The following is a 110,315-nucleotide window of genomic DNA, read 5'->3' on the forward strand; positions in this document are numbered from 1 at the left end:
CGAAAGGCGTCAGGAGCTCCGCCAGGATATGGACTTTGTTCGCACAAGGCGTTTTTTCTCCCCGGCTCCTCTCTCCTCTGGTCCCCTGCAATCCGTTCCTGTGCCTCCCGCCGTGGAGGCTATGCAGGTTGACCGGTCTCGCCTGACACCTCAAGAGAGGACACGACGCCGCATGGAGAATCTCTGCCTGTACTGTGCCGGTACCGAACACTTCCTGAAGGATTGTCCTATCCGTCCTCCCCGCCTGGAAAGACGTACGCTGACCCCGCACAAAGGTGAGACAGCCCTTGATGTCAACTCTGCTTCTCCGCGTCTTACTGTGCCTGTGCGGGTATCCGCCTCTACCTTCTCCTTCTCTACTATGGCCTTCTTGGATTCCGGATCTGCAGGAAATTTTATTTTGGCCTCTCTCACCAACAAGTTCAACATCCCGCTGACCAGTCTCGCCAGACCTCTCTACATCAATTGTGTTAACAATGAAAGATTGGACTGTACCATACGTTTCCGCACGGAGCCCCTCCTAATGTGCATCGGATCTCACCATGAAAAAATTGAGTTTTTGGTCCTCCCCAATTGCACTTCCGAAATTCTCCTTGGACTACCCTGGCTTCAACACCACTCCCCTACCCTGGATTGGTCCACTGGGGAGATCAAGAGTTGGGGCCCCTCTTGTTCCAACGACTGTCTTAAACCGGTTCCCAGTACTCCCTGCCGTGACCCTGTGGTTCCTCCTGTAACCGGTCTCCCTAAGGCCTATATGGACTTTGCGGATGTTTTTTGCAAAAAACAAGCTGAGACTTTACCTCCTCACAGGCCTTATGACTGTCCCATTGACCTCCTCCCGGGTACTACTCCACCCCGGGGCAGAATTTATCCTCTCTCTGTCCCAGAGACTCTTGCTATGTCTGAGTATATCCAGGAAAATTTAAAGAAGGGCTTTATCCGCAAATCTTCCTCCCCTGCCGGAGCCGGATTTTTCTTTGTGTCCAAAAAAGATGGCTCTCTACGTCCTTGCATTGACTACCGCGGTCTTAATAAAATCACTGTAAAAAACCGCTACCCCCTACCTCTCATCTCTGAACTCTTTGATCGCCTCCAAGGTGCCCACATCTTTACCAAACTGGACTTAAGAGGTGCCTATAATCTCATTCGCATCAGAGAGGGGGATGAATGGAAAACGGCATTTAACACCAGAGATGGACACTTTGAGTATCTGGTCATGCCCTTTGGCCTGTGCAACGCCCCTGCCGTCTTCCAAGACTTTGTTAATGAAATCTTTCGTGATCTTTTATATTCCTGTGTTGTTGTATATCTGGACGATATCCTGATTTTTTCTGCCAACCTAGAAGAACACCGCCAGCATGTCCGCATGGTTCTTCAGAGACTTCGTGACAATCAACTGTATGCCAAAATGGAGAAATGTCTGTTTGAATGTCAATCTCTTCCTTTCCTAGGATACTTGTTCTCTGGCCAGGGACTACAAATGGATCCAGACAAACTCTCTGCCGTCTTAGATTGGCCACGCCCCTCCGGACTTCGTGCTATCCAACGTTTTTTGGGGTTCGCCAATTATTACAGACAATTCATTCCACATTTTTCCACCATTGTGGCTCCTATCGTGGCTTTAACCAAAAAGAATGCCAATCCTAAGTCATGGCCTCCTCAAGCGGAAGACGCCTTTAAACAGCTCAAGTCTGCCTTTTCTTCGGCTCCCGTGCTCTCCAGACCTGACCCATCTAAACCCTTCCTATTGGAGGTTGATGCCTCCTCTGTAGGAGCTGGAGCGGTCCTTCTACAGAAAAATTCTTCCGGGCATGCTGTTACTTGTGGTTTTTTTTCTAGGACCTTCTCTCCAGCTGAGAGGAACTACTCCATCGGGGACCGAGACCTCCTAGCCATTAAATTAGCACTTGAGGAATGGAGGCATCTGTTGGCGGGATCAAGATTTCCAGTTATTATTTACACCGATCACAAGAACCTCTCCTATCTCCAGTCTGCCCAACGGCTGAATCCTCGCCAGGCCAGGTGGTCTCTGTTCTTTGCCCGATTTAATTTTGAAATTCACTTTCGGCCTGCCGATAAGAACATTAGGGCCGATGCTCTCTCTCGTTCCTCGGATGCCTCGGAAGTAGAGCTCTCTCCGCAACACATCATCCCCCCTGACTGCCTGATCTCCACTTCTCCAGCCTCCATCAGGCAAACTCCTCCAGGGAAGACCTTCGTTTCTCCACGCCAACGCCTCGGAATCCTCAAATGGGGTCACTCCTCCCATCTCGCAGGTCATGCGGGTATCAAGAAATCCGTGCAACTCATCTCTCGTTTCTATTGGTGGCCGACTCTGGAGACGGATGTTGTGGATTTTGTACGAGCCTGCACTGTTTGTGCCCGGGATAAGACTCCTCGCCAGAAGCCCGCTGGTCTTCTTCATCCTCTGCCTGTCCCCGAACAGCCTTGGTCTCTGATTGGTATGGACTTTATTACGGACTTACCCCCATCCCGTGGCAACACTGTTGTTTGGGTGGTCGTTGATCGATTCTCCAAGATGGCACATTTCATCCCTCTTCCTGGTCTTCCTTCAGCGCCTCAGTTGGCAAAACAATTTTTTGTACACATTTTTCGTCTTCACGGGTTGCCCACGCAGATCGTCTCGGATAGAGGCGTCCAATTCGTGTCTAAATTCTGGAGGGCTCTCTGTAAACAACTCAAGATTAAATTGAACTTTTCCTCTGCATATCATCCTCAATCCAATGGGCAAGTAGAAAGAATTAACCAGGTCCTGGGTGATTATTTACGCCATTTTGTTTCCTCCCGCCAGGATGACTGGGCAGATCTTCTACCATGGGCCGAATTTTCGTATAACTTCAGAGTCTCTGAATCCTCCTCCAAATCCCCATTTTTTGTGGTGTACGGCCGTCACCCTCTTCCCCCCCTCCCTACTCCCTTGCCCTCTGGTTTGCCCGCTGTGGATGAAATATCTCGTGATCTTTCCACCATATGGAAAGAGACCCAAAATTCTCTTTTACAGGCCTCTTCACGCATGAAGAAGTTTGCTGATAGAAAAAGAAGAGCTCCCCCCATTTTTTCTCCTGGAGACAAGGTATGGCTCTCCGCTAAATATGTCCGCTTCCGTTTCCCTAGCTACAAATTGGGACCACGCTATCTTGGTCCTTTCAAAATCTTGTGCCAGATTAATCCTGTCTCTTACAAACTTCTTCTTCCTCCTTCTCTTCGAATTCCTAATGCCTTTCACGTTTCTCTTCTTAAACCACTTATCATCAACCGTTTCTCTCCTAAGTTTGTTTCTCCCACTCCTGTTTCCGGCTCCTCGGACATCTTCTCCGTTAAAGAGATACTGGCCTCCAAGAAGGTCAGAGGGAAAACCTTTTTCCTGGTCGATTGGGAGGGTTGTGGTCCTGAAGAGAGATCCTGGGAACCTGAGGACAATATCCTAGACAAAAGTCTGCTCCTCAGGTTCTCAGGCTCTAAGAAGAGGGGGAGACCCAAGGGGGGGGGTACTGTTACGCCGAGCGCTCCGGGTCCCCGCTCCTCCCCGGAGCGCTCGCTTCACTCTCGCTACCGCAGCGCTCCGGGCAGCTCCACTGACCCGGTGCGCTGCGATACCGTCTCCAGCCGGGATGCGATTCGCGATGCGGGTGGCGCCCGCTCGCGATGCGCGTCCCGGCTCCCGTACCTGACTCGCTCTCCGTCTGTCCTGTCCCGGCGCGCGCGGCCCCGCTCCCTAGGGCGCGCGCGCGCCGGGTCTCTGCGATTTAAAGGGCCACTGCGCCGCTGATTGGCGCAGTGGTTCCAATTAGTGTGTTCACCTGTGCACTCCCTATTTATACCTCACTTCCCATTCACTCCCTCGCCGGATCTTGTTGCCATTGTGCCAGTGAAAGCGTTTCCTTGTGTGTTCCTAGCCTGTGTTCCAGACCTCCTGCCGTTGCCCCTGACTACGATCCTTGCTGCCTGCCCCGACCTTCTGCTACGTCCGACCTTGCTTCTGTCTACTCCCTTGTACCGCGCCAATCTTCAGCAGCCAGAGAGGTTGAGCCGTTGCTAGTGGATACGACCTGGTCACTACCGCCGCAGCAAGACCATCCCGCTTTGCGGCGGGCTCTGGTGAAAACCAGTAGTGACTTAGAACCGGTCCACTAGCACGGTCCACGCCAATCCCTCTCTGGCACAGAGGATCCACCTCCTGCCAGCCGGCATCGTGACAACCGCGGAAATGTAGAGTGGCTTGACGAGACGGGTCACCGGGATGCGGAATTTATTCACCAAAGACTCCCGAATAAAATTCCCAGAGGCACCAGAGTCCAGGCAGGCCACGGCTAAGAGGGAGGAGTTGGCTGAAGGAGAAATCCGCACGGGCACCGTGAGACGTGGAGAAGCCGACTTTGAATCAAGAGACGCCACACCCACGAGAGCTGGGTGCGAGCGTGCGTTTCCCAGACGTGGAGGACGGATAGGGCAATCCACCAAGAAATGTTCGGTACTGGCACAGTACAGACAAAGATTTTCTTCCCTACGGAGATTCCTCTCCTCCTGGGTCAGGCGAGACCGATCCACTTGCATGGCCTCCTCGGCGGGAGGCCTAGGCGTAGATTGCAACGGAGACTGTGGGAGAGGTGCCCAGAGATCTAAGTCTTTTTCCTGGCGGAGCTCTTGATGTCTCTCAGAAAAACGCATGTCAATGCGAGTGGCTAGATGAATGAGTTCATGCAGGTTAGCAGGAATTTCTCGTGCGGCCAGAACATCTTTAATGTTGCTGGATAGGCCTTTTTTAAAGGTCGCGCAGAGGGCCTCATTATTCCAGGATAGTTCAGAAGCAAGAGTACGGAATTGTATGGCGTACTCGCCAACGGAAGAATTACCCTGGACCAGGTTCAGCAGGGCAGTCTCAGCAGAAGAGGCTCGGGCAGGTTCCTCAAAGACACTTCGAATTTCCGAGAAGAAGGAGTGTACAGAGGCAGTGACGGGGTCATCGCGGTCCCAGAGCGGTGTGGCCCATGACAGGGCTTTTCCAGACAGAAGGCTGACTACGAAAGCCACCTTAGACCTTTCAGTAGGAAACTGGTCCGACATCATCTCCAAGTGCAGGGAACATTGCGAAAGAAAGCCACGGCAAAACTTAGAGTCCCCATCAAATTTGTCCGGCAGGGACAAGCGGAGGCTAGGAGTGGCCACTCGCTGCGGAAGGGGTGCAGGAGCTGGCGGAGGAGATGGTTGCTGCTGTAGCAGAGGCAGAAGTTGCGACTGAAGTTGCTGCACCATGGTGGACACTTCCGACAGCTGGTGGGTTAGATGGGCGATCTGTCGGGATTGCTGGGCGACCACCGTGGTGAGATCAGAGATAGCTGGCAGGGGAACCTCAGCGGGATCCATGGCCGGATCTACTGTCACGATTCGGCTGGCAGAAGGTGGATCCTCTGTGCCAGAGAGGGACTGGCGTGGACCGTGCTAGTGGACCGGTTCTAAGCTGCTACTGGTTTTCACCAGAGCCCGCCGCAAAGCGGGATGGTCTTGCAGCGGCGGTAGCAACCAGGTCGTATCCACTAGCAACGGCTCAACCTCTCTGACTGCTGAAGATAGGCGCGGTACAAGGGAGTAGACAGGAGCAAGGTCGGACGTAGCAGAAGGTCGGGGCAGGCAGCGAGGATCGTAGTCAATATGGCAATAGCAGGAGGTCAAGTACACAGTAAGGACAAACACAGTAAACGCTTTCTCAAGGCTCTAAGGCAACAAGATCCGGCAGGGGAGTGCAGGGGCAGTGATCAGATATAGTCTGGGAGCAGGTGGAAGCCAATTAAGCTAATTGGGCCAGGCACCAATCATTGGTGCACTGGCCCTTTAAGTCTCAGGGAGCTGGCGCGCGCGCGCCCTAGAGAGCGGAGCCGCGCGCGCCAGCACATGACAGCAGGGGACCGGAACGGGTAAGTGACCTGGGATGCGATTCGCGAGCGGGCGCGTCCCGCTGTGCGAATCGCATCCCCGACGGCCATGACAGTGCAGCGCTCCCGGTCAGCGGGACCGACCGGGGCGCTGCGGAGAGAGAGACGCCGTAAGCGCTCCGGGGAGGAGCGAGGACCCGGAGCGCTAGGCGTAACAATTACTTCTATTTAAAAAACTTAACCCTTACAGTACTTATCAGCTGCTGTATGCTCCACAGGAAGTTGTATGGTTCTTTTTGAATTTCCTTTCTGTCTGACCACAATGCTTTCTGCTGACACCTCTGTCCATTTTAGGAACTGTCCAGAGTAAGATCAAATCCCCATAGCAAACCTATCCCGCTCTGGACAGTTCCTAAAATGGACAGAGGTGTCAACAGAGAGCATTGTGGTCAGACAGAAATGAAATTTTAAAAGAAAAGAACTTCCTGTGAAGTATACAGCAGCTGATAAGTACTGGAAGGATCAAGATTTTTAAATAGAAGTCCTAAGGAGACCACGGCTGAGCCATCTACCAGGCTGGTAAATACATCTCTATCCTATCATCATATCAGGACTTTAAATACGGGACATTCTATCATTGTCTGGATTATCAGATACCGGATTACCGGAAAAACTCATCTTCTCTATGAAAACAGTGCTAGTTATCAGTGTTTATTAAGTTGTGATATTATAACTCTATTACACTACCTCTGCACAAGGGCCCTGTGCTATGAGGTTTAATTTGCTTATATTTGTATTTTAATAAATTGTTGTACTATTTGCATCATATAATTGAAGCACGGTCTTATTTTAAGTTATATTTATGTATCAGTTTTTCTGATACTAGCTTTGAGGAGTTGGTTTATATTTAAATTTTTACTATATTACCCAACACCAGGTGTAGGTGTACAACCTCCTTACGTCAGCTAGTTAATTGTGAGCTGCACATCTCCTTTCTTCTTTTTGGCATTATAATTTACAAATCTGTTTAACTTTCTGGCACCAGTTGATTTAAAAAATAAATGTTTTCCATGGGAGTATCCCTTTAAAGTCGATTTCAGGCTAAGTTAATGTGAAACATGCAGTAACCCATGGTAATTAATAGTTTGTTTAAAAACACACTGCGCTAGTGGATTTTGTATGCTTTGTAACACAAAAATAAATGTGCACATGGAAGTATAAAAGATACAATGGCTTTTTCTAAGCATTCAAAAAAATCCTCTCTTTTCGGGAGTGGCGATAGGATTGGTGACGGTGTCTCAAAATAGTGAAGAAATTGCTTTTGTAAATATTAAAAAAGTTGAAATAATTGTCACAAATTCACCCTTTTTTGGAGTTTCAACAGGTTTTGTGTTTGGCAGGTGAAAATTATGCACTGGTTATGCTGTTTCCTGATTGGCCTGGGAGCTGTATGTCACGTAATGCAAGCAATGATTGGTTAACCTGCGGTCATTTGATCTTACTTCTAGCTGCAAGGTATGCTGGGCTACGCTGACATCATCTCAGTGTTTCCAGTACTTCCTTCATTCATTCAGGTGAGAAAATACCATGGGGAGATTTATCAAAACCTGTTCAGAGAAAAAGTTGCTGAGTTGCCCATAGCAACCAATCAGATAGTTTCTTACATTTTTTAGAAACCTTTTCAAAAATTTAAAAAAGCAATCTGATTGGTTGCTATGGGCAACTCCTCAACTTTTCCACATGACAGGTTTTGATAAATCTTCCCCCATGTGTTCCTCATCCCTTCTGCTAACACTCTGAAGCGCTTTGGAAATCAAGATTACGGAAAGCAGCCAGCCGTCGGTGCAGTTCTCAGAACGTTGGGATATGCAGATACACGGTGGAGGCAAGGATAGCCTGGCAGGGTTCTTCTTACAACCGGCAAAAGATCAAAATGTACCTGTTTATTAAGTTCTAAGCTCTATTTGCTCATGTCTAGTCCTAGCTTTTATGCTGATACTAATGCCAGGGATCCGTCCCACCCCCCTCCCATCAACACCACCCCCCCCCCGCCCCTTCTCCAAACACACACACCTTTCACCGGCTCCTCTTGTCACCACAATGTCTTCTCTATTCTTTCTGCTGGTGCTCTCAGCAGTTGAGACAAAGAGGACAATGGAATTACTTGTATGCAAAACCTATAAGTGCAGTATTGTAGTGTGCAATATTAGTAATAAGTAAAAAATAAAACAGATTTTGTAGGGGGAAATTATTATAATTATTTTTTTCCTTTGACAGAGAGGGGGGGGTAGGGCATTTTTGGGGTTTTGCATTTAAACTTTACTTATTACTCCTAGCTCACACCTTGGTTCCCTTATGACTTCTTGTCCCCAGTATGGCACCCATCTCATTCTTGGCCCCATGCATGGTTTTCATCTCAATCCCAATCCTAGTATGGATTCCCTCTCATCCCTGGTCCCCAGCCTGGCTCCCCATCGTATTCTTGGTCCCCAACCTGGCTCCCCTTCTCATTACTGGCCTTCAGCAGGATTTGCTCCACAACTATATCAACTGGGCAGAGCAATGATGGAGAGTAGGCATACTTAATTTTACTATCGTATGCTAGTTCTGACATATTCTAATTTGGAGAACATGTGAATTCTACTTGGCACAGACAGGAACAGGTGTGGACTAGCGTGACTCCTTTTGGCCTGTGTTAAGGCCTTATCCATACTCAATGTACTAAGCTAGTTGCTTCAGGTATTTGCAGTACAGGTAGTTAGTTCTGAGTATGAACATTTTGCACAGGGAAACTGATGTAGTGTGTTTTTAAGTGTGGTATCTTTTATAAACATTTTTTGTTGCATCATCAACATAACATGGGTTTATATGAAAAAATGTTTTTTCTACTTACACTACTAAAAAAAATAAAGGGAACACTAAGATAACACATCCTAGATCTGAATGAATGAACTAATCGTATGAAATACTTTCGTCTTTACGTAGTGGAATGTGCTGACAACAAAATTCCACAAACATTATCAATGGAAATCAAATTTATCAATCCATGGAGGTCTGGATATGGAGTCACACTCAAAATCTACAGACTACACTACAGGCTGATCCAAATTTGATGTAATGTCCTTCAAACAAGTCAAAATGAGGTTTCCTGAGTGGACAGTGTGATTTCACAGAAGTGTGATTGACTTGGAGTTACATTATGTTGTTTAAGTGTTCCCTTTATTTATAAAAATTTTTGAGCAGTGTATTTCTATTTTTCTTCTTTTTGATTTAGTTTCTTTTGTGTTCAGAGTATTGAGACACATTTAAAATGATAAACATACATACAGCTATAATAATAATTATTAATAATATAATAATATTAATAAAAACAGAAAAATTATGTATTTGTTAAGTTTTGTTCCAAAATGAACATACATTTATTCAGTTGTTTTTACCAAATATTTTTACATGCTAACACCAAGTAGACACAACAAGTATAAAAGAAAGGTTTTGAAAAGTTTTGAAACATTCCTAACTTTTTACTTCCAGATACTCTAAATGGTCTTGTTCACTTGAATATTGGTGGTCATCGGTCCTCTTGTTTCTTTGTCATTTATACTTGGCTTACTGTACCTCTTGGTAGTCAAGATAAAATAAATAAAAATGCTTACACTATGACTGTGCATGTTAAGACCACATCAATAGTTCATAAAATGTCTAAAGATTAACATTGTAATCATACATGTTCAAATGCCAAATTATTATGGCAGTGTTCGCTATCGCCAAGTCTTGTTGTGGACTCTTCTTCATCTTCCTCTATAGCATTGAAAAATAACTTCAGTTTTTCAGGAACACACCAATTTAAAACAATTAATGTTATTCCAATAAGGAAGCAAAGTAGACCTGAAATGCAAAATATGACAACATTATAAGAGCCCTAGATGAAAGCTTTCAAACAAAATGCGTGTAAAGGCACCTGCTATCCCTACAGTCTCCTTATTATGGGCCTGTTCGCTTTATGCTTGGCTTTTTATGTTTCATGAATATCTTGTTTGCATTTAATAATTTAGATCTATGTATTTCTCTTTGGAAAGCAAGGAATGCTTTAAAGGAGTTATCCACTGGAATAAGTAAATTTGTTACTGTCCCCAGCCTGCCTACAAAAATAATAAACACTTTAAGGGTACGGTCCCACGTAGCACTAACTCAGCGTATTTCATGCTGCGCAGAATGTGCTGAACAGCGGGCAAGCCTGTGACGCACAGCCCTGCCCCCAAATCTCACTGAACACACAGTGCTGCCGCCAGCTACCCTGTCTGTAAGCTCATTGCAGAGTACGAAGCATATTTCCTGCTGCACAGCGTAAAATACGCTGCGTTAGCTCTATGTGGGACCGTACCCTTACTCACTTTCTGCTGCTCCCTCGTAGCTCAGGTATCGCCAGTGACTCTGCTTTCCCCCAAGCTGCAGAGCATAGTGTCTACAGCCGGGGGACCCGACAGTGCTGCTTGCCAGAGAGGCTGTCTTTCTCATGTACCTTATTTTGTTATTTCTAACAATGGAATACATGGTTCTTGGCATTCATTTCTTTCAGGTTTGGTTTACATAACACTTATCTGACTAAAATCTGACTCCCCTTTAAATCATGTTGCTACCACTTTATAGTGTGTGCATGCATCATTTTCTGTGCATGTAGCCGCTAAGTGTTTTCAAAATGTGCAAATACACTATAAAGAGAACATCAGAAATTAAAGGCGTTGTCTCATCTTCTTACTTGCTGCTTTTCCGCCTCCTCCGGTCTATCTGCAGCAGCCAGAGGTGGTGGAAAAAGCCAAAAGCAGTTAAACTAGGAAGATGAGCAGCTTACCCTTACCCCTACAGTCAAACTTATCCTCTACCCATTCTATTTTTATCCTATATCGACTAGGTATCATTCCTTCACCCTAAACTTGCAAGACCTCTTACCATTTGTTTTTCATTTCCTATGTATCAAACATACCTAGAAATGTATGTGTGCAGTCACCATCATTTGAGAATTTTTAGGTATAGAATGTTAGAGAATGTATTGAAAACATCAAAATGTAGAATATATTTAGGTTTGGGGAATGTTTACTGTTTTGGATTTAAAATGGGAAACTGACCTCATGTTTTAGCTGTATGTAACTTATCATTAATTTCATGCTGCCTGATTCATTAGACAGCATCAAATGCTGACAGGTTTTCTCTGTCCAATGATATATGATTCACTCTAAAACCCTACAGGGCTAACAGCAGCTTATTCTTACCCGCCAGCCATGTTCCCTCTGACACACAGTAGTGTTTCATATATCAATGTACAGAAGGAACCTGTCAGTGTGTCATGCTGCCCATGGTTTGAGCAGCATGAAAGTGATGACAGGTTATCTTTATATATGGTAACTGTGGTTTCCATATTGCCATAAGATATACAGTAGTCAGGTATGCCTTGATGTGTGGGGTCTTAATACATATGTCACTTGTTTCAGGTTTGGGGAGTTTTGTGGTTCTTGTGTCACTTTTGTTTAAGCAATTAAGGTGTAACACATTGTATGTCACAATATTAGAAAATTGAGAAATGTCTTCAGAATGAGATGGCTATTTGATTACGTCAATTCTGTACGGTGTCAGCCTTTTCCAAAGAGATGAGCAGCACCAGAAGTATTTATTATGATAAGCTTGGCTAATCCTGCCATTGCAAATTATGACAGCTAATTGTTAGTTGTAAAGACATACCTACTATAATGCAACTTACATATATTAAGAAATACACACACAAAAGTACAAAGCAAGGTTATCATTTCACATAGAAGTTGCCTACAACCCACCTGTAGCAAGGCTGACCCAGAAAGAACCTCCAAATGTAGTTTTTAGAGACTCTGAACCAAACTGTATATTACAAAATGATACATTTCTCACTGTGGAGAAAGAAATCAACGAGAAGAGGATAAAAGCTGCCGTCACAAGGATCATGTAAGCTCCATATATGAACACCGACATGGAGAACAGGATATTGCAGATAATCCAGGAGCAGAATGCCACCCTGTAATACAAGATTGTTGGTATTAGCATAGTAGTAACCTTGTTAAATGGTATGTTTTTGAAAATGAAAGAAGCGATCTTATTGGTTGCTATGGGCAACTCAGCAATTTTTCCTCTAGACAGGTTTTCATAAATCTCCCCCTAGATGTCTAGAATACATCCCTAAGCCCTATACTGTTTGATAGATTTGGCACATTTTGGCTTACATATGCTGCACATTTTCTGCAACAGAAAATCCAGACTTTCTGTAGGCACCATGCAGATCTTGGTGTGGATCTGTCTCAGGTTTGTCACAGAAGAATTTTAGTATGAAATATGTAAATAAAAAATCAATAAGTTATCCCTGATTTATTAAAATTTGTGAGAGAAAAACTGAGATTTTGCAACAACCAATCACAGCTCAACTTTCACTTTACCAGAGAAATCTGAGAAATTAAACTGAGCTGTGCTTGGTTGCTATGGTAGCTTTTGTTTTCACGTTTTTTATTTATTTCCCCCAATATCTGTAGTGTATCTTCCAATATTAAGACTACTCATGCTGGCAACAAAATTAAGGGGGAGGGGGGCAACTGGTTGTATTCAAGAGGTAGGGCATTAAGACATAACAAGCAAAGTTAAATTGTACATTCAATCCAGACGGGGAGACAGTTTTTGTCCCAATCACCCCCTCTTATACGGGGTCTCACCGGATCGATGCCTGTAACAACAGAAAGATCACCCCATAATTAATTGACATATGGGGCTAGTCCAAGGCCATTGATATGAGGTGAGACTCTCATTGTTTTATTACTCTGTCTGAAGATCGCATGTTTAGAATGTGACACATTTCTGATTTAGGGACATTTAGTCCCAAGTGTTTTGGTTTTCCTCTGGTCCACTTGGGCTAAGCGGTTAACCATATTGATTAGAAATTCTGTCTTAAAGTGGTACTCCAGTGGAAAACAATTTTTTTTAAATCAACTGGTACCAGAAAGTTACACAGATTTGTAAATTAGTCCTATTAAAAAATCTTAATCCTTCAAATACTTTTCAGCTGTTGTATACTACAGAGGATGTTTTATTTCTTTCTTGAGTTCTTTCCAGTCTGACCACAGTGCTCTCTGCTGACACCTCTGTCCATGTCAGGAACTGTCCAGAGTAGGAGCAAATCCCCATAGCAAACCTATCCTGCTCTGGACAGTTCCTGATACGGAAAGAGGTGTCAGCAGAGAGCACTGTGGTCAGACTGGAAAGAACTCCAGAAAGAAATACAACTTCCTCTGGAGCATACAGCAGCTGATAAGTACTGGAAGGATTAAGATGTTTAAATAGAAGTAATTTACAAATCTAGAAAAAGAGCGGAGAGGCTCCTGTGGAAAGTTTCACTACAATGACCCGGGCAACTCAAACTAACACCTGTACCCAAGGTGTCTGAAAAGGGAGTACTAGACAAAAGGAAAATTGAGGCTCAAGGTCTTTGGATTGGGAACACACTTGTTGGTTAAGATATATTAAATATTTATTAATTAATTTCTATCAACTGATAATCCGGGATCACAGGGCACTTGTAAATCCACGGAGTGGATGTATCAGACCACTGGAAAATGATAGCAGCTATTTCAAATCGGCACTCTGGATAGTATTTGTTTATAGATAATAGTCTATCTATAAACAAATACTATCCAGAGTGCCGATTTGAAATACCTGCTATCATTTTCCAGTGGTCTGATACATCTTTAGATATATATATTTCTACTTTTATATCTATGAATATATTATGAATTTTATGATTTTATATTTTTTATAAATCTTCTGATTCCGTGGATTTACAAGGGCCCTGTGATCCCGGATTATCAGTTGATAGAAATTAATTAATAAATATTTAATAAATCTTAACCAACAAGTGTGTTCCTTATCCAAAGACCTTGAGCCTCAATTTTCCTTTTGTCTAATTTACAAATCTGTTTAACTTTGTGGCAGCAGTTGATTAAAAAATTTTTTTTCCACCAGAGTACCCCTTTAACGAGGCGTGCAGCCCTTATGTGAATGAAATTACCTTGGCTTGTATGTTGGTGTAAACAACAACAAAAACGTGGTCTCAAATGGCAGGAGGTGCTCAACCCCAAATGCAGTCCTGTCCTGTCCTGTATGTTGGTGCTTATCGAATCCTATTGTTTATGGACTAGACACTGTTTTGTGACCGTTTCAAAATTCTAATGTGTCAAAAGTATACACTTTAAAATTACCCACCCCCTAATATTTAAAGAGATGTGGTATAAGTAAAAAAATTTTAACGTGATTAGATATTGTACTGAAGATTTTACTTACCACATGCAAGCTGATGCGTAGTGACTGGATATCCTATACTGGCTTAAAATGCCACATGGGTCAAACTCGGTGAACTTCTCTGATACATATAGGATGGGATTAGGGAGTCCTCTTTTCAGTCCATCATTAAAATATTCATTAAAACTGGAACCAAAACTCCAGAGAAATTGCTCATTGTAGTCAATTGTCTCATTAATTTGATGAATGGGGTTGCCTTTTGGAAACAAAGGTGAACACACACATTAGAACCTAGATGTAATAGACCCTATTTGAGATATATTGTAGAAAAATGTTACCTGCATTGAAACATGACCCATAAAGGGATTATCTGGAAAGTCACTTAATTTATTGTAATTGGTGTTAAAGTAGTTGCTAGAAACCAAACAACTTAAACTCACCTTCCTCGCTCCCCTTCCACTGCTGGAAAAATGGAGCTTGGGTCCACTGCTCAGCCCTTCCAGGTTCAGGGATGGCATGTGGTATTGCCCACTCAGCCAATCACTGGCACAGAAAAGATGCCGCTGTGGCCATCACCATGTGCCATCTGGAGCTCCATGATACTGGCAGCAGTAATGTGATGAAGGTGATTGTAGTTTTTTTATTTTTTTTTACCACCTGCCTAAACACCAGTGCAAAAGCTTCCCGGATAACCACTTTAGGGTTTACTTAGATGTCTGAGGTTTGCTCAGTACATGTCCCCACCCCACCCCAAAAAAAAAAAAAAAAAAAAGGCTGGATAAGTAGAAATACTGACACCTTTAATGACCTAGCAGAGTTTATTTTCATTTTTTTTTTTTTTACTTTAGTTTAGAAAATAATTGCTAATGGTGGAGGACATTTATCAAAGCATTTAGTAGGTTTTTTTTTTGCTTAAAATTGTCACAAAAAAGTTGCACGTGCGACTACGCTCTTTTTTCTGAGACTTTTTGCATGTTCAGTGTCCTAAGCAAAAAATAAAAATCTTGCTTACCAAAGCAAAAAGTAATTTTTGACTTGCAGTGGTCAGAGATTTATCAAGTGCGAAAGTCGCAAAAAAGTCGCATCACATGAAAAAACCTACTAAATTTACTCCAGCTTAGAGATGGAGCAGAAAAAGCCCCTACCATAGAAAAAAAATTAAAAGTGCTTAAGTGAACGAAATTTATCAACAGGCTGAAAGCAGTTGATAAATAAGTCGCACATAAGCAAAATAATTGTAAGAAAAAAATAACTAAAAAAAGGAATACATAAGCAAACATTGATAAATGTCCCCCGATATCTTTACAGGGGCAAAAAACGTGCAAGAAGCACCCCTTAAAAAACACCACATAAAACACATATTGAGGAGGGGGATTCATCAAACTGTAGTCCACATTGTGGGCTACTTTTTTGTTATAGTTAGTGATGTATCAAGTTGTTGTAGTTAGTGATTTATCAAGTGCATGTTTATGGAAAAAGTCTAAAAATGTGTTACACTTGACCTATTTTACACACTATCTCCCACCAGCTCTACAAAATCATCTAAACTGGCACCATGCTGAGGAGATTTGGCCGTGTGACAAATTTATCAAGTGCCATGCAACATTTGATGAATTTGTCTCACACAAGTCAAAATCACAGCGAAATATGGGTTCTAAACTTGCACGGAGAGTAGACCATTAATGATGAATTCCATTGTTAACTTCAATGGAGAATATTTAAAGAAGCATGTGGGGTTTCAAAAGCAATGCTGAAAAAAGAGCAGTTCTGCTTGGAAGCTCACATTTTAACAAAAAAAAAAAAAAGAATAAAAAAAACACCTAGAGGGAAGGATCACATGTAGCGCATCTGCAGCGTGAAATATAACAACAGTCACTAACATGAGCTCCCTGCTGTGGCCGAGTAGTCCTGTGTGTCTGCTCATAGCTACCACCAGATGCAAAGGGCTACCCAACCGCAGCAGGTACCTTGCCTTAGTGACTGGCAACGGTGCATCTGCAGCATAAAATATGCTGTGGATGCACTATATGTGACCCTTCCTATGCGTTCACACGGGCAGGTTTTAGCTAGGGCGGATTTTATAGCAGCAAAAAATCTGCTGCAGATTACATTGACTTCAATGGAGTCTGCAGTAGCTTTTCCTCTGTGAAAATTCTGTCATGGAAATTTGCTGTGGCTAAAGCCTGCAGCTTTAAACTCACAGAGGATCCGCCCGGGTAAACATACCTAAATGCTAGATCTCCACTTGACAGGTTTTTTTTTTTTTAACTATCCCCGCAGTTTTTTATCAGCCAAAGCAAGAAATGTGTTCAAAAGGAAAGGGAAATATAAACATAGGATTTATATCTATCCTTCCTCATGGATTTACTTTAAAAACCACTTGTGTAATATTCCCGAGATTATAAACAACGCACGATACATAGCAGCCAATAGCCACTGCATGAAGACATAGTTTTGGCCACTTAAAGCAGCCACAATTTTATAATATAACTTTAGGTAAATTTGATTTAAATGACTGAAATGACTTAAAGAGTACCTGTCACCAAACTAAACGTTTAATATATTGTTCGTTATGTTATTATAAGACACTTTGCTATTTACTTATCAACCTTTATATGTTTTAAATGTGATTGAAAAAACAGCTACTAGATGGCTCTGTTTTGTTCACTGCTGCAAGTCAAACAGTTAGTTGGTCTCCTCCTGGCCTGACAGGAGACCAAACTCAGGAAGTGGGTGTGGGGCATGGTGAGGCACAGCTCTCGCAGGCTTCAGTGACATTGTGCCTGCTGGGGAACACCCACTTTCTCCTGCCGGGAGTTCACACAATGTAAGCAAATGTAAAGGTATGATACAGAGCTTTTTAAAGCTCAGAATTTTTTTTTAAGGGCAGGAGGGGTGTTAGATGTAGTTAGGGAATATAATCTGAGTTAGTTTAGAAAACATGGTTTGATGACAGGTACTTTTTAATAATTCATAAGGTTTTTGAGTCCATCAGGTTCAACCTACACGCCTACTGTGATGATCCAGAGTAAGGCACTGACCATAATGAAGTCCATTTTTAGAATAATTACATTTTGTAGCAATTTCTAATTATTGATAGTGAAGTTTTATTAGTCTTATATTTAATAATTTAGAGTTTCTTTATATAGTTTCCTTTTTAGTCTAGTTTATGACTTCCCAAACGGGGAATTCCCTGGGCATTGATAAAGCATATATACACAAAACCCTTTGGACCTTTAGACACACCCTCCTTCTAATATAATATAAAATACTTACTACGTCCCTAAGTGGTAACTTTTACCTTTAAAATATGCAAACCTTTACACTCAGTTTTTAAATAATCTCAAACTAACAACAATGCCATTTAATTCTTATCAAATGTCATAAGGAAAAAAAAAAAGAAAAAGAAAATCCACCTCACTTTTTTAGGAATAACACCAGCCCATGAGTTGCATCAGGTATTGTAGTTCAGCCCCATTAAATTTAATGGGATTGAGTGGAAATATCAAGACAGCCCACCGACAAGGGGGACAATAGTCTCACCTGTTAATGTTATATTAACTCCATTAAGGCCAACATGAATCCCGATGTCTGCATTCACCGTGGCATTGCTGAAGGATTTGTAAGTAGTTACAGCATTGACTGATCCAACCTCCCAATCGGCAGTAAAGTTTACAACTAAAGAAAAAAAAAAAAAGGTGAGATACATTTTGTAGTTTAAATCCTAAAGGAACATTCTCACATCTCCTCCAATTTTTCTTTCAGTTTGATGACTATAGAATATGTCATAAATCATGTCATGTATAATTGATTAACCTAATTGTCCACAATAGCACACGGCAGGTCACATTTTTAGAATTTCCATTGGGCAGGATTAAAAACAACATGACTTGTCTTCCAATGTCACACTTGCCCATAGGTTGTGCCTGGTACTATGGCTCAACTTCATTGAAGTAAATGGGGCTGTGCTGCAATTCCACACACAACCTGTGGGGTCAGGTGTGATGCTGTTTTAGGACAGCAGCAGTCATATTTTTCTTAGTGTACAGTAATCCTTGACAACCTGTTTAAGATGAAATTTAACCTTCCATTTGCTACAGACATGTCTATGACATGTCAGAAAATAAATGATTGTAAACTTCCTCTTTAAAGGGGTTCTCCGGTGCTTAAACATCTTATCCCCTATGCATGATCCCGGGGGTCCCCTGCGGCGGGGCTCCCGCGATCAGGCATCTTATCCCCTGTCCTTTGGATAGGGGATAAGATGTTTAAGCACCGGAGAACCCCTTTAAAGTGGTTATCCACCATAACTTGATTTTAGTACATACCTGCCAGGCTATCTGGGTATTTCCTGTTGGAGTTTGGTCTCATAAACTACACATCCCATAGTTCCATGCTTGTAAGTGTGGCCACCCCACCCATTGCAGCACAAATAAGCTCAAAAGATCAGTGTGTTATAATCAGGGTGCCTACAGCTGTTGCAAAATTATCTCTCTGTCACTCCACCCATTTAAGCAGGACTGGCTCCCTTTGCACAACTGACTAGTGAGTCAGGTCCTCGGCCGCATTGCAACCTGGGAAATCCTGAGTAATTTTGTATGCTGTTAAAAATAATATTGGGGTGAAAACCGTCATACACAGGTACAGACACTATATTATGAACTACACTAACTTTACAGCCCCTGTAGCATAGTCAAATAAAAAAAATCTGGGAATACCCCTTTAATTTTTAACTTGTGACTATTTTCTTTTTGTCACAAATCGTCTCAAGTTAAATATAAAACATGACCCTTTACAATTGGAGATCAGAAGTTTAAAAAAAAAGGAAAATATTTCCTTGTACGTGCCACAAACTGGTGCAACCAATGTCCCAATTATGTTATAAAATAACTCAGGCTTTTTGGCAAGACGGAAGTCTTGATCAATGTTAAATAGAAATAAGGTGCTTACCAACTGTGACAGCTCCAATAAACAGGCTTATTATCACTCTGCACATCCATGATAGTCTCTGTAATGAAAAAAAAGGATGTCACAATCTCTTCATAGCCTATAAAAAGTGCATTGACGTCTATGTGAAACAGTATCAACATATTCAACTTATCATCTAAGGCCACTTTTACATGGCAGTATTTGGGTATTATTTTGCATTAGTATATTTAAGACAAAACTAAGGCAAGGTTCACACTAGGGTATTTCCAGCAGTACCAAATCTGTCCAGGGAATCCTAGCATGGCCAGTGCCTACTGAATTCCCATAGATGGCAATGTCTACAGAGCGGTTTCTGTCTGAAGAATGAACAAGACATTGGCCTTCATTTACTAACATGATTCTGACTCTTTTTGTCGGGTTTTGCGCCTAAATTCTGTCGCACGGAACATGCGACAGAATGTGCGACAGGAAAATCCCGACAGAATCTGAATTCCTCGGAGTGGAAAAAAAACCCTACAAAATGGGCGTTGTTTTCGGGAAAAGGGGCGTGTTCCCTACATTTCAGCCAAAATCACTCGTCTTTTCATAAAACCACTCTGAAATTCATGTGAATTATCTGGGAAGAAACCCCGACACTTTAAAGCATGTATAAAGTTTAAGAAAGCGGAGTAAATTCTCTGGTTGTTTGCTCCTTTGCCTGCCTTGTCTTTTTAAAGCAATTTTTACTTGTCATTTTAAAAAATTTTTGCACAATTAAATTTTTAAGCAAGGTTTTAGCTTTATCAACACATTTTTTCCCTATCGTTTCAGTAATGATGGTGATTCCAAAAAAAAATAAAAAAAAAATATATACTCATTTAATACATCTATCTATATGTGTCTCCCTCCTTCCTCAGGTCCGAGTTACAGTGTGTGGATACAGTACTTTATATATACATATTTTCATGAATACATTAACCCATTAAACATTTGAAGTTTGCCGGGTCTGAATGCCATTGGAGGCTGAGTATGACGTCAGTCTCCAGGGTCTATTGGTGGTGTATAGGAATGAATGGGCTAGATCTATAACATTGTGATTTTTTTGTCCATTTTTGTCCATTTTGGTCTATGTAGATCTTGTGGCAAACGGGGTAGAAAGCTAAACAGCAGGGTCCTGGTAGTAACGTGGATGGGAGACCTAGTGTGGATTCAATTCCCGGGTTGATATACAGTGCTGGGATTATGCTTTAATTAGAATAGACCTATATGGGTCAATTGATAGTTAAAAAAGTGTTTGAACTGTGGGAACTAGGTCAATTGGATACCACTAGGTTAATTGAAACAGGAGGTAATGTGTGGTATCCAATTGACCTAGTTCCCACGGTTCCCAAAAATCATGTCTATCCTAATTAAAGTATAAACCCAACCCGGGAGTTGAACCTACACCAGGGTCTCCCATACACATTACTACCAGGACCCCGATGTTTAGCTTTCTACCCCATTTGCTGCAAGATCTTCATAGATTCCAATGGGAAAAAAATCACAATGTTATAGATCTAGCCCATTCATTCCTATACACCACCAATAGACCCTGGAGGCTGACGTCATACTCAGCCTCCAATGCCATTCAGACCCGGCAAACTTCAAATGTGGTTAATGGGTTAATATATTCATGGAAATATGTATATATAAAGTACTGTATCCACACACTGTAACTCGGACCTGAGAAATGAGGGAGCCCCTCAGAAATGCATAGTCCTACCATGCATTGCAACGTTTTATGATTTTCAATAAAAAGCAATTACGAATCTATACCCGACTCCTGTGTCACCACGCCGATGTAGCGCTCCAGTGCCGAAGTCGGATATTCCCTGGAAGGTCAAGAAAACCCCTGCTGGGATTCCGACCTCCCACATCTGTACTTCTGTAAAAGAAACCCTGCGACAGAAATAAACCTGCCCGCGGCAGAATTTACAGTGTAACAGAAAACCCTGCGATAGAAATTACCATACGACAGAACCATGCAACAGAAATTACCGTACAACAGAATTTTTCCCTGCGACTAAAAATATCGGGAAAAGTGCGACAGATTAGCACATACCAAGTTAAAAAAAGGTTGAAAATACAAAAAAGAAACACAAACCGACACTCCACTCTTAGTAAATGAGGGCCATTCTGTAATTTGCACTGTGCATCAGTATCCCATTGCCATTCCTTAGCGGAATTCCCGATGGAAATTTCGTAGTGTGAAACTTTACAAAGAAAAACTGTACTGGAAAAATTTACGCTTGTTTCATTTATGGACCCACTCCTAGTTTTTAGTTTTGACTTGCAAATACTGATGCAAAATACTGACCATAATAATGCCACATAAAAGTAGCCTTAAAGGGGTACTCTGGTGGAAAACTATTTTTTTTTTTAATCAGCTGAAAGGTAAACAGATTTTTCAATTACTTCTGTTAAAAAATCTTAATCCTTCCAGTACTTATCAGCTGCTGCATACTACAGAGGGAGGTTTTTTTTCAATTTGCTTTCTGTCTGACTACAGTGCTCTCTGCTGACACCTCTGTCCATGTCAGGAACTGTCAGGAATGTCAGTAACTGTCCGGAGGTTTGCTATGGGGATTTGCTCCTGCTCTGGACAGTTCCTGACATGGACAGAGGTGTCAGTAGAGAGCACTGTGGTAAGATAGAAAAGAAATTCAAAAAGAAAATAACTTCCTCTGTAGTATATAGAAGTTGATGAGTACAAGAAGGATTATGATTTTTAAATTGAAGTAATTTACAAATACCGTATATACTCGAGTATAAGCCGAGTTTTTCAGCACGATTTTTCGTGCTGAAAACACCCCCCTCGGCTTATACTCCAGTGAACTCCCCCACCCGCAGTGGTCTTCAACCTGTGGACTTCCAGAGGTTTCAAAACTACAACTCCCAGCAAGCCCGGGCAGCCATCGGCTGTCCGGGCTTGCTGGGAGTTGTAGTTTTGAAACCTCCGGAGGTCCGCAGGTTGAAGACCACTGCGGCCTTCAACATCATCCAGCCCCCTCTCACCCCCTTTAGTTCTGAGTACTCACCTCCGCTCGGCGCTGGTCCGGTCCTGCAGGACTGTCCGGAGAGGAGGTGGTCCGGTGGGATAGTGGTTCCGGGCCGCTATCTTCACCGGGGAGGCCTCTTCTAAGCGCTTCAGGCCCGGCCTCAGAATAGTCACGTTGCCTTGACAACGACGCAGAGGTGCGTTCATTGCCAACGTACTTCTGCGTCGTTGTCAAGGCAACGGCTCTATTCCGGGCCGGAAGCGCGGAGAAGAGGCGCCCCCAGTGAAGATAGCAGCCCGGAACCACTATCCCACCGGACCACCTCCTCACCGGACAGCCCTGCAGGACCGGACCAGCGCCGAGCGGAGGTGAGTACTCAGAACTAAAGGGGGTGAGAGGGGGCTGGATGATGTTGAAGGCCGCAGTGGTCTTCAACCTGCGGACCTCCGGAGGTTTCAAAACTACAACTCCCAGCAAGCCCGGACAGCCGATGGCTGCCCGGGCTTGCTGGGAGTTGTAGTTTTGAAACCTCTGGAGGTCCGCAGGTTGAAGACCACTGAGGGCGAATGATGAGAAGAGGATGATGAAGGGGGGGGGGTGGGGATGATGAAGGGGGGTGGGGATGATGACAAGGGGATGATGAAGGGGGGGTGTGGGATGATTACAAGGGGATGATGAAGGGGGGGATGTGTGGGATGATAAGGGGATTGAAGGGGGGATGATAAGGGGATGATGAAGGGGGGATGTGTGGGATGATGACAAGGGGATGATGAAGGGGGGATGTGTGGGATGATAAGGGGATGATGAAGGGGGGATGTGTGGGATGATGACAAGGGGATGATGATGAGGATGTTAATGACGGGTCTGGATGATGACAGGGGGGATGAGGTATTTCCCACCCTAGGCTTATACTCGAGTCAATAACTTTTCCTGGGATTTTGGGTTGAAATTAGGGGTCTCGGCTTATACTCGGGTCGGCTTATACTCGAGTATATACGGTATGTTTAACTTTCTGGCACCAGTTGATTTAAAAAATTGTTTTCCTCTGCAGTACCCCTTTAAGGACTTTTTTTATTGCCCTAAATCCACAACATTTGTTTCTTTCATCAGCAAATTCCAAAAGTAATTTTTGTCAACACCATAACCATGTAGGGCATGCACATATATGTGTTATAGGGTTATAGAAATGTCTTTTAGGGTAGGGTTACACTTGCTATATTTTGCTGCTGCGTATTTTACTACCAACTGAAGTCAATGGGTAGCAAAATACACAGCTGATTTTGCTACCCATTGACTACGTACTAAAATGCGGCACATGTGACCCTACCCAAAAGGGAACCCTTCTCATTGAAAATACAGTCTAATCGTCAGTCATCGTGATATAGAGCAGGAGGAGCTAAGCAGATTAATAAATACTTTTTAGGAAAAGTTCCAGGATAACTGTTCATTTATGTAAATCTCTGCTCATTCTTGGCTTAGGAGTCATGTGGATGGTCCTACTCAGTGACTGACAGCTCTCAGTATAAATGTGCATGTAGAGATAGCTGTCAATCACTGAGTAGGGCCGCCCACATTACTACCAGAATAAGCAGAGATTTACATGGACAAATAAGTTATTCTGGAACTTTTCAATCCCGCTCTATATCATGATGCCTGCAGATTGGACTGCATATTTAGTGTAACAGGTTTCCCTTTAAGCTGAAGTGCACCTGGATTTTTAACCAAGGCAACAATCTAAAGTAAAGAACTAAATCTACATCCATATATCCAAAACAACCAGAATGGTGTGTGTGGGGGGGGGGGGGGGGTTGGGGGGGTTGGGGAGGATGGTCACTGCAACACACTTGTAGCCATAACATACACAGCATGGGAAATCCAGGTGAGACTGTGAATATGATGCCAGACACTAGTAGAATACAGCGATTCCACAAAAAACAACATTCCAAGTAAAGAATATATTTGCACTCACCCTTCAGTTGCAAACAATGTGAGACTTTATTGCAGAACGTCCATGTACACGATGGGAGCAGGGGTATATCACTGGAACAGTTCCAGTGATACGCCCCTGCTCCCAGGCATGGAGCCGCCATGGGGTTGAGTAAGGGTTAAATTACCTATCCTATGTTTGTTGTTGGGTGACTAAGGGTTAAATCCCCTATCCTATGTTTGTTGTTGACATATAAGTAACGTGTACCAAGCTTCATGTTAATAGCTTTAGCCGTTTGGACGTGATGCTGGAACATACACACACACACACATTGAGTTTTATATATATAGTTAGACAAAGATGAATAGATATTGTATATAGATGGATAGACAGACAGACAGATAGATATGAGATAGATAGAAAGATAGATATGATATAGATAGATAGATAAATAGATAGATAGATAGACAGGTAGATAGATAATTTAAAAATAACTTACTGCTTTGCCTCTTATTCCTGGAATGATGAGGATAAAAGCTGAAGCAAACACTAAAAACACAATGATGACAATAATAATGTCCACACTAAAGACCCATTTCCTCTGTTCATGTGGGTAAAAAGGAAACACACTATCGTAGAAGGTCATGTCGTTGCCACTGGAAAATGTGTACCTAAACAGACATTGTAATTACAACATAGTTTACAGCTGTGATATCAACTATTCCTATGATTCATGTATTTCATTACTATAAACTCATTATCATAAAATCAAAGCTCTAACAACATCCTGGTAGTGTTTGCACAAGGTCAACGATCTTACAGCTAATAATAACATCTTATTTACAAGTAACATATTTTTATAATTTGGTCATGTTGGGATTGGTGGAGAAATCCACCAGGTAGGACCAAAAAAACATGCCTAAGATGAGAAGTCTAAAAAATAGGCATATTTCAAGTGAGAAATCCAACAAGACCGAATCTGATGGAATCTGTTCAGTGTGTCAGGTGTGTTTCTCATTCACCATATACCAAGAGAGACATTTTTTTGACTTGCAAAAATAAGGTGTTACTTTCTGTTATTTGTTTTTGAATTAAATCCGAGAGCCCCTTTAATGTTCAGTAGTCTTTCCGAATACAAAGCAGTCTCAAACCAGTTGTCTTCAACATAAGGCTTTCCAGCTATTTACAGACTACAACTAATGTGTGTGATGCCGATCTATGTACAGCTTTATGGAACATATCAACAGTATACAAATCAATACAATAGAAAAAAGTATTGTGTATATATATATTTTTTATATCTAATATCTTCATATGGAAGCTGAAACTGTCACATCAGCAAGCCTATATACTTTGTGGACTGGATTTCTATATACATCCTATATAGGATATTATAGGTTTTTGATTTATTAGTATAAATTATCATTGAAGCCTATTACAACATTAAGAAAAAATGTCACAATAACTAAATGCCCTAAGTTGTAGAAGGAGGAGAAGATAACCTATTGCTTCATAGGAAAACAGACTCTGATATCAATTTGAACAAATGTTGGTTTATGAGCCTTTTGTGCACAATAAAAAACTAATTTTATTTGTATTGTTGGATGTCTCATGTAGGTAGAAATGCCAATGAAATGACAATATATGACGGTTTATTATCAGACATTAATAGCATTATTTGGAAGATGTCAAGTCAAAGGGAATCTATCAGCTGGTAAGAGGCGCATATACTGTTGGATAGCTGGTAGGGTATCAAAGCAAAGTGCATCTTTCCTGGAGATGATGGTGGTTTTCAGACTTATAAATAAAAATTTTCTTTCTCAGCCAAGTGTCAAAGAGGCGTGGCTGAGCTTCTCAAACACCACAGCCTGGTATGGCTCTTCACTAAACCACACTTCCCAACTCTTCCTTGATTGACCTGCAGGGCTTTGCACATCGGTCATGTAGTGGCTGGGAGTTGAGAACAAGCAAGGAGGTAGTCAAGGCTGTGGCACTTAAGAAGCCCGGCTCCACCTCCTAGACACTTGGTTGAGAAAAAGCAAGGTCATTTTATACATTTTGCATCCACCATCAGTTCCAGGAAAGGTATAGTTTGCTTTTATGCTCTAACAGCTACCCAACAGTGTCTGCAGCTCTTATCAGCAAATAGAGCTAATAGATCCTTTTAAGATATAATTTTTTTTTAGAAATAACATAGACAAAACCTTATAAATAAATGCATAATGCATAAATAATGCCTTTGTCTCTTTTAGTAAATGTACTCTGTATCCAAACATTCAAATAAAAAAAAAAGGAAACAACTTCCTAATTCCCATTAAAAGAAATAATTAGAAAATAATTAGAAAAAAAAAACATAATTTGAATGGGCACTGGAGTGAGTATGAGATATTGATATTACATTATGAACCCCACTGGGAACAGAGACTGAGGGATGCAGCACTATGGAATGTGTTTGCAATAATAAGCAATAGGAACGAGATATTAATAGTACCAAAATATTGGTGACCTTGTAACACCCTGACTATTTTTAATTATTAATTATCACTTTTATAAATAATAATATGTTACATAAGAATGATATTATTAACTTGTTTGCCTAAACCTTAGGTGATACTTACCAGACATTTGTAAAACATTTCATAAAACAGCATAAAACATCGTTAACAGAATAAAATGATAACAGTAATATATCAAGGGAAACTCAAAGCAGGAAAACGGAATACAATATATATTAGTGAATAGACTGACCTTAACTGTGCAGGTCTGAGAAACTTTGTAAGTGTGTCAGGTCCAGTAGTTTTAGAAGAGTTGAAATGGAATTTTAAGATGTCCCTGGCCCTTTTATACAATGAAAAAAAGTGGGGGAGGGGGTGATGTGACACAATTACTCAGCATCATATAATGTCTATGTGTACCTGTTGTAACAATAGAAAAAAAATATTCAAATTAGGCAGAAGCCCAACCCTTGGTGCTAGTAGTTTACTTACCAACTTCCTTCACACTGTCACATACACAATTATACCTGTGTCACTGAGTGCAAACAACCTGAAAGCAGTGCTGAGATTTGCAAACAGAGGTGAGTGTTATACCTGCCACCGAGCTTCTTCATCCTTTTATATCGGACACTATGCCTTATATAACTACTTACATTTCTATGTAAATGTGTTGTCTGCTGTAGTATGCATGCTGGATGGATGACTGTGATGCATAGTACGTTTTCATCATATTGCTTTGCTGAACACTTGAGGGCACCCTAACACTCCAAATATTATTCTTTCAAAGATTTTAGGTGAATTTTCTTTTAGTTTATCAGATCACCCGTCTTCTCTAAATGTAACCCATGCTCTGCCAAGTCAGTGGGGCAAACATTTAAGCATCACGTTAATATTATTGTTTGTATTATCCTGTTTTAATAATAATAATAATAATAATAATAATAATACAAAATATATATATATATATATATATATATATATATGTATCTTGGAATATAGTTATAGCATTATTATAATAAGAACAAAGCCTAGTTAAGATTCAACTCCAAACAACTGGATTGACTACAGTAGAATTATTAATAAAATTAGTCTTTAATCTTTAACTAGCGCCAATATATTCTATAGTCTGGAGCAGATCTACAGAACTATTTAGTCATATGGGGGACATTTATCAATGTTTGCTTGTGTATTCCTTTTTTTAGTTATATTTTTCTGACAATTTTTTTTGCTTATGTGCGACTTATTTATCAACTGGTTTCAGCCTTTCACGTAAATTTCTTTGAACGTAAGCAATTTATAATTATTTTTTTTTGGCTTTGGTAGTGGCTTTTTCTGCTCCAGGTCTGAGCTGGAGTAAACTTAGTAGTTGTTTTTTATGTGATGCGGCTTTTTTGCGACTTTAGCACTTGATAAATCTCTGACCACTGCAAGTCAAAAATCACTTTTTTTTTAATTCGTTTTTATTAGTTTCATTATTTTTGCTTAGGGCACTGCACAATCAAAAAGTCGCACAAAAAATAGTTGCACTTGTGACTTTTTTGCCACAAATTTAAGCAAAAAAAAAAAAAAAAACTGCTAAATGCTTTGATAAATGTCCCCCATGGAGATAATGATTATACAATTAGTAATAATAATATTTATATTTGTATTTGTAAAGCACCAACATATTCTACGGCATAATGTCACAATTGTAGAAAGTGAAGGAGCATAGAGTACAACTCAATTTGGTTCCTCTCGGACATCCAGGAGGAAACTGACTAGAAAAACTGACTGACTGGGCATTGTGGGACTAATTGCCATGTGAGCTCATTGATACACATGATTAGGGCTCCTTGAATTAGTTCCTTTTACCCTATGTTCCAATTTTTTCTGAACTCAACAGGGCAAGGTTTTTCTTTGGTGTATGTGTTGTAAATATTGGAGTTTGTATATTAATACAGTTAAATTAAAAGTTAAAGGGGTACTCCGGTGAAAAAACTTTTTTTTTAAAACATATTTGTTAATGACTTCTATTAAAAAAATCTTAATCCTTCCTGTATTTATTAGCTGCTGAATACTACAATACTTTTTGAAACACAGAACGGTCTGCTGACATCATGACCACAGTGCTCTCTGCTGACATCTCTGTCCATTTTATGAACTGTCCAGAACAGCATATATTTGCTATGGGGATTTCCTTTTACCCTGGACAGTTCCTAAAATGGACAGAGATGTCAGCAGAGAGCACTGTGCTTGTGTTGTCAGCAGACAGCTCTGTGTTTCAAACGGAAAATAATTTCCCCTGTAGTATTCAGCAGCTAATAAGTACAGGAAGGATTAAGATTTTTTAATAGAAGTAATTTACAAATCTGTTTAACTTTCTGGCACCAGTTGATTTTAAAAAAAAGTTTTTCCCCGGAGTACCCCTTTAAATGTTATACTGTGGCTACAGTGATAGCCTCGGGATTAGGTTCAGAAAGAAAAGAAGAAAGGGTATAAGCAATCAGAAAAAAAAAAAAACTAGGAAAAAACTGGATAGAATGATTGTTTAGGAAAGAGTATACATGATACATAGGAGTAAAACAATGTTGTTTATAACAAAAAAGGATAGTAGAAAGGTAGAAATTTCTCAAGACTAACTGGAGAATTATTTTCTATTGATCTGCCAATAGGTTATTGCTGCTGTCTATATGAAGTATTTTTAGAAATATTAAGACATAACTTCCTTATAAAATGTTAAATAACATTTTTTATAGATTGTAAAGGTGCAATAAAGGTCCACAACAATATGAGCAAAAAAATAATGGTAAGAAAATGTAAGGCAGGGTTTATACTTGAGTCATGGTTATGTTTTGTTCAAGTGTTACTGTCATTTAGAAAAACATGCCGTAATGAACTATCAAAAGTTTTAATCGGTCAGGGTTTGGGTGCAGACACCCCCACTCCCATCTCTAGAACAAGTGGGGATAAGCACTTGGCTTAACACTTCCTATCTCTCTTCTCAATGCAGAAAGATTCTATAGAAAGTCTATGGAACCTGTCTCCTGAAGCAAAAAATAAATAAAAATATCACCGCTTTTGGGATTTTTCTTTTTAGTGATCACTGGTGGTCTCAGCACCCAGACCCTAACCGACCAAAATTTTTGACATGCCTTTATGATATGTCATACGTTTTTTTGATTGATGGAAACACTAGGTTTTCATTGGCAATGATGCACAGGATAACAGTCTGAAACAAGTAAAAAGCAGAAACCTAAAAGACTCATAGGATCCTTGGCATGTGTTCCAAAATTATTTAAAATATATGTTTTCCTATCCAACCTGACTTTGGAGTCGGCCGGGCATGAGTACGAAGTCAGGAAGTGTGGGTGGGACATCGGGGATACAAAGTGTTTGTTCTCTGCTCTGTCAATCATGCAGTGCAGAGCGAACGCTGTACTGAATGCTGTGATCGCTACAGGTCTGCTTTCATTCCCCTCCTCTCTGCGATACACTATCAGAGAGGAGGGGAGGGAGCACAACCTGCAGCTGTCTCTTCTATGTTGCGCTCCTAGTGCGAACGCAGCATAGAAGAGTGAGGGCGGATGTTCTCCCTAGCACGGCTGCAGATGACGTTTCACCAGCACTCCTGAAGTCACACTCGGTGAGCTGAAGAACCGACACAAAAAATTGGCTAAAAATGCCAAGGCAATAAAAATGTATAAAAATTAAAGGGGGGGGGAATAAATAGGGAGTGAGGTGGAGGGAGAAAGCACTTTAATGACAGCTACTCTTTAAGTATGTATACCACACCATCAACACGTAACGTAAGAAAATAAAAGTGGCCAATAGAAACACCTAAACATGTGGTCGCGGACATGCATTGCCCTTTTCTGTCAGGGACCAAGTGTATACCACCACTACACAAACCAATATCACTGCCATTATGAGAATTTACTATAAATCCAGTGACTCACTGGTGAAGTTTTCTCTGGCATTCATTATTTACGCCATCCAGCCAAGACCGATATGACAACTGTCCGATTAACTACAATTTTCCTTCCAACACTTTTGCCTTCTCTTTTGGTAGCCATCCTTTTATTCTATAGCAACACAAATAAATTCAGGTCTCAGACCAGACCCTTTAAAGGTGTATTCCAGGAAAAAACTTTTTTTTTTATAGATATCAACTGGCTCCAGAAAGTTAAACAGATTTGTAAATTAAAAGTATATAATCACTGGCGCAGGAATGGTTCCCTTTTAGGCAGCCAAGATACAGCAAAAATGGGTCCTGGCTGGGGCCCAAAAATAGATAGACTGAAAGACAAATAATACTAGTGTACCGGCGCACATAAAAGGAACACATATATGGGAATACACTTACTTACTAAAGTTGATTTTAATGGTTTCTACATGAGGTAGATAAATTCTAGTATGATACTGATACTGGTTCCATTCACTGGGCAAGGAAGTAAATATATGTAGGAAACAAAAATAGAGAAAAATACTTTTATGTAGGTAATCCTGTGACTGTGTACAGGCTTGTATTGCATGTACAGACAGACTTACTTAGGTGTCTCTGTTAGGAGTTTGTCTAAGATGATGGTAGGTGCCGACTCCCCACGGCACTGGACGGCTCTTACAATACAGTCCTGGCTCCGTCACTGTGTGTATATATAGAATAAACCAATGGTTACATGTATAGTATTGTTTTAGTTATCCATATAAGTCGTTCTTACACTCTAATATGCGCATGTGTAGAGGCGGCAGGGTACGTGGCTGCGGTAATACTATATAATATTAGCCATGGATGTCAGAGGTACCTGGAAATTGGCCGCTGATCTTCACGCTATGGTCCACGGAATGGTGTTCCTCCTGGGATATGGTGTGGGCAATAGCCGGGTTCCTCCAGAAGCTCCCAGGAAGATGGTAAGGAAGCAGGTCCAGATATATAGTGGATGTATGCACCGGGAGATCTGCTCCGGCCGTGAGCTTCTCACCGGTGCGACCGCACTATGGAAGTTCGCACAGGGAACTGATTACTGAACGTGACGTCAGTCAAGAAATTATGTTTCAAATGTTTCAATTAGGGGGACAAAATATGTTAAACAAAATATGTCCATACAAATTTAATTTATGTCAACCGACAGTCTAATGTGTATGGAGGTGTACTGAACTTTCTCCTGAAATTTTAGGGGATAAAAATATAGGAGGTTTGGATTTCAAAATGCTTGTTCTTTTTGTTGCTAGGAGGGATAAACGTACTCCCCATTTAGAATGCACACAGATTTAGCCAAGCAGAATGTGAATGTGTATAACAGGGCCAAAAGGGAAGGCTGTCGGCCATTAGTTATCTAAAGTGAGTGGCCCGCTTTACTCGCTTCTACCTGTTCACAACACAGCATATTTATATGGGGGGTTGGGAGGAATGGCTGCCAGAAGAATAACTATTTGGTTGACAGTTATCTTATGGGTAAGGCCAGCCTATGCAAAATATCAGGGTCACCCATAAAAACTAATAATAAATTACAGTAATCACCTATTACATTCAGACAACTAGTCCATTTATGGCATATATTATAAGTCTTTCTTTATGACAGGCCTATTATCAGCTAAGCCAAAACACCCTGCTCTGTACAGACAAGGGGCAACAAACCCCAAAACAGCATTCTCTGCAGATTGGTTCTCTTTCCTTCAGGAGAAATCTCTGGCTCGGAGTGAAAAACTCATGTTTAGGGAAAAATACCTGAAAAGGTGGTGGGATTGAGCTGCTTTGCATATTCCCTCTTCCCAGAATGCCCAGTGAAGTGCTAATGGCCTTCAAAACTTAATGTCCCGTTATTGGTGATCTCCCCAAGGAGAAATCTTACCCCCTTCTTCTTAATATAAAGACATTTCTTTTACTTGGTTTCTTTAGGCCAGAGAAAAGCTACTAATTTCTTATTACTCTTCATTGGAAAAATTGGGTAGAGAAAACCTTTCACCTCACTAAAAATAGAGACAATAAAATAAAAGATAAACATATTTAAATGTGTCACTCTGAATGATAATATTTGCCTCTGGACGCTGACGTTGGTAACCCAGGGCCTAGGCTTATTACCCTATGAATGCCAACAACAAACATCATAAAGGGGTTAGTATGACGTGTCTGTGGGAGAAAGCTCATCTAAACAATGGGATTTAATTATCTCTGTGTGATGGATGACTTCCTGTTCTTATTGACTTACCATTAGAAAACTTGCACCGTTACTGAATACTTTTTGCTTTGAATTTGGAAGTGATGCAATAGTAATCTTACATGGCTACCAGTAATTCAATGTTCCCATTGTGGATTTTGCATACTGGTCAGAGGAGCAGGATGCCATTCATGTTTATAATGGAAGGATGAACTAACTGTAGACTGATAGGTATGTACTGGGAAATTTCATGACAGGTTAGTGTGGAGTAACAAATGTGAACATACATATTACCTCCACCTAAGATATGGAATACAGGTGTAACAGGAAATAGAAATCAAAATGTGGGCATTGTGTAATCCAGCTCCTGGTTGTTGTATATAAAGCTATTTTTACATTTTATTGCTTATTTCTTTCCAAGTCGCCAACAAGAATCATGAACCGAAAATGCATCTGGCTTTCCTTGCTCTATGTCTGGATGTGCCTGGGTAGGTATATTTACTAAAAATTGATACATATTTAACCATTCAACTACTGCTTAGAATTTCATTAAAGATATTGTCCAACTATTTTTTTTTTTTTTTTTTTTTTTTTTAATGTTCAAAGTTATGTGCTAATATATCTTTATAGAGCACCATAGTTCTGAAATAGAGCTCAAAATGCCCGGAAAAGGCATCCATTAAACACTGTAAACACTTGTGACAATTGTAAACAGCCAAATGCTGTCTTTTACATACAGGGGATTTAGAGCTCTTAGGCCATGATGTATGATGCTGTCAGTTTGGGTTTTCAGACTTGCAGTTGAGCCACAGACATGTTTTTCATACTGACAGGTAAACTTTAAAGGGTATCTTTCATCAAAAAAACTTTTGATATATTATAGATTAATGTATGCAGAATAACTTTCCAATAGCATGTTATTAAAAAAATATGCTTCTTTCTATTTAATTTTCCACTTTGAAAAAATGATCACTAGGGGTCTCCCTACCAGTCCTTTTTTATAGATTTCAGACTCATGCAGGAGTCCTAAATCTCAGACTGCAGCCGGGACACAGGCAAACTCCCTGGCAAGGAGCAGTGCTGAGTTTGTCTGTGTCCCGGCTGCAGTCTGAGATTTAAGACTCCTTCATGAGTCTGAAATCTATAAAAGAAAGGACTGGTAGGGAGACCCCTAGTAATAATTTTTTCAAAGTGGAAAATTAAATAGAAAGAAGCATATTTTTTAATAACATGCAATTGTAAAGTTATTCTGCATACATTAATCTATAATATATTAAAAAAAATTTTGAGGAAAGGTACCCTTTAATGCTGGACTTCCACTTTGCAGTTTGGTTGGAAAGCTGACACTGCAGTTTTTGAGCCAAAGCCAGAAATTTATTAAAACGGAATAGGAAATATAAAGGAAGGACTTATACGTCTCCTTCCTCATGGATCCACTTCTGATTTGGTTCAAAAATTGCACTGGCAGTTTTGCAAATACATCCTACGTCCTGCAAATTGTGATATGTAACTTATCTCTAAACGTAACATATCCTGAGACGTATGGTGTGAGATAAACAGCTTTTCACAACATGATCTGGTGACTTCTTGTCATAAGGTCTAAATGCTGTTGTTACGCCGAGCGCTCCGGGTCCTCGCTCCTCCCCGGAGCGCTCGCTACACTCTCTCCGCTGCAGCGCTCCGGTCAGATCCACTGACCCGGGGCGCTGCGATTCTGCTTCCAGCCGGGATGCGATTCGCGATGCGGGTAGCGCCCGCTCGCGACGCGCACCCCGGCTCCCGTACCTGACTCGCTCTCCCTCGGTCCTGTCCCGGCGCGCGCGGCCCCGCTCCCTAGGGCGCGCGCGCGCCGGGTCTTTGCGATTTAAAGGGCCACTGCGCCGCTGATTGGCGCAGTGATTCCAATTAGTGTCTTCACCTGTGCACTTCCCTATATCACCTCACTTCCCCTGCACTTCCCTGCCGGATCTTGTTGCCATTGTGCCAGTGAAAGCGTTCCTTGTATGTTCCTAGCCTGTGTTCCAGACCTCCTGCCGTTGCCCCTGACTACGATCCTTGCTGCCTGCCCCGACCTTCTGCTACGTCCGACCTTGCTTCTGTCTACTCCCTTGTACCGCGCCTATCTTCAGCAGCCAGAGAGGTTGAGCCATTGCTAGTGGATACGACCTGGTCACTACCGCCGCAGCAAGACCATCCCGCTTTGCGGCGGGCTCTGGTGAAAACCAGTAGTGACTTAGAACCGATCCACTAGCACGGTCCACGCCAATCCCTCTCTGGCACAGAGGATCCACTACCCGCCAGCCGGCATCGTGACAGTAGATCCGGCCATGGATCCCGCTGAAGTTCCTCTGCCAGTTGTCGCTGACCTCACCACGGTGGTCGCCCAGCAGTCACAACAGATAGCGCAACAAGGCCAACAGCTGTCTCAACTGACCGTTATGCTACAACAGTTACTACCACAGCTTCAGCAGTCATCTCCTCCGCCAGCTCCTGCACCTCCTCCGCAGCGAGTGGCCGCTCCTGGGCTACGCCTATCCTTGCCGGATAAATTTGATGGGGACTCTAAGTTTTGCCGTGGCTTTCTTTCCCAATGTTCCCTGCATCTGGAGATGATGTCGGACCTGTTTCCCACTGAAAGGTCTAAGGTGGCTTTCGTAGTCAGCCTTCTGTCCGGAAAAGCCCTGTCATGGGCCACACCGCTCTGGGACCGCAATGACCCCGTCACTGCCTCTGTACACTCCTTCTTCTCGGAAATCCGAAGTGTCTTTGAGGAACCTGCCCGAGCCTCTTCTGCTGAGACTGCCCTGTTGAACCTGGTCCAGGGTAATTCTTCCGTTGGCGAGTATGCCGTACAATTCCGTACTCTTGCTTCAGAATTGTCCTGGAATAATGAGGCCCTCTGCGCGACCTTTAAAAAAGGCCTATCCAGCAACATTAAAGATGTTCTGGCCGCACGAGAAATTCCTGCTAATCTACATGAACTTATTCACCTAGCCACTCGCATTGACATGCGTTTTTCCGAAAGGCGTCAGGAGCTCCGCCAAGATATGGACTCTGTTCGCACGAGGCGTTTCTTCTCCTCGGCTCCTCTCTCCTCTGGTCCCCTGCAATCTGTTCCTGTGCCTCCCGCCGTGGAGGCTATGCAGGTCGACCGGTCTCGCCTGACACCTCAAGAGAGGACACGACGCCGCATGGAGAACCTCTGCCTGTACTGTGCTAGTACCGAACACTTCCTGAGGGATTGTCCTATCCGTCCTCCCCGCCTGGAAAGACGTACGCTGACTCCGCACAAAGGTGAGACAGTCCTTGATGTCTACTCTGCTTCTCCACGTCTTACTGTGCCTGTGCGGATGTCTGCCTCTGCCTTCTCCTTCTCTACCGTGGCCTTCTTGGACTCTGGATCTGCAGGAAATTTTATTTTGGCCTCTCTCGTCAACAGGTTCAACATCCCAGTGACCAGTCTCGCCAGACCCCTTTACATCAATTGTGTAAACAATGAAAGATTGGACTGTACCATACGCTTCCGCACGGAGCCCCTTCTAATGAGCATCGGATCTCATCACGAGAGGATTGAACTTTTGGTCCTCCCCAATTGCACCTCGGAAATTCTCCTTGGACTTCCCTGGCTTCAACTCCATTCCCCAACCCTGGATTGGTCCACTGGGGAGATCAAGAGTTGGGGGCCCTCTTGTTCCAAGGACTGTCTAAGACCGGTTCCCAGTAACCCTTGCCGTGACTCTGTGGTTCCCTCAGTAACCGGTCTCCCTAAGGCCTATATGGACTTCGCGGATGTTTTCTGCAAAAAACAAGCTGAGACTCTACCTCCTCACAGGCCTTATGATTGCCCTATCGACCTCCTCCCGGGTACTACTCCACCCCGGGGCAGAATTTATCCTCTCTCTGCCCCAGAGACTCTTGCCATGTCTGAGTATGTCCAGGAAAATTTAAAAAAGGGCTTTATCCGTAAATCCTCCTCTCCTGCCGGAGCTGGATTTTTCTTTGTGTCCAAAAAAGATGGCTCCCTACGTCCTTGCATTGACTACCGCGGTCTTAATAAAATCACGGTTAAGAACCGCTACCCCCTACCCCTCATCTCTGAACTCTTTGATCGCCTCCAAGGTGCCCACATCTTTACTAAATTGGACTTAAGAGGCGCCTATAACCTCATCCGCATCAGAGAGGGGGATGAGTGGAAAACGGCGTTTAACACCAGAGATGGACACTTTGAGTATCTGGTCATGCCCTTTGGCCTGTGCAACGCCCCTGCTGTCTTCCAAGACTTTGTCAATGAAATTTTTCGTGATCTGCTATACTCCTGTGTTGTTGTATATCTGGACGATATCCTAATTTTCTCTGCCAATCTAGAAGAACACCGCCAGCATGTCCGTATGGTTCTTCAGAGACTTCGTGACAATCAACTCTATGCCAAAATTGAGAAATGTCTGTTTGAATGCCAATCTCTTCCTTTTCTAGGATATTTGGTCTCTGGCCAGGGACTACAAATGGATCCAGACAAACTCTCTGCCGTCTTAGATTGGCCACGCCCCTCCGGACTCCGTGCTATCCAACGCTTTTTGGGGTTCGCCAATTATTACAGGCAATTTATTCCACATTTTTCTACCGTTGTGGCTCCTATCGTGGCTTTAACCAAAAAAAATGCCGATCCCAAGTCGTGGCCTCCTCAAGCGGAAGACGCCTTTAAACGACTCAAGTCTGCCTTTTCTTCGGCTCCCGTGCTCTCCAGACCTGACCCTTCCAAACCCTTCCTATTGGAGGTTGATGCCTCCTCAGTGGGAGCTGGAGCTGTTCTTTTACAAAAAAATTCTTCCGGGCATGCTGTCACTTGTGGTTTTTTTTCTAGGACCTTCTCTCCGGCGGAGAGGAACTACTCCATCGGGGATCGAGAGCTTCTAGCCATTAAATTAGCACTTGAGGAATGGAGGCATCTGCTGGAGGGATCAAGATTTCCAGTTATTATTTACACCGACCACAAGAACCTCTCCTACCTCCAGTCTGCCCAACGGCTGAATCCTCGCCAGGCCCGGTGGTCTCTGTTCTTTGCCCGATTTAATTTTGAGATTCACTTTCGTCCTGCCGATAAGAACATTAGGGCCGATGCTCTCTCTCGTTCCTCGGATGCCTCAGAAGTTGAACTCTCTCCGCAACACATCATTCCACCTGACTGCCTGATCTCCACTTCTCCAGCCTCCATCAGGCAAACTCCTCCAGGAAAGACCTTTGTTTCTCCACGCCAACGCCTCGGAATCCTCAAATGGGGTCACTCCTCCCATCTCGCTGGTCATGTGGGCATCAAGAAATCTGTGCAACTCATCTCCCGCTTCTATTGGTGGCCGACTCTGGAGACGGATGTTGTGGACTTTGTGCGAGCCTGCACTATCTGTGCCCGGGATAAGACTCCTCGCCAGAAGCCCGCTGGTTTTCTTCATCCCCTGCCTGTCCCCGAACAGCCTTGGTCTCTGATTGGTATGGATTTTATTACTGATTTACCCCCTTCCCGTGGCAACACTGTTATTTGGGTGGTCGTTGATCGATTCTCCAAAATGGCACATTTCATCCCTCTTCCTGGTCTTCCTTCAGCGCCTCAGTTGGCTAAACAATTTTTTGTACACATTTTTCGTCTTCACGGATTGCCTACGCAGATCGTCTCGGATAGAGGCGTCCAATTCGTGTCTAAATTCTGGAGGGCTCTCTGTAAACAACTCAAGATTAAATTAAATTTTTCTTCTGCATATCATCCCCAGTCCAATGGACAAGTAGAAAGAATTAACCAAGTCTTGGGTGATTATTTGCGACATTTTGTTTCCTCCCGCCAGGATGACTGGGCAGATCTCCTTCCATGGGCCGAATTCTCGTATAACTTCAGAGTCTCTGAATCTTCCTCCAAATCCCCTTTTTTCGTGGTGTACGGCCGTCACCCTCTTCCCCCCCTCCCTACCCCCTTGCCCTCTGGTCTGCCCGCTGTGGATGAAATTTCTCGTGACCTTTCCATTATATGGAGAGAGACCCAAAATTCTCTCCTACAGGCTTCATCACGCATGAAGAGGTTCGCGGATAAGAAAAGAAGAGCTCCTCCCGTTTTTTCCCCTGGAGACAAGGTATGGCTCTCCGCTAAATATGTCCGCTTCCGTGTCCCTAGCTACAAGTTGGGACCACGCTATCTTGGTCCTTTCAAAATTTTGTGTCAAATTAATCCTGTCTCTTACAAACTTCTTCTTCCTCCTTCTCTTCGTATCCCTAATGCCTTTCACGTCTCTCTTCTTAAACCACTCATCCTCAACCGTTTTTCTCCCAAATCTGTTCCTCCCACTCCTGTTTCCGGCTCCTCGGACATCTTCTCTGTCAAAGAGATCTTAGCCTCTAAAAAGGTCAGAGGGAAAACTTTTTTTCTAGTGGACTGGGAGGGTTGTGGTCCTGAAGAGAGATCCTGGGAACCTGAGGACAACATCCTAGATAAAAGTCTGCTCCTCAGGTTCTCAGGCCCTAAAAAGAGGGGGAGACCCAAGGGGGGGGGTACTGTTACGCCGAGCGCTCCGGGTCCTCGCTCCTCCCCGGAGCGCTCGCTACACTCTCTCCGCTGCAGCGCTCCGGTCAGATCCACTGACCCGGGGCGCTGCGATTCTGCTTCCAGCCGGGATGCGATTCGCGATGCGGGTAGCGCCCGCTCGCGACGCGCACCCCGGCTCCCGTACCTGACTCGCTCTCCCTCGGTCCTGTCCCGGCGCGTGCGGCCCCGCTCCCTAGGGCGCGCGCGCGCCGGGTCTTTGCGATTTAAAGGGCCACTGCGCCGCTGATTGGCGCAGTGATTCCAATTAGTGTCTTCACCTGTGCACTTCCCTATATCACCTCACTTCCCCTGCACTTCCCTGCCGGATCTTGTTGCCATTGTGCCAGTGAAAGCGTTCCTTGTATGTTCCTAGCCTGTGTTCCAGACCTCCTGCCGTTGCCCCTGACTACGATCCTTGCTGCCTGCCCCGACCTTCTGCTACGTCCGACCTTGCTTCTGTCTACTCCCTTGTACCGCGCCTATCTTCACCAGCCAGAGAGGTTGAGCCGTTGCTAGTGGATACGACCTGGTCACTACCGCCGCAGCAAGACCATCCCGCTTTGCGGCGGGCTCTGGTGAAAACCAGTAGTGACTTAGAACCGATCCACTAGCACGGTCCACGCCAATCCCTCTCTGGCACAGAGGATCCACTACCCGCCAGCCGGCATCGTGACAGCTGTGTTTATCTACGTGTGAATACTTGTTGAAAAATATTATTTTTTTCATGATATGTGTATCCTGTTGGCATTGACCTCAATTATACAAAAAAGAAAAAGAAAAATGGGATCCATCTGGATCCTGCTCTTAATTAAACAGTACAGAAAGAGAAGCCTGCATTGTTTTTCATCCTGTTGCATCCTGTTTTAATGGTAAATCTACCAACCCTCCAACACATAGAACAGGATGTTACAACAGGTTGCAACATCATGGTGTGAACCTTGCCCAATCCCTTAAAAGAGAGAGAATTTTGCAGCCTGAGTGAGAGGATAATACATTTATTTCTAATTGGTGAAAAGTAAAAGTCCCTCTGCTGACAGGTTTAGACTAAAGTTCATAGTAATGGGGGGGGGGGGGGGGAGGGGATTTATCAAAGCTGTCTATTTCTTTCCCGCATCAATATAGACCAAACTACAGAGTGTATGGCCGGTGTATTGTGCGACTAATGTATCAAAAGTCGCACTGCTCTTCATAAATTCTGCACAGGTTTAGACTGTATTTAAACCTGCTTCAGCATGGTCTAACATTTCAGCATATTTTCGCCTGATGCACATTTTCAGCAAAAAGTCGCAATTGATAAATTCCGCACCAATGCATTTTTTCCATCTAAAAAAGTCACACGTATTTAGACTGCGACTTTCTGTTGCAACAATTTTAGACAGGAAAAAACAGTCTAAATCCTTTGATAAATCCCCCCCCCCCCCCCACAGTGTGGTAATCGGGGGTCTGGCATATATGCTGTGAAATGGATTTGGACACTTGGCTGGCAGGCTGGCAGAAGTAGTGCAGTAGTTAGTATGTGTGATGATGAGAGTTGTAGTGCCCGGTGGTTGAAGTGTAACAACCCATTAGTTAACTGACAATTCCCACTAAACACTACATAAAATAAAGTGTCTAGCCGTATTAAAGCCCCTGGAATAAATACCTCAAAACTCAGGATCGATGGACAACAGCTTGTTCTTTACTGATGTTGAAGAATCATATATGCCAATCCTTGAACATTGTGAAGAATATAGACTTGGGAACTGTTTGACTTGTAGTCCTCCTGAGTAGTGATGTCGTGAACATAAAATTTTCGGTTCGCAAACGGCGAACGCGAACTTCCGCAAATGTTCGCGAACCGGCGAACCACCATTGACTTCAATAGGCAGGCGAATTTTAAAACCCACAGGGACTCTTTCTGGCCACAATTGTGATTTAAAAGTTGTTTCAAGGGGACTAATACCTGAACTGTGGCGTGCCGGAGGGGGATCCATGGCAAAACTCCCATGGAAAATTACATAGTTGATGCAGAGTCTGGTTTTAATCCATAAAGGGCATAAATCACCTATTATTCCTAAATTCTTTGGAATAATGTGCTTTAGCCCCCTTTAGGCAGCACATAGAGCCCCCTTTAGGCAGCACATAGTTAGATCCCCCCTTTAGGCAGCACATAGTTAGAGCCTCCCTTTAGGCAGCACATAGAGCCCCCTTTAGGCAGCACATAGAGCCCCCTTTAGGCAGCACATAGTTAGATCCCCCTTTAGGCATCACATAGTTAGATCCCACCTTTAGGCAGCACATAGATTCCCCATGTTAGGCAGCACATAGTTAGAGCCCCCCTTTAGGCAGCACATAGAGACCCCCTTTAGGCAGCACATAGATTCCCCTATATTAGGCAGCACATAGAGCCCCCCCTATTAGGCAGCACATAGATTCCCCCATATTAGGCAGCCCATAGTTAGAGCCTCCCTTTAGGCAGCACATATTTAGATCCCCCCTTTAGGCAGCACATATATTCCCCCATATTAGGCAGCACATAGTTAGAGCCCCCCTTTAGGCAGAACTGCTTTTATTTCACAGCCAAAAAAGGTTTTTTTATTTTTTTATTTGAACAACTGTCACACCAAATGTGATTTGCACTAGTGTGACAATGAGCACAAAAGGTTGCGAGCGGAGTTCCCCTTTTAAGCAGAGGTCCAAACCTGGGTGCCTCCAGCAGTTGCAAGACACATGGACTGAACTTATAGCCCTTTTAATACTTTAGTTAGTTGCTTGAAGGAAATTAAGTTTTACACCGGAGTACCCCTTTTAACCAGCGGTTCCCTCCCAACCAGGGTGCCTCCAGCTGTTGCAAGACACACGGACTGAACTTATAGCCCTTTTAATACTGTAGTTAGTTGCTTGAAGGAACTTAAGTTTTACACTGGAGTATCCCTTTTAACCAGCGGTTCCCTCCCAACCAGGGTGCCTCCAGCTGTTGCAATACACACGGACTAAACTTATAGCCCTTTTAATACTTTAGTTAGTTGCTAGAAGGAAATTAAGTTTTACACTGGAGTACCCCTTTTAACCAGCAATTCCCTCCCAACTAACAGAGTTCATAGTAGCAAACTGTGACCCCGCTCTGGAATACCGCAATAAAATATGATATGACTAAGGCTATGTTCACACATCCTTTTGTAAGCTGCAAAGCTAAAAAAAAAAGATCCAAAAGCAATAATTAGTTTATATACTGTGTGGGAAAAGGAAAACAAATAAAAAAAAGACTGAAAATTAAGCTAAAAAAAAATGGTGTGCACATAGAATATGAACATCTTAGCTACTAGTGATGCTGCCTGTTTTATCAGTGCTGAACTTTCTTCTTATTGTTTGTTAGATCCTACAACAAACAGCATATAGCTTAATCTATTGTACGTTGGACATCCAGTCCTAAACACTATTACAAAACGAATAATTAAAAAAGAAAAAAATTATTTTACACATAAAATAATGCTTTTTTTCTAATACCTGTTAATTTGACTCTTTTTTTTTTTTAGCAGGTGCGCAGATAAACTGGGAAATTCAACGCTATGATGGATGGTATAACAATCTAGCATATCATAGCAGGGGTTCTAAAGGTAAGACGTGAGTTATTTGTAAGGGCCAATCAAACTGTATGGCAATTTAAAAAAGTACCAGATGCCCTTTATTATTGCAAAAATATACTCACATTAATATCATGGATTCCATTTTTACAGTATTTATACCCTAATGTATCCTAATGGGTTGTTCATATCTCCCTGAATAAAATACAGCAGCCTGCTGAGATATACTGATGCCTAAAAGCATTAGAAGCATGCTATCAGGGATTGCTGAGAGATGTAGTTTTGCAAAAGCCAGAGTCAAAAAAAACACTGGGCTAGTGAATGGATATGAATCACTTTCTCATGGTCGTATCACAAATCCACCACTAGGTGACAGCAACATACAAATGTATCAAGACATTAGAAGAATGTGAACAAACGTTAATACAATGCATAAAGATGCAAAACACAAGTGCATAACATAATGCCACTATATCACAAAACTAAGAAGCAGCAGAAAAATATGCTGTGGGGTTCTGCAGTATAACAATAAATACAAGGACTAGAATCAGGGCTGCAATCAGAGATTTTGAGGCCGCTTACACAGGTTAAGGCCTGGGCACCCTTCCCCCTAGTGGCCTGTCCCTGAGTATGCCCACAGGGACCCCCCCCCCCCCCCCAATTTATTTTTCTAATTATGTATTTTTTATTAGATTACAGCAGAGGGCAGTGCAGTAAAACACTCTGCTGCAAAGTATGTAACTGTGCCGCACTCTGCTATAATCAAATATACCCTATTCTGGTTACTGTAAAACTGCCCTAAAAATTTGTGAATATTCCCACATACTGGGGGGGATTTAGGAAAACCTGTGAGAGGAGAAGTTGTCCATAGCAACCAATCAGGTGGCTTCTTTAATTTTTAAGAAAGCCTTTGAAAAATAAATAGAAGCAATCTGATTGTTGCTATGGGCAACTGCATCCCTATTCCTCTCTACAGGTTCTGATAAATCTCCCCCCACTGACCTTACAGAGGTAGAATCCAGAAAGTGTCTGCTGACAGTATAGGTGATTACAATGACAGGACTCACAGGGACGTCTTCTCTGATCAGAGTCATTCATGTTTCCTTTCCTTCTCCATCTGGTCTGGACCTCCATGAAGAGTTCTCCCAGCTCTGACTTGTCTCTGCAGAGCCTGATGGACACACATTTTAGGCTCCTTTCTAAAGCACCATCCCCACCTCTATACAAACTCCACATCAATATTGTCTCACATTGTGCTCCCATACACACATACAGCCCCCACACATGTGCGCACAGCCTCTATACACATCTCCCTCCCACACACACAAACACACATATACAGCCCCCACACACACATACACAGCCCCCACACATGTGCGCACAGCTTCTCTACACATCTCCCCCCCCCACACACACACACACATATACAGCCCCCACACATGTGCGCACAGCCTCTATACATATCTCCCCCCCCCCCCCCCACATCTCATACCAGCTGCAGCAACAAAGTGTCAGTGTGCTGCCCTCTGGATCGCGCTCCCTCTCGCTCCAGCCCCCGATACGGACCACAGCTGCAGACAGGGCAGGACTGGGACTGGCTGATGGAGCCTCAGTAATTAAAAAAAGAATAATAATTAACGTGATGATAGTGGTCGGGGTACTGGTTGTACCTCCCTGATGGCAGCCCTGACTAGAATACTAGTAATAGTATCGAAGTCACTAGTTCTGTCTTATTTTTAGAGTGCTATTCATGTTGTTCTTTTTTAGGTTCTAAATTGATGCGCCTCATCCCAGCAAGTTATTCTGATGGAGTTTATCAAGTCGCAACAGAACCAGAGCTGCCAAATCCACGGAAAGTCAGTAACGCAGTGATAAGTGGAAAATCTGGTTCTTCGTCTTCTCGAAATTTGACAGTGATGGCAGTATTTTTTGGTAAGACAACCTTCAATACCTTTTTTATTTTTCCTTTTGTGACAGGATGCCCTTTTAGACTCCAATGATAATTCAGCAGAAGGATGCATGGTAACTGCTGGCAACTCCATAGCCCTCAAAGTACCCGCTGGTAAAGCTAGGACTATGGGACTTCTGGTAAATCTGTAGACCATTCACCAACTTGTGGGCTACAGAGTTGCTGGCAATTTTAAACATGTATCCTTCTACTGAAGTTGAAGTTGAGCTTTAAGAAATAATGGCAGACCAGATATTTGGAGGTTGTATTGACTTCAGTGTAGAACCTGAATTTAAAGGGGTATTCCGCCCCTATACGTGTTATCCTCTATCCAAAGGTATGGAGATAACATGTCTGATCGCTGGGGGTTGACGCCGTCATGGTCACCGAAGCCTGGGGCTTCTGTGATCGTGATATCACACCATGCCTCTTCCATTCCTGTCTATGGGAAGAGTCTGTGTTCGCCAGTCGTCCGGCACTGCATGGAGTTCGCTCTGTGCACCAGATGACTGGGGCGCCGCGGCAGAGATAGAGGATAACTTGTCTAGCAGTGGAGTACCCATTTAATCTCTTAATCTAACATGCAGTTTTTGATGCACAGTTAAAATGGTTTTTAAAGGAAATACAGGTGTGAATATAACAGCAAGAAACATCAGCTTTCAATTTATACTTTTTTCTTCTATTTGGCTCCATTACTGTGTTTGGCTTGTTAACTGCTCTAAAAACTGCAATCCAAATTGCATCTTATTTCAGCCTAAAGTCTATGATTCTATGTTTCTAGGTGTGACTTTGCACATTTTGGCACACATTTTGGTGTTAAAGTTAGGCAGCTTGATAATGTAAGCTTAATGTCCCATACTGGCCAACTTTCTAGATTATATCAACATTCAAAGGGAAAAGGAGAGATAAGCCACTATAAATGTTTGGCTGACAGCTATTAAAAGAGTATGGCCACCCTTAAACTAGACAGATATGTCAGATTTTTAAACAGCCTGTGTCACTGTGATAAATAATACACATTTTTAGTTTAAAATAGGAATTTGTTCTTAGTTATCTCCTCCACTGAGTTTTGTTTTTTGGTGTTTTTTTAGCATTTGGTGATCACTTGTGTTTACAAAACAGAGAATGCTCTAGGTATGGAGTTTTTGTGCAATTTTATCCATAGGCTTCCATGTAGAAGCTAAATTTCAAAAAGTAAAAAAAGGCTCCAAAAACACAATGAATTGCTCACATGCATTGTGTGAGTGAAAGAGGCCTTAGCAGTGTGAAAGTAAATCGTTTTTAAGTTACTGTACAGCATAAATAGTTACACAAATAGTTTTGTAGTCATACTGCAAGGAAGTTCCTCAGAACAAGTTTCTATTATAAATTTTAAGACATTTAATTTCAAAATTTGCACAGATTTAAAAAACAAGTCAACTTATTAGAGACAAGTGAGTAGATAGTGTTATCCTTTTCTCTTTCAGGTTATCACGTCCTTTCAGAAATAGTGTCCACGGAAATGGCAGCATGTCCAGCTGAATTTCTAAATATTTATATTCCTCCTGGAGATCCGGTGTTTGATCCTACAAATAAAAGCAATGTGGTTTTGCCATTCCAAAGAATTCAGTGGTCTAAGGATACAGGAACAAGTCCCAATAGCCCAAGAGACCAGGTAAATGGTTAATTGTGATACAGAACAGTTTTAGTGATAAAATAGTGTAATATTACTTCAGTCTATCAAAACAGTTACAGTTTTTAAACACCAGTCTTATGTGAAATCCTGTCCGTGTTCACTGTGTTAGGTTTATTGTTAGGCTCACGCTTCTCAATAAATTCTGTGCTTTGGAGCTGTATTTGTGAAGTATGGAATATTGGTTGCATGACTTTCCTCAGTTAGTTTCTATGCAGAAACTACTAGAAAACCTAGGGAAGGAGTCTACCAAACCCAACCCTCTGTGCCCAAATTGCTGAAACTAAACCAGTTTAGCCTGGGCTAGTTTAGACGTACCTGTATGCTTTCTTCTAGGTTACATGAGGAAGAGGAAGTTTATGCCTAGTCAGAATCCAGTTCCTGAGTTAAAGTTACTTACCCCAAACAAGTCTGAGTCAGACCTGGGTCATATCACCACACTGGTGTTCAGAAGGTTTAACCAAAACAGCCTTCAGTCTACACTGAGACGGAAATCATCTTCAAAATCCTGTTCATGCTCCAAAAAGGAGACTCATCTAGTCAGAAGAGGGAATAGTGGAGCAAAGATTTTTCTTAAAACATTTAACTCTTTGTGGGCCTTTAGCCAGTTAGTTCTGTGTGTCTATCACATCACAATCAACTAGCATCTGCCCTGTGATAGGGAATGAGCTGCATTTACCCATCAGTAAAGTATCTACAGTACACTACAGTTAGTCATCCTATGTATGCGCTCTACAGTGGAGAATTACCAAATTGGACTGTGCATAAAAGCAACATTAAAGTGCACACATCCATGCAGAAGTACTGTAACTTGCTAAACTGTGCTGTATGGACTTTGTCCTAGGAACTGCTAACATAAGCTTCACTAGACTGACCCAAGCATCCTCCTCATGAGCACCACATGTGTGTCTCCCTATGTAAATGTGTTAGTTACATTTTTGTTTAACACATTTATTTACATATATTGCTTCCATTCACTTTTTGGTCATCTAGAAGAACTAATTCCTATGCTGGTTATGTGATAAGTAATTTATATATTTTCCAGATTAATAAAGTAACAGCGTGGATAGATGGCAGCTCAATCTATGGTACTTCCCATTCTTGGAGTGATGCCCTAAGAAGTTTCTCCAAAGGAAAGCTGGCTACTGGACCAGAAGGGCACTTTCCCCCCTATGCTTCACAAAGTCTTCCTATGTGGAGAGTTCGGGATCCTTCCACGGGGAACACTGGAAGTGATGGAATATATAGTAAGTGGCCATATCATTACTGCATGAAGACATTTTCATTTGTCAGATGTAAGGCAACTAACTGCTCATCATTCATAGAATGCATAATGTTTAAAGGGCTAAGATACGGAAGCTGCTATAAATCTTACAAGTAATTTTACTACACAATTAAAAATGAACCTGTCACATGTAGTCTGATATACCAACCCCATGTTATAGATCAAGAAGCTGAGCAGATTGATAGATATTTGGGGGAAAAGATTCAGTAAAACTTGTCATCTATTGATGGAAATCTCTGATCTTACCGTGTTTTGGAGTCCAGTGGGTTATCCTCTCATTGAGAGACATTCAAGGATATATATATATATATATATATATATATATATATATATATAAAAATATGTACAGTACCGGCTATATAACATGATATTAATAGATTAGATAATGTTTTTCTTTTGACAGGTCCCTGCTGCATAAAATTACACTTTAGATACATCCTGCTAAGTCCATGTAGACAATGTTGGATAGCTGTTAGGGTATAAAGCGCAGAACATTGCATTTTTATTTTTTACCTGAGTGTCAAGGAGGCAGAGTCAAGCTACTCAAGTGGCACAACCTTGCACACCCTCTTACCTACCGTCACCTCCCAGCCTGACAGGTATCCAGTGGTGTCTGCACATCTTAGCAGCAACATAGACTAAATGTTCCCTTAAAAGGCCCTTGCATTTTTTATAATGTATTGTTTCCTCAATTTATTAATCCTTTACCATTACCAGTATATTCTTAAAAATGATAAACTCTTTTAATCTTACTTTTCAAATCTGATGATTCTATCTGTAGCATCACTGGTCTAGTCTATGGTGGTATAAATGTAGTCCATTTGATATTTCCTGAAAACAAAAGGTCATTAAAAAAAAAAAAAAAAAAATCTCCTACATGTAAAATGTGATTTTTTACATGATTCTTTTTGGTTCTGAACAATAGGTTTTGGTAATGCTATGGGGAATGAAAGTCCATTTATCCAGGCTGTGGGCCTTGTTTGGTTTCGATACCACAACTACATAGCGGAAAAACTGTCAGAAGAGCATAGTGATTGGACTGATGAGGTTTTGTTTCAGAATGCAAGAAAATGGGTTATTGCTGTTTACCAGGTAATGCTATTTTATTTACTCATTGTTCATGTGGTGCATATATATTCAACAGTGCTGTACAACGTCTTTATGGGGCTCTTAGGCTTTGTTTACACACTGTAAAATTAAACCACAAAATGGCCATAAAATAGATATGAAAAACAGGCATATTTATATATATATTTTTTTTATCTAGTTATGTGTTATATTAAAGCCCATAGAAAGTGGTTGTTAGTGTGGTAGCTTGGGGGTGTAGGGTAGGTAGGGTGTAGCTGTCCAGTGATGAAAGGGTGTTGGATTAACCCTTAAAGGGGTTCTCCGGTGCTTAGACATCTTATTCCCTATCCAAAAGATAGGGGATAAGATGCCTGATCGCGGAAGTCCCGCTGCTGGGGACCCCCGTGATCTTGCACGCGGCACCCCGTTTGTAATCAGTCCCCGGAGTGTGTTCGCTCCGGGTCTGATTACCAGCGACCACAGGGCCGACGGTGTGTGACATCACGCCCCTCTCCCTTAAATGCAAGTCTATGGGAGGGGGCGTGACAGCTATCACGCCCCCTCCCATAGGCTTGCATTGAGGGGCAGAGCGTGATGTCACACGGGGCGGAGGCGTGACGTCACATGCCGTCGGCCCTGTGGTCGCCGGTAATCAGACCCGGAGCGAACATTGGGTAATGGCGCCCTTATATCTAAAGGGGAGGGCTTCAACTTATTGGTCCCCCAGACCTGTCAGTCCTAATACAAAGCGTTGTGGTACAACACGTGACATGAGCACCTCACCTGGAAGGTCCTTAACCTTAGCAGAACAATATAATTATCGATCATGTGACCTAAGGTCCTGGAAGCAATATTTACACTATACATTATATATAAAATATACACATAAAATTAAAGAAGGAAGAGGCGACTAGGGGTTATCCCACTAATAGCATCCTATCAGTACGGAGGAACTCTGACTTTGGGGACTTATAACACAAGGTACAGTACACGTACAGTACAGGGAGACCACATGAGCATACACAATATTTAAAAAAAATTCCATTAATTCCAACATTGGTTTAAACAAAGGGGGAGATTTATCATAACCTGTTCAGAGGAAAAGTTGCTGAGTTGCCCATAGCAACCAATCAGATCGCTTCTTTCATTTTTGAAAAGGCCTCTGAAAAATGAAAGAAGCAATCTGATTGGTTGCTACTCCGCAATTTTTCCTCTGAAAAGGTTTTAATAAATCTCCCCCAATGTGTGCACAAACTTTCTATAGTCTTAAATATAACACATTATTAGATTAAAACTATGCCTGCTTTTTATACCTATTTTACAGACTTTTTTTGTATTGCTTTTTTGTATTTCTTAACGCATACCTCTCATATCACAGAAATAAAATATATATATTACTCACTAGGCCATGCAAGTGCTTTACATGCATTTTTTATGTGCCTGACTTCTGTATTTGGCTCACAAATCTCTCCATTCTGATGTTCACTCATTCTGACATCCACTGCTCAGAAAGGGGCCTGTCTGAGGCAAGCACTGACCCCCCTTACTCACCATGCATTTACTTCCTCCCTGAGTCTGCTGTGCTATGCTGGTTCTCTTCATCCAATCACTGCAGGCCTCAATGTACCTCCTTCTCTTTGTTTCCAGACAGGTGTCTGATAGACAGGACAGGAGAGAACAAAGAGGAGGGCTAGTCCTGCTCTCACTTCCTGGACTTTGTCAGTGCCTGTGCTTCAGCTGGGACAAAGATAATGCTGCAACCAGACAGAATTATGTTCTGGGTGGGATGGGGACCCCTAGTGGCATTTCTTATAAGCCATGATTTCATTAAAAAGAAGATCATATTTTTTTATGAAGTATATCAGAAATGTTTTGCCAAGATGTACAACATATAAAATCTATCTTCCATTCTATCTTGCACATATTAAGGCAACATGAATAATTACATTTGAATGAGTATATTATTGACCATATGTTGATGTTTTTTTTTTTTGTCTAGAACATTGTGTTTTATGAATGGCTACCTACATTTTTGTCAGACGTGCCAGGCTATAATGGTATGTAACATATATAAATGCATTAAAAAAATATGTTTATATATATATATATATATATATATATATATATATATATATATATATCTATATAGTGCTAAATGTCTATCACACTTTATTTAAATCTTTAAAAAAAAACTTTGGCCTTGATATACTTAACTACAATTTAAACCTATTTATAGCTTTAGAAAACATAAAATAATAAAGTCATCACTAAGAAAAGTCGACAAAAAATATGACAGCCAATTTTTGTAGGGAAGCCAAACGGCGAAACGACGTTGGGGTACTGGCGTTGTGTTGGTAGGTACACTGTCTATGTCTCCCAGCCTGTGTTCTGTGAGTGGGGAAGCTCTATAATTATGTTGCTCATTGTGCTCAAGACGTGCGAGTATTGATTGTTATCCCGCAGCTTTTTCTGGGCTCTCATCTGCACTTTATTACTCCCCTTCCCTCCTGAACACTCGCTGGAGGCCATTTGTTCAGTGACCTCCTTATTTAGGTATTGATATCTGTGTAATTCTTGCATGACTTGTATGTGTAACTGATAATTCTTGTTCTACTGGTGGCCCTACTCTGTAGATAGGAATAGCTATGCTGTGTTTGCACTTATGATAATTAATGATACATTACCTACCTTACCAACTACAGTTTTTGTCTGGCTATATTGTCTTTTTTAACTGTTTTTATTAAATGATGTTCTTAATAAAGTTTATTATTAACGAATGGAGTGGATGTTCAAGTGTGTATATAGGATCTCTAAAATCAAGGAAGTAGATTTTTCCTTTTTTTAAATAATGCAAAGCATCTAAAACACCAGTCATTCTCTAGCACATCAGATGAGACCTCTGGGGTGATCAGGTTGTATCACCAACTCTATGTAAAAACAACCTAATTGTAATTTATTTACAACATATTTAACAGATCTGTCAGAGGTATGTGTTACAACTTAATATTTCAATGTTATTTTTTTTACTTATATTTTAGGGTACAAACCACATGTTGCCACCAGTATATCTCCAGAATTTTTGGCTCTAACAGCACAGATGATATACACCATGATGCCTTCAGGAGTCTATATGAGGTATTGTTTGGCATTTGGGTTAACATAGCCCACCATTAACTGGCTCTCTCACTAACAGACTGACCTATCCATGTATTACATGGTCAGTTGTTGAGCTAAGAAAATGTAATTCCCTTGAACATACCCATGTATTTTCCAGCCTCCCTTTACGTTGTGCGAACACACCCTAAATAATACAGTAGTAAATGAGCAGTTCTTAAAGAACAACTTGCCACAAAAGACTTACTCCCTTGAAAATATTGGGGGGGGGGGGGGGGCATCAAAACCTGTGCAGAGGAAAAGTTGACCAGTTGCCCATAGCAACAATCAAATAGTCTTTGTTTGTTTTTTAATTTTCAAAAAGGCCTCTGGAAAATGAAAGACACAATCTAATTGGTTGCGATAGGCAACTGGTTAGCCTTTCCTCTGCACAGGTTTTGATAAATCTCCCCACTGTTCTATGGCTTGGATATTCTTAGCAAATGATCAGATGATATCTTATATTCACATATCCTGTAATAATTGCATTAACCCCTTAAGTACCAGGGTTTTTTCCATTTTTGCACTTCAATTTTTCCTCCTTACCTTTAAAAAATCATAACTCTTTAAATTTTGCACTAAAACATTTTTGCGCCACCAATTCTACTTTGTAATGACATCAGTCATTTTACTCAAAAATCTATGAAGAGAAGGGAAAAAAAATCACTGTGTGACAAAATTGAAGAAAAAACACTATTTTGTAACTTTTGGGGCCTTCCGTTTCTACGCAGTAAATTTTTTGGTAAAAATGACACCTTATCTTTATTCTAGAGGTCCATAAGATTAAAATGATATCCTACTTATATAGGTTTAATTTTGTGGTACTGCTGGAAAAAATCATAACTACATGCAGGAAAATGTATGTGTTTCAAATTGGCATCTTCTGACCCATAAATCTTTTTTATTTTTTCAGGTACGGGGTGGTATGAGGACTAATTTTTTTGCGCTGTGATCTGAAGTTATTAGCGGTACCATTTTTGTATTGATCAGACTTTTTGTTTGCTTTTTTATAAAATTTTTTCATGATATAAAAAGTTACACTATTTTAGACTTTTGAATTGTTTTGCGCGTACGCCATTGACCGTGCGATTTAATTTAGAATATATTTTTATAGTTCGGACATTTACGCACGCAACAATACCACATATGTTTATTTTTATTTACACTGTTTTTCTTTTTAAATGGAAAAGGGGGTGATTAAAACTTTTGTTAGGGAAGGGGTTAAATGATCTTTATTCACTTTTTTTATTTCACTTTTTTTTTTTTTTGCAATGTTATAGCTCCCATATGGGGCTATAACACTGTACACACTGATCTTTTACATTGATCAATGGTTTCTCATAGGAAACCATTGATCAATGATTCTGCTGCTTGACCGCTCATGCCTGGATTTCAGGCACTGAGCAGTCATTTGGCAATGGGACAACAGTAACCAGGTAAGGGGACCCTCCTGCTGTTCCACAGCTGTTCGGGATGCCGTGATTTCACCGCGTCAATCCCGAACAGCTCCCTGAGCTAACCGGCATTAGTTTACTTTCACTTTAGACGCGGCGTTCAACTTTAGATGCCACATCTAAAGGGTTAATAGCGCACGGCACCGCGATTAGTGGTCCGTGGCCCCGCGTTATAGAAAGGGAAAGGACCCAGGATGTACAGGTATGGCCTTGGTCCTTAAGGGGTTAATGTGCGCAGAAAACAAACAATGAATTTCTGGACTGTAGTTCATCCATCAGTCCTAACATAAACTGCATAACAAAAAAATATTCATGTGTGTATAAAGTTAACTAATACCTAAATATCATTCTAGAGATAAACATTGTACATTTCTAAATGTGACCAATAAAGACGGTGGAATTTCCCCTGCTCTTCGCTTGTGTAACAATTATTGGAACAGAAAGGTCAGTAAGATAAATACGAAAGCTTTGAATGTATAAAAAAAAACTGGTTAGACAGACGTTGTATGCATACAAAAAATAGAGCAAAACTATATCAGATTATTCTCCTATCTTGCCTTTAAATCGCCTTCTATGAACAACCGTCCAAATCACCTTTTGCAAGTAACTTTATTAGTCTAGACAGTCAGATGACACCATAAAAGTCGCTCTAGACGGAGCTTAGCAGGGGTGGCTTAGTTTTTGGTCCAGTTTCTGGGGCAGCAGGACCACCTTGTTGTTGCACCTACAGCCATCACTTGCAAGTTTCAACTGCAGATTTGGCTAATAATTTCTGAGAGTGTCACCTAAAATAAAATGTTCACACACTGTCAAACTTCTTTCACACACTATTAATAGCAATGCATAAATTTAGCCTTTTGATGTACACGTCAATATACTCTCATACCAATTAAGTATTATATCATGCCCTCTCACTAAACCTCACCCTCCAGCACCTCATTGACTGACATAGATAAATCTAGAAGGTGGGGGGAGCCAGGAGGTATGCCAGGCTGTGCCCCACCTCCTTGACACTTGGCTTACAAATAAAAATACAGTTTTATAAGTTTGGCAGGCCCCATTGGCTCCAGGAAAGATCAACAGAAAGGATGACAGATTCCCTTTAATTAATGTTTCTTTAACTTAATTATTTCATTTCTGTACATAATTTACATAGTAGACACATGTTTTTGGAGTACTTTATTAGACTTTTTACATTTACTCATTACATCATACTTATTTTTCTGTGTATTATTTTAAGAACCCCAACATGAAGAATCCAGCTGATGTTGATAATCTGTTGCTGGGCATGTGTTCTCAAATAGCTGAGAAGGAAGATAATATTGTTGTACCAGATCTCAAAGGTAAAATATGTTAAATGGATTTCCTTGGACTTTTAATTGATGGCTTAGGGTGGGTTCACACCACGATTTTCTATACAGTTTTTAGATACGTATAGACCGTGGCCATAGACTTTCCATTCAAAACCGTATGCACCATATTGCATACGGTTTTCTAAATTTTTCACACCACACGTTTTTTTACTTTTTTTTTCTGGACAGAAAACCGTGGCCTACCACGGTTTTTGGTCCAGGTGAAAAACCATATTGACCCGTATACGTTTTTTTTTTTTTACATGGGAGTCAATGGGAACCATACAGAACTGTATGTGCGTACGGTTCCATCCAGTTTTTACCATACGGTTTTTGACTTTGCACAGATTTTTTTCTTGGAATTTCAATCAAACAAGTGAAACTTTATTCATAATGGAGTGAAAAGTTCAAAACGTATGCGTTTTTTTTTCTTAAAAAACGGATACATCACTTTTCAAACCGTATACAGTTTTCAACCGTATACAGATAAAACTTTGTACACACGTTTTGATACAGTTTAGTCAGGTTTTGAGGAATCCATTTTTTTTATCAAAAACCTGAAAAAAACTGTATTGCAAAAACGTGGTGTGAACCCACCCTTATCCCGCTTTTCCCAATCACCTCAATTGAGCTTTTCTCCTAGAAGTATATTGTAAAAAAGTGTAAATTTCTCTGAAATATCCTATTCAAATAAAGGCAATAATTAGAAAAGATCTGTGTACTGGACAAGTTTTTAGTTGTTTTGGGATTCATCTGTTTGTATTCATATTACTGTTATACCATTTATAAAATACTATACAAGTATATATATTACTGTTGTATTGTTTATGTAAAAAAAAAACACTATAACAATACTAATATAACTGTTAAACTGTCTATAAAAAAAACTATAAAGTACATATATTATGTTATACTGCTTATAAAAATACTTTAAAAGTACTAATTTAACTGTCATACTGTTTATAAAAATACAATTTATTAACTATATAAATTGCCATTTATTAGACTACTGGTATGGACAGATTAAATATTCAAGAACCGACTTGTTGGCTGCCAGTGTCCTGCGTGGAAGAGACATGGGGCTTCCTAGTTATAAGAAATTAAGGGAGCACTTTGTATCTGGTAATGTAGACTGGGACTTTATCAACAACACCAACATAAGAGAACAGGTTAGTGACCTTTTTCTTCTCAATGTACATACAGAAGTAATACCTGTATCAGTTTTAACCATATTGTTTAGACAGAAGAATCAGCAATAGTTTGCTTATTGGGACACAAGATGACAGGTACCTGTCTGGGAAAACACATTACAAGATATTGAGTCAGTTTAAAGGGGTACTCCACCCCAGACATCTTATCCCCAACCCCTGCTGCACCCGGCGTTCGTTTAGACCCTCATGATGTCACGGTCATGCCCCCTCAATGCAAATCTAAGGGAGGGGGCATGGCCATGACATCATAAGCAGGCGTGACCTGCATTGCCAGTCATCCAGACTTCACTCCGTGCACCGGATGTCTAGGGTGCTGCAGCCGAGATCGCAGGGGTCCTCAGCGGCGGGACTCCCGCGATCAGACATCTTATCCCCTATCCTTTGGCTAGAGGATAAGATGTTTAGGGGTGGAGTACCCCTTTAAGCTCTGAGTGGAGTTCTCAGATGTTAAAAGTTATTTCAGAATAGCAGAAGTATTAATTAAAAATATGTGCACAGATCATTCAGAAACAATATATTAAACTCTGCTTACTCTGATTACTACACTAAATACTCATGACAAACCCATTTCAAGGATCTTGCCCCTTAGAATGCCATAGGTTCCTCTACTGGGCTCTGGGTCTTATTACTAGGACCACGGCTCCAAAGGTCCATCAGAAATCAAGCTAATTTTAAGATAACCATTAAAGCAGAAGTTCTCATATTCTTATATTTTGAGATTATTATAAAGGGGTACTCCAGTGAAAACATTTCTTCTTTTAAATCAACTGGTGGCAGAAAGTTAAACATATTTGTAAATTACTTCTATTAAAAAATCTTAATCCTTCCAGTACTTATTATCTGCTGAATGCTACAGAGGAAATTCCTTTCTTTTTGGAACACTGACATCACGAGCACAGTGCTCTCTGCTGAAATCTCGGTCCATTTTAGCAACCATGCATAGCAGATGTATGCTAAGGGCAGCATGGTGGCTCAGTAATTAGCACTGCTGCCTTGCAGTGCTGGGGACTTGGGTTCAAATCCCACTAAGGACAACAATAAATAAAGTGTTATTATTATTATTATTATAATAACGTCAGCAGAGAGAACTGTGCTCGTGATGTCATCAGAGAGCATTCCAAAAAGAAAATGATTTCCTCTGTAGTAGGAAGGATTAAGATTTTTTAATAGAAGTAATTTACACATATGTTTAACTTTCTACGAACAGTTGATTTAAAAGAAAAAAGGTTTTCACCGGAGTACCCCTTTAAAGGTTGTAGTATAACTTAACTTGTCAGTTCATTGTAACATGTTTATTTATATTTATTTAACAGCTCAAAGCATTGTATGGCAATGACATTGGAAAATTGGAACTTATTCCGGGAATATTGTCAGAGATTGATGGAAGTCCTGGTCCCCTTATATCGGAAATTGTATTAAGTCAATTTATTCAAATAAGAGAAGGGGACAGATTTTGGTTTGAAAATAAGAAAAACGGGTATGTATTTAATTACATGCAGTCAAAAATGTATTGTAAAACTCTGTTAGTAGTATGTATATATGTAGAATGGCCATTAAGGCTACAATAATACAGCTGATTGGTCCACTGCCAGGACGATTGGGCAAATGGGGTATACCTGTACTGAACCCCCTGGCAGCAGGGTTGTCTGGTAGCACCAACACTTGATCAACTGTATCTGAATGCTCAGGGGATGAAATCAGTAGAAACCTATGATAGACGAGGTAGTAATCAGCTCTCTGCTAAAAACCTCCTATTTGCAAGTAAACCAAGAGGCTAACTTACCTATCAGCTGCTTTGAGCTGACGGGAGCATTCATAGGTATATCTTAACAAGTCTACAATCTCTCTTGCCCTTATGGTGAATCAATAACACACATTCATAGAAATTAAATTATGATTTGTAATATAATCTGCACAAATGATACAATATCCTCTCTCTCTCTCTTTCTATGTATATATATATATATATATATATATATATATATATATATATATATACAAAAAAATCAGCAGCACTCCATTCCTTCAGATGAATAGGTGCATGGCTTTATTCATCTTGCGTTACAAGCAGCTGCTTGTAACACAAGATGAATAAAGCCATGCACCTATTCATCTGAAGGAACAGAGTGCTGCTGATTTGTTTGGGTTCCTTGCATACTGGAGGGCCTCTAATCCAGGATCTAACAGTTTGCACCCAGACACATACAGTGGTTGTGCTGCTCTCCTGGGAAATATATATATATATATATAATTTTTTTATTTATCTTTCCTTTTTTTCTTTTATTATTTATTTATGTATTTTCTTGCTCTTGTGCATAAGTGTCCATTTTATTGGGTACGGGTATGTACTACTCCAACTTATGTTATGCTCTAATTTACTGATATCATAGTTTCTGTTATTTTAACATAAAACCCAACAGTTCACTGATGTAGAAATTTGTTGCACAGTTTATTTACAGATGAGGAAATATCTAAGATACACAATAGTACATTCCGTGATGTTCTGCTAGCTGTCACTGATGCATGGGATAACACAACTCAGAACAATGTCTTCATCTGGATGAAGGGTGAGATTCTTAAACTGCTTGAGTCTGGAAATATTTTTTCACCCTATGTCATGGTGAACTCTGGTGGTAATTCCTACAGTGTGTGTACCATATTGAGAAGCTTTTAGGGGGGGTCAACATTATAGATTTCTGTCTTGCCTCTATGTTCTTACCAAAAAGTTATGGGATCATGTGGAGCTGCAATACGGGACATCTCAAGTCTATTGGTTGTGTTTTTCCATCACTTTTCCTTGAAAACAATGTAATGAACTCATAACATGTAGAATAAACTTCATTTTTTTCTTAGATGATCCATGTCCTCAACCCAGACAGCTAACATCTGAAGATATGGAGAATTGTGTTCCACTTACGGTCACTGACTACTTTGAAGGATGTGCTGTTGGATTTGGAATCACAATTGCAGCTCTATGCTGTCTACCTATTGGTAAAAACCCATCTTATTTATTATCTTGAAAAGTTGCCCACATTGTGTTTAACTTATAGTCTTAAAAGAGAATTAGCTGGAAACAAATGTGACCTTCTAATAGATTTGGCTCATTTGGGTTGTCCTTAAAGGGGTACTCTGTCCCAAGACATCTTATCTCCTATCCAAAGGATAGGGTAGAAGGTGTCTGAACGCGGGGTTCCTGCTGCTAGGGACCCTTGCAATCTCTCCTGCTGCACCAGCTTGTCATTTGCTGCACAGAGAAAATATCGCTCCGTGCTGATGACTCACGATACAGGGTGCAGAGTATTGTGATGTCATGGCCCCGCCCCCTCATGACGTCACGATACTCCAGCCCCTGTATCGTGAGTCATCAGCATGGAGCATTCTTCGCTCTGTGCAGCTGATGACAAGCTGGTGCTGCAGCAGAGATTGCGGGGGTCCCCAGGGCGGGACCCCTTTGATCAGACATCTTATCCCCTATCCAAAGTATAGAGGATAAGATGTCTAGGGGTGAGGTACCCCTTTAAGCCGTCAAATAAATTCCGGTATGAGCAGTCATAGATTTGCACCAAAATTTACTCCATCTTCTGTCTTTGGCATTAATAATTCTAAAATCTGTAGATCACACCCCTCCCAGTTTACCCCGCACATTTTCCTGGAATGTTTCCAAACAGGTGATGCCACAATAAGTTGCACATTTTTTGCATTTTGTGCTTAATTTTTTCTTTACTTTTTGAGGCACTTCATAAATGTTTGAATAGATTTGAATAAAAAGAGATATGATAAAAATAGGCTGCCACGCCAACTAATCAGGCTGTCATACCAATGTAATGTTTCCTAAACTGTCATTTGTTCTTTTTAGTGAGTTTACTTATTGCCCTGGGGGTTGCAAAATATCGAAAGCAAACTTTTCTCAAAATGCAACCTAAGACTGAAGGTTCTGGACACAGTAGTATGAATAACAGAGAAGGATTTCCAGGTACTGTTCTACTGTTATATTTATATATACATTATGTGTTAGGTACTGTCCCAGCAGTATGGTCCTCAGTGTTCTTACAGACATCCAGGTCATACCATCACTTCTTCTTACAATGGACAAGTCACTTCAGCCTCCAGCCCACAAACTCATGATAGGCATGCCTAGGAGTAACAATTATGTAGGGCAGTAGGTTCTTACTTGGTCAGACTACAGCCTCCCCCTTTGATGCAAATCCCCTTCTACATATACATTCCCCTGCTCCAGCACCACAAGGCACTCACTTATGTCAGTGCCTGGCCTCTCCATGGCCTACACTGATGCTGGCATCTCTTCTTGTAAGCTGGCATCCAGCCAAACCAACATTCTCACTGTTCTAACATCTAACAGGACATGTTTCTGCCAATGTGTATTGTGGTTTGGCAGTCCATAAAGATCCATGTCTCAATGTGTGCAGACAGAATGGGTACAATACCCAAAAATAAAGTACAACAATATACTTTATACATACAACACATTTACAGTTTATGTGCAAGACATCAATTAAACAGTCTCTTAAAGGGCATGCATTGTCTCCAATTTAAGGGAGTGGCACAGTATTTAATCTAAAGGTAAAAAAAAAAATATCACCTACTGTGTATATTATACTGCAGAGAACTTACATGTGATGCAGTAAAGATGGTTAGTACAAATTCCCGATTTGCAATGTTCCAGTAGTTAGACTAGAGATGCTTGCCTTTAAACTAGTGTTCCATGCTAAGCCATAGAGTTTCTTGCTACAGCTATATTTAGAAGACACTTTATTATCAACAGCAGATGGTAGGCCCTGTTATTCATTTTTCATTAGGGCCCTTAGTGACTATTCTTGTTTTTATTCCAAACTACATTCAGTATTTTACTATTTAATACGACTTGTCATTCTAGCCATGGAATGGTGTGGAGGGGATGAGCCTTTACAAAATGTTTTCATTCAACTGCACCAAAACAAAATGATTAAGGTTGTGGATGGTAAGAAATCTAAGACCAGGACAATCAAATTACAGAATCAGCAGAATGTAGAGGTCACCCTCTCGAATAATAATGGCAGCAAAGTCACTCGTGTCAAGATCCCCAAAGAGTATGATCTGGTAAGATTATGAATTTTTTGTATACACTTTTCATGTAAAAGATACTGTAGATTAGGAGGGTCTCATGTATCAGAATTATTTTATTTTTTTTGCTTTTTCAGAAGAAGCTTAAAGAGTACATGTCCCCAAATAAAACATTTAATATAGTGTTCCTTGTGTAATGAGCAGACACTTTTCCATTCACTTGCTTTTAAAATTATTAACATAAATATGTTTAAAATGTAATAGGAAAAATGGCCACTAGGTGGCTCTGTTCTGTTCCCTGCCACAATTAATACAGTGAGTTTGGTCTCCTCCCAGCCTAGCAGGAGACCAAACTCAGGAAGTGTTTCTCTGCACTGAGCTTGATTGACAGCTGCACAGAGCCTCACTGAAAGGTGCAAAGAGCCTTATTGAAAGCTGAAAAAATCCTCTCTGAAAGCTGCATAGAGCCTGACTGAAAGGTGCATAGAGCATCACTGAAAGATGCACAGAGCTTGAGGTCTTCTATTCATCACAGCACTGCAACAATGTGAGGACGGAAGTGGTCCCCCAGCAGGCTTCAGTGGTTTCACACCTGCTGGAAAACGCCCACTTTCTCCTGCTGGGAGACAGCACTATGTGAACAAGAATAAAGGTATGATACAGAGCTTTTTAAAGCTCTGAAATTTTTTTTAAATGTTGGAAGGGGTGTTAGGAGTAGTTAGGGAACATTGCCTGAGTCCTTTTAGAAAAGTTTATTTGGTGACAGGTACTTTTCAATTTTTGCCCTTGAGTTGAGTTCACATTGCTGCTTTGTGAAAACTACTTCATTAACATTCATACAACTTAGCATTAACTCTCCATTGATAATCTATACAGAGATTTAGCAAAACCTGTTGAGATGAAACATTGACCAGTTGCCCATAGCAACCAATCAGATTGCTTCTTTCAGTCTCAACAAGGCATCTGAAAAATCAAATGAAAGAAGCAATCTGATTGGTTGCTATGGGCAACTGGTCAACTTTCCTTCTACACAGGTTTTGATAAATCTCCCCTACATAGATAAATAGTGTAGAACATAGTTTAGGTTAGGGTAACTATTCTTTTTTTTATCAATTTAATGTACAGTATGTTTAAAGTGTAAGATTTTTTAATTATTGAATTGCCAGTAACAGATCATGAACGAGGACACATATATAGGACAGACTAAGACTTCTTCTCTTTTCATATCCATTCTATGTTTTGTATTCAATAACTGTAATTATAATCTGAACATGTGACCACAGCCTTACACATACACGCACATTTATATTTCTATCAGTGACACATAAACCTACATTTAAATAATGAAATTACATTTTATATAAATTATTTGTTAAGGTTGTTCATAAATGTATTTTTCATCAATTAACTATTTGTGGGCATTCAACTGATTATTTAGTCGGCTTCTTTCTTTTGTTACATTCTGTTGATGAGCCATATGCTCTCTTCCATACATACTATGAGTGTCATATCAATTGGTGATAGTTGCTTCCAGGGGTTTAAAGTCAGTGACACAGACCTCACTCATAATGGTGGGAAATCTAGTCTATCGGCTTTAAATAAAAATGTAGTAACAGTGTGCAACAAGTGACTAGTATAGATTAGAAATGGACTTGTCTTGAAATGCCAAATACAGATAGGGAAGTGCAAGGCATTTCAAAGAATCTATCAGATCTCATTGTTATTCCAGTAGAAATAGCATCTTCCAGATGGAAGCCCCCAAATTTGGCACCCCATATGTGCCTGACTTATGCCCACCTTAGTATACATGTCAATTTTCATCTAGTTTTTTTTTTTTCACTAGGTTTCCGGAATTGCAAAGGAACTTTAAAACCCAAAAGATTAAGCATGTTTATAATTTTTTTATTGCTATCTTCTTCGTCACACATAACAAATATAGCAAATTAAAAGTGTTATAACTTGGGTTACATGCTATAATCTAAATATAGAAAAGCCTTGAGTATTCACTTTTATTGTATTGTATCGCTTTCTTAGGGTTTATACGCTATCAGTAAGTTATTGCTTTTAAACTTGGAGCACGGTGTGAAAGAATGCATAAATAAATGTATTGCCATGCAGTCTGAATTACACAGTTTCTTTTTACATCATTTACCAGTGTCACATGCTACAAATAGAGGCTGACAGCTAAAATGCTGTCCCTAACAATCTATGGGTTAGTGAAAACCCTTATACGCTATCTACTGTATACTCAGACCTTGATGATTCTGGTTTTCCTACAAAAATGTCAGCTAGAGACTGAGTTTTAAAGGAGTACTCCAGCAAAAGTTAACTTATCCCCTATCCACAGGAAAGAGGATAAGTAGCTGATTGAGGGAGGTTTGATCACCAGGACAGGACCCCAGCTCTCTCACTGAGAAGCGTGTGTCATCTACCAGTAGACAGCATGTGCTTCATTCATTTCTATTGGAGCGCCAATGATGCCAGAGTGCTGTACTCATAGTCATAGAAATGAATGGAACATGTACTGTCTACCGGTAGAGGACACACACTCCTCAGTGAGAGAGCCTGGGTTGGAGAGCTATACATATATATATGTGCCACTTCAGGATCTATTAGTACAGTTTAATATTGGAAGTTCCTAATAATAGAATAGTAAGACACCCAGACAGACTCTGATCTAGTGAATTGTTTGTGTGAACAATGGATATGTAAATCTTTCCAATACAGTATTTCTCCATGTTGGTTTCCCTCCTGGCTTTGGGGAAGAAAAAAAAATATTGACGTCAGCCTAAGGTTATGTTCATAAAGTGTAAAATTTCATAATATATTTTATTTGCGAAAGCCTTTTCACAGATTAGGGCTGACAGGAAAACATGAAAATACAATAAAACTTCCTTAAATTTGGATGCTTTACTTAACTTGACAGAATTTGTTATTTTATATAACAAAATGAATGGAAGGTAGCACTAGATCCAACCGTGGTGTAGATGACCATCCAATTAGCCAACCCGAATTATCAAACAAAGCAACATTATGGCTATATGTTATCCTTTATCAAGCATAGCTAATATACAGCCGAAATATTGCATGCTGAAAAAACAATAATATATCTAAGAAAAAAAGAAAAGGTCGCACTCACCATTCTTCTGAACTGTGCTTTATTCCATGAAGAACGGGGGTTACATACAAATGGAAAAAACACAGTTAAGAAGAATGGTGAGTGCGACCTTTTCTTTTTCTCATGGATATATTTAGTTGGACTATTAAAGGAAAACTGTCAGATATTTTCTCCCGCACTATCCATAGTACCAATGGATAGTGCGGGAGACGCTGAGTAAAATGAGCCCTACCTTACCCGGATCCGCCTGGCCGTTCGCCCGCAATTGTAGTTTAATTCTATGGAGGAGATTTATCAAAACCTGACCAGAGGTAAAGTTGCTCAGTTGCCCATAGCAACCAATCAGATCGCTTCTTTCATTTTGCAGAGGCCTTTTTTAAAAATGAAAGTAGCGATCTAATTGGTTGTTATGGGCAACTCAGCTACTTTTCTCTGCACAGGTTTTGATAAATCTCCTTCTATGTGTATATCTTGCTGTAACTGGCACGGGCGGGGCTTCTGCAGGTTAACTGCCACTGACGTCAGCGCCGCTTATGAATATTCATCCCCCCCCTCCAGCTCTCCCTCTCTTTGCCACTCCTAACCAGAGGGAGGGGGGATGACTATTCATAAGCGGCGCTGATGTCAGTGCCCTTAACCTGAAGCCCCGCCCGTGCCAGTTACAGCAAGATATACACATAGAAAAAAAACTACAATTGCGGGCAAATGGCCGGGCGGATCCGGATAAGGTAGGGCTTGCTTTAATCAGTGTCTCCCACACTATCCACCAGTACTGTGGACAGTGCAGGAGAAAATATCTGACAGTTTTCCTTTAAGGTCAGCACCTTCACCAGTGCAATGTAAAGTTTCCTTTTGATGTGTCACAGTCTCCTTGCATAAACTGCTGTATTCAAGACTTTTTCAAGTAGTGCCAATTCATTTCTACTTATCTGAAAAACCAATAACAATATCTTTTGTTTGAAATTAGGGACTCAGTATGGTGCTGTGACCATAGACCTTTTTTTTAACGTGTTCACCAATCTCACTCTAGTTATTCAATTATATGAAATATATTTTCATGAATCCTGTAAACAAAGTATCAATTGTCATGGAAAACAAGACAAAGATCATGTCAACATGCAAATAAAAAATGTACCACAATGTAACCTCAGGAAAGTAAATGTTCCACTTATTATTATTATTATTATTTTACCACAGGTCCTCTTTTTTAATGGCAGTGAAGATCGAACAACTTTTACCCAAACGCTACAGGAATTTTTTGATGAAAGTGGAATTACCTATACTGTTACCGCATTGCGAGAAAATGACCTCCTGAAGGAATCCGTTTCCAAGAAAAAGAGACAAGAGATGCTGGAGACGTTTTTTAGAAATTCCCTTTCCCATGTAAGAATTACAAAAATATAATATTTTAGATTCTTTTACAAATATTCAACTATATTTGTTAAATCATTATAGTAAAATGATAGGATGCATTCCACAAGTGATCTATGGCAGTGTTCAGACATTATCCCTTTGAGAAAGACTCCAAAATCCTTGAGCTTTTCCATTCCTGATGTGTCTCAGGGCAATGTTATCATGGTGACCATGTGTGGATTCATATTATCATATACACAGATGTCTTGGACATATACACAAATCACTGCTGCTATTCAAGTCACATAGAAAACAGACCACTAAATCCACATAAGATCTCCAAGGCAATATTGCATTTGATGGAATACAGAAGGAGATGTGTCATCTGAACTTTTTAATAGCAGCTTCAGCTGTCTGTGATTTCTGGCAGATGTACAAGATCTCAGCAGTATATAGGACCATTTTTTTCTATAGTATTTTACTTTAGGAGGGTTTATTCCATTAAAGGAGAAATACCATCTTAACAGGTTATCCCTTATCCACAAGATAGAGGATAACAGGCTAATATTTGGGGGTCTGACTAAAGGGACCCCCACAATCCTGACAATGAGGTCAAAATTGTCTCCAGAACGAACAGGGGGCAACACACGTGCATGACCAGCCCTCTGCTCATTCTCTATGGAGCCAAGTTTAGCAAGTCTGCAATGTGTGGAGGTCCCATAGAGAATGATAGGAGTGTTCGTTCTGGGGAAAATTTTGTTCCTGTTCTCCAGATTGTTTGGATATATCAGTAGTTAAAGGGGTACTCCGGCGCTTAGACATCTTATCCCCTATCCAAAGGATAGGGGATAAGATGCCTGATCGTGGGGGTCCCGCCGCTGGGGACCCCCGTGATCTTGCACGCAGCACCCCAGTTAAAATCAGTCCCCGGAGCATGTTCGCTCTGGGTCCGATTACCGGCGACGTGTGATGTCACGCTTCCGCCCCCGTGTGACGTAATGTTCCGCCCCTCAATGCAAGCCTTTGGGAGGGGGCGTGACAGCTGTCACGCCCACTCCCATAGGCTTGCATTGAGGGGCGGAGTGTGACGTCACACCCTGCCGGCCTCGTGGTAGCTGCTAATCAGACCCGGAGCGAACATGCTCCGGGGACTGATTTTAACTGGGGTGCTGCGTGCAAGATCACGGGGGGTCCCCAGTGGGGATAAGATGTCTAAGTGCTGGAGTACCCCTTTAAACTCCCACCAATCAGCTTGTTTTTCCTTATCCTATGAATAGGGGGATAGCTTCTTCAGATGAGAATGCCCCTTTAAATTAAAGGCTGCTAAAGTAGTTTATTTTATCCCTTCACTGTAACCTGCTTACTACGAAGAAAACTATAGTATACAAACTATTTATGAAGGAAACTATAGTTTACAAACTCTTGGTTCTATAAGGCATTACAGTACACGTAGACACAATTTTACACTCATGGCATTATTTAGCTTTGTGATTGCAACAAACGGAACTGAGGGAATTTTTTTTTGTTTTTACTTTCTTCTGGTCTATGTATATACTAATTAATTATGATTAAATGTGTAGTAACAGAAATATTATGTTTTCTCGTAGGTGTTTGACATTGAGAAGAAAGATTCAGGAGTAATTCCCAAACAGGAGATTTCAGAAGCTCTGAATTGTGAATTGTCAAGAGAAGAGTTTGCTGATTCATTAGGGCTCGATCCTAATGCCCATTTCGTGGAAGCCATGTTTTCCATTGGTGACAAGGATTGCAATGGCTACCTGTCCTTTCATGAATTTTGTTATTTACTGTGTTTTTTATTAAAAGGTAAGAATGGTTGTTAAATAAGTATCATTAATTTTTTTAAATTAGAAATTAGTGAATGTAGTATTTAATTTAGTTACATTTCATAAGAAAAAGAATTGAATGGTGACTGTCGTTTCAATGATATTAAAAGCTCAGCTGTCCATAGAAGTCTTTTGAAAGGGCAAAGGGTGGCTGGAGAAAGACAGAGGTAGAGAGAGACACAGAGAAAAGACTGCAGCTTGTAGTAAGTCTTACTATCTCATTTCAGTTCTGGAGTCAAAGCTTACACTTCTCAGTATTACTCTATACAGTCAGGTGTCAGCAGAGAGCACTGTGGTCAGACAAAATAGAAAAAAAAAATTCCACTGTAGTATACAGCAGCTGATAAGTACTGGAAGGATTAAGATTTTTTAAATAGAATTAATTTACAAATATGTTTAACTTTCTGGCACCAGTTGATTTAAAAAGAAAAAATCTCCACCAGAGTACCCCTTTAAAATGGAAATCTGACAGCCTGTGACAAAGATATGTGCAGAATAGTGTTGCTCGCGAATATTCGCAATTCGAATATTATTCGCGAATATCGCATATTCGCGAATTCGCGAATTTCGTGAATTTCGCGCTATATATTCGTAATTACGAATATTCGTTTTTTTTTTTTTTGTTTTTTTTTCTTCACAGTACACATCACAGTGATCACCCCTCTCTGCTTCCAGCTTGTGTGGTGTAAAGAAGGCTGTAATACTACTGTGTGAGACTGGCGTGCGAAAATTCGCATATGCGAAAATTAGTGTATGTTACTTTTCGCATATGCGAATTTTCGGTTGTGCTAACTTTGCATTTGCTAATATTCACATATGCAAATTTTCGCATACGCGAATATTCGCATATGCGAAAATAAAACGAGAATATAACGAATATGCGAATATTCGCGAATATATGACGAATATTCGTCCATATATTCGCGAATATTCGCGAATTCGAATATGGCCTATGCCGCTCAACACTAGTGCAGAATACTGAATTTAGGTGTAGCTATAGCTTTAGACACAAATAGGGGGGGGGGGACTAAAGAAAAGTAAACAAACACAGATGTGTCCACACTTACAGTTACCTCATCTCTGATTTAGGTAAAGAGATACAATGGTCTTTTTTGGATCACTGTACCTTGAATCCAGACTCAACATACAATGCTACAGACAGTCCAGATCTTTAAAACATGTCAATGACTGGAAGAACTGACCAATCAGAATGGGCATTTCACTGGTAAAGCCCTGTATTCCTAAAGTACATGCACTGACTGGCTGTCTGGTAGCCCCCTACAGTACAGGGAGGTAGTAAATGTTCTGTACTACTCTTTACCTGTGCAGGGATAGCTGCTCCGGGTGGGGTCAGCTCCATTTTACTATTTTACTCCTGTCCTCTACATAGACAGTGATTTACAGCTTCCAGCAGATCTTTCTTACTTTTCTATGTAAGGACTTGCTTTATCTGAATTAGTTATCTACTTATCTACCAATTACCAGGTTGAGTTATGGTCTCAACATACAATGGTTTGAACATACAATGGCCGTCCTGGAACCAATTAATATTGTAACTTGAGGTACCACTGTAGTTGGCTTTATTTACATAAAAACCACTGGGTTTTCCACAGACAAAACACAACATATCCCTCATGAGTGTCACCAAATCAGGCTGTTGTGAAAAGATAATAAGGACGCATGTTGAGGTTTTGTTTATTTTTGTTAGGTGCAGAAAAGTCAGTATATACACCAGTATTAAGTGTCACCATAGTCTTTGATCCTGAGTGTTTCAACTTGAGAATTTCTATCAAGATTTCTGGATGCTTTATTCCATATGATAATTTCAGACATTTTTCATTCCAGGCTCTGTGGAAAGCAAGCTCAAATTTATGTTTTCAGTACACGATGTTAATGAAACTGGATTTCTCACAAAGGAAGAATTTACCCACATGCTTAGGTTTGTAAATTACCTGCATCATGCAGAAAAAACAAGAGAACAGGCAGCTCATAGTGTATGAAACTTGAGGTTAACCGAAGATGGATATATATACCCGGATGTCCAATACAGTGCTATTGGCAAAAAAGGAGGAATATCGGTCCTCAGAAAGTTTCCAGGAATTCCCTAACACAAGGTGGTGGTCAATCAATTATAGCTAAAGGAGACAAGATGAGACAAATGATCATATCATCTTGTCTTATTTAGCTACTGTATATTGATTTGCCACCACCTTGTGCCTTCATCATGCATTCAGTTACTTATATAGCTCATCATAGAGAAGTTCAAACCACAAATACATACTCTACCAGTCAGACCTATGCAGGTCACAAAATACTGACATGATAATATAATAAAACTGTACAGTTTCAGATTATTCATATTTGAATAGTTTTATTAATTAAAAAAAAGATAAGATAAATATAAAATGATCAATAGATCAGATAGAACCCACTATTATCTCAAATGACCAAGAGTGCATTTTAAAATGGCCGTGTCTAAATATTACAACTTATTTACTTTTAGGTCCTTCAATCAGTTATCTAACTTTCTTTCAAAAGATCAAACTGAACAAGTCATAGAAAGCATGTTTTCTGAAGCTGGGCTTCAGTCTGCACAAGAAATCACATGGGAGCAGTTTTACTCTATGTTTAAGCAACATTCCAATATTTTAAATCAAATGACAATCCAAGGTAAGGTAACCATGATGCTTCTACTAATACATAACTGAAGTAACTATTAACATGGCAATGACAGCATATACAGTAATGATTCTTGCTGTATTTTATATCATCATTTTATATCATAGATATATTTGTAAATATATGTGTTGAAATATTTATTTTCTGAATTATATTACATGAAGCTTGGAAAGGATTCTTTTCAATTTACTTTGTTTAAATTAAAAAAACAGAAAGCCAAGATTACCAATTCAGTAATGTCAAAATCACTATCAGGCTCACCACTATTAAACATATTTGCATTCACAACTGTATCTGCGTTTTATGTAAAAAACTGAGGGCCATGAAAAATCTTACTAAACTAAGCCAGCAGGGCAACAAAAGCCATAGATTTGGGCTTTGATCAAACCTAACTTTTTTTATTTTAAAGGGGTTGTCTCAAATTTAAAGTTACCCCTTATGATCACGAGAATGGATGCCGTATGCCTCCACAAGTGAATGGAGAGACATGTGACATCTGAACATTATTTGTAGACTTTGAGTACTTTATTGTTGAGCTTACTTATCACCACTATTTGGAATCAAATACAACAAAATAAATGTATAAACTGTATTTTAAATTTAAAGGGGTACTCCGCCCCTAGACATCTTATCCCCTATCCAAAGGATAGGGGATAAGATGTCAGATCGCCGCGGTCCCGCTGCTGGGGATCCTCGGGATCCCCACTGCGGCACCCCGCTATCATTGCTGCACAGAGCGAGTTCGCTCTGCACGTAATGACGGGTGATACAGGGGATGGAGCAGTGTGACGCCATGGCTCCGCCCCTCGTGACATCACGGCCCGTCCCCTTAATGCAAGTCTATGGCAGGGGGCGTGACGACCGCCACGCCCCCTCCCATAGACTTGTATTGAAATGGGCGGGCAATGACATCACAAGGGGCGGAGCCATGTATAACCCGTCATTACGTGCAGAGCGAACTCGGTCTGTGCTGTAATTATAGCGCAGTGCCACAGCGGGGATCTCATGGCTCCCCAGCAGCGGGACCGCGGCGATCTGACATCTTATCCCCTTTCCTTTGGATAGGGGATAAGATGTCTAGGGGCGGAGTACCCCTTTAAGCTCCAGACTGTGGTGCTCACTGATACGTTTAAAGGGGTACTCCACCCCTAGACATCTTATCCCCTATCCAAAGGATAGGGGATAAGATGTGTTCGAGAGAAAAAAATCACAAAGCAGTTTTTGCGTTTTGAAAAAACTTCCTTTAGTAGCAGCCTTCAGGCAAAAATTTTAAGAAATACAAACAATAATCACCCCAAGTGCTCACTGATATCCGCAACAGTCCATCAGAGCTCCGTTCAATCTTCACCCTCTCTTGGGCATATGGAGTTCAGAGGACCTTCCTTCCTCTCATGAAGGAGAACCGCTGAATGAGCACCGGACACTTCCGACGTTTCGGAGGTCACGCCCCCTTTCTCAAGTATCCCTATCGTGCACCCACCACCACAAACATAGTCATCAAATCTTGCGAGAAATATTCTCTGTAATGAGATGTGTTAAAAACATATAACAATCATTAAAACTATGTATCTAAAATAGCAGTAATATATTGAGATGTTCTAGTTCACAGAAAAGCCGTATAGTTACAGATTTCATTCATTCCATTTAGTATCAGAGAGTTTAAGGTTTCAATCCAATACACCTCTTTCTGTAATAATTTCTTTTTAATTTCTATTTCTGTTACGCCCTCTATTTCTTCTACTACCATCCATCTTAATTCACATGGTTGATGTCCCTGTTCCAGAAAGTGTTTAGCAACACCCGTTTCACCATATTTCTTTCTTTCTGATTCTTTTTCTGCTGTACAGGTTGTCATTTTCCGGATCAGCGAACGATGTTCGCTAATCCGGCACTTGATGTTTCTCATTGTTTGGCCAACATATACATGTTTCCTTTAGATTAGCCTTTATTAGTTGGGACATTCTAATAATTTCTATTGTATAACTGTTGTGGTAATGGTAATTATGTTGTAATGTATATTATTTTCTGTTTTAAGGATCATCTGCTCGAGTAAAGGGTTACAATAGCAAGATTTCATTTATTGACAAGAGACCAAAAGGTCATACTGACAGGTAACAATTGTAACCAGCATGAAAGTTCTACAGTATATGTGTTTTATTAAACTTCTCTTTACTTAACATTGCTTACACACGGGGGGGGGGGGGGAATTATCCCTGCGCCTGGCACGAACCGGAATATGTTGCATAATGTCTGCACATGCAGCCACCTTGTACACATATTTTGCAACTCTTTGACAATTTCCACCGTGTTCGCTTAGTTGGCGGGGCTTACGAAGGAGGCAAAAATTGAAGTGGGCATTTATGCCAGCTCAGACCTGTTGTAGATTTCTGAGGCTGCCACATGGGTGTATCCTGCATTTATCAAAAATGTTTATGCCTCTTGATAAATCTAATGCAGTCATGCACTGGCAGTGATTTACTTCAGACCGGCATATGAAATAACAGTATTTTTATAACCCCCTTAATTTTAGCCCCTTTTTGTGTACTAAAATACACATATTGAATTATTCTCCCAAGACCGAACTGTATACTATAAGGCAGATGAATCAATTGAATATGCCACTTTTATAAGCAGGACTTCAGAGTTTAACTCTGTATGAATTAGTTTATCAAAGCAAGTTTTAAAAAGTGCCAGCAATAATGGGGTTGGGTTCTGTTAACCCCTGGAGGACCCATGATGTAAATGTATGTCATGGTACCGTAAGACTTAGTGCACCATGAAGTACATTTATTTTTAACATAGTTATTTTGTCAACAAAACTTTGACTTTAAAGCAGTACAAAAATAGACAAGCATGTAACCATGGGTATTGTTTTAATCATATTGACTCACAAAATAAGGAATACATGTCACTTTTACTGCACAAAGTAAAAACAAAAACCTCTATAAATAGCAAAATTGCATTTTTTCAATTTCACTCCCTCCCAAAAAAAATTATTTTGCTTCACTGTACATTTTATGATAAATTAATTCACAAAACTCCTTGGAAATTAACAAATAAAATACAGAACCATGGAAACCCTGTTATATTCATAAGAAGGTCTGCCTCTTCTGTTGCTACATGGCTGTTAAAAGTCGAGGAGGAAATACAAAAACGCAAAAGTGAAAAATGGCTGCGTCCTCAAGGCCAAAATAGTCTGTGTCCTTAAAGGGTTTAATTTTCTGCATTTTTTCCATAGCAGGAATACAGATCTCACTACCCATTTACTCTCATTTTGTAGTGGATTGTGTACAGATTCACACTACGCAGAGGAATGGAAACATAGCGAGTTCATTCTAGAACTTTCTCTCATTACAGCCACAATGGCTGTTTCTAGACCCCCACACTTTTAAACTATCAGGTCTTTGTTTTGTTTTTTATAGATACTGGATAAAATGTAAAGCTAATTCTTGAAATAGTTGTTCTGCTTTAAATGCAGATTTTTGTTCTTAACTTGCCTTTTAAAGCTGGAAGTACCAATAAAAGAAACACTGACTGTTTATCTTTACAGGAATGGTGAAATCCGTATGGACATATTAGATGTGGAAGGTCAAGAACTTCGAAACAGACATGGTAAAATGTATGTATAACTTATATTTTGACTTAGATCATGTAATAACATTTTATAACTATTTTCCTGACTGTGCATTTCATACTTTTAATTTATTAGTAATAAGTACAAGGTGAACAAACCCCGTGTATTTACTACAGCAAGAAGAGAAAAATATGAGTCAAGCAAAATCCGCCAAAAGATACAACAATTTAAACGGTTAATTGAGAACTACCGGCGTCATATTGTATGCCTAGTAATATTCTATGGAATATCAGCTGGATTGTTTACAGAAAGAGGATATTGTGAGTATTTTACTATTACATCTATATTAGGGGGTATAAGATGTAAAGATCAATAATATCATTTTCTTTGACAACATTTAAAGAAAACATTATGTTTTTAAACACAGACAGCCCAGTTCAAGTCAAAAACTAGATATATTCCCTTGCAGCAGACATAGTAGTACATAATGCTACTGTAGTGTTACATTGCAGCCTTTCAGTTAAATGGTTGTCCCTGTCATACATGGGTGACTGGAGTCCTTAAAAAAGAATGAGGTAATCCAGCATATGAATGTTATAAAAGTTACCAATGTTTATTTACTTATTAATAGTTTCCAGCAATCTCCATCGAACATGTTTCAAACTATTTCTTGTGGTTCTTACTCATAGATATGCAAATGCTGGATTCCAGCTATTAGCTTCAGAAAACAGGAAACATTAGTGCAATGTGCCTGCTCTGCCAGTGTAATATTTCCAGATCATTATTATTATTTTATGTGGATAGTCACCACCAAAAATAATAAAAAAATATAGTTTATAACGAAAAATGTAGCTAAATAATATATTTTTTTCTGAAGATACATGCCATTTAAATATAGTTAATGACCATGTTATTCCCTAGAGGTAGCTCACTGTGTGTTATACTTTCATGACATACAGTCTCTTTTAAAAAGAACGGGGGGAAAAAAAGCAATACGAGAACATACAATTATCCCTGCGAACAACAATGCCCTACAGATCAACCTCTATGCTACCCATGCAGTTATGTAAACAATAGCAGAAGACATAAAAACAAATAATGGCAGCTCCAGTTTTATGCAGGGGTGTAGCTTCAGAGAGGTTGAAGAGCTAGCAATTGTATCCTGTACCAGGTGCCTGTAGAGGCCCACAGGCCCAACTACACATGAGAAAGCTCCAATATTATAAAAGGTACATAGTAGGTGATTACAGATTTTGCTTTGGGACCAGAAAGCATCTAGTTACATCTATATATATTAAAAGCAAAATCTCTTTTTGTGACAAATATAAAGAAGATAGTCATGTATGTCAATTTGCTAAATTATCTGACAACTTCTGTATTCTCCAGATTATGGCTTCGCATCCCCAGGAACTGGAATTGCTGACATTACATATGTGGGTCTTATAGCTTCTCGAGGTTCTGCTGCCTGTATTTCGTTTATGTTCTCCTATATCCTTCTGACCATGTGCCGAAATCTTATAACTTTCCTGCGAGAGACCTTCTTGAATCAATACATCCCATTTGATGCTGCAGTTGACTTCCACCGCTTGATCGCCATGAGTGCTCTTGTTCTTACCAGTAAGTTTGTGTCATTATAGAATCTACAAATTGAACCAAGACAATTACTAATTGTTGTGTTTGTTTACTTCTCTTTTAGTCATTCACACACTTGGTCACATAGTCAATGTCTACATCTTCACAATCACTCCTCTTAGTGTTCTCAGCTGCCTCTTCCCAACAGTGTTCGCAGATAATGGGTATGTTATACTGTAGCAGATAAATAATGAAATGTTAGTACTTTAACTACAAAAGCATATTACTTCCAGGTTAAAGGGTAAACCTTGAACATTATTTTACATTGTATTGTGTTAGGCTGGGTTTACACATAGCATTTTGGTCAGTATATTTATTTTGAACCAACACTGAGAAAAACTAAACTGGAAAGATTTGAACCCTTTCCTGTGTTTTAGCCCCACTCCTGGCTTTGGCTAAAAGTACTAACCAAAATACTGTGTGTGAACCAAGCCTTAGATTGTATAGATCCTGAATTGCAGTCTGTATTATAGCCCGGAGCTACATTTTGTTAATGGGGTTATCTCATGGAGAAAATACCTGTTACATTTTGTATCACTGTAAGCATACTAAGCAACAGAATGAAGAATTACACCACATGGCGAACTACATCCCCCTTCCCCCACCCCCACCCCCACCCCAAATAAGGGCAACTGCAGTTTATGTCACTGCATTTTTTTCACGTTTTTCAATACATTATATGGCTTAACAAATGGTACAGTTAGAACATGCAATTGTTTTTGCAACTGTATGAGAGAGAGAGAGAGAGAGAGAGAGAGAGAGAGAGAGAGAGAGAGAGAGAGAGAGAGAGAGAGGGAGGAAAACGAGAGAGATAGATTAAATAATAAGTTAATATAAATAGAAAATTAAAAAAACTGGTACATTGTATTGATGCTGATTTATTATTACATTGTTTCCATAGATCTGAGTTGCCACAGAAATATTATTGGTGGGTTTTTGAGACTGTGCCAGGTGAGTGATTATGAAATACTTACTGTAGCTCCAGATAAGAGATTATACAATAGTAAGTTAATGACAGCAATGGGGTATTATGTCAACCAGACTTCTTCTTCAGAATATTAAACTTGGCAGTTGCACAATAGTTTAAAGAATGAGAACACAAAGTGAGTCAATGTCAATGAACCTGTCACCATAATATCTTAGGTAGACTGAGATAATATTTTACCTCCTTGCAATATTGATTTGAATTCCTGGATCTATTTTTATGAGGTGACTGACTAGACTTCCAGTGTAATGTAACTATAAATGCTCAGCCTACAGGATATTAACAGAATATTCATAGTAGAGGTACACTGATCCCTGTAAATATGATCCACACAAGTACAATAATAGGATAAAATCCTTTTTCTTTACTGTGTAAATATAAAAGTATGAATTCAACATACACACTTGTATCAATATGTTTTTCTATTCGGTCAGGGTCTGAAAACTCAGCCCCTTATCAATTAAAACTTTTTATACGCCGTCATGACATATCAAATGTTTTGTAGTTTTTTTTTTTTTATAAGATAGTGCCCACTGAAGTAATTTTCCATTTTAACCATAATATATTTGAGCTACTGTGCTCGTGGAACCATAAGTTACCAGTTGTTACCACAAGGACACATGATCTGTATACAATTTCTATTTAAGTCAATAAGAGCCATATATAGCTTTGTTAACAACAAAAGTACAGTAAAGTATCAGAACATTTACATTATATGTCACTTACATTGCATAAAAAGTTGCGTCACCATTCTTGTTCCACCTACAGGTATGACTGGAGTTCTTCTCCTGACAGTAATGGCTCTGATGTATGTGTTTTCTACCTATTATTTCCGACGTGTCAGTTTCCGTGGCTTCTGGATCATTCATCATCTTTATGTGCTTTTTTATATTTTGGTAAGATTCTAAAAAAAAATTAAAAAAAATGGAGCATAACACCACTGCACTATAATAAATATCTTCTGATAGGGGAAGGTTTGATAGTTAAGGCTTTTCTGTTTGCTGATGACACAAAAGTGCAATAGGTTTGATATTACTGGACGTATCTGTAATATAGAAAATGTGAAATAATGCACCTGGCAGTTCTGTGTTATTTAAGACTTCAGAAGAGAAGGATTTAGGGATAGTGGTTTTTGACAGCCTCATAATGAATCAACAGTGCAGCCAACGGTAGGAAAAGTGAATAGAATGCTTGGCTGCACAGCTAGAGGTATAACCTGTAGGAAGAGGGAGTTTGTAATCCTAATGTATAGAGCTTTAGTAAGGCCACATCTGGAATACTGTGTCCAGTTCTCGAGGCTTTACTGATAAAATAGAATATCTCCAAGGACTGGCTACAAAAATGGTGGAAGATCTTAAACATAAAACTCACCAGAAAAGACTTATCTAAGTCAGTGCAGTCTGGACAAAAGAATCAGTGGGACTGGGGGAAATGGGGTATGAATGAAACCTTTAAATAGGTTTAAGGGGTAAACAAGGTTTAGATGGGAAGCATTTTATTAAGAAACTAAACACAAACCTAAGAAGCATGTGAGAAAATTATGAGAAAATATTTTACTGAAAGAGTAGTAAATGCTTGGAACAAAATTCTAGAACGTGTAAATGGATAAAAAAGTTGTCTGCAAATAAGCACATAGCTTTCCTAACATAGCTTTGATAATAGATATTAGAAATGTCTTTTTACTCCTGTACCATACTCAAATATTATATGTGCCTAGAACTTAAAGAGGACCTGTCATCTGTTTCCCAATACCCTGCTAGGGAGAGACACATCACTCAAAGCCCGGGGGGGGGGGGGGGGGGGTGTGTGCTACGTATCCACGTTTCTGGTGTGGGTTTGTAAACTGTGAATTCTATGAACACCTTAGTGTACATCATAGTGACTGTATCTGTTTCATGCTGCTCATGGCTTTGGCAGCATGAAACAAATGACTGATCCCCTTTATCTTCTTTGAGATAGTTCAGGGAACAAGATTTTGGGATCAATCTCAGTGTGAACCGATTTTGACCTGACCTACTCACTTATAAAACCTTAGTCTATGGACTTTGAAAATACTCCTCCTCACTTCCTCCTTTCAATTCTCATTAAAAGATTTAAAAGAAAAAGTAAATAGTGGCTATTATTATCATTGACATTACTTTACTTGATTTCTCTGGAAAGATAAAGGTTTGAATATTGCTTTGATGTTTTTCACAGACTATCATTCATGGCAGTTTTGCGCTCATCCAACAACCAAAGTTTCACATTTTTTTTATTGCTCCGGCTATCATGTTTGCGTGTGATAAAATGATTAGTTTGAGGAGGAAAAAGATAGAGATAGAAGTTCTGGATGTAAAACAACTTCCTTCAGGTACGTAATAGAATGTATTCACTGTACCACATTGTGATTAAAGTCATACCTGGTAAAAAAAAAAATGCATCCATAGATTATGATTTAATCATTAAAAAATATTAAATATACTGTAAAATTCATTATACAATGGGAGAAGCATGCATAAAAAGTGAAAGCTAATTACTTCAAGTTATATAAACAAGGAAATTTTGCCAGGACATCTGGAGATATATTGTACCTTGTAGACTATATGGACCATAGACATTTTGTAAAATTAATGAGAACATAAGAAAAACATCTTAACCGCCGATACAGAGCTAAGTAGGTGAATAGGTACAATAAGAAATTGCATCTGGTATTAGTTCTTGATAATAAAACAGCCTAAAAGCCTGAATAATTCTGCTTTTCAGGGGCCTTGTACAGTTTTAGTCTTTCAGAGATCAGACAATACATTTTTTTAAAACTTCCGTCAATTATCTGTAATTGGTAAGATTAGCTGTAACTATCATCTCTCTTATGGCTCAAAAGGGGTCCCCTTGAGCCATAAGACAATATTTTTTTTATATATTATCAAACACAGATCCCATTTCACTACTTTTTATTTTGAATATTTATTTAAGATTATAACAATATAAAAAGTTTTCTCAGAACAATTAAACATACAGTTCCAAATTAATAATAAAAAATAAGTAGATCAATGAATGGCTATACAATGGCTTTATAATTGTTGGTTGGTTAACTTTAGGCTGAAAGGTGAGCCTACAATTTAGCAAAAGCGGGTCCATATAAAGAATAGTAGCAAATAAGATCCATCAGTTAGTTGGTTTTATTTTTCAAATAAGAAACTAAATGCACAAGTCTATCCATGAATAATCTTTATTGTATTTACTGTACTTTGAAGGCGTAACTTACTTGAAGTTTCAGCGGCCATCTGACTTTGACTACAAGTCTGGACAGTGGGTTAGGATCGCCTGCTTGTCTCTTGGTACAAATGAATACCACCCTTTCACATTGACATCTGCTCCCCATGAAGAAACATTAAGTTTACATATAAGAGCAGTAGGACCATGGACAACAAGTCTGAGACAGCTTTGCCCATCTCCAAACACAACAGAGGTTAAGTTCCCAAAGGTATGATTTAAAGTTTGTATTGTGCCCAAGGTTTGCTAAAATGTTTAGATTCAGTCTTTTACAGTACATTTTAATGATGATAGATTTTTATGGGTAGTGCAAAAAAAAAAATGGGACCAACAATGGTTGATCCCTGTACACATTTAAATGGAGACATAAGAGTGTAGCTACCTACCCACTAAAAATATTTAGACTTACGGAAAGGAAATTTTACCAGTTAATCTACCTTGTTTAAATACAGTATTTAAAATATTTTTTTAGCTATAAATATATATCCTTATTAAATGATATTTTTGTATTTTATTATTTAGCTATTTCTGGATGGACCATTTGGAGAAGGTCACCAGGAGTGGAATAAGTTTGAAGTGTCTGTCTTAGTTGGAGGAGGAATTGGGGTTACACCATTTGCTTCAATCCTTAAAGATCTGGTCTTCAAATCATCAGTCAATGCAAAGATAAATTGCAAGAAAGTATGAGTATATACATTTTTTTTATTGTAGTTATTAACTATGACCACATGGAGCAGCATGGAGAATCTATTACATTGTAAAAATCTAAATTTGGAAAACATCATAACATAATATAATGTTTCTTGATGACATCTTGATGCCTCCAGAGATTAAAGGGGTATTCCGGGCAAAAACATCATATCCCCTATCGAAAGGATAGGGGATAAGAGGTCTGATCTTGGGGGGGGGGCCCGCCGCTGGGACCCCTGCGATCTCCCTGCAGCAGCCCACATTCTATGCGTAGCTGCGTCTGCAGTTTCGGAAACCGATGGGCTTCCGAGATGGGGACGTGACCCCACGCCCCTCCATTCATTTCTATGGGAGGGGGCGTAATGGCAACGCCCCCTCCCATAGACAAGAATGGAGAGGGTGTGGCGTGATGTCAAATCCCTGTCTCGGTTTCCGAAACTGCAGATGCAGCTACTCATAGAATGCAGGCTGCTGCAGGGAGATCGCGGGGATCCCAACGGCAGGCCCCCCGTGATCAGACATCTTATCCCCTATCCTTTTGATAGGGGATAAGATGTTTTTGCCCGGAGCACCCCTTTAAACATTAGTTTAAAAAAATAAATATAAAACTAGTCTTGTACAATAAAGATGCTTTATACAATGTTTATTAAGTCAACATTTTGCATACATATCAGCACAAAAACAGCGTAAATTGTACAGTACAAATTACAAGAATATATGATATAATATTTGAATGATGTCTATGCGTAGACGGCAAAGATCTTCTTGTAAGATGTGAGAGAAAAAATATATTTAAGGAGTGAAATTGAAAACAACACACAATTTTGTGGTTTGGGGGGAGGTTACAGTAAAATGTTATTTTTTTTTTTTTTTACTACTTTTAAAAAGTTAAAACTTAAATATAAGAAAGACATGCTAAAAATCACATTATTCTGACCCCTCTAACTTTTCAATTTTTTTTCATCTATGGAACTGTGTAAAGGCTTCTGAAGGCCTCCGCCAGCCATATTAACTGCCATATTATAAGATCCTAAAAAAAAAAAAAAACACCAGCACCTTTAATTTTGACATTTAAATTCTGCGATAAGTATTGATTGCCACATTTTAATTGTTTAAATGATGAACATAACATTTTTTGCTGATATCCGTCATTAACCCCCTAACCACCAAGCCCATTTTGCCCTCAAGGACCAGGCCAATTTTATTTTAGCATTTTCCTCCTCGTCTTCTAAAAATTGTATATTTTCATCCACAGACTAGTATGAGTTTTTTTGCGCAACCAGTTGTCCTACATAATGACATAACTAATTTTACCATAAAATGTATGGCACAACCAAAAAAAATACTATTTGTGAAGGGAATTTAAAAAGAAAACCATAATTTTGCTAATTTTGGAAGGTTTCGTTTTCACGCTGTACAATTTACGGTAAAAATTGTGTTCTTTATTCTGTGGGTAAATACGATTAAAATGATACCCATGATTACATACTTTTCTATTATGGTGCTTAACAAAAATCCAACTTTTTAACCAAATAAGTATGTTTAAAATCCTTCTATTTTGACAACCTATAACTTTTTCATTTTACTATATAAGCAGCGGTATTTTTCACCATTATCTGTACTTTTTATTGATACCACATTTGTGTATCTAAAACTTTTATTAATTTCTATGTTCAAGCTGTTCACCGTACGGGATCAATAACATTATATTTTAATAGTTCCGACATTTACGCACCAAATCTGTGTATTCATTAATTAATTTTTATTGGGGGAGGGGATTTTTCAAAAAACATCTTTAACTTTTATTTTTACACTTTAACCCCTTAACGACCACGGAGGTATATTTACATCCGTGGCCAGCTCCCGCGATATAACACACGGTCACGGGGACCACGTGTCATATCAGGTCGGTCCCAGCATGTAACTGAAGCCGAGACCTGGGGTTAATAGCGCGCGGCTGCTCAGTGGGGCTGATTGGGACCTCCGCAGTGAAAATGCGGTGTCCCGATCAGCTATGACACGTGCGGAGGGTCATTCACCTTCCTCCGGCGCGTCCGATCGGCGATTGATAGTTCCAAGCCTGAGATTCAGGCTTGAGCAATCGACTGCCAATAACACTGATCAATGCCAAGCTTTGGCTTTGCAATGAACAGTGGTGGCAATCAGTGTATGTAATGTTTATAGCCCCCTGTGATTTAACCCTTTCCCTAATAAAAGTCCAAATCACCCCCATTTTCCCATTAAAAAAAATCTGGTAAATAAAAATAAATATAAACATAAGTGGTATCACTGCATTCGTAAATGTCCGAACTATAAAACAATATCATTAATTAAACCGCAGGGTCAATTGCGTACGCGCAAAAAAATTCCAAAGTAACCAAACCAAACCAAAATAGCGTATTTTTGGTCACTTTTTATATCATGAAAAAATGAATAAAAAGCGGTCAAAAACTTCAGATCACGGCACAAAAAATGAGCCCTCATACTGCCCCATAGGCAGAAAAAATAAAAAAGTTATAGGGGTCAGAAAATGACAATTTTAAACGTATACATTTTCCTGCATGTAGTTATGATTTTTTCCAGAAGAAAGAAAAAAATCTAACCTATATAAGTAGGGTTTCATTTTAATCATATGGACCTACAGAATAAAGATTAGGTGTCATTTTTACCCAAAAATGTACTGCGTAGAAACGGAAGCCCCCAAAAGTTACAAAATGACGTTTTTTCTTTAATTTTGTCACACAATGATTTTTTTTCCCTTTCGTCGTCGATTTTTGGGTAAAATGACTGATGTCACTGCAAAGTAGAATTGGTGGCACAAAAAATAAGCCATCATATCAATTTTTAGGTGCAAAATTGAAAGGGTTATGATTTTTAAAAGGAGGAGGTAAGAACGAAAGTGCAAAAACGGAAAAACCATTGGTCCTTAAGGGGTTAATAGTCCCCATAGGGGATTATTTATAGCAATCCTTTGACTGCTAATACTGTTCAGTGCTATGCATAGGGCATAACACTGATCAATGTTATCGGTCATCTTCTGCTCTGGTCTGCTCGATCTCAGACAAGAGCAGAAGACCCATGGAAGGCGGCGGGGGCTGTTGAGGGGACCTCCGTGCGCCGTTCCATATGATCAGATCACCGCGGCAGCGCTGCGGGCGATCTGATCTTCCATATTTCTGACCGCAATCCCGCAGATGGGATCTGTACAGGTGATCTGTATTGATCACGGCATCTGAGGGGTTAATGGCAGACATCTGTGCGATCGCAGATGGCGGCCATTACTGGTAGGTCCCTGGCTGCGATCAGTAGCCGGGACCAGACGCACATGATCCGGGCATCGCTCCGATGCTCGAGGTCATGTATAGGACTTAAATATACATCCTGGTGCGCCAAGTATGTCCTTGGTCGTTAAGGGGTCGTTTAGATTGTGCTATACAGTAAGCCCCATGGACATTAGAAACATTAGACTGAAGCTGTCTAATATGATGTCTGGGCATGCTCGGTACTGCAATGATGTCTGGGCACTGCAATGGTCAGTCTAGAGAGAGGGGTAAGGCTGATCTGTGAGCATTAACTGTTGTGTGTTGTTATCTATACACTGGTGTCACCTTTCACTGTACTCCCATATATGTTGATAAGGAGGATACTGCTGGAAAGTGATTTGTACAGAAGAATATGAAGTCTCATCTTAGTTTTAGGCCTAGTGGCCAGACCTAAAACTGCAAGATTTCAGGATTATTATAAAAATATAGATGGCAAAATAAAAAATTAGAGAGAAAAAAAAAAAACTTCACTAGGTCACTAGAAATTCATTAAAAAATTTGTTTAAAATATAACCTAATATGAACAACAGGTCATTTTTTGATTGCACATTCCTTTTAAAGATATTTTTTTATCTCGATATATGTCCAAATGACTACAAACCATCACTTGTTAGGAGATTAAAAGATTGAGTAATTGATATTTGGTTCTTAGTGACTGACAAGAAATTATTAACAATATTGCAGCAAATTCTTTTGTAAATCTAGCAGAAATGTAGCAGGAATGGCAGCCACAACCAATGCCATCATGCAGTAACCCTTGTCTTGGTCCCTTTAAATTATTTTCACATACATACAGTATAGATAAATCTTTTTATACACATTGTTATGTATAATCCAAAATTATTACTAAAATAGAAAACAATATAATATTCAAAAAGAAGAATAAGAAAATCTAACCAGGCTAAGTCATATGTGATAATCTCAGTGCAAGACTACAACATTCCGTATTTATCGGGGTATACCACGCACCGGCCTATAATACGCTCCCTCATTTTACCAAGGATATTTGGGTAAAAAATGTTTTTTACCCAAATATCCTTGGTAAAATGAGGGTGCGTGTGTGTGCATGCGTATACCCCGATACACCCCCAGGAAAGGCAGGGGGGAGAGAGGCCGTCGCTGCCCGCTTCTCTCCCCCTGCCTTTCCTGGGGTCTAGAGCCCTGCTGCCACCGCTTCTCTCGCCGCTGCCCGTTCTCTCCCCCTGACTATCGGTGCCGACGCCCCATTGCCGGCGCCAATGGCCAGGGGGAGAGAAGCGGTGCCGGCAATGGCACCCATTGCCGGCGCCGCTACCTCGTTGCCTCCCCCATCCCCGGTTGCATAATTACCTGTTGCCGGGTCCACGCTGCTTCAGGCCTCCGGTGTGCATCCCATGCGTCGTTGCTATGCACTGCACGGCGCATAGCAATGACGAGTGACGTCATTGCGCCGCACCGCGCATAGCAACGACGCAGGGGACGCACACCGGAGGCCTGAAGCAGCGAGGTCCCGACCCCGGCAACAGGTAATTATGCAACCAGGGATGGGGGAGGCAACGGGGCAGCGGCGCCGGCAAAGGGTGCCGCTGCCCCTTCTCTTCCCATGTCTGTCGGCGCCAGGGGGAGAGAAGAGCTGGCAGCAGGGCTCTAGACCCCAGGACAGGCAGGGGCAGAGAAGCTGCAAAGCCGCTGCAGTTCATTGATTTAAAGCGCCCACTTTAAATCATTGAACTGCAGCGGCTTATTGGCGTATAACACGCAGGTAGACTTTAGGCTAAAAATTTTACGGTATATGGGTGCTATGTAAATAAATATAAATGCATAAATAAAATGTATAAATTATGACATTTACACAACTTTTTTGCAGTCTGCCTCCCCCCAATAGAGATAAATGTAAATATACTAAAATGGTTAATGTATAGAGGCAGAATGTATATTAATGGAAAAACACAATTATTCTAATAGCTATAGCGAGTATATATACCTCTGGACTGAAAAGTAAATGACTGTCCTGTTGTTTCCTAGATTTATTTCATTTGGGTAACACGCACACAGCGGCAGTTTGAATGGCTGACGGACATCATTGGAGAGGTGGAAGAGAATGATAAAAATGACCTTCTATCAGTCCATATCTACATCACACAACTAAGTGAAAAGTTTGACTTTCGAACAGCCATGCTGGTAAATGTTCTGCTCTTTCTCTTTCTGTTCTTCCCCTTTTATTATGCTCAAGTTGGATTTGTACCAAAGTGATAACAGATATCTATTACTGTTACTGATGTAATATAACAGTGGTGCAGCTTTACTAGAGATTGACTCACTCTTTAACTCATTAATGGCATGGGGTTGTTTTGGCATTAATGATCGGACCAATTTTCATTTTTGATTTTTTTTTTCTCATCTTTTAAAATTCATAACTTTTTCCAATTGTCCCCTACAGACCCATTTGAAGGCTTGTTTTATGCAGTACTTTGTAATGTCATTAATGCAGGAAAAAAATATATATCTGTGCGGTGAAAGTGGAAAAAAAGCAATTGTGCATTCCTGCAGTACAGATCAAACAGCACACCATCCTAGCTGGTCGGGACTCTGTAATTACTTTGCAGAGGTCTCGATCAGCCTCCTCAAACCCCCCAGCAATTTTACTTTTTACATCCTGCATCATGGGGTTTAATGGGTTAATAACGGGAATCGGCACAATCACCGCTAGCAGGCATTAGCTGTAAGTCTTGGCTGCTGATAGCAGCCATTTCTCATCATCTATTAAGTGATTATTGCTTAATAGATCGTTAAAACAGCAGGATGTTAATATATGTCCTATTGTGTTAAAGGGGTTATCCAGGAATAGAAAAACAGAGCTGCAATCTTTCAAAAACTGCTCCCCGTCTGTCTCCAGGTTGAGTGTGGTTCTGCAGCTCAGTTCTATTGAAGTGAATGGAGCCAAGTTGTAAAACCACACTCTTTAAGGAAAGAGGTTTAGTTGTAATTTGTCAATGCTGTAAAAGATTATAATAAACACCTCAGATATTATAAACCTTGGTTTTAATGAAGATAAAAAGCCTTTATCAATCAATTGTGTAAAGTAATTATCTCAATTTATTATGATTTGCTTATTTCAATTTGTTTTCTCTACTTACATAGCATGGTTGTGAATTAAAGCAATTAAATATATGTAGCACTGATCAATTGTCTTTTTGAGGGGTACTACTTTTACATATCTCCTATCCACAGGATAAGGAATAGGTGTAAGAATCCAGGTGGTTTTAGGGTCTATGTAATTAATAGAGCAGCAAGTGGTGCATGTGTGCCACGGCTCCATTCGTTCTCAATGAGAGCTGCTGAAGGTCACGAGACTTGTACTTAGTTATCTTTGGAAGCTTGATGGAGAACAATTAGAGCAGTTTTGCACATGCGTGACTCCCCACTCCATTCTAACAAAGACCCAGGGCCCTGTACTGTAAATTGGGGGGGTGGGGGGGTCCCAATGCTTGGACCCCAACGATCTGGCACAAACCCTATCCTGTTCATAGGGGATAAGTAAACTTATATATAAATACCCCTTTAAAACATCCCTATATAAATGGATATTATATTAAGTATAACATATACAACCCTTTGTTATTAGTACATCTGTGAGCAACACTTTCAGAAAGTTCAGAGCAAGAGCTTAATGACTGGGCTGAGATCTGTCACACATTTCGGGAGACCGCCATTTCTGGGATTTCTGAATTCCTTACAAGAGGTCCATCCTGAGGTATTGTATAAAGTTTCCTAACATGCACTATTAACAATATGTATGTCTGTGATCTGCGACCATCAATGGTTTTGATGGAATTTTCTATTTAAACAAACGGTTTCCAGCATTATGCGTGTATCAAATCAGTGTTGGTCCACAGCCTTAAAGTAGCCCTTACCTTTAGACCTCATACCAATTTGCATATTTGGTCAGTGCTTTGTATCAGTATTTGTCAGTCAAAACTAAGACAGGATTCTGAACACTGTAGAAAAATATTGGACATAATTATGATTCTTCTACTCTTCTTTTCACTTTCTCATAAAATACTGATGTAAAATACTGATCAAATCTGCAATATAGCACAAATGATGAGTATCATGATATATCTTAATTAATACACATTTGATGGATTTCCATACACATTTGATGGATTTCAGATAAACCTGCCTATTTGGGTTGTCAGAAAAAAAAAGGATCAAGCATGCTGGACAACATGCCAAATTCTTTGTTCTCAATGGAGACAAGGCACTCAGAGGTTTCTACCAAAGGAGTATCCCCCTCTCCCTACTGAAAACAAATGCCTTGTATAGAAGCAAGTTGCAAGGAATAGCTGTAAATTAAATACCCATTAAGCCAACAGCTGTTGTATGTGTTTGGTGTAAAGACAGAATAATATCACACAGCAGGGAATATAGAGTAGAATATATAAAGTAGTTTGTGCTACAAGGCGGTTTATGTCGAAGTTCAGCACGAGGAAGGGGGGTGTTTGCTGCATCTATGACTGATAGGGTAAAACAAATTTGAAGGGGTATTTCAGCACTAAAAATGATACTCACAAGGTGACCCATCGCTTTATTCTGATGTAGAGTTGGGCTCTAATCTACAGATCTTGGAGGGTCCTAGAGGTCATATTACTGTGATCATACACCTTGTGGATAGGCGATATACATTTTTAGGGCTAGAATACCCCTTTAACATTTTTTTAGGAATAAATCCTTAAGAATGTTAAATACAGAACACCTGCAGTAAACATTCTGTGCTAGGTGTATGGATCCCCACTGTGCTAACTTGATGGCCCTTTAGCCTCTTCCTTAGGGGTTCCATACTGGTAGTTACCCTGCTCATGTTTCTGTCTTGGTCATTCACGACATGAGTGGTAGTAACTATGTTGCCCAGTGGCCACGCACTAATTAAAAAGATGGGGAGTCTACTGATGGACAGAGTGTCTAGTTATTTGCAAGCATGTATTGTCTAGTTTTGTGGAAGGACACCAATACACTTTTTAGCACAATGTAACATACTATTCCAAAGGTGATAGCTACTAATGGCAGGTAAGCATCTGGCTGTCAAGTTACTATAGCTAAAAGATACTTTATGGGTCCATGTATGTAGCACTGTGAAACAATAATGGTGGGCACAAGATAGCAAAAAAAGATGACTCAAAGATTAAAGGAGAGAAGTGTTTATTGGAAAAAAAATATATATGGACCATTATATGTAAACATAATTTATTTTACCTTTTTTTCTGACAGGTTAAGAAAATTGGTGTGTTCAGCTGTGGCCCACCTGGAATGACTAAAAATGTTGAAGATGCCTGCAAGAAACTAAACAAAAGAGACCAAGCTCATTTTATGCATCACTATGAGAATTTTTAACTTAATAATATATACATGAGCCATGAATTTTACCCAGGTGCCATTATATTGGCATTATGTATGGCTAGCTAGTAGGTTCTTCCCACAAATCTCCAGCCACACTATGACTGACAATGTTAAAACCCAAATGGAATTTCTATATTTGGTGATTGTTATTTCATAGGATTTCAGAAAAATAACTAGCTACAATAATATGTGGAAAAGTACATGAAAGAGTAAAGTAGTTATGACACTCACCAGATCATGAGAATCTTCTCTTTTATGTCAACATCTTAAAATTACAGGATGGATACAAACACATAGGGCAAAAGCCATTTCATATGTGCTGCATTTTTTCCCATACCAAAAAGAAGCACAGGACTTACAAGTTGGATGTTGTTCTCCATGTCTATGTATCCAGCGCACTGTAATTTTAAGATGCTGAAAAACAGGAGGTTTCTATAAAATGATTCGTGCTCCAGCTACTTTACTCTTCCATATACTATTGACTTCTTTGTATTTATTCCGCTGATTAACCTGCCAAGGTTTAATAAAGACTTTTGTGTTTGTAAATTTATCTCTTATTTCTACAATAATATATAGTGTTGTTTATTAAATAACTAGCTGAGTACCCAGTGTTGCCCGTTTTTTCCATCCTAATCCTTGTTGTGGAGGAAAATCAACAGAGGAAGCTTTTGACTTCATATCCTGTCCTCATATATTGTTGTCATATCCTGACCTCCTATCCCGACATCCTATCCCGACCTCCTATCCCGTCCTCATATCCCGACCCGTAATATGTGTACCAGGTATTGAATTATCTCCAGCCGTACGGAAGTTATGTGGGAACATATATTTCCCATTGATTTGTATGAGACTTTAAACAAAAACCCGACCCTCAAAAATGGGAGTAGTTAAGGGTTAAATTAACTATCCTATATTTTAAGTGGACATATAAGTAACATGTCACCAAGTATTCTCGAAACATCTCCAGCTGTTTGGAAGTTATGCAGTAACATATATTTCCCATTGACTTGTATGGGACTTTAAACCTAAACCCCGCCCCTGGCAAATGGGGGTGAGTAAGGGTTAAATCACCTATCCTATGTTTGTTGCTGACATATAAGTAACATGTGTGCCAAGTTTCATGTTAATATCTTTAGCAGTTTGGACGTTTTTGTGGAACACACATACATACATACATACACACACACACACACGTTGAGTTATATATATATATATATATATATATATATATATATATATATATATAGATGGATACAATATAGTACCTTTTCTCACATATTTAACATCTGGTAAGCACTTATTTGCTTATTTCTAGTAAAATATTCAAATAAGTTTCAAGACAAGTATAATTTACTGTTTTGCCAGTATAGCTGGAATCCAAAGGGCTTTCTTAGCCGTGTGGAGAGGACCTTAGTAAATGTAATACATGGCATGCATTCAAATGAATAGCTGACCATGCAGGACAAGGTGGCATCAAGTCTACCACGGATGCAGCAATTCTTTACAACAGCTCTCTGCATTAATAGAGGGGCCCCGGGCTCTTCCCACTGCCAAAAAGACATCTAGACAGGAATTTTCCTATTGTGTCCTCACACAGTGGATATGATATTGATCTTTATCAGTGAAAAATCCCCATTTTCACAGCTGCTATAATGCCAAAGTTTGTAGTGAGACATCAATGGCTGTATATGAGCAGTCTCTATGTGAGAGTTACCAGGCTGGCAGTGGTTTGGACCTGTAGTGATGATGGTGGTTGTAGTGTTATGTGAATTTCCCCTTACCACGACTCAGGGCACCAAGAAATAAATCCTCAAATGCCAAGATGTTGGATAATCACTTGGTTGCAGATCCATAAAATACAGTAGACAATTTAGATGGTACAGACTTGAGGTAGAATTTACATTAACCCCTTAAGGACCAGGCCATTTTACACCTTAAGGACCAGAGCATTTTTTGCAATTCTGACCACTGTCACTTTAAACATTAATAACTCTGGAATCGTTTTACTTATCATTCTGATTCTGAGATTGTTTTTTCGTGACATATTCTACTTTAACATAGTGGTACCTTGCATCCTTTCTTGGTGAAAAATCCCCAAATTTGATGAAAAAAAATGAAAATTTTGCATTTTCTGACTTTGAAGCTCTAATTTTTTTTGTTCACATATACAATATGTCTACTTTATGTTTGCACCATAAAATTTATGAGTTTTTACTTTTGGAAGACACCAGAGGGCTTCAAAGTTCAGCAGCAATTTTTACATTTTTCAAACTCACTATTTTTCAGGGACCAGTTCAGGTTTGAAGTGGATTTGAAGGGTCTTCATATTAGAAATACCCCACAAATGAAACCATTATAAAAACTGCACCCCCCAAAGTATTCAAAATGACATTCAGTAAGTGTGTTAACCCTTTAGGGGTTTCACAGGAATAGCAGCAAAGTGAAGGAGAAAATTCAAAATCTTCATTTTTTTTAAACTCGCATGTTCTTGTAGACCCAATTTTTGAATTTTTACAAGGGGTAAAAAGGAGAAAATTTTTACTTGTATTTGAAACCCAATTTCTCTCGAGTAAGGACATACCTCATATGTCTATGTAAAGTGTTCGGCGGGCGCAGTAGAGGGCTCAGAAGGGAAGGAGCGACAAATGGTTGTTGGGGGGCATGTCACCTTTAGGAAGCCCCTATGGTGCCAGAACAGCAAAAAAAAAAAAAAAAAACACATGGCATACCATTTTGGAAACTAGACCCCTCGGGGAACATAACAAGGGGTAAAGTGATCCTTTATACCCCACAGGTGATTCACGACTTTTGCATATATAAAAAAAATAAAAAATGTTTTTTACCTAAAATGCTTGGTTTCCCCAAAATGTTACATTTTTAAAAAGGGTAATAGCAGAAAATACCCCCAAAAATTTGAAGCCCAATTTCTCCCGATTCAGAAAACACCCCATATGGGGGTGAAAAGTGCTCTGCTGGCGCACTACAGGTCTCAGAAGAGAAGGAGTCACATTTGGCTTTTTGAAAGCAAATTTTGCTCTGGGGGCATGCTGCATTTAGGAAGCCCCTATGGTGCCAGAACAGCAAAAAAAAAAAAAACACATGGCATACCATTTTGGAAACTAGACCCCTCGGGGAACGTAACAAAGGGTAATGTGAACATTTATACCCCACAAGTGTTTCACAACTTTTGCATATGTAAAAAAATATATATATATTTTTTACCTAAAATGCTTGGTTTCCCAAAAACTTTACAATTTAAAAAATGTAATACCCGAAAATACCCCCTAAAATTTGTAACACAATTTCTCCCGAGTACGGCGATACCCCATATGTGACCCTAAACTGTTGCCTTGAAATATGACAGGGCTCCAAAGAAAAAGAGCACCATGCGCATTTGAGGCCTAAATTAGGGACTTGCATAGGGGTGGACATAGGGGTATTCTACGCCAGTGACTCCCAAACAGGGTGCCTCCAGCTGTTGCAAAACTCCCAGCATGCCTGGACAGTCAGTGGCTGTCTGGCAATACTGGGAGTAGTTGTTTTGCAACAGCTGGAGGCTCCGTTTTGGAAACAGTGGCGTACCAGACGTTTTTCATTTTTATCGGGGAGGGGAGGGGGGCTGTGTGGGAGTATGTGTATATGTAGTGTTTTTTACTTTTTATTTTGTGTTAGTGTAGAGTAGTGTAGTGTTTTTAGGGTACAGTTGCACAGGCGGGGGTTCACAGTAGTTTCTCGCTGGCAGTTTGAGCTGCGGCCGGAAATTTGCCGCAGCTCAAACTTGCAGCCGGTTACTTACTGTAAACCTCCGCCCATGTGAGTGTACCCTGTACATTCACATTGGGGGGGGGGGGGGAGGAAAACATCCAGCTGTTGCAAAACTACAACTCCCAGCATGTACGGTCTATCAGTGCATGCTGGGAGTTGTAGTTTTGCAACAGCTGGAGGCACACTGGTTGTGAAACACCGAGTTTGATAACAAACTCAGTGTTTTGCAACCAGTGTGCCTTCAGCTGTTGCAAAAGCTACAACCCCCAGCATGTACAGACAGTGGAAGGGCATGCTGGGACTTGTAGTTATGCAACAGCTGGAGACACACTGGTTTGCTACTTAACTCAGTGTTTCACAACCAGTGTGCCTTCAGCTGTTGCAAGACTACAACTCTCAGCAGTCACCGACAGCCAACGGGCATGCTGGGAGTTGTAGTTATGCAACAAGCAGATGCACCACTACAACTCCCAGCATGCACTTTAGCTGTTTGTGCAAGCTGGGAGTTGTAGTTATACAACAGCTGAAGGTACACTTTTCCATAGAAAAATGTGCCTCCAGCTGTTGCAAAACTATAAGTCCCAGCATGCCCATAAGGGAATGCTGGGAGTTGTGGTAGTCTGCCTCCTGCTGTTGCATAACTACAGCTCCCAGCATGCCCTTTTTGCATGCTGGGAGCTGTTGCTAAGCAACAGCAGGAGGCTGTCACTCACGTCCAACTGCTGATCCACGCTGCAGGTCAGTCCCTCGCTGCCGCCGCAACCGCTGCTCCTGGGGCCCCAATCCCAACAGGGACGCCGGGGATCAGGGTCCCCAGCTGCCGGGGTCCTCTTCCCGCACCTGATCACGTCCTCCGGAAGAGGGGCGGAGCGGGTTGCGGGAGTGACACCCGCAGCAGGTGCCCTGATTGGTCGGCCGAATCAGGGCGATCATGAGGTGGCACCAGTGCCACCTCACTCCTGCTGGCTATGGCTGTTCGGGCCGTCAGAGACGACCCTGATCAGCCAGTAATTCCGGGTCACTGAAAACCCGATTGACCCTGAATCCGCCGCAGATCGCTGGGCTGAATTGTTCAGCGATCTGCGGCCATCGCCGACATGGGGGGTCATCATGACCCCACTGGGTGATATACCGCGATATGCCACGATGCCTGCTGATCGATATCAGCAGGCATCGGGCACCGTCTTCGCTCCAGCTGGCTCTATCTAATGGAGCTTTAATTTAGTTGCTTATCGTCCATCACAGAGATAGGTTCGGCCCAGAGGATAATCGGTACCTTCATCCACAAGCTAAAGGGCCCATCAGCTATGCTATTTGTCCCTTAAGTGACTCTTGAGTTGTGGTATTATCTCGGTAGCGAGATGCAGGTGATTTGACTTGATAACTCACAAATAAAATCCCTAAACAAACACTGGCGTGGTGCTGGGTGGTGACAACCGCCGCTGCGACACCAAGCCCAGAGGGTGAATGACTCACCCAAGCCCCCAGCTCTGAGCCACACCACCCCACAGACAAAACACCACAGCAACAATGGCTGCCACAGAGCACCACACCCTTGCACAGCAGTTAAAGTGACAGTATAACACTATAAAAACATTATATATTTTTATATCAGAATCTCATTAGGACTCAGACCCAGAATAGAGACCTGCAGCCCGGGTAACCCCAACAAAGAATAGACAAAGCTTTTGTAAACATTGAAAGTTAAGTCTTGTGTATGTGTTAGGCTGGCTGGTAGAAGCAGCAGCAAGGGTGGTGGGCTGATGTAGTTTTAGAAGGCACTACTTTCTGTTTGCATATACGGCATTGTGCCTGGTTTCCCCATCTGGTAAGGTAGAAAAGAATTTCCACACAGTAGAATACAGTAAAGAGATAGGAACACCACCGACCCCTCCTCTGAAAGTTTTTTTTTCTCAAGCCTACAGATGCAGCAGTGTTGATGTCACCTGCTCCTGAGCAGATCAAACCAGCAAAAATATCTGTGGAAAGCTTGACAGATGTTCTGGCCCTACCTCTGCTTCGCTTTTCGTTGCTGACAGTACCACTACCCTCCTGCTCTGAATACGTCACCATTTCATCACCTGACCAAAATTACATAATCAAACCCCTCCTCATTGTCCTCTCAGTATGAACTTCTGATGTCTGATCATGGGCTCCTTGCTTTCCCTTAGCATATTCACCATGATGCCTTACAATATCACCACATCTATCATCACCAGTCCCAAAAGTGCTATGCTCAGCCACTACTTCCACTGTCCTAAGACAATACCTCTTATTGGCTAATGCAATCCTACTGCTTAGTATTAGGAGGGGAAAGCATTAAAAAAGATAATGGAATAGACTCTTTAGGAAGAACATTTCTATTGCACTATGTAACTGTAGACAATGAGGAATCCAATGACACCTGGTTCAATCTCATATTGTTATCCTGCTAAAATGCTCGAGAAAGAGCCAAGTACACAATGGCCAGCTAACCTAAGGTCATGTAATCTTTCTGCAAGCTGCAAAGTATTCTGGGATACCGAACATCATCTCAGTGTTCCTACTTCCTCATCCTATGCATCCAGGGGCCATAATGCCATGTGTTCCTTATGCCTTCTTTTCCCAGTTACCAGGCACACATGAAACAAAACAGGCAAAGTTTCAATGCTTGGTGAACTTCCTTTTAGCCAAAGTTCTGAGTGAGACCAGGTTCTACAGGCTCGGCTTGCTTATCTCTAGATTCTGGGTTAACTAAAAAGAAATAGGAGAGCACTCCATAGCGTAAAACCGCCAGTGTAAGGTTCAAAGAATGAATTACAGGAACCCTTACCAGATGCGGTTGTGTAAGCTCACACACAATTGTCAGCGTGAGTGAGTGTTAGGCCCGGTCTGTAGCCTCCCCAGCCCTGTGAACAATACCAGGTGAAGACTTCCAGAAAGTGGTGGGTTTCATCGACGCTGACCAGGAATGGACAGTAGAGAAGGGGTTTATTAAAACAATGCAATGCGTTTCACCACGCTTGGGCGGCTTCATCAGGCATGACAATCAAGGTGGGGAAGGATCTTATATACAGAGTGATATTAACTTATTCCTAACCTATGTTGCATCTTAACAATTGTTAAAAAAAAATAAATAGGATTATGCGAAAAACATATATCCACACAATGTACGGTATATAAAAAAACACAAGGTTCCCAATAGTATACAAAATATAAATACATATCAAAAACAATTATTCTCAAAAAAAAGAAATATAAAAATAGCTTGATGCCGGATATGTGTGTGGTGGACATGCGTACATATGCGCAAAAGAAATAACAAATGTTTTATTTATTTTCGATGTTAATTGTTTTCAATATTAGTTATTTGTATAAATGTTTTTAAATATATTAAAATATACTTGATGTCTTCCCTTATTACATTTCAACAAATATGCAAATATAAATGCGCATAGGCACACACACCATCTATTTATAAAAATATTCCAAAAATCGTAAGGAAATATAAACCAGATATTTACCGTATATTTGTTGAAAAGCAAGAAAAGGGAAAGAAAAAGAAAAGAGGGGAAAAGAAAGATAAGAGAAATAGTAAAGAATATATATAAATTTAAAAAACGCTAAGAGAAGCTAAATATGAAGAGTATCAGAATTTGTTTGATATATATTATGAGGAATAAATATTAAATAATACTATTTAAACCAGATATTACTGCTGTTAAAAGACAGGAATACTGAAAAATAAGAAACAAGAAGAAAGAAAGTAAAAGGAAAAAAATGTAAAGATTATGTAAAAGTATCACAATATTAAAATGTATGACCTCTATAAAGAAACCGCAGGGGAAACGCTCAATGTGAACAGAGTATCAGGATTGTGTTTCAAGGCACATTTTCGATCATTTCATTTAATCCCTGGGGGTCAACATGGCCAGTTTATGAATCCAAAAAGAATCTCTGTTAACCCCACAACGTGTCCCCGCATCACACCGGGTCGGTCCCGGCTGCTATTCATAGCCGGGACCCTGGGCTAACAGCACGCAGCACAGACCGTTGTGGTGCGCGCCATTAATCCTTCAGACACGGTGATCAAAGTTGACTGCCGCGTCTGAAAGTGAAAGTAAACGCTTCCCGGCAGCTCAGTCAGGCTGAGGACGCGAGCAGAGGTCCCCTTACCTATCTCCGCTGCGTCCGATCGGGGTTTGATTGCTCCAAGCCTGAGCTACAGGCTTGAGCAATCGAGCCTCTCTCTCAATGATCCATGCAAAGCTATGGCTTTGCAGGGATCAGCATAAGAGATCAGTGTGTGCAGTGTTATAGGTCCCTATGGGAGCTATAGCACTGCAAAAAAAAGTGAAAAAAAAAATGTTAACAAAGGTCATTTAACCCCTTCCCTAATAAAAGTTTGAATCACCCCCCTTTTCCCATAAAAAAATAAACTGTGTAAATAAAAATAAACATGTGGTATCGCCACGTGCGGAAATGTGTGAACTGTAAAAATATATTGTTAATTAAATCGCAAGGTCAATGGCGTAAGTGCAAAAAAATTCCAAAGTCCAAAATAGCGTATTTTTGGTCACTTTTAATGTCATGAAAAAATGAATAAAAAGCGTTAAAGTCCAATCAATACAAATATGGTACTGATAAAAACTTCAGAACATGGCGCAAAAAAATGAGTCCTCATACCGGCCCGTACGCGGAAAAATAAAAAAGTTATAGGGGTTAGAAGATGACAATTTTTAACATTTTCCTGCATGTAGTTATGATTTTTTTTCCGAAGTACGACAATATCCAACCTATATAAGTTGGGTATCATTTTAACCGTATGGACATACAGAATAAAGATAAGGTGTGATTTTTGCCGAAAAATGCACTGCGTAGAAGCGGAAGCCCCCAAAAGTTACAAAATGAAATTTTTTCTTCTATTTTGTCGCACAATACATTTTTTTCCATTTCACTGTGCATTTTTGGGTAAAATGACTAATGTTACTGCAAAGTAGAATTGGTGGCGCAAAAATAAGCAATCATATGGAATTTTATGTGCAAAATTGAAAGAGTTATGATTTTTAGAAGGTGATGAGTAGAGATGAGTGAACTTACAGTAAATTCGATTCTTCACGAACTTCTCAGCTCGGCGGTTGTGGACTTTTCCTGCATAAATTAGTTCAGCTTTCCGGTGGGCTGGAAAAGGTGGATACAGCCCTAGGAAAGAGTCTCCAAGGACTGTATCCACCTTTTCCAGCCCACGGGAGCACCTGAAAGCTGAACTAATTTATGCAGGAAAAGTCAGCAACCGCCGAGCCGAGAAGTTCGTGACGAATCGAATTTACTGTAAGTTCGCTCATCTCTAGTGATGAGGAAAAAATTAAAATGCAAGAACGGAAAAACCCTGCATCCTTAAGCGGTTAATCAAACCTTGAAATCAGTTGGGGCACTCTTTTGGGATTTGTTCAAGTATGGTTAGGTGTAAACAACTTATATGGCCCTTATGGACAATAGAGAAGTGTCGTGAAATACTATGCAATAGAAATAGATTTTTTTACCGTCTGTACTTTACCGTTTTTTACCGTCTGTACGGTGTGACCCAACTACATGTCAATAAATGGATAGCAAATTGTGTGCCCCAATCGACCAGATCTTTTATTAAAAACCTTTTCTTAGTTTGGAAAGACACGAAACTCTCTATCCTGATACTCTGAATCATGTTACAGCAGAGGCAATGACTTTTTTTTTTTTTTTTTTTTTACACGGAATACATCCCCTTTCCACTATCTCCCCATTATTTTCCGTGGAATTAATATTTTTAAATCTACTGGGTGCCAATAAGTTATTCAGATTTTTAGCATGCCTAAATGTGACATTAGGGGATTTAGGGACTAACTGTTTAACCCCTTAAGGACCAGGCCATTTTACATCTTAGGACCAGAGCGTTTTTTGCACATCTGACCACTGTCACTTTAAACATTAATAACTCGGGAATGCTTTTAGTTATAATTCTGATTCAGAGATTGTTTTTTCGTGACATATTCTACTTTAACATAGTGGTAAAATTTTGTGGTAACTTGCATCCTTTCTTGGTAAAAAATTCCAAAATTTGATGAAAAATTTGAAAATGTTGCATTTTTCCAACTTTGAAGCTCTCGGCTTGTAAGGAAAATGGATATTCAAAATTATTATTTTTTTATTCACATTTCCAATATGCCTACTTTATGTTTGAATCATAAAATTGACGTGTTTTTACTTTTGGAAGACATCAGAGGGCTTCAAAGTTCAGCAGCAATCTTCCAATTTTTCACAAAATTTTCAAACTCACTATTTTTCAGGGACCAGTTCAGGTTTGAAGTGGATTAGAAATACCCCACAAATGACCCCATTATAAAAACTGCACCCCCGAAAGTATTCAAAATGACATTTAGTAAGTGTTTTAACCCTTTAGGTGTTTCACAGGAATAGCAGCAAAGTGAAGGAGAAAATTCACAATCTTCATTTTTTACACTCGCATGTTCTTGTAGACCCAATTTTTTAATTTTTATAAGGGGTAAAAGGAGAAAATGTATACTTATATTTGTAGCCCAATTTCTCTTGAGTAAGGACATACCTCATATGTCTATGTAAATTGTTTGGCAGGCGCAGTAGAGGGCTCAGAAGCGAAGGAGCGAAAAGGGGATTTTGGAGAGTACGTTTTTCAGAAATGGTTTTTTGGGGGGCATGTTGAATTTAGGAAGCCCCAATAGTGCCAGAACAGCAAAAAAAAAAAACCACATGGCATACCATTTTGGAAACTAGACCCCTTGGGGAACGTAACAAGGAATAAAGTGAGCCTTAATACCCCACAGGTGTTTCTTGACTTTTGCATTTGTTAAAAAAAAAAAATTCTCACTAAAATGTGTTTCCCCCCAAATTTCCCATTTTTGCAAGGGTTAATAGCAGAAAATACCCCCTAAAATTTGTAACGCCATCTCTTCCGAGTATGGAGGTACCCCATAAGTTGGCCTGAAGTGCACTACGGGCGAACTACAATGCTTAGAAGAGAAGGAGTGATATTTGGCTTTTTGAGAGCAAATTTTGCTCGGGGGGCATGTCACATTTAGGAAGCCCCTATGGTGCCAGAACAGCAAAAAAAAAACACATGGCATACCATTTTGGAAACTAGACCCCTTGAGGAACGTAACAAGGAATAAAGTGAGCCTTAATACCCCACAGGGGTTTCACGACTTTTGCATAAGTAAAAAAAAATTTTTTTTTCACTAAAATGTGTGTTTCCCTCCAAATTTCACATTTTTGCAAGGGTTAATAGCAGAAAATACCCCCCAAAATTTGTAACCCCATCTCTTCTGAGTATGGAGGTACCCCATAAGTTGACCTGAAGTGCACTACGGGCGAACTACAATGCTCAGAAGAGGAGGAGTACCATTGAGCTTTTGGTAAGAGAATTTGTTTGGAATGGTAGTCAGGGGCCATGTGCATTTACAAAGCCCCCCGTGGTTCCAGAACAGTGGACCCCCCCACATGTGACCCTATTTTGGAAACTACACCCCTCACAGAATTTAATAAGTGGTGCAGTGAGCATTTACACCCCACTGGTGTTTGACAGATCTTTGGAACAGTGGGCTGTGCAAATGGAAATTCAATTTTTCATTTTCACGGATCACTGTTCCAAAAATCTGTCAAGACACCTCTGGGGAGTAAATGCTCACTGTACCCCCTATTACATTACATGAGGGGTGTAGTTTCCAAAATGGGGTCACATGTGGGGGGGTCCATTGTTCTGGTACCATGGGGGCTTTGTAAACACAAGTGGCCTTCAATTCCGGACAAATTTTCTCTTCAAAATCCCAATGGCGCTCCTTCTCTTCTGAGCATTGTAGTGCACCCATAGAGCACTTTACATCCACATATGGGGTATGTTCTTACTCAGAAGAAATGGGGTTACAAATTTTGGGGGGCTTTTTTAATTTTCCCTTGTGAAAATGAAAAATTTAGGGTGACACCAGCATTTTAGTGAAATTTTTTTATTTTCTTCATTTTCCCATCCAACTTTAATGAAAATTTGTCAAACACCTGTGGGGTGTTCAGGCTCACTATACCCCTTGTTACGTTCCGTGAGGGGTGTCGTTTCCAAAATGGAGTCACATGTGGGTATTTATTTTTTTGGGTTTATGTCAGAACCGCTGTAAAATCAGCCACCCCTGTGCAAATCACCAATTTAGGCCTCAAATGTACATGGTGCGCTCTCACTCCTGAGCCTTGTTGTGCGTCCGCAGAGCATTTTACGCCAACATATGGGGTATCTTCGTACTCAGGAGAAATTGCGTTACAAATTTTGGGGGTCTTTTTTTCCTTTTACCTCTCGTGAAAATAAAAAGTAAAACTTTTTTTTACACTAACAGGCTGGTGTAGACCCCAACTTTTCTTTTTCATAAGGGGTAAAAGGAAAAAAAGCCCCCAAAATTAGTAGTGCAATTTCTCCCGAGTACGGAGACACACGAAAAATTTGCCCAGATAGGAGGGGTGGCACCTCTGCCACCTCACTCCTTTCGCTAGAGTGGGATCGTGGGTGTCACCCCGGCCCAGTCCCCGCCCGGCGCGCGGTGGGGACCGAAATTCCCACGGGCGTACAGGTATGCCCTTGGTCCTTAAGTACCAGGGAGCAAAGGCGTACCTGTATGCCCTTGGTCCTTAAGGGGTTAAATACAGGGTCAACGAGGACAATAAGCCAATTTTTCCTGAGGATTTTTTAAATTTCAGTTGTGCTGTTATTAAAGTTAGTTATAAAATTATATCTAAATTTATTTTCCTGCAAATTTCAAATGAAAATAAATTTAGATATAATTGTATCACTAACTTTAATAACAGTGCATCCTTCTCAGGAAAAATTGATTTATTGTCCTCGCTGAATCTGTATTGAAACAGTTAGTCCCTAGATCCCCTAAAGTCACATTTAGGCATGCTAAAAATCTGAAACTTATTGGCACCCAGTAGATTAAAAAATATTAATTCCACGGAAAATAATGGTGAGATAGTGGAATGGGGATGTATTCCATGTAAAAAAAAAAAGTCATTGCCTCTGCTGTAACATGATTTAGAGGATCAGGAGAGAGTTTTGTGTCTTTCCAAACTAAGAAAATGTTTTTAATTAAAGATCTGGTTGATTGTAGCACACAATTTGCGATCTATTTATTGGCATGTAGCTGTAATCTACAATACATGGGCCACACCGTACAGACGGTGCCATTCTGTATGTGCCAACATAGAATTAATATAAAAAATCTATTTCTATTGCATAGTATTTCACGACACCTCTATTGTCCATAAGGGCGATAAGTTCTTTACACCTAACCATACTTTAACAAATCCCAGAAGATTGCCCCAGCCGATTTCAAGGTTTGATTAACAGAGAGAGAGTCTTTTTGGATCCAGAAACTGTCCGATAATATAAAAGTCTGCAATTCTGTTTGGTGCAAGAAGCCGATAATCCAGAGGAAGCTGATAATCCGGCAATTTGGATGTTATGTTTTTAAGTCTCTGCAGAGGTTAAAATATGCTGACAATAGTCTTTATATGAATGAATGGTTTGCTCACCGTATCCAGAGCCGCTGGTCCCGTACTGCGACGGACCGACGTTGGCAAATCCTGTGGTTGCTGTGAGGTCACTGGCGGTTGTTAGATGTGGAGATCCTCATGAACCTGTGGAGCTCTGGCATGAGACTCCTCTGTGTGGCAATGTGCCCATGTTGGCGTGTCAGACCCTCGCTGCAGATCTTGTGGCAGGATGCTCGTGGTGAAAGCGGACAAACTGGAAGTATAACCGGTGAGGAGAACAACTGATTTGGAAAAACAGGTGCAGTGGATGGCCTCCTTCTTATTGTGTCAGCAGTGCTCTATTATATCGCTCAGTTGAGATTTGAATATAAGCCTAGACACGTTTCAGGGTGCTAAGAATGACCCCTTCCTCAGTAGGCAAATGAGGAAGGGGTCATTCTTAGCACCCTGAAACGCGATCCTTTAACCACATGAAGCCTCAGAGACTTGGTTGTGAGCTGCACACATTTTCCTTTTTTTTTTCCAGATTTGTAAATTACTTCTATTAAAAAATCTCAATTATTTCAGTACATATGAGCTGCTGAAGTTGAGTTGTTCTTTTCTGGATAAGTGCTCTTTGGTGACACCTGTCTCGGGAACTGTCCAGGGTAGAAGCAGATCCCCATAGCAAACCTCTTCTACTCTGTGCAGTTCTCGAGACAAGCAGAGAGCACTGTTGCCAGACAGAAAAGTATAACTTAACTTCAGCAGCTGATAATTATTGGAAGGATTAAGAATTTTTAATAGAAGTAATTTACAAATCTGTTTAACTTTCTGGAGCCAGTTGATATATAAAAAGTTTTTTTTCCTGGAATACTCCTTTAAATGAAATGTTCGAAAATGTGCGTTGAAACACAATCCTGATACTCTGTTCACATTGAGCGTTTCCCCTGCGGTTTCTATAGGTCATAGATTTTTATATAGTGATACTTTTACATATTCTATATTTATAACGAACACAAATTCTGATACCTCTGTTCATATTTAGCATTTTCTTTGCGTTTTTTATTTATTTATATATATTCTCTACAATTTCTCTTATCTTCCTTTTCCCCTTTTTACTTTCCCTTTTCTTGCTTTTTAATAATCATAAATAACTGGTTTTGGAATATTTTTATAAATAGATGGCGTGTGTGCCTATGCGCATTTATATTTGTGTTGAAATTTAATAAGGGAAGACATCAAGTATATTTTAATATATTTAAAAACATCTATACAAATAACTAATATTGAAAACAATTAACATCGAAAATGTATAGAACATTTGTTATTTCTTTTGCGCATATGTACGCATGTCCACCACACACATATTCTATCCGGCATCAAGCTGGTTTTATATTTCTTTTTTTTGTGCGAATAATTGTTTTTGATATGTATTTATTAGAGATGAGCGAATTTACAGTAAATTCGATTCGTCACAAACTTCTCGGCTCGGCAGTTGATTGCTTATCCTGCATAAATGAGTTCAGCTTTCAGGTGCTTCCGTGGGCTGGAAAAGGTGGATACAGTCCTAGGAGACTCCTTCCTAGGACTGTATCCACCTTTTCCAGCCCACCGGAACACCTGAAAGCTGAACTAATTTATGCAGGATAAGTCATCAACTGCCGAGCCGAGAAGTTCGTAACGAACCGAATTTACTGTAAATTCGCTCATCTCTAGTATTTATAATTTTGTATACTATTGGGAACCTTGTGTTTATTTTAATATATATTTGTGTGGATGTTTTTTGCATAATCCTATTTATTTTATTTTTTTTACAATTGTTAAGATGCAACATAGGTTAGGAAAGAGTTAATATCACTCTGTATATAAGATCCTTCCCCACCTTGATTGTCATGCCTGATGAAGCCACACAAGTGCGGTGAAACACATTGCACTGTTTTAAAAAAAAAATCTTCTCTACTTACCTGACGTGTCCATTGCTGGTCAGCACCGTTGAAGCCCACCGCTTTCTGGAAGTCATCACCTGGTATAAATTCTGGGCTAGGATTTTGTGCACAGCACCTACATCACTGCCATCTATTAAAAGTCATCCCTTAAGCCATGCAGAAAGGGTTGTATTGTATGTCCTTGTGAGAAAGACAGGAGGACTGTGATCTAATGGTGTTTGTCATGTGGACGAGATAGGTTTAATTTCTAAAAGGGGTAAAACTAAAAAGGCACCCAAAATTTTGTGATGCAATTTCTCCAAAGTATGGAAATACCCTGTATGTGGTAGTAAACCACTAAAGTTGTAGTGATCATTTTAGCCTCACAAATATTTTCCAGAAAATAGGACACAATGAATGTTGCAGAATGAATATTGTAATTTTTCTACAGATATATAAAGTACAGAGTACAGATCTTTACCCGCAAGAAATGCTTCTACAGGATTTTTAAAGTTTTGCCAAAAGCTAATCTCCAGGAGCATCTTTTGTATTCCTTTACCATATAAAACTCCAGATTTTTATGAAACACCTAAATTGTGATCATAGGTCATGTCACTTTCTCCTTCTTGCAATGTTTTCTTTAGTGCACATTTTTATTGAAATACAGTGGTCCCTCAACATACGATGGTAATTCGTTCCAAACGAGCCATCGTTTGTCGAATCCATCGTATGTTGAGGGATTCGTGCAATGTAAAGTATAGGAAGCTGTACTCACCTGTCCCCGCCGCTCGAGATTGTGTCCCCGGGCCTCCGGTGGGCTCTCCGCTGTCTTCTCCGGTTTCTTCCGCAAGGCCTTACTGGGCCTGCGTAGCGACGCCATTCCTATTGGATGACGTGCGCAGCAGCGTACTGACGTCATCGGAGAGGGCAGAGAAGACACCGGTAGACCATCGCTGGACCCGGAGGGCACCCGGGAGCATCGTGGAGGGGTAAGTAATACTTACCACACCACACGGGGAACATTAAGCTGCTATCCGGCAGCAGCTTAAGCATTTGGCGCTGCCGGATAGCACTTAATGCGATGGCCCAGACATAAAAAAGCATCGTATGTCGATGCTGACATCGACATGTGATGGCCTCTGAGAGGCCATCGTATGTCAATTTCATCATATGTTGGGGCCATCGTAGGTTGGGGGGTCACTGTATGGACACATGGAGAAGGAGACTTGCCCTATATTCCAATTACAGTGTTTTATTACGATCTGATGTTCCATAATACTATATGTTACTATTACTATTTGTTTCTTCTATGTACTGTGAGCTCTCTTCAGAGAGCAGTGTAAATTATGTAGAGGCTTTAAGAAAGTCTAGAAAACCTTCTATAAATCCGTACATTAGTCCCTCTAAGTATGGAGAGCCAAGCAGTACAGGGTGGAAAATGGCACGGAAGTGCTTTTGCCCATTCATTTTATCAATTTGCAACGTATCTCAACACCCACATTTCCACCAATCACAGCTCCTGCCATGTTGTAGTGCCCACAAAGAGGATGGGTAGTAGTCCCTTAGACAAAGTCTCTTGTATGATCACAAATGGCTTTGTGGCCCCGTAGACCCATGCAACTTTTGTTAATGGAGGGTCTGTGCAGAAGTAGAAAGTCCTTGACGCCAGGGTACATTTGAGTGTGGTGTTTGTGGTTGTACCCATGATACTGTGTGCAACAAATCCAATCCAGACACGCTGACTTGCAAAGCAGGGATTAACTTTACTGAAAGCCCACTGTGCACACCTAGACAATTACTCTTTACAGCACAGGGTAGAAAAGTTACATTCTCTTTGATGGATGATTCGCATTTGGTAACAATTGCCTTTAGTTGTAAGAACATTAATAGAGGACAAATATAAATATTCTGTTAGCACCTTAGAGTTGCTAAGGGAGATATACAAGGACCAATTAGAAGATTTTTTTTTTTACTGATGGGTGCCTACACAGCTTGACTTGCACCCAGTGTTACTGTTATAACAGGGCATAGGATAAACACAATTGTTATATGTAAGCAACGAGCACTAACTCCGTCTGGAAGCCCAAAAAGAGTTTAGTGTTGGCAGAAGAGTCCTTGCACAGTTATTCCCTTTTCCCTTTCAGGGCAGGAACCAGATAGTAAACATAAATACCCTCTCAGTGTGGACTGGAGATTGTCTTGGGTAAACCTCCTGGCACACCATATAGTGCCATGACCAAAGTGTCTGGCCCAGAGCTGACTCAGATCAGACTTTAGCAACTAGAACTGGATTTTAATCTTCTTTCAAAGCCAGAGCTAAGCTTTCTTGCTTCACAGCAGGCTTTATTGATAGAAATATGTATACTGAACTAGGCCTAAACTTCCTCTCTTCACATGGCCTAGAAGGAGACAGACAGACTAAATGCATCATTAAAGGGGTTATCCAGCATAAGGTGATTTTAGTACTTACTTACCTGCCAGACAGTAATGGACATGCTTAGGAAGGATCTGTGCTTGTCTTGAGGCCAAATGGCTATGTTGTGAGATTACCATAATGCTGTGGCTATCTTTTTGTGAACTGGGTATTTCCTGTTAGTTCCCTTAAACAACACATCCCATAGTTCGATGCTTGTAAGTTTGAGGTCACTTTCCTCCGTCCCATACATCAGCCACCCCACCCACTAAAACACAACAGAGTTGCATTCCATTCAAAAGACCAGTGTTTTCTAACCAGGGTGTCTACAGCTGTTGCAAAATTATCTTTCTCCCACTCAGCGGTCGCTCCACCCTTTGATGCAGACAGACTCCCTGTCATCTTCTGACTAGTGATGTCACGACACTAAATTATGAACTACACTAAATTTACAGCCCCTGTGGCATAGTCAAATAAAAAAAATCCTGGAATACCTCTTTAAAAAAATCCTCCAGTGGCCCAAGTAGACATACCTATATAACTCATGCCACTGATATTCCAGTGGATGCTGAAATAGCTGTCAAACAGATAATAGGACAGATTATACATAAGACTTCTAATACCCAGACAAAGATTCAGACATTTGGGTACAAGGACACTGACACTTTACAAAAAGGTAATCTTTTCAAAAAACTTCAAAAGGCAGAACTTTACCGCTGCCTGAACCAAAAGTCATCTTGACTGGACCCTCTGCTTCCCCCATCTCTTCAAGCCTTGACTTATAGATTTTCGCAGTTGAGTTTATTTTTTATATGTACCATGTGACATTTTGATGACGTATTATTTCATTTTTGGTGTGATGGGCCTAACAAAAGGGGAATTATTTTTTCATTTATGATATTCACCGTAAAAGTTAAATAGCATTATAGTTTCAAAGTTAAGGTCCATATGGACTTAGCAATACGAAATATGTGTACTTTGTTTTGTAAATATCTCATTTATAATATCTCATTTATAATTTTTTGAAAAAAAAATTTTAATCCAACTTGGAAACTAGACTGGGCGATCTGTTGATTGTATGTTTAATATATTGTGGTACATATCTGTTCAGTAATGTATCATGCCAGCTTCTCATTAAATATATTTTTCTTTTACACAGTACATTCATTTTAAGTGGGGACATTCATAGGGGTGAGCCACCAACAATCTTGTAGCCATCCCATTGCATTTATAAATATCATTATATTACACTGAAAGAGACAGAGGGACAACTTCCTATTTGTATAATATTGCTTAAAGTGTACCTGTCGTCAACAAAAACCTTTTATATAATGTAGATAATACACACACACACACACTATATATATATATATATATATATATATATATATATATATATATATATATATATATATATATATATATATATATATTCTAATATACACTGGTTAAAAAATGTATACATTTTTGTCCCTGCAGCTACTGCCTGTGTCTCTCTATGAGGAGTCCAAATACAGGAAGTGAGGGTGGACAAGCAGGGCTCTGTGCACTAAGGAAAAGCAGGACAGTGTGCACTGAGGCTCTATGACATGCTCCTGGCTCATACATCAGGATAATTGACAAGCCAGGAGCCTGCACAGAGCCCTGCTTGTCCTGCCCTCACTTCCTGTTTTTGGTCTCCTCATAGGGACACACATAAAATAACTGCAGGGACAGCATTTTTCACCCCAAAAATATACATAATTTTCAACCAATGTGTATTACAAATATACATATGTTATTATCTACATTATATAAAAAGTTTTTGTTGACGACAACTTACATGTTACCAGGCACTCTGAGTATTTGCACCCTAGTTAACCTCGGTCTCCCTCAGTTGGTTGAGATTATGAGCTGCACTAACATATATCATTTAAAATACTTTGTTGAACAGAAACTGAATGGCTGATGGTGCTGAGATAGACTTTACTGCTTTGTTAACATTTTTCCCATGAACAATATACCTTTGTAGGATTATCTCTTATGGTAAGTCTACAGGCTGACTTCCTTATAATATGTAAACTTTAACCATTTTTTTTTCTCCCTTATCTGTTTGAATTGCAGAGCACCTCCTCTCTTGGGTTTTCCCATATGCTTTGGGTTGGGTGATGTTGCATGGTTGAAGAAGGTTAATGTTGCAATAAATGTAATTTTGTGCTGTGTCCATATCTACATATTAAAGTGTTGTATGCTGTATATGATGTATGTTTTGGCAGATGTTTTTGAGAGGACTTTCCGGGCAGAAAGTCTGCTTTGAAAAATCTGCATTGTGCACTATGCAGCGGAATCCCATTTCCTGCAATAGGACTCTGCTACACCGGAATTTCTGAGCAGAGTTTTAAAACAGAATTCCGCCATCCTTACAGTTAAAGGGGTACTCTGCCCCTAGACATCCTCATCGGGGAGTCCCGCCGCTGGGGACCCCAAGATCTTGGCTGCAGCACCCCGCTGTCATTACTGCACAGAGCAAACTTGTAATGACGGGCAATACAGGGGCTGGTGTATAGTGAGGTCACGGCTCCGCCCCTCGTGACATAATGGCCCACCCCCTTAATACAAGTCTATAGGAGGGGGCGTGGCGGGTGTCACACCCCCTTCCATAGATTTGCATTAAGGGGCGGACTGTGACATCACAAGGGGGCAGAGCCGTGACGTCACGATGCTCCGGTCCCTGTATCGCCCATCATTATGCACAGAGCGAGTTTGCTCTGTGCAGTAATGACAGTGGGGTGCTGCAGCTGAGATACCGGGGGTCCCCAGCGATCAGACATCTTACCCCCTATCCTTTGGATAGGGGATACGATGTCTAGGGGTGGATTACCCCTTTAAGAATCCCCAACTGTGATCATAGTGAAACCATCTTTCCTCTAGACATAGAGGATTCCCCTTATTATAGTTACAGGCCTATAGATAAAAAAATCACTAAAAAGAACTCTGTCCTGTCCTTTTGTACATTTAATCAGATCACCCCAAGCTGTCTTTTTTCCCATGTAAGTAACCCCAAGCTGTTTTGGTATCTAATCCACCATTTCCTTAATTACCTTGGTCACCCTCCTCTGCCTCTGCTCCAGTTCAGCCATATACTTCTTATGTACGTTTGTCTGGGCTGACAGCAATATTCATTATGTTGCTGGGGTAGCAAGTAACGTAGCAAACTGTTATATTTACCTGACCCGCTTCCCTGACTGCCTGGCCTACAGTACCTCCTCTCCACTACTTTCACATTCCATTTGGACATGAAACGGCCAATAAGAATAAGATCAGCCGCTCAGCAGGCATTCTCTGTCCAAACGGATCATCCGTAGAACTAGTGAAGAGGACCGCAGTGGCGATGGGGCAGTTTGGAAACATGCAGTGGTCATGGAGTGGGCTGGGTAAGCATATCTGTTAAGTTTCCTGCAGCCCCATCAACATCATATTCAAAATGGTGTCTGCCTGTACAACCATAGGGATTTTCCCGTGTGGCAAAGTTGTCCCCTATCAACAGAAGTCTTAAAAACAAGGATCCTAGTCTCCCGTTAGAATGGAATCCACTGCAACAGCCCAACACTGGATTCAGCTATAGGGGATAACTTCCAGATGGAAAAACCCCTTTAAGGCTGGGTTCACACTACGTTTTTCAACTACGGTTCCCGCATACGTTTGCTATCAAAAACCGTATGGGAAAAAAAACAGATGGAACAGTATGGGAAAAAGTAAACCGTATGGGTTTTTCAACAGTATACTGTTTTTAAAAGTGTTTACTGTTCCGTCCGTTTTTGCAGAAAAAAAACCCATACGTTTTTGAAAATGTTGTCCATTTTTTAATGGG

The 110,315-nt window shown here is 40.4% G+C and overlaps 2 protein-coding genes across 7 annotated transcripts; one reads left to right on the plus strand and one right to left on the minus strand.

The window, feature by feature from the left end:
- Positions 1–9,303: 9,303 nt before the first annotated feature.
- Positions 9,304–24,717, minus strand: DUOXA2 (dual oxidase maturation factor 2). Its single transcript, XM_056572564.1, has 6 exons — positions 24,571–24,717; positions 19,149–19,206; positions 17,742–17,876; positions 14,241–14,454; positions 11,720–11,934; positions 9,304–9,779 (listed from the first exon to the last, which is right to left on the minus strand). The coding sequence occupies exons 1-6, from the start codon at positions 24,715–24,717 to the stop codon at positions 9,613–9,615; spliced, it is 936 nt and encodes a 311-aa protein (XP_056428539.1). The 3' UTR covers positions 9,304–9,612.
- LOC130368625 (dual oxidase 1-like) lies at positions 11,842–89,423 on the plus strand. 6 transcript variants are annotated; one of them, XM_056572559.1, is made up of 35 exons: positions 12,155–12,218; positions 17,770–17,896; positions 33,122–33,188; positions 42,781–42,861; positions 44,596–44,760; positions 46,243–46,430; positions 47,494–47,695; positions 48,659–48,825; positions 50,801–50,858; positions 51,840–51,936; positions 53,762–53,852; positions 54,649–54,751; positions 55,766–55,929; positions 57,285–57,448; positions 58,420–58,538; positions 58,825–58,962; positions 59,828–59,944; positions 60,866–61,068; positions 65,348–65,533; positions 67,111–67,327; positions 69,193–69,286; positions 69,851–70,017; positions 72,062–72,137; positions 73,577–73,645; positions 73,736–73,920; positions 74,987–75,217; positions 75,297–75,396; positions 76,134–76,183; positions 76,986–77,113; positions 78,414–78,567; positions 79,451–79,680; positions 79,992–80,150; positions 85,487–85,642; positions 87,087–87,215; positions 88,730–89,422. In XM_056572559.1, exons 3-35 carry the CDS (start codon positions 33,137–33,139, stop codon positions 88,850–88,852), a joined length of 4,563 nt encoding a protein of 1,520 aa, XP_056428534.1. In that variant the 5' UTR covers positions 12,155–12,218; positions 17,770–17,896; positions 33,122–33,136; the 3' UTR covers positions 88,853–89,422. The 6 variants fall into 6 exon arrangements, with proteins under 6 accessions (XP_056428536.1, XP_056428534.1, XP_056428537.1 ...); XM_056572562.1 differs by having other exon boundaries at positions 42,784–42,861; XM_056572561.1 differs by lacking the exons at positions 12,155–12,218; positions 17,770–17,896 and adding an exon at positions 11,842–11,864.
- Positions 89,424–110,315: the final 20,892 nt, after the last annotated feature.

Source organism: Hyla sarda, chromosome 4, assembly GCF_029499605.1.
Source record: "Hyla sarda isolate aHylSar1 chromosome 4, aHylSar1.hap1, whole genome shotgun sequence".
Lineage (NCBI taxonomy): Eukaryota > Metazoa > Chordata > Amphibia > Anura > Hylidae > Hyla > Hyla sarda.

Excerpts from the sequence above, each read along its gene's own strand:
- DUOXA2 (XM_056572564.1), bottom strand. The coding sequence starts at position 24,717 with ATGACCTTCTACGATAGTGTGTTTCCTTTTTACCCACATGAACAGAGG. Across the intron at positions 19,207-24,570 it reads CAGGAATAAGAGGCAAAGCA|AGACTATCATGGATGTGCAG; the intron begins GTAAGTTATTTT and ends TTTTCATTACAG. Across the intron at positions 14,455-17,741 it reads AGTTAATATAACATTAACAG|GCAACCCCATTCATCAAATT; the intron begins GTGAGACTATTG and ends TGTTTCCAAAAG.
- LOC130368625 (XM_056572561.1), top strand. The coding sequence starts at position 33,137 with ATGAACCGAAAATGCATCTGGCTTTCCTTGCTCTATGTCTGGATGTGC. Across the intron at positions 33,189-42,780 it reads CTATGTCTGGATGTGCCTGG|CAGGTGCGCAGATAAACTGG; the intron begins GTAGGTATATTT and ends TTTTTTTTTTAG. Across the intron at positions 59,945-60,865 it reads TAACAGAGAAGGATTTCCAG|CCATGGAATGGTGTGGAGGG; the intron begins GTACTGTTCTAC and ends TTGTCATTCTAG.